General features: G+C 40.4%; 7 protein-coding genes across 15 annotated transcripts; 4 read left to right on the forward strand and 3 right to left on the reverse strand.

Moving 5' to 3' along the window:
- Positions 1-4,245: 4,245 nt before the first annotated feature.
- LOC124146341 lies at positions 4,246-10,384 on the reverse strand. The gene is made up of 5 exons (XM_046516585.2): positions 10,242-10,384; positions 8,411-8,521; positions 7,611-7,733; positions 6,316-6,435; positions 4,246-5,720 (listed from the first exon to the last, which is right to left on the reverse strand). Exons 2-5 carry the CDS (start codon positions 8,514-8,516, stop codon positions 5,545-5,547), a joined length of 525 nt encoding a protein of 174 aa, XP_046372541.1. The 5' UTR covers positions 8,517-8,521; positions 10,242-10,384; the 3' UTR covers positions 4,246-5,544.
- Positions 10,385-22,073: 11,689 nt separating this feature from the next.
- On the forward strand, positions 22,074-35,155 carry LOC124146324 (adhesive plaque matrix protein 2-like). Of its 4 annotated transcripts, none has more exons than XM_048392218.1 (15): positions 22,074-22,258; positions 26,093-26,108; positions 26,411-26,522; positions 27,017-27,153; positions 27,448-27,575; positions 28,311-28,967; positions 29,377-29,481; positions 29,921-30,370; positions 30,619-30,729; positions 31,434-31,550; positions 32,072-32,182; positions 32,288-32,398; positions 32,759-32,875; positions 34,679-34,786; positions 34,877-35,155. In XM_048392218.1, the coding sequence occupies exons 1-15, from the start codon at positions 22,237-22,239 to the stop codon at positions 35,059-35,061; spliced, it is 2,487 nt and encodes an 828-aa protein (XP_048248175.1). In that variant the 5' UTR covers positions 22,074-22,236; the 3' UTR covers positions 35,062-35,155. The 4 variants fall into 4 exon arrangements, with proteins under 4 accessions (XP_048248175.1, XP_048248176.1, XP_048248177.1 ...); XM_048392220.1 differs by lacking the exons at positions 22,074-22,258; positions 26,093-26,108 and adding exons at positions 22,672-22,989; positions 24,363-24,494; XM_048392219.1 differs by lacking the exon at positions 29,377-29,481.
- A 9,025-nt stretch (positions 35,156-44,180) lies between these two features.
- On the forward strand, positions 44,181-45,346 carry LOC124146339 (cadherin EGF LAG seven-pass G-type receptor 3-like). Its single transcript, XM_046516584.2, has 3 exons — positions 44,181-44,279; positions 44,787-45,014; positions 45,203-45,346. Exons 1-3 carry the CDS (start codon positions 44,232-44,234, stop codon positions 45,329-45,331), a joined length of 405 nt encoding a protein of 134 aa, XP_046372540.2. The 5' UTR covers positions 44,181-44,231; the 3' UTR covers positions 45,332-45,346.
- Positions 45,347-46,831: 1,485 nt separating this feature from the next.
- Positions 46,832-68,708, forward strand: LOC124146335 (cadherin-related family member 1-like). Of its 4 annotated transcripts, none has more exons than XM_048392214.1 (24): positions 46,832-46,985; positions 47,654-47,731; positions 48,532-48,600; positions 48,975-49,138; positions 51,086-51,136; positions 51,617-51,712; positions 51,992-52,078; positions 52,305-52,421; positions 53,486-53,605; positions 53,734-53,812; positions 53,908-54,029; positions 54,459-54,653; positions 55,074-55,229; positions 55,706-55,870; positions 56,276-56,340; positions 57,116-57,350; positions 58,780-59,007; positions 59,207-59,234; positions 59,429-59,545; positions 60,931-61,041; positions 61,616-61,726; positions 67,541-67,657; positions 68,238-68,348; positions 68,465-68,708. In XM_048392214.1, exons 2-24 carry the CDS (start codon positions 47,677-47,679, stop codon positions 68,557-68,559), a joined length of 2,694 nt encoding a protein of 897 aa, XP_048248171.1. In that variant the 5' UTR covers positions 46,832-46,985; positions 47,654-47,676; the 3' UTR covers positions 68,560-68,708. The 4 variants fall into 4 exon arrangements, with proteins under 4 accessions (XP_048248171.1, XP_048248172.1, XP_048248170.1 ...); XM_048392215.1 differs by having other exon boundaries at positions 68,483-68,708; XM_048392213.1 differs by lacking the exons at positions 67,541-67,657; positions 68,238-68,348; positions 68,465-68,708 and adding exons at positions 62,776-62,892; positions 63,453-63,563; positions 63,682-63,969.
- A 4,050-nt stretch (positions 68,709-72,758) lies between these two features.
- LOC124146311 lies at positions 72,759-80,447 on the reverse strand. 2 transcript variants are annotated; one of them, XM_046516555.2, is made up of 4 exons: positions 80,360-80,447; positions 75,861-75,902; positions 74,992-75,036; positions 72,759-74,300 (listed from the first exon to the last, which is right to left on the reverse strand). In XM_046516555.2, exons 1-4 carry the CDS (start codon positions 80,369-80,371, stop codon positions 74,016-74,018), a joined length of 384 nt encoding a protein of 127 aa, XP_046372511.1. In that variant the 5' UTR covers positions 80,372-80,447; the 3' UTR covers positions 72,759-74,015. The 2 variants fall into 2 exon arrangements, with proteins under 2 accessions (XP_046372511.1, XP_046372512.1); XM_046516556.2 differs by lacking the exon at positions 80,360-80,447 and adding an exon at positions 76,605-76,868.
- On the forward strand, positions 80,414-84,894 carry LOC124146310. Of its 2 annotated transcripts, XM_046516552.2 has the most exons (5): positions 80,420-80,624; positions 82,059-82,088; positions 82,911-82,940; positions 83,656-83,682; positions 84,391-84,893. In XM_046516552.2, exons 1-5 carry the CDS (start codon positions 80,616-80,618, stop codon positions 84,778-84,780), a joined length of 486 nt encoding a protein of 161 aa, XP_046372508.1. In that variant the 5' UTR covers positions 80,420-80,615; the 3' UTR covers positions 84,781-84,893. The 2 variants fall into 2 exon arrangements, with proteins under 2 accessions (XP_046372509.1, XP_046372508.1); XM_046516553.2 differs by lacking the exon at positions 83,656-83,682 and having other exon boundaries at positions 80,414-80,624; positions 84,391-84,894.
- Positions 84,895-93,878: 8,984 nt separating this feature from the next.
- LOC124146330 (high affinity choline transporter 1-like) lies at positions 93,879-120,571 on the reverse strand. The gene is made up of 8 exons (XM_046516575.2): positions 120,294-120,571; positions 106,711-106,818; positions 104,994-105,149; positions 104,410-104,558; positions 101,788-101,934; positions 100,284-100,413; positions 99,690-99,907; positions 93,879-95,283 (listed from the first exon to the last, which is right to left on the reverse strand). Exons 1-8 carry the CDS (start codon positions 120,457-120,459, stop codon positions 94,645-94,647), a joined length of 1,713 nt encoding a protein of 570 aa, XP_046372531.1. The 5' UTR covers positions 120,460-120,571; the 3' UTR covers positions 93,879-94,644.
- Between the last annotated feature and the right edge of the window lie 23,608 nt (positions 120,572-144,179).

Here is a 144,179-nt window from a genome sequence, read left to right on the forward strand (position 1 = left end):
AGGATCCGATACTGCAGAATCTGTCACGACATAGTCACGATTGTAATCCGCCAAGGCAAAATCGGCTGAGTGTCCCGAATGTTACGGGACGCACCATGCTGTCGGGAGTGCTTGGCCGACCTCTCTGGACCTTTCCCGATCCGCAGGACTCTGTTACGAACGTACACGACTGCGTTCAGACAATGATAGGACATTCCAGATCATTTAGGAAAGTAATCCGACTTTTTCACTTTTCTTGTCGTAGCTCTGTCTGATCTCAAACGGGAGCCGTAATCGGCACTGTGTGAACTTGGCCTTAAAACGAAGATAGCTACCATTTGCTACAAAGTGATTTACGTTTAAATCGTCAGTCTTCAGCTATTTAGATTTTACAATGCTCCTTAAGAAACAAGACTTGACAATGATTATAATTTAGTGATAATGATGATGATGCAAATTTGAAAGGTTGTTATGAGGAAATAGTCGATTCTCTACTTCGTTATTTAATCATTCCAAAGAAACGTTTTGCTAAACATCAGCTGATCATTTTTATAAGATACATAAGAATTGCTTTGAGACAGATCTATTGACTAATGCTTAAAATAATAACTGGCCTAAAAACGACGATAGCTTCCCTTTGCTATAAAGTGATTTACGTTAAATTGCCAGTCTTCATATATTTAGATTTTAAAATGATCTTATAAAAAGTCTGACAGTTATATTTTAGTGATGATGTAATCTTGAGGCGACGTTTCAGTGTAGATTTTAACACCTTTATGAAGCAATTGACCATTTTAACGATTACACATCGGATCCGAGCTGTCTAATTTATTAAGACCATGTGGAATTTGATATTTTGGACCCCTCCATTTTGAAAAAGATTGATCCGATCTTTTCCGTGAAGATCCCGGATAGAATAGGTCTTCAGCATCCCATGAGTGCTATGTTTGTAGGCGGCGACTAACGGGATGGGTGGTAAAGCTCGCTGACTTGGTTGATGCATGCATCAATTGCGTAGATAGATGTTGATGATGTTAATCACAGGACTGTCTGGTCGAGACTCGATTATCTACAGACCGCCGTCATAGAACTGAAATATTGCTGAGTGCGGCGGTAAACAGCAATCAAACAAACGAACAAACAAACAAAGCACGTTTAACCGCTACGTATGGTTTTAAGTCAAACACTGTCAGTGTAAGACGGAAACATCACACAAAATTCATTATTCGGATCCCTGAGTACTTTTGGACATTTAGCTCCGCAGATGAATCAGCGGTTATCCGTAAGCATTCGTTGCATTCCAACAGATTCCAGTGAGCTGTGTCAGAAAAGATGACGTGAACACAAACGTTCGCCCGTTTCGTCCAGACACTGACAGTTAAAGGGAGGTAATCGTCAATAGTGATTTTACTCTTTTCGTCCTCTGCAACTTGTCGGAATATTTAATGATTCAGTGAGCACGACCTACACTAGTACCATGACACACATCCTTGAGGACCCAAACCCCGACTTGAAACTATCCGGCATACCAGTTACTTTGTATTTAGAGAGGCACGGGTGGCCCAGCCGTCTAGGGTGCAGCGATTCGCTGTGCAGAGTTGCGTCCCTTGGGCACCCCAGAAACTTATGATTGTTGGTTCGAATCCCGGTTCGCCCCGATTATGTTTCTAGGTTTGTCAGCACCATACCCGTACTCGTGAGCTTCACCGAAGTGGTAAACGTCTGACACCTGCATCACTTCGGACTTTCCTCCCACATTAAGCTGACACGCCGTGATAAAACTGGAATAATGTTAAAAGTGGCGTTAAACCCAACTCACTCACTCACTCACTATACAGCTGGAAGTTTTCCTGGAAAATGTTCGAGTAAACAAATGGGGATTTGTTGGCTTCATTTCTCATGCTGTCAACCACTGGCTTGCCTGGTAAGGAGTACACACCAGTCGCCTTCCAGGTGTTAGATTAACGACTGCGTTGTATATCGATCTTTAACCATCCAAGCCAGGGATTGACTTAGCTTTGTACTCAAAGCGTTCGCCCGTCTAACCATAAACCAGGTTCGATTCCCAACATGGGTAAAACAATATAGAACAAACTATATGCGTTTTTGCGTCTTTCATGGAATATTTCTAGGAGAGACGTAAAACAAAACTTTTTAACTTCAATTTGACATGCAGAGTTGCGTCCCTTAGCTAAGCCATGAATGCGATAGTCATGGATTTGAATCCAAGATTCGCTTGGACCGTTGGTACCCGTCTGTCAGCACCATACCTGTGTGTGCACCTTGGTGTCCATAAAATAGAAAACATCTACGACCTGTCTCAATTGGCGTTTTCTTACACGTTGAGACATATTTGAAAGATGCATGTAGTTCAAGTCCGCGTAAAACCCATGCCTAGTTTGTCACAGTCCCTGAACCATAATATTTTCCCTTCCGCCCAGCCCTAACTGTAATGCAATAATCCCAAATAGAGTTTGTATTTGTTTGTTGTTTAACGCCGCACTCAGCAATATTCAAGCTATATGATGGCGGTCTGTAAATAATCGAGTTTGGGCCAGACAATCCAGTGATTGATATCATGAGCATCGATCCACGCAATTGGGATACGATGACATACATCAAACAAATCAGCGAGCCTGACCAACCGATCCCGTTAGTCGCCTCTTACGGCAAGCATGGGTTGCTGAAGACCTATTCTAACCAGGATCTTGACGGGTCCTTAGATAAAGCAAGTCTAGATTTCCCAAGGTTCTGAAACTCACTGGGTCATGGGGCTCCTTTTCAAATTAAATGTAGTTGTTTGTTTCTGTCAAAACTATGTTTTCAGAGACGTTGGGTTAGTCTTAGCCCACAACCCCTTTACTCCCGTTTCCCTATTGTAATGGCAGCGTGATATCATTCGTAAGGAATATCAGTCCCCAGATATTGAAACTTCCATGGGTAAATCTATATTTAAACTGTAGTGGGTTCTTTTATTATGTTGCCTTAATGGTTTCTCAGAGTCGTATAATTCTAGGGGCACAGGTGTACCAGTCGGCTGAGGCGCCGCAATTGGCTGTGCAGAGTTGCGTCCCTTGGTCACGCCAGAAACCGATGGTAGTGGGTTCGAATCCCGGTTCGCCCCTATTATGTTTCTAGCTTTGTCAGCTGTGGATTTCACCAAAGTGGTAAACGTCTGAGACCTGCATCACTTCGGGCTTTCCTCCCACATTAATATTACTATTTCCATTTGCGTATTTATACTTTGTTTACATCGGTTGTATGCCGCCACGTGCTGTTATCGAAGCCCCACAAATAGCTAGCGATACGGTCACTGACATTGATGCGAAAACATACACTGGCATACACTGTCGCCGTTGTAGTAACACTAGACTTCCAACATCATTGATTTCAGTTTGAGCGCCATTGTTTACAAAAGGACAAAAGTCCGGTCAAGTGATGTGTCGCTTGTGGCAGTTGTCAATCAGTGCTTCGTCATGACTGCGCCGATGTTTTGATTTTTGCGTTGATTTAATTGTCATTAAAAACTCTGAATTTATGTATAGTTTAGTTTAATTTTTCATTTAATATATAAATGGTAATATTAGGTGTTGCAGTATGAGGCAACGCACGTTGAATCCTCCAGACCCGAGACTAAGAGGCGACTAACGGGATCGATTGGTCAGATTGGAATTTGTTGATTAATGTCATCCTATCCAAATTCCCTAGTTCGATGCGCATGATGCCAATCACTGGATTATCTTGTCCAGACTCGATTATTTACAGTCCGCCATCAAGCAGCTGGAATATTGCTGCGAGCGGCGTTAAACGACAAACAAACAAAACACAAAGTCATGCTCCACGTGTTTTCGTCAATGCGCCATGACGACACGATCGACACGTGCACTGTCGCAGTCGGCTGCAAGCGAACGCTCAGCCCAGTGGCCCACGACAAACCGTGTGAGACTGTTGTTATCGAAAGCACGGTTTATATAAAATACCATGCAGATCTTCGGGTTTAATTGTCAGACCGTGATTTTTCGAAAAATGTATATGAAGCGTACATAAAATCTTTAAATGTCAGTTTCTTTGTGTTTCGCATCTTCTGTCACTAAAATATTTTCAAAATACATCCAGTACAATTACAGTGTGTTAAGGGCGAGTTCACTCCACTATCAGGTCCTGTCACTGAAATCATTACTTCATAATTCAGATAATTACAAGGGCGCGTCTATATCAGTAGGTTATGACATTCAAACCAGCGATTAGAAATAAATATACATCAACTATGACAGAATAATGTCATGTATTTGTTTCAGATTGACAGTCGGGGTAACATACAGACAAAAACAGGAAATTCGACAATCATCAGACAATTTTGGCATATTTTCCAAGCGGATTAACTTTAAACACCGGACTTGTTGGGTGGAGAAAAGAGTCGTGGCACTGTAAATTAATCTGGACATCGTTCCACTTGACGGCGTTCTTGCAGTCCCAACCGAGACGCCCAGTTAAAGTCATCTGCTCGCTTACCGGAAGTATTCCCCATTCAAAGTCATCACCGCATCTCCAGCTAGTTGGTGCTCACACGCGAATCCAACATCCAACCAACATCAATTGATGCATCGTCTTCATTTGTCAAGGTTTGGCTACAGGCATTTCCCGCAATATACCAACTCCCCCCTTACACTTCACTGCGTCCCTCATTACCGTTTCTCCTGATCAACAACCCTTACACTTGCCTCGATCTAACGATAGCTATCTATCCCATTTAATCCCCCATCTTTTGTTCCGTAAATGTGTTGACTCAGCCATCCAGTCTAACAAGTCATGAATTGTGGCTTTCTATTTCTGTGAATCGTCCCCACCCGGTCTTCTCCCATCTTCCTGATGCAATGGAGTAAACTAACTATAAAAGTCCAGTCTCAGCCCTGGCCGAGCTAGGCTGCAATTTCGTGGCTCGATTGTAGCGCCATCTCTTATTGACCAATCAATTCCACCTATCACATTACTTGCATTTGCTTCAAACAAAATGGCGGCGCCCAACCAAAACGATGTGATCGATAATAAAGATCTAGATTATAATAAAACGGGTCTTACCTCGCGAAGTTCATCAAATTATCTGAGAAACTTGATTAAAAACATGAAAAGATTTGGAAAATATATGACAACGCCGAGTTGACGTTACACATGCTTTGCAATTCCTGCAATCGACCTAAATCAGAACAGGAGTTTAAGAATCGGATGTTGACTTCGTTACGCGATTTTTGGATCGACATAGACTCGTTAGTCCAACTAAACTATACTCCGAAATTGCAGCCAAGTTCGGCAAGGGTCGAAACTGTACTTTTGTAGTCAGTTAATTCCCTTGCCTCGGGAAGATGGTCTCCTCCCATCCGGCCCTCAGACCCCCAACTGTCTGTCTCACTTTCTACATGCAACATAGAACAACATACCCACCCCCATTCTCAAACCTGTTGTAACCCCGTGGGGATTGGGTTTAGCTCTACTCCTTGACCCGCCTTCTGTGTAACCCTTACCCCTAAATACATACCTCTAGTCCCTCACCCCCCAAACGATACAGCCCTACTGCTGCCTGCCTCTTTGTCTGTCCCACCAGGCCTGGCTGCTTGGGTTGTTGCAGCTGTAGCTGATGACGGTGGGGGTGGTGGTGCAGGTGCAGCCTTGGTAGATGCGGCCGTTGACGTGGTAGGGGAAGCGCTCACCCGGGCGACGGCATTTACCACTGACATCGCGGCACCCTGGAGCAACAGCGGAGTAATGGTAAAAACAGCTGGCGGATAATGAACATAAACACACAGATCAGAGAAAAAACTGGCACTTAGGGAGCAAACGTTTGATTTACTCTGAAAAATTATTTTTTAAAATTAATGTATTTTACACATGGCTCGCATGGCAGAAAATACATAATATGCTCTTTTCTTGAAGACAAGTGTCCATAATTCGTAATGATAATTAATGAAAGCGAAATAAACTCCTCAACATTTAAAGAAAAGATGCTCACCCTAAACCAATCAAAGCCCCATCCCCCAAAATTTAGAAATTCTAGAGCTGACATGGTCAATTCATGTACACAGCTAAAATGAGTTAAAAGGCCCAGGTGCGAAAATAATCGGAAATATTTACAGGATAGCATGCTTTAAACATGATTTCAGTAACAGTTGATGTGGGAGGAAAGCCCGAAGTGATGCAGGTGTTTGGCGTTCACTGATTTGTTGAAACCCAGGAGCACGGACACGGTATTGACAAACCAAGAAACATAATCAGGGCGAATTTGTGATGCCGATAGCAAATATTTTGTTAATAGACTAAAACTACATATCTCCACCAACTCACCTGACCGCAGTCTCTTAATTTCGTACGAGTTGTGGGCTTGCTTCTGACAGGAGTAGGTGTGGCAGTCACTAGCGAACCAGGTGCTGCCGAGTGGGTGACAGGACCCGTCGTGGGGACAACCTGTAAAGATACAGTCGGTATATCCAGTGCTCAGAGTAACACAACCTTGATTAGCCAGGGTATTCGTCGGTTACGGTCCGGGCACCAATAACAGAATTCCTGGAGTTTTCTGTTTAGCGTTCCCGGGGCTATCTGCTTTTCAAATGTGGCGCTCCCGGGCCGTCAGCATTACTGCTGTAACATATTGCAGGCGTATGTTTTGTTTGTTTGTTGTTTAACGCCGCACTCAGCAATATTCCATATATATAACGGCGGTGTGTAACTTATCGAGTCTGGACCAGACAATCCAGTGATTGACATCATGAACATCGATCCACACAATTGGGATACGATGACATGCATCAACCAGGTCAGCGAGTCTGACCATCCGATCCCGTTAGTCGTCTTTTACGACAAGCATAGTCGCCTTTTACGGCAAGCATGGGTTGCTGAAGACCTATTCTACCCCGGATCTTCACGGGTGGCCAGGTGTATGAATTCATTGGTGATGGTGGAACCAAGTATCTACATCTACATACCCATGAAGGATTAACGTTGGTCGGAAACGTGACAAAATAAATATTGTTTTCTTAACCACGTGTATTTCATTTCGTGGCCTTCAGATTGGAGAAGACGGGCCATTTTAAATGGACAAACAGAAGACGCTAGTGACCAAGGGGAGGTGGGAAACGTATCCATCATTTGATGGACAGTGTTATTGATGCAATGAACCAATAAGGTAAACTTGGTATCACAACCCAATAAATATGCAAATGAGGTACCCCAAAGAACTACTTTTCATTAGCTCTTTTCTTCGTTGCAATTTCAACTTGCTCAATGGACAGTCACTGAACTTTCTAATAGGTATAGATAGATGCTTCTCAAAGCGTTCCTGTTTCTGTACACAAGTATGGCATCAAATAATTTGGTACTGAAGGATAAATAGGGCAGTTTACATAGTATTGTAATCACACGGGGTTTCTAATGATACGTAATTGTGTTTTAAACATCGATTATTTTAAGAATAATATTATAGGGTAGTGAAAAAATGACACGGAATCACTGCTAATCTCAAATTTCCTATGGTATATAATGAAGAAAGTATACATTCTGATCAGTGAGCAAATGTTACTGAAAAACATATTTAGATTAAAGTGCCAGTGTTGTTTTTGGAATTATTTTGAATAAACACTCACCTGTTTCAAATACTCTCGCTCTGCCAAACTCGCACCTGAACTTGAGACAGGGGGATCGGCGGGTGTTGAAGACTTCACCATGCCTGAAGACACCTTCACTGGTGTAGCAGTAGCCCCGCTGGTCTGGAGTGAGTGAGTGAGTGAGTGAGTGAGTATGGTTTTACGCCGCTTTCAGCAATAGTCCAGCAATATCACGGCGGGGGACACCAGAAATGGGCTTCACACATTGTACCCATGTGGGGATTCGAACCCGAGCCTTCGGCGTGATAAGCGAACGCTTTAACCATTAGGCTACCCGACCGCCCACGCTTGAGCTCCAACAACATGGTCATTTATAAACGATTCAAATTTTCGCATTTTCTTCCATAAATGAATGTGGTCAGTTTCCAACCTGTTGTTCAAACATGATCAATATAATTGTAAGGTTTTAAATAGTTGTAGCAAATAAAGTAAAACTTTAAATTAAGATAATTAAGCAATGTCGTTATCAGAAATATATGTTAAAATGTTACCTGTTTCTGGTTTGTGTACATGGGTGAGGATGGTATGACGCGACATGGATAGTATGGATAGTGGATAGTGGATAGTATGTGCATGAGTGAATGACCATTGTTTTACACGGCAGTCAGAACGATTCAAGCTTTTCACAATAAACAAGTATCGTTGCCCTTTACGGCAAGTCTGGGTTGCTGAAGACCTATTCTACCCCTGGTCTCGCCCCGACGTGAACATGATATTCTCGTGACTACCTTTTCCTACCAGGAATCACCACTGTGTGTTTATGTATGCGTCAAACTTACCTCCAGTCGCCCTGCTCATCCTACTCGCCCTCCGCTCACTGACAGGGGTGGCGAGTACGCCCGACAGACCAGCAATCAGCAGTACACACAAGAACCCTTCCATCATGGCTTCTGTAGACAGGGAAATAACTTCAAGTTAATATAATGAGTAGAACTTTCTCCTTCATTACAGGTGCCAACGAGACTTCAAGTGAGGCGAGGGGCGGTCGGGTAGCCTAGTGGTTAAAGCGTTCGCTCGTCATGCCGAAGACCCGGGTTCGATTCCCGACATGGGTACAATGTGTGAAGCCCATTTCTGGTGACCCCCGCCGTGATATTGCTGGAATACCGCTAAAAGCGGCGTAAAACCATACTCACTCACTCACTCAAGTGAGGCGACATGAGAGTCATTACGGATGAGTAGTCCTGAGTGAAAGATCAGCGTGATTAAACTTCAAGTCTTTGGTCTTCTTGACGAGGGTCCTGTAGTTCCAAGTTTTGAGCAGGTTATTCTATATATTACGTCATTTTAGTGAATGAGTGATTTGGTTTGAACGCCGCTTTTGACAGTATTCCAGTTATATCACGGCGTGTCAGCTTAATGGGGGAGGAAAGTCCGAAGTGGTTCAGGTCTTAGACGTTTAAGGTGAAACCCACAAGCACGTGTATGGTGCTGACAAACCTAGAAACATAATTGGGCCGAACTCGGGATTCGAACCCACAATCATAGGTTTCTGGCGAGCCCAAGGGACGCACAGCGAATTACGGCGCCTAAGACGACCGGGCCACCCATGACTCACATTTATAAGAGTTAAAAACTAAAACGCAGTCACATCCATTACAACAAAATAAGTGTCGCTATATGGCTGAAATAATGCCGATGCGACGCTAAATTTTAACTCACAACAAAATAAGTAAAAAACGCATAACCATTTAAACTGTGTTTAAAATAAGAAATTGGTCATTCATGATGACGCCATTGCAATGGGAGCGGTTTATGCGGTTTTAAATAACACTTCGGTGGCGTTTCCTCCAGAGGGGGGAGGTGTGGCAGATCGTTGACGTATACCACTTTGAGAATCAAACAACCCTGGATATGGTGTTGACACATCAGCTATCATTATCAGAGGGATTCTGTGACTCGAGACCGCCTCCGTGGTCTAGTGGTAGAGCGTCCGCCCGGAGAGCGGAAGGTCCGGGGTTCGATCCCCGGCCGCGTCATACCTAAAGACGTTAAAAGATGGTACTTGTTGTTAACCTGTCTGGCGCTCGGCATTGAGGGGCTAAAACAAGGACTGGTCGGCTCGGAGTCAGTATACTGCGTCTGAGTGGGATATTCATGTTAAACTGCGGCTCTCAGTGAGCTAGCACTATAAATCGGCATCAGTCCGGACTAGTACAAGCAGCCACACAAACACACACACGTGCATGCACGTCGCTATATAAGCGCAATAATCTTGGACGCGACGTTAAACCCAATTTCACCTCACCTCACTGTGATTCGAACCCCGTGAATTCGCTGCGAGTTCCGCCTTCTTTTCCGTTACGGAAAAGAAGAACTTAGCGGGATTGTTACAGAATTCAGTGGAATGGCCATCATTTGAGTATAAATGTAAGGTAATTTCAACAGCAATTCAAAATATTGCTAAGTACTTGACACATGCTTTTCCTAAGATACCCAATAAACACGTCTATTTCGCATGGACATTGTGCCATTACTGCAATTGAAGTTAATAAAATAAAGGTATTTACATGTCAAACTCCGTGACGTGTATTTGGATTCTGTCTATAAAATCGAAATTGAACTGAATAATTGTTAACAACGGCAAAATGTACGATCTGAGCTACGCACCTCAACGTCTGTATCCTGTCGATGACAACGTCGTTCTGATGCCGCTGATGCCCCAACATCCGAGTTTCAGCGGCAGAGTGATTCAACAACAAGCAATTAGCCTAGGATCAACCAGTTCAATCACAGTGCAGCTGGAAATAAACCTACTTAATTGTCGAAACATTACTCATCTTGCAACACAAGAACAGGCTGTCAGTAAAGAAGTTAATGTGACGAATTATGAGTACTTATGTACACTGGTAAAAAGGTATTTGACATAAGCCTTCATACCCACTGGTCCAAATGAACCAATGGACCTTTGACTTAGAAATGACAGTATGTATATGTGACCTTTCTTATACAATGTTTAAGTATGGAAATTGATACTTAATTAAAGCTGATTTTAATATAAGTGAATAATTGCGTTTGGAAATTTTGTAGGGGCAGATGTCTTAAATAATGCCTATTTTCCTTCCCAACCAATATTTACCTATTCAATAACTTATAATAAGCAGGAAAAAGGCCTAGAAAAAAACATTATTATTATATGAGTTCTAAGATTGATATGTTTGTAATATTTTGCGATCATATCTCTCTCTCTCTCTCTCTCTCTCTCTCTCTCTCTCTCTCTCTCTCTCTCTCTCTCTCTCTCTATATATATATATATATATATACATACATAAAATCATACATATATATATGCATACTGTTTGACCCCGATAATCGGGAAATCCACATTGCGGGAAATTTCTGTTTGTGATGTCTACACATATACACTGGACACTCCACATACCAATAATTCGTTTATTCTAAAAGGTGTTAATCCGGACGTTTTCCCGGCATTGATGCTGTCTGGATTAAAGGTTTGACTTTATATGTTTATCATCAGAAGGAATAAACAACATGTATGTATACTCTAATGAACTTTCAGCACGGTCCTCACTTGAAATAAGTGGCAGTTGCTTCTTGGCACGTGCCTGTACCAGTGTCCCTCATGTCTCCAACAGGACGTCCAGGGCACTTCGTGCAATAACACTTGATGTGTGACGTCGAAACACACTTCCTTTGATCTCGGCCGGCGGAAGGAGATTGGTGCAACAGATAACAGTATGACATCAACACACTTGCGGATGATGTTTCCCGAATAGAGGAATAATGCATGTCACTCTGTGTCGACAGGGCTTTATGACCTACGATTCATTTCTCTGAGTGACCCGTGAATACCCGGGTTAGAATAGGTCTTCGGCAACCCATGCTTGCCGTGAAAGGCGACTAACGGGATCGGTAGGTCAGGCTCGGTAACTTGGTTGATGCATGTCATCGTATTCAAATTGCGTGGATCGATGCTCATGATGTCAATCACTTGATTGTCTGGTTCAGTCTCGATTATTTACAGACGGCCGTCATACAGCTGGAATATTGCTGAGTGCGGCGTTAAACAACAAACAAAAATTTCTCTGAGTAGAAGAACGTAAGAATGGTTTGAACTCACAAAACTGGACATTAACATATGTTGTGTGTGTTAAACATGAGAACAATTAATATTTTTCAGCATTTGCCCCCTCAGAATATCAAACGGACATCCTCGCTCTGGCATGCTTAGTCCACACTTAGACCGCCTCTGTGGTCTAGTGGCAGAGCGTCCGCCCGGAGAGCGGAAGGGCCGCGGCCGCGTCACACCAAAAGACGCTAAAATATGGTGCTTTTTGTTACCCTGCCTAGCGCTCGGCATAAGGGGCTAAAACAAGGACTGTTCGGCTCGGGGTCAGTATACTGTGTCTGAGTGGGGTATTTATGTTAAACTGCGGCATGATATCTCAGTGGGCTTGCACTATCAAATCGGCATTAGTCCCGACCAGTACAAGTAGCCACATACACACGCACTCGTGTATGCACGTCGCTATATAAGTGCAATAACATTGAATGCTACGTTAAAGCCCGTTTCACCTCACTTAGTCCAGAACTTTATTTTAAGTTATGTGAACACTTATTTCTTTCTTATTGCATGGACGCAAGACGAGATTAGTCATACCGTATTTATACATATTTCAGTCTGTGAAGTATTCTACATACCGTATTTATAGCATATATCAGTCTCTGAAGGATTCTACATACCGTATTTATACATGTATCAGTCCCCGAAGGATTCTCCACATACTGTATTTATACATATACCTGTCCCTGAAGGATTCTCCACATACTGTATTTATACATGCACCTGTCCCTGAAGGATTCTCGACATACTGTATTTATACATGCACCTGTCCTTGAAGGATTCTCAACATACTGTATTTATACATGCACCTGTCCCTGAAGGATTCTCCACATACTGTATTTATACATGCACCTGTCCCTGAAGGATTCTCCACATACTGTATTTATACATGCACCTGTCCCTGAAGGATTCTCCACATATTGTATTTATACATGCACCTGTCCCTGAAGGATTCTCCACATACTGTATTTATACATGCACATGTCCCTGAAGGATTCTCAACATACTGTATTTAGACATGCACCTGTCCCTGAAGGATTGTCAACATACTGTATTTATACATGCACCTGTCCCTGAAGGATTCTCCACATACCGTATTTATACACGTATCAATCTCCGAAGGTTTTTAAAAAACCGAAATGACACATGTATCAGTCTTTGAAGGATTCCACATACCGTATTTAATATCGCATACCGTATTATTGTATATTAGTGCCTGAATGATTATGTAGCACATTTGATCACATGTTTCTGATTTCTGTTTAAAATAAAAATTTCTTGTCATAAACATGCTTAAGCGGTTCACAGACGAATGCAGCAATGATAACATACCATTTTGACATTAAAATTCCATGGACCCTACACTGCAATACTGAATAGCTTGGAACGAAGAAAATGTTGTAAGTGTAAATTTTAGACTGAGTTCTGTAATGTGTATTGCAAGACTTATATGGCTGTTCACGTTGAGGTTTCGCTCGTTCAGATTGTTAAAGATCATGAAAGTTTTACAAAATTCAAACAAAAAGTAATAGAATAGAGTTAAGAAAACTAAAGTAAGAAAGTAAGATTTTTGCCAGTGTTTTTTGCATTTATAACGGTAAGGGAAAACTCCAAAGTTTGTCCCTCGTTTAATATTTCAGTGTACGATTGTTTGACCACAGTTAAGCTTTCAGAGCATACTTCTGATATTTTATACAGAAGGAAGGAGATGCTCTGATCCATACACAATAGCTCTAACATATAATGCCAGAACCAGTTGCAGCTAGGTCAGCGTCGAAATCGAGTGGTTTTGGGTACAAAGTTTGAAGCTCATTTCTGGTGTCCCCCGCCGTGATGTTGCTGGAATGTTGCTTAAAGCGGCGTGAATCCATACTTACTGACCAAAGCCATAATATAAACTTCAAGAAAAGTCACAGATCCAATAGAGAGTGTAAGCATGTTTTCCAACCCTGCCTTGCGAAGCACGACTCGATTTGTAAAATTATTTTGCCTCTAAGCATATAAGTGACACATGAGTATTACCGACGACACGTGACACTGTATAATTGAGTGCAACAAGCGAACGTCATTTTCCAACAAGACAACGCCCGACCTCACACGGCAGGACTGACAACAGCCTTTTTCAGGAATCACAACATCTAGGTAGGTCCTGCCATGGCTCTCAAGGTCTCCAGATTAAAACCCAATCGAACATTTATGGGATGCACTGGATCAACGACTGCGAGCGCGTTAGCTTCAACCGCAGAAACTCCGACAGTTGACAGAAGCACTGCAGGAAGAGTGGGTGAACATTCCCCAGGTCACAATTCGGGACCGGATCAGATTGCTTCCATGAGACAATGATACCAGGCAGATCTGGCCTCTAATGGTGGCCATACAAGATACTGAGAACAAATGACCTTCACCTTAAAATCTACTGTTTCATGTATAACATATACAACCTGGGCCAGTGACAATGATGTGTGCAAATTTTGAACAATCGATTACCATAAGTTGAACATTTATATGAAATTTAAAATATACATCTCAAATGACTTTTGTGTTTCGTTGCGTTTTTTTAATTGCCACCAATTTCTGTACTTCTGTTTCATATCACCATGTCCGTGCTGGAGGTTTTCACTAACGCGGTAAACGCAAAAAAAGTTTTGGCGTTCATCTTTGACTCACTCCAACCAAACTAAATACCGTTGTAGAAGCTGCGTTAAACTCATTCACTCTCTCAATTATCCAGTGTCACGTGTCGTCGGCAATATAAGAAGAGGGTGTGGGATGTTGGTCTGGGAGTGATTGTAAAATAAAAAGCGACATGGCGTCATCCCGAGTCGTGGAACCGACACGCTGAGATAACAATGTAATTATATCATTACCACCGACTCATGAACACACAGGAAGCCATTCAGAGCATAAGCCATTAAGTGTGTACACTCCTAGATTCACTGCAAATTCTTTTATTTGAATATATAATAATTATTATAATTGCCACAGCAGTTCCACGCTGGTAGTTAAAGTGGTGTGTTTGTGATCCCAATTCAGATCACCGTAAGGGTCTCTCATTCCACTCTTGTGCCACTTATATGCTTAGAGGCAAAATAATGTTACAAATCGAGTCATGCTTCGTAAGACTGGGGTCGGGAAACATGCTTACACACTCTATTGGATCTGTGACTTTTCTTGAAGTTTGTATTATGGCTTTGGTCAGTGAGTATGGATTCACGCCGCTTCAAGCAACATTATCACGGCAGGGGACACCAGAAATGAGCTTCATACTTTGTACCCATGTGGGGAATCGAACCCAGGTCTTCGGCGTGACAAGTGAACGCTCAACCACTAGGCTATCCCACAAATTTAAACATAATCTAATACATGTAGTATACAAATAGTAAAGAAATCAGTGAAGTGAGTTGACACCAAGTATACATGTAGCAACGGGCGGTTGTATATCGTGGCGTTTGGGTCAGCGCTGGAAGGGGTCCGGAAGTGGTTGCCGGGTAGCCTCCCTTGGATGGTCGTATGGTATGGTGACTTGAAATCGGCGAACTTTTTGCGAACACATACAGTTATCGTACAACGTTCGTTTAAGGGGTGGGAACAGACGGTGTAGTAGTAGTCCATGCAGCCTACAACACAGAGAGATCAGAATGAACAACACATCACGAAAACATGCCGCAGAACCTGACTGACTACCGAATATTTTACCGTTAATAATTTCGACATGTCAAAACAAAATGTAAAACGTGTAGGAACGTAATTTCTCTCAAGCTATTAAATCATCTGGAATTAATTATAACGAAATACACCGAACAGGGGACTCCTCCAACTTATCTGGGGATCGAAAACGGTTTAGTCGATATAAAAGGGGAGATAATTTAAGTCGTTTTGTCGCAAAATTACGTCCCTCGATACACGTGTCAATCCTCTGGTTGCAAGACTCAATGCGACAGTAAGAGCGAGTGAGTGAGTTGGGGTTAACGCCGCTTTTAACACTATTCCAGTTATATAACGGCGTTTCGGCTTAATGTGGGAAGAAAGCCCGAAGTAATGCGGGTCTGAGACGTTTACCACTTCGGTGAAACCTACGAGCACGGCGACAGTAAGACATCACAAGATACATTTAGTAGCTTAGGCTTATTTATAGTCTCAGACGCTACACACAAAGAAAACTGCTGCTGCTATTGTGAATACACAAGGAATTAAACCCAGTATTACAAAATACATTCTTTCCCAGGCCGTTCTTTTTGTGAACTGGAAAACATCTACATGAAAACCACTACCTGAGAAGCATTACTGTTTTATTTCAAAATCTAAATAAATGAGACGTGCTATATAAGTTTCCATGTTATGCCGACTCGTTGCTCTATATACTGTCAAAGAGCACTTACAAAAGGACAATACATGTATTCTGTTTCTCACAAGAACAACCTGCGGTGTACTGATCTTATACGAGATCAAAGTATTAATACAGTCTCATTAAAATCAGATCTAAGTTCTCGCTGCCGCTATAAAAAGATCTGAGGACATCCCATTACGTGTCATTTTCGCGAACTTTGACCGACCACTGAAACGAATAACAAGAAGTCGATATCAGCCAATGAGAAAGCAGCTTTCTCGATCTTTACGGCACTCCTTTCAACTTCCATTTCAGACTACGCTTGAAAAATATCTTGACACAGTTCTCGGTCAAAATTTTGAAAACTGAACAAACGAACATTCCGGAATGTCTAATATATGGTTGCGATTGTATGGCAGAGCTTCCCACGTACTGTGCAACGTCTCCACCGTTCAAATCTTTATCCCACGGAAGCGCGAGACAGACAATAATTTTGACGGAATCAGTCGTACGGGCCGTAACTGTCGTTCGGAATACCCCGTGTTAACGTTTACGAGGTTGCATGATTAGAAAACACATTCCGACTCTCATTTTCATGATCTGGTAAGCGACGCGTTGATTGGTCGGATGAAAGGTCGTTCTGACGTGACCCTTAATGGGATGACCTCAGATATTTGTTTAGCGATCTGATTTTAATGAAATTGAGTAGCAATAGCGATTCATCCGTGATCTGTAAGAAAGCCGAGCATGAAAAGTGGGTCCTTGCCGGACGCATGCAATTGAATACATAATATAAGTATTGAGATCAATACCCCATGATTAACGAGCGACCTACCGTTCCCTTTGTAATGTCTAGGGTGCAATAAGTTTCAATTACCGCAATTACTGGTTCATATATCATCCCAGATTGATATAATTAACATCGTTAACATCACAGGAACATTTTGGCGCTTTCCGCTTCTCTTTAACAATGTTTAAGAACATAATGATTTAATTGCACACAGAGTATATAAAAACGTTGTATGAACGTGGACGTTTTCTTCTGACATTTATACACTGAAATCAAGTTTAATAAAAATGAGTGGATTAACTATGACCTTTCTGATGCGACAGCGGGCCATTACAGTTTATCAGACTTGTCTGCAGTTTGCTCCACTCCCTTGCTTACCTGTTTCGCGATCACATGGTCATAGTGTCATCACGGATTTTCAGAGATCATTCATATAATTTTCATAACTATTTTGCTTTTTACACCTAATGGAATCAGTTTCGGCAGAAAATCGAGACTGGCGATTCCCTGGCGTTGACGTGTTATGTTTACAAATACATAGGTGACAACAGGGTGTTTGCTGTGCGAGTACTGGCTGAGACAGGAGGCGACACCATGTAGTAGGAAACGTCGTGACCGAGGGGCATGGTGCATCTGTAGGTGTTGCCGTTGGTGCCAACACACGTCCTGCCCCCATCGTGACACCGCCCTTCAAATGGACAAGCTGGAGAAAACAAGGAACGACAAAATTAGTATAGACAGAAACAAGTAAACTTCCTTGTGATTACTTGTTCAATTGAATACCGCATTGCTGCGAAAGCCCTGAGAGAGGACAGGGGGCAAGGCATTTTGTTCAAGATGTATAATGAAGGAGTAAGTTGGATAATATGCCATTTTGAACAGTTTTCAGTTATATCACGGCGTGTCAGATTGATGAGAAAATTCTGAAATGATGCAGGTCTTAGGCGTTACCACGTTGGTGTAATTCACATGCAATTGCTATATATGGGTTTGAGAAAGCAAGAATGATAATCATGGCGTTCTGGGATTCGAACCCACAGTTACAGGGAATTGGAATCCTTAGATGACTGCCCAACACCCCCCTATCTCAAACATTTAAACAACGCCCCCACCAACCAATCCTCTAAGGGCAAACCAATCTGACACGCCGTAATGTAATTGAAACAAAGACCAGTGGGAAGGGGCAAAAACTAACGTTGTGCGCATGCATAACGGGGAATAAATTATTAGGTGTGTATTCATAGTCCTTTTGTCATTGGCTCTAACGATATTTTAAATGGCGAACCTCATTATTGCCTGGCTGCAGACCGGTCGCGTCATACCAAAAGACGCTAAAAGATGGTACTTGTCGTTACCCTGCCTGGCGCTCGGCTTTAAGGGACTAAAACAACGACTGGTCGGCTCGGAGTCACTGTACTGTGTCTTACTGGGGTATTCATGTTAAACTGCGGCATGGTATCTCAGTGTGCTAGCATTATAAAATCGGCATTAGTCCGGATAAGTACAAGCAGCTACACACACATACACACGTGCATGCACGTCGCTTTTTCAGTGCAATAATCTTGAGCGTGACGTTAAACCCAATTACACCCCTACTCACCTCATGTCTGCAGAACATTTAGCGTGAATACACGACTCGTTGACACATACCTCTACGTATCTTCTCTATAGATCCTGCGTTGAACCTGCAGCGTTCAAACTGCGATGATGACGGTGTGAAGATGTCTCCGTGAGGTACACACACCTATATAATCATCTACAGAATCCGAACTGAACTGTTGTAATTCTTTAGTCTACATGACACTACAGAAATGTGAGACATTAAAACTGCCCCCCCCCCCCCCCCCCACACACACACACACACACACACACACACTCAATCTCATTAAAATCAGATCTTAGATCTCGCTATCGCTAAACAAAGGTCTGAGGACATCACATTACGGGTCACGTCAGAACGACCTTTCATCCGACCAATCAATGCGTCGCTTACCAGTCGGAATGTGTTTTCTAATCATGCAACCTCGACAACGTTAAAACGGGGTATTCCGAACGACAGTGACGGCCCATGCGACTGATTCCGTCAAAATTATTGTCTGTCTCGCGCTTCCGTGGGATAAAGATTTGAACGGAGGAGGCGTTTCACAGCACGTGGGAAGCTCTGCCATACAATCGCAATCATATATTAGACATTCCGGAATGTTCGTTTGTTCATTTTTCAAATTTTTAATCGAGAACTGTGTCAACATATTTTTCAAGCGTAGTCTGAAATGGAAGTCGCCAGTTTGAAAGGAGTGCCGTAAAGCTCGAGAAAGCTGAATTCTCATTGGCTGATATCGACTTCTTGTTATTCGTTTCAGTGGTCGGTCAAAGTGACCCGTAATGGGATGACCTAAGATCTTTGTTTAGTGGCAGCGAGAACTTAGATCTGATTTTAATGAGATTGCCCCCACTGTGTTGCAAGACGGAAATATTTCTTAAACGTTTTTCTTTACTTATAAGCAGTAGAATATCTTAACTTGTGCGCGAATTAATTAGAGTTTCTATTAGTTTGAAAAATCAGTATATGCACTATCGTGACACTTGAATTCCAGTTTTCAGTTGGGTATACTTTATTATGATCTCGGATAATGTAATCCAACAACCGACCTTGGTCATGTAACTGTTATATGCATGTCTCAAATAGGACTATGATCAGAGATAACAGTCCTAATAATTAGATACTGTTGGATGTCATCATCTCTACAGTACGAAAGATAACACAAAATGTGTTCAACATTGATAGCATTACGGTTCAATGCATTGTTAGCTGATGCATACCAGATGGTTCATATGTGCTAATTATCCGTATTTAAAAATATACCTCTTTAGGGATTCCGGGTTAGAATTGGTCCCGAGCAATATAAATGGATGCCGGTCCTAAGAGGCGATTTAATGGATCAGACTCGGTGACTTGGTTGATTAAGTGTCATCAGTATCATACCTCGACATTGTAGGTGGCTGTTCTTAATATCAACCACTGGATTGTGTGGTTCACACTTGATTATTTACAGGCCGTCGTCACATATCATAGCTGGAATATTGCTGAGTCAGGCATTTTATATGGCAGTGTAATTTATTGTTTGTTGTAATTGTGTTTCATTGTTTCTGTTGAGATTCAATAAAAGTTCATAACATTGTATTTTAACAATAATTAGTTGTCAGGAATGTATCAGGAATGTATCTAATGTAAACATTAGTGCGGAAGTTACTACATTTTGATACGTTTGGAGTTAAGTGTAATCTGGCATTTTCTAGAATAGCTATAAACTAATCCAGCATGGCGTTGAACTTTCTAGAAGGTATTTAGACTATTAACTTGGCAAACGCATGCCTCATCTAGCAGTACATCAAGACCAGCGGTTTTGTGAAGATAATTATATTCACCCTGGATATCCAGCCCAGGCCGATTTTTTAAAGCTTGCCCGCCGTTGGTGCCATGCGAATATTATTATCACTGACTCTATTGCTATTACAAATGCTATTGAATTTTATACTGCCATTGTAACTGCCAGTGAATTTTGTACTGTCACTCATTTGTATTAATTTGTAGAACTAGTTAATTTTACTACACAATTGTTAATTGTATACCATTTCATTGTTATTTGATGGTTCCACACTGAATTCTTTTGCGAAGAGATTCCCGGGTTAATATGTTATTTCAATTTGGAAGTGGACACGTGACAGGTGTAAATAACAAACAAACAAACAAATCAAATAATGTAATCCGAATTCAAACGGTGTAATTTAGCATGCTGAATATATACATTTGTAGATTGTAGCGGATATACTATATTTAATGGATTAAGATTGAGGATAACTGTAATATATGTTTTATATATGTTATCATTATACCTTTCAATCCTGCTCCATCAGCGGCAGTGTGTGTGAGTGAGTGAGTTTGGTTTAACGCCGCTTTTAACAGTATTCCAGTTATATCACGGCGTGTCAGCTTAATGTGGGAGGAAAGCCCGAAGTGATGCAGGTCTCAGACGTTTACCACTTCGGTGAAACCCACAAGCACGCAACTCTGCACAGTGAATCGCGGCAGTGTGCCTGTACATCTACTGGGGTACCACAGGCTATCAGACACAGGATTCAACGGAATCGTTCTCATCCTTGTTACCCGATATTCACATATTTCAATCATTTGAAACGTTAATAAACAATTGACTCTCATCAAAATACCAACTTACCATGTTTAGCATAAAGTTCCATTTGCATTGATTTTGACGAGGGTTATGATTTTGATAGCGTAGAAATGTAACCTTTAATATAGGAATGTATAAGTGTTGATCTGGTGACATTACAAACAATGTCAAGATTGAGAGAGCTTCCCCGGCTTTCTGTACCATGTCCCCGTATTATAACATGTCGTGCTACAGAACCTGCTCACGGAAGAGCGACAAATATATGGGTACATTAGATGTTGGCGGGGTTTTCAAACCAAGTCACAAATCGTTTCCCACGCTACTGGTAAGTTGATCACTGCCGATTCACCAAATAATGGTACCTTCATAGCTCACAGGCGCTGAGTTTGGGGTTCAAGTAGGGGATGACAAATGGACTCCATCTGGTCCACTTCTTCTTGAAAGTTGAATTGACCGCTTCCTAATACCGATCGTTATTTGCACGGACTGTAATCTCATGTATGTTGTCCATGTCCAATATATGTTATCAGAACAATGACATGTATACGTAATATTATATGTAGTCTGGCATCATGGTCAATGTTATGAATCCCATTGGAATCGGTTGTGTATATGGTTCAGAAATCACAAGCACTCTGATACCTAGTTAATGTGACCCAGTAACGTTTGATATAATATCTTACAGTGTATTCACTCCTGTGATACTGATAGTGAACGATAACATCAGACATCAGTAGTTGACAGATAAAGAACTTCCCGCTGTGTCGGAGGATTGATATACCTGCATGTATCTGTAGTGTTAAGAGGAAAGAACAAGAAGGTCTACAGCTAGTCTTCATTTAGGCGGACAAACCTATAGTACATATCCGGACAACGGTCACATAGGAAAGAGACACAGTGTATACCTCTGCACATACGGTAAAGCACCATGTGGAACTGGAACTGCATGTTTATTGTTGTTTTGTCGTTTGTTTACTGGATTGAGGTAAGTAAATAGGTGGTGTTTTGACATTCAGGTTAATATCATGTTAAATGCTGCTCCTATTTTAATTTTTTATATATATTTGATTCGACTGTTGCTGTCTCATGTGCATCTCTCTCCCCGACAGCCCTGTACCAGCAGCGGCAATGTGTCTGTACATCTACTGGAGTACCACAGGTCATCAGACACAGGATGCAAGGGAGGCTTCTATTCATCTCATCCCTGTGATCTGATGTTCACCTTTTGTCTCAAGGGTTTGGCCAATAACGTGTAAGTCTTTTTATCTTATATCAAATGATGTCCAATGATGTGTAACTTCATGAAATACCAAACTTCAATCTGACAATAAACAACGTGACGTTAGGTTAACATTCTCTGTGTATTGGACCTATAGTTCTATATAAAACTAATACTGTATCATTGTACATGGGGTACATTAGTAATGTGACGTTCAATGTAATCTGGTGTTACAGTTTCAAAGCGCTGCTGACCAAGGTACATGTACTCATGTCAAAGTCAGATGAAGTCACATCTATCCTTGTGTCATTTCTGTTGAAACTACATATGGTCCTTGGATTTTATTCAATGCATAATACAAGAGTAGGAAGTGACGGTAATCAAATATTGCGTCACAGTGCTTACACAAAGTGAGTGAGTTAAAATTGAATGCCTCATAGGCATTATTTCAGCCATATACCGACGCCTACATAAAGACAACTTAAGGTCCCAGTACAAGTCGAATTTGGGACGAACGTATCTATTTCTCGTTTTGAGCCAACAATTACATGTATATATCTTATTGCTTCCTTCAATGTTATTTCCGATCACATTTTGTTCTTGTATGTATGAGGGTACATCGTTACTGTATCACAGTTCCTGCACAAAGATGAGTTACATGTACAAGGAAACAAGGGACGTCATATTTGGAACGAGCATTAATGGCGGGGTAGCCAATCCCGTTGTCAAGTCGTTCAAAACCTTACAGGTAATGACATTGTCGAGTTGCTGGACGCCAGTACTGAAAATATCATGACGTCTACATCTCCAGCAAGGACATTACCGTACTTTAGCACCGCTCAGCCACAATATTCAGCGTGTATGAACATAGTTTAACGTGTGAAGAATAAAACACGTCCAAGTTTTTTAATGACATTTAAAGCCCGCATGTGAAGGTTTTAAAACTCATATAAACACGAGGTAAAGTTTTCTTAAACTTCTAAAGCGACTTTTGCACTTTTAAATACTTTAAAATCATAAATATCTCTGTACACTTTACGTGAACGAAGAGGGTGGCCCGAATACAGTGCGAGATCTGCATGCAGTGGTCGATAGTTGAGTTTTTGTTCTCTGGACATGACTGGACTGTACCGGTGCTTTCTCGTGACAGCTACACGCGCTCAGCTTTTATGTAAGTCAGTGTGTATCTGTTTCAATCATGCAGAACCTATTGCACAATTTAATGTATTGTAGTTTGATATAATTTGGTAATATCGCAGACTGCCAAATATTATTTAAAACACTCCAAAGTATGTCCTTTCAGAAATTAAAGACCCCAGTTTTGAGCATCACCAGCGAATAAAATGTGTGTTTGTTGTTTAATGCCGCACTCAGCAATATCCCAGGTATAAGACAGCAGTTTGTAAATAATCGAGTCTGAACCAGACAATCCAGTGACTGACATCATGAGCATTGATACGATAGAATTCATCAAACAAGTCTGTGAGCCTGACTACCCGTTCCCGTTAGTTGCCTCTTACAACAAGCATAGTCGCCTTTTACAGCAAGCATGGGTAGATGAAGACCTATTCTAACGCGGATCTTCACGGGTAGAATTGAAATGTAATATAAGGGTTCGACAGAGAAAGATTTTAGAGAACAGACAATGACAGTATAACAACTTGTGATCAGTTATAAACTTGTCCGACATTCATAAAATCCCTTGGACTTTATGTGATAAACCGTCGGGATATTGTAAAAATCCCGCTTATGAAATGTAACCCGTTTGGAGAACAATGGTATTAATAAGCACATGAGTTTAATTAGCAGAAGGTAGAACGTAAGTAATGGGTAGAAGTATCACTGAAGAAATTTAGTAATCTTCCCAGGCTCCCGTGGAACTGGCGCTGGGGCAGAATCACGAATAAGGCTTGGTTTCGAATCTCTACATGGGAACAAGACGTGACGCCAATTCCTGGTGTAAATACCGTGAAATTGAAACGATTGTTTCTATATGAGTCGTAAAACACTATTGTCTCTCATTGAAACTTGCAACACGAGAAACACACTCAGGATAACTGAGTTGAAGCTTCATCTTATTTGAGCATCACTGAGCATCAAACATAATCCTTGTGTGTTCAGACAGGCGCTGTATTTGAGGCTAAAGTGGGTGATGAGTACTGGGGGTACACCACTTCCTCTAGATGAGATGACGACACCTCTACCGCCGTCTCACAATGGCACCAACATCACTCTCACTGACAAAGATGCAAGGTATGTCAATGCTTTGAATATTGTTGACAACGTGCGCGCTCTGTGTCATAATACAGGTCCCATCATACATCAGATTATACAATACTTCATTGTTGTCTTTAGTAATAGTAATATATACTGAACAACAAAAGTTCCTGTGACATTGAATAAGATTTGATGCAAAGTTATGTTTTTCACCCAAACTGAAACAATTTCGGTTTGCAAGAGATAAAAGACTCCTGTAAGTGTTCAAATGGTTTAATTTGCCATACTGACTTCAGAAAATGCGTGATTTCATAAAAAAAACATGAACATGCCAAAATGTCAATTTACAAATCAATATCGTGTGTGTCCACCTCTGGTTGCGATGCAAGCAACACATCTTCGTCTCATGGAATGGACCAGGCGTCGCACAAAGTCCTGTGGGATATCTATCCATATCTGCCGGAGCATGTTTCGAAGTTCCTGGAGTGTCTCTGGAACATGTGGTTGACGTCGAAGGCGCCGATCCATCTCATCCAACATGTGTTCGATTGGTGAGAGATCAGGGAGCGAGCCGGCCAGGGGATGACATTCACGTTGTTTTGTTGGAGAGATTCATGAACAAGTCGAGCAATATGAGGCCGGGCGTTGTCATGTTGAAAGGTAATGCCTGGGCCATGACGACGCAAAAACGGTAGAGCAACAGGGCTGATGATCTCGTCGCGGTAGCGCTGTCCATTGACATTTCCCTCTACCACTATCAAACCCTGTCTTGCTGTAATCCCACCCCATACCATAACGCTGCCGCCCCCGAACCGATCTTCTTCCATGACACAATGATTGACGTAACGTTCACCTCGACGTCGGTACACTCGAATCCGTCCATCGCTGTGGCTGAGGTGAAAACGAGACTCGTCAGTGAATAGAACTTGTCCCCACTGCATGTGCGTCCAGCGTAGACGCTGTCTGCACCACTGAAGACGTGCTTGACGGTGGTTTCCTGTCAAAATGGGACGTCTGGCGGGTCTTCTGGCGACAATCCCTGCACATCTGAGGCGGCGACGTACGGTTTGTGAAGATATTCGTCGAAGGCCAGGGCTTCTTGCAGACACTATTGTTCGAATCCAGTTGTCTTGTCGATTATGGGTTAGGCGTGGCCTGCCACTCCGAGGATGGTCTCTGACTGCATTCGTCTTTTGCCAACGTTGCCATAAACACCAAATGGTGTTTCTGTGGACGTTAAATTGTCTTGCAACATCACGTTGACTCGATCCTGTTTCAAGCATACCAATGGCTCGCAGACGCTCATTTTCGGACAGGTGTGGCTTTCGTAATGTTGAATAATTGCGAAATTTTGTTGTTTTTCTGAGTGGTTGTTGTCAGCACGATGCTTAACAATGCATATGGAATCCCGTTAACGCACATGCTTCGATACCCATTCTTGGGTAGTGAAATGCATGGGGCTTGCATAAAAGTCAACTTTTGCATGGAATGCATACTTTTCTGTAGCAGTTGCGTTTTTGTGTCTTGATTCCATACATTGACTACAATATTGAAAACCAAACTTTACTCGTTTGAACAGGAACTTTTGTTGTTGAGTACAAGCCTGACAATCTGACATTATAAATGTCTCAAGGGTTTCTCCAATAAAGTGTAGGTAGTTTTATGATTTTTGAAATTCAATCTGAAGATAAACTGCTGTGGAGCTCCATGTATCAATTGTCTATAATCAACGAAAGAAATTTAAACTTCCGGTTGATGCTTATTTACTATAGAAATTGACATTGTCGTACATGTATAATGATGTACTGTATTTGCAATTGAAATATAAGTCACATATAACCTTGTGTTTTATTTAACTGTTTAACAGTACATTACATCTTTCTTTTCATCACATGATGATGTTCCTGCATACTGTGAGAAGAGTATGATGGTGTCCCACTATGTTGTTATAGAAACTGCACAAAGATGAGCGACCAATACAAGGGCACACGGGACGTCAAATTTGGGTCTAGCATTAATGGCGGAATAGCCAATCCCATCGTCAAGCCGTTTACTTCGTTACAGGTACATTTAGCGATATTGTCGTCTGTTCACTTCCGTAGTTTAACAACAAAACTCATATATACTAATGTGTAATATACTATAAAGAAATATAGTATGTCTGAATCTGAGCACTAATGACAAGCAACAATATTCATCGTGTAGATCTACCTAACGTGTATCACGAATAAAGGTTTAATATAGTATTGAACGTTTCTTTTATATACACATGGTAGCACGAAATTATGTGAAGTTGTGTTGCACTGCCATGCTCGTATTACACCCGCGGTTGAATAGCCTAGTGGTTAAAGCTGCGGTTCGTCACTCGTAAGACAAGGTTCGATTCCCTGCGGTGTGATGCCATTTCCAGTGTCCCGCTGCCGTGATATGACAGGAATATAAGCGGACTAAAACACTACTATAAACCATGTATAAAGAAAAAGCATGACTGAGTTCAAACTACATCCTACGTGTGTATCAGTGAACCATGTAATCAAACATAATCCTTGTGTGTTCAGACAGGCGCTATGTTTGAGGCTAAAGTTGGTGATGATTACTGGCTGTCAAACACACCACTTCCTCTAGATGACATGACGACACCTCTACCGCCGTCTCACAATGGCGCCAACATCATTCTCACTGACAAAGATGCAAGGTGCGTCACTGCTTTGTTTATTGTTCATAGTTTGTATTTGCGTGACTCTATGTCCGACGCGATACCTACCTTACACGTACAGGTCCACCTAACACGGAAGTTAACAATAATGCTTTAGCCATTCATACAGTTGTCATCACTAATTTGCCCTTTACGTCCTTAGGAATCTGTTTCAGCAGATAATCGAGATTGAATATTGTCTGGCGTTGACGTTTTGAGTTATCGTGTATACTCGTGTGCTACTTCTACCATATACTTAAAATCGTATTAATACAGCGTGACCCCATATTGCAGATTAACTCTGACCATCACTGTGACCTGTGACCCCCACTACTATGGACCCAGGTGTTCTGTCCTGTGTGACCCAGGACCAGCAGATCACTACACGTGTGGCCCGGATGGGTCGAAAAGGTGCGTTAAAGGTAGTACATCATCAAAAAATTGGCGACAAATAAGGATTGCATTGCAGGCATATCTACCAAATACTAAGAAAACCCTCTCGACTACCATGTAATATGCCTCAGAGTTATTTCACTTTTGATCTATAACTACTGTGTCTATTTTACATTTATGTAATCAAGCTTCATGTATGTTTCCGGGGGGTGAGGTTAAATGGGGTTTAACGTCGCTTCCAAGATTATTACACTTATATAGCGACGTGCATGCACGTGTATGCGTGCGTGCGTGCGTGTGTGTGTGTGTGTGTGTGTGTGTGTGTGTGTTTGTACTTGTTCGGACTAATGCTGAATTTATAGTGCAAGGTCACCATGCCTCAGTTTAACATGAACACCCCACTCAGACAAAGTATACTGACTCCGAGCCGACCAGTCCTTGTTTTAGCCCTTTATGCCGAGCGCCAGACAGGGTAACAACAAGTACCATCGTTTAACGTCTTTTGGTATGACGCGGTCGGGGATTGAGCCCCCGACCTTCCGCTCTCCGGGCAGACGCTCTACCACTAGACCACGGAGGCGGTCGTATTTGTCTGGACTTGACAGGTATGTCTGTCAGAATATCAGGAATATGTCAGATGGAAGGAAGCTGTAAATGTCCACATGGTAATATGTGTGCAAACACTCCTTGTCATAACGCGACGTGCAACAACGGAGGAACGTGTGTAATTGCTGGGTACACCTTCAACTGTTCATGTCTCCCAGGGTACGGCGGTTTATATTGTGAGACAACACCATGCAGAGCCTCAACCTGTAAGAATAACGGAACGTGTCGCATTAACGGAACAGGACACCAATGTGAGTGTGCGCCTGGCTACAGCGGCATCTCGTGTGAGACCACCCCCTGCACCAGCAATCATTGTAAGAATCAAGGAACATGTCGTCCTACTGGGTCAACGTTCAACTGTTCCTGTCCATCTGGATTTAACGGCACACTTTGTCAGACCACCCCCTGTTCAAGCAATCCCTGTCAGAATCAAGGAACATGTCGTCCTACTGGGTCATCGTTCAGCTGTTCCTGTCCATCTGGATTTAACGGCACACTTTGTGAGACAACTCCCTGCGTCAGCAATCCTTGTCAGAATCAAGGAACATGTCGTCCTACTGGGTCAACATTCAACTGTTCCTGTCCATCTAGATTTAACGGCACACTTTGTCAGACCACCCCCTGTTCAAGCAATCCCTGTCAGAATCAAGGAACATGTCGTCCTACTGGGTCAACGTTCAACTGTTCCTGTCAATCTGGATTTAACGGCACACTTTGTCAGACCACCCCCTGCACAAGCAATCCCTGTCAGAATCAAGGAACCTGCCATGCCACCGGGTCAAATATCACATGTTCATGTCCTCCAGGATTTAGTGGTAAGTTCATATTGGAAACGTATAGCTTTGACTTTTCTTAAATTTCTCTTTCTGACCGCACATTCATAATATCTGTACATGCCAGAAATGGTGAAAAATTGTCAGCCAACATTTACACAAGTTAAGTCCCTATTGATGCCTAACCTTGAAACTAAATGTGTTGATGCATAAGCATACATGGATATCGCACACATTCTTGGACATACCCTGAGACAACATTCTGCTCTCTCCAACAAACATGATAAAATTGTTGATACAATCCCTTTAATTCCCTCCTATATATATCTGTGTCATGTTAAATAACCACCATGTATTTGTTTACTTATTGGGTAACGTACATGTTCATTCATTTGAACACCCTTGTCTACTTTCTGTTGGTTCCTGACAGTATCGATCATGTTCTATTCAGGGGTGCACTGTGATAGAAGGGTTGTCATGTCTACACTACAGATGATGTTTACAAAGCCTATACCTGATGTTAAAACTCAAAGTACAAGAACCTCTCCAACCACAGGTATACAAACCCTATTACTCATCTTCAAAGACACCTTATTGTCAGTGGATGCATGTACGTGTATGCGATATATATTACATTAGTTGGACCTAGCTAAAATATGATCCGGAAATGAGCAAGTGATAAAAACTCTGCAGTGAGTCATGAAAAAATCATAGTTATCTGGCACTTTTATTTTTCAATATGAATCTGAGAAACAAAATTATACCGATAAGCTCTGCAACCTTTCTATTAATAAGCCACTAAAACCCTCTCTATAATCATAAGACATGTGTACTAAAAGCAGAGTCCACTGTAAGATTCCGACGATATCACAAGCATGTGTTTGTGTATCACTATCAAATAGTGATGACACCAGGTGTTCGTTACTGCAGGAAGTACATGAAGGTTATCAGCGTGACAAAAATACAGGCCGTGTTTCCTCTTCTGGTGTCCCCAGGTTTTGAAAAGTGTCTTTGCAAGAATGGCGGCTCCTGTACAAAGGAAGAGAACGGCGTTGGCTGTGATTGTACCTCAGGGTTCACTGGGCGGTATTGTGAGACAGTGATAGGGCTTTGTTCAGATAGTCTTTGTAAGAATGGAGGCACGTGTGTTGAGAAGCGAGGAAACCGCACCTGCCTCTGTCCACGTGGTTTCACAGGTGACACGTGTGAACACGTCGACCATTGTATCGTCAATCGTTGTCATCAAGGAACATGCGTCAACAGCGGACACCATTTTGTGTGTCGATGTCACCCTGACTATTCTGGTCATCGATGTGAAATTCACAACCCCTGTCATCAAAACGGCCCTTGTTTGAATGGAGGGATATGTTTAGTGCAGGCACAGAAAGCCACGTGTCACTGCCGAATTGGATTTACTGGCTCTACATGCGAAACAACGGTCAAAGGTAGGCAGTGGATTATTTCCAGTGTATCCATGAAACATGTCAGTTGCATGTTTCATATCATTAATATTTTCTGTTCCAGAATATTTGATAAAACAAAATTGAAATATATGTACACAAAAAATCAAATATTTTACTTCTTTTACACGACTGTCAATAAAAATAAAGCCGTGTCGTGGTTTCTTGACAATCTTCATCAGACATCTATGTGGTTCTTATAATTTTGATAATTTGAATTACTACCTCATTAGGTTGTCCCGACAACATCAGTAACTGTGAGTTTGCGGAGTGTCCAGATCTTAACCCTGCTCGATGTGTGCGTTGTCGGGCTGGCTACACGCAGGTTGAGGGAAGATGCCAAAGTAAGTTGATTATCAGAAATACTTACTGATATTAGCAAAAAGACACATTTACGTGACACATATTAAAGGAGTAAAACCATATTTTAAGTCATATAGAAATATACTGAAAGATATTTACCATGTCGAATTTTCCTTGCAAAAAGAAACGGAACAATATTTCTTTCACTACAAAATGGAGTTTAATGGAGAAAACCATAATGCAGACGGACTAGCTTCCTTAATCTATATCTCTTACAACTATTACAGTGTATGAAAGGTGAACCTACTGTCATATCTCTTCCTGTACATTTCTCTCATTGTAATCAACATGTAATTGGATGCCTCTTATGATACGATGACTATGTACCCTCTGGAATGAATAAAAACAATATAAAAAAACAACAACTAATTATCAGAAATTTTTGTACAGTAGAAGGTGTCATCAGATGAATGTTCGGATCGTGCAGAAGTTGAAAAAGTGTGGCTCTGCGAAACCAGACAATCACTTTTGTCAGTATATGCTTGTCATTGGATAGAATCCAAGATTCATCTTGAAAATGATTCATGGTGTGTCAGCACCATACCTGTTCTCATGAAAGACAATCATCACTTTCGGCTTCCCCTCAAATTTACCTTGCACTCTTTTATCTAACTTGAGCCCATTGAACCTCAGCTCATTCATTGAATTGCACTTGTGATAATGTGTGTTGTATCTGCTATTTCAGCCTGTCCACCCCACACCCCCATCCTGCACTGCGAGGAAGAGGCATCAGTCGGGTGTCTCTTCTGGTGGTGCAACAGGTGCGAGCAGGGGTTTTACCGTGAAGCCACTGCGTGTGAAGGTAATGGTTCCTTATAGACCTCTTCAGTCAAGGTTTCACCATCAAAGGCATGGCTAAGTCATTCCAGATATTTTATAGTAGACAATCAGAGAATTGTACTCAACATGACACGTCACTTGTCAATACGATGCAGGCTGATATCCAATTTAAATTTAAATGACGTTTTCACACCTCCTTACTCCTTACTTAATTAAAACTGTGAGAGGAGGGTGCTGCAGGTAGAGCAGGATATGCTTACCTCTTTCGTGAACAACCGGTGTCAGCACTGATTTTTAGAGATCCATTCATATTATTTTCATCACTATATTGCCTTTCACGCCATATAAAATCTGTTTCGGCAGATATTCGAGACTGGCTATTCTGTCGATGACGTTTTGGATTTCCCTGTTAACCTTTTCTAAAACGTCACATAACGTCAATGATATATTTTCAAATAATTCATGCTTATTTTAGTTAAGAAAATCAATATCTAACAGTATTTTTTTACATCCATCTTATATCATTCTTTGCATCCAATACAGTCTGTCCCCGTCTCCACGCCGGATGTCGGGATCACGTCTGCTCCTCCACTGATGACGTCAGATGTGTCAGTTGTCATCCGGGCTTCTTCCTAGCTGGGAGCACGTGTAAGGGTAAGTAACTGACCTTTAAGGTTTTTTATTATGTTTACCATGTAATTTTACTCATTAAATATACGTTTCTTTAATACCTAATTGCTTTCTTACATGCTCCTCCAGAATGCCCTTCCCCAAACCCAACATGCGACGAAGTCATCTGTAGTGATGCCAATGACGTGACATGCACCAAGTGTAAAGATGGATACTTAGAAGTAGACGGCCAATGCATTCGTGAGTCATTACTTACGTTGAGAACACCTAGTGTCATCACTGATTTTCAGTGATTCATTCATATAATTTTCATCGCTATATTGCCTTTTACGCCCAATGCAATCTGTTTCGGCAGATAAATGGAGTTGATGTTTCGAACTGTAATGTGTTAGGTTTATGGGAAGTAAAGTTCGTATTGTTACCATCGTTAATATTTTTTTTACATGTAACAACTATATAAACATTTCATATAATAGTTGATAATACCGGCTTGCATAAGTTCCCATGGAGCTGATTTCCCATTCTGGACAGTATAATTCTCATCCAGTTCCCTTTTAACGTTTTTCGGATGCTTATCCCTGGCATTATGTCCCCTGTCAGCGTGTCCGTCCACGATCCTGATCCCTGACTGTGTGGACGTAGGCAGAGACGGCTGCTTCAAACACTGGTGTAGGAAGTGTGCTCCTGGCTTTTTCATCAGCGGAACAGCTTGTGATGGTAAATATTCTTATCGTTTTGAACCGTAATTGGTGTTGTATCACTGCTAAGAATACTGAATGTACAGTATTACGTATCTAGTGGTTATTATTGCGTAGATTGAAGTTATTTGACTTCTGCTCAACTACTGTAAACTACGTTTATAACGAACACGCTTATAACGAACTGGCCGATATAACGAACTTATATTTTAGTCTCTGCCATTTGTTGTAAATATGTTGTATATATGCTTATAACGAACTACGGATATTACGAACTAAAATTAGTGGTCCCTTTGAGTTCGTTATAACCGTAGTTTACTGTATAAGCATCATCTACGAAGAAAAAAACCCGAATGGGTTACTTCCAGTATTGTGCATGAAGCCTGGTGTTATCACTTATTTTCCGTGACCCATTCATAAGCTGTTCACAACTATTTCGCCTTTTACGCCAAATAGATACTCGAGACTAGTGTCGACGTTTTGTAAGTTTCACTTGGTTGTCCAGTTCTCGTTTACAGTCATGATTGTCTGCGAATCAGCATAATTTTTAGTTAAAAACTAATAACTGCCGTCATTATATCAAAACATGCATGATTTGTGAATGAAACATACATACAAAGCTAAATGTAAGCCACTAGTGTCCATTGATGTTGAGGGTATCAGGGCTAAGCATTTGCTTGTTTCATAATTTACTTACTACTAAAATCAGTGTCACACAGACTGCGACTTCCTATTTAATTCCAACTTGGAGTTTGTAATTGTGTCCACCCCATAGTTCAGTGCGTCCCCTCCCCTACGTGTGTTGACAAATGGCTGGGTGCAATTCCATCCTTTATTTCATTTTATCCCTTAACCAACGTTGGTTGTCAAATAGCTGAGTGCAATTCCATCCTTTATTTCATTTTATCCCTTAACCAACGTGGGTTGTCAAATAGCTGAGTGCAATTCCATCCTATATTTCAGTTTGTCCCTCAACCAACGTTGGTTGTCAAATAGCTGAGTGCAATTCCATCCTTTATTTCATTTTATCCCTTAACCAACGTGGGTTGTCAAATGGCTGAGTGCAATTCCATCCTTTATTTCAGTTTGTCCCTCAACCAACGTTGGTTGTCAAATAGCTGAGTGCAATTCATCCTTTATTTCATTTTATCCCTTAACCAACGTGGGTTGTCAAATGGCTGAGTGCAATTCCATCCTTTATTTCAGTTTGTCCCTCAACCAACGTTGGTTGTCAAATAGCTGAGTGCAATTCCATCCTATATTTTAGTTTGTCCCTTAACCAACGTGGGTTGTCAAATAGCTGAGTGCAATTCCATCCTTTATTTCATTTTATCCCTTAACCAACGCGGGTTGTCAAATAGCTGAGTGCAATTCCATCCTATATTTCAGTTTGCCCCTTAACCAACGTTGGTTGTCAAATAGCTGAGTGCAATTCCATCCTATATTTCAGTTTGCCCTTAACCAACGTCGGTTGTCAAATAGCTGAGTGCAATTCCATCCTTTATTTCACTTTGCCCCTTAATTAACCAACGTTGGTTGTCAAATGGCTGAGTGAAATTCCATCCTATATTTCAGTTTGTCCCTTAACCAACGCGGGTTGTCAAATAGCTGTGTGCAATTCCATCCTATATTTCAGTTTGCCCCTTAACCAACGTTGGTTGTCAAATAGCTGAGTGCAATTCCATCCTATATTTCAGTTTGCCCTTAACCAACGTCGGTTGTCAAATAGCTGAGTGAAATTCCATCCTTTATTTCACTTTGCCCCTTAATTAACCAACGTTGGTTGTCAAATGGCTGAGTGAAATTCCATCCTATATTTCAGTTTGCGCCTTAACCAACGCGGGTTGTCAAATGGCTGAGTGTAATTCCACCGAAGACTCGCGCTGTGTCCGATGTTTCCATGGTTACGAATTACAAGGTGGAACCTGCAGTAAGTAGATAGTTTTTCAATTTTTCATTTTTCTGTTTCGTGCGACTTTCAACAATAATTGTATTTAATTGATCCCACAATGCATTTCAGCACATTCCCATGACAACGGACCGAGTACTATTTCCAGCCAGTGTGTGGATCATCTAAACGCCGACTGTGCCTCCCTACAGTCATCTCTCAATGTCTGCTCAGAACCGAGTACGGCCTGTCGCTCCTGCCCTCGGTACTGCAACATGTGTCACACGTGCACCCAGGGAGTACCTATAATTGGATAATGAAGCAATGTTAACTGTGCGAAAAGAATCATTTAAGAGTGCTTATATAATATATTATATATGGTATACATAATAAAACCGTAAAAAACATCAACATCGTTGTAATTACATATGGTATAGACGTTTATATACTGGCAGAAAAAAATGATCCTGTGCACCATAGACTGCATTTAGGAATATAAAAAATAACAAACAGAGCGCTTCATGTTCATGAAATCATTACTGCGTGAAAGAAAAAGGTTTCACTTACTTCAGTGGAGGTAACATTTGCGTGAAACAACATGCTTTCATGAACATCATACGCGTCAGCATAACGTAATAAAAGAAAGAAAATAAAGAAATATCTGCTATATTTTGCGATTCCGAGCATGTGTTTATGAAACCCGATGAAATAGTGATGATACTAGGTGTTTGGGATAACACTCTTTGAGTTATAATAAAGAGTTTTCTGAAGTTGAGAAAAGTGATATTTTCATTGCAGTGAACATAACACTTGATATTTCACTGCAGTGAACATAACACTTTGACGGAACTGTTGTCATACAAGAGGTACCTACCCTTAAATTCTCTCCCTTTATCGTAAGTGACAAGCACATACACAAACTGTTGACGTTCTTTTCACGTTAGTTCCACATTGACAGGGCAAAATAATGACAGATGGTCATTAATGAGGTTAATATTACGTTTTGCCTTTTATTATTTTCTCGAAAATGTTTCGTTATAAACTGAAGATTTCTCATTTAACTCGTCAAGCGAGACTTCGTTTCGCAAAGCGCCATTTTTGTTACTTGACCAGCGTGTATTCTTTCGCTTCCAACAGCGGTCTCCTAGTTTTCAAGAATATTTTTTGTGATAGTCTGTTTTGTATAAAATCATATCGAAATTTGTGATATGGAATTTTCGTGACCCTAAATAATTTTTTATACTTTTGATTTTAAACATATTTTTAAAGATTTTGCAAACACGAAACAACTTTTTAAGTCGCAAATACAAGGGGTGGTGAACCGTCCCTGTGTGTTAAGTAGGGAGAATTTACGTTTCAAGGTTTTACATTTGTAATGAAATAATTAAAATTTCCGTTAGTAAACTACACAAAAAGTATATAATAAATAGGTTATTTCATGTGTCTCGTGAAATATCATGTTTCTCTCATCGAATGACGGTGTGTGTGTGTGTGTGTGTGTGTGTGTGTGTGTGTGTGTGTGTGTGTGTGAAATATCTCTTTTCCGCCCCTTCACGAGATGAGAGAAACATGATATTTCACGAGATCTCTATATCTTCATAGAAAAAGCATGGTCGATTGTACCTCAAATGTGAAAGTTAGACCCCAAAGGCTGGAGCTGAAAGTTGACGATTAGGAGTTACACCAGTTTTCCCCAGTTCGATACAGATACAATCTCTAAATTTAAATTTAGGCTGGTTTGCCGGGCCAATACACTTATGTACAGACATCAACATCATCTAAACTCAATGTCAATGTACACTAGCCATTTGGCTGTTTGGAAGATTACAGAGATGGACGTTGATGTTCAAAATGCCTGTTGCCACGACAGCAGGTAATTTTTCCCCCAGATAGACACCGCTTTAACCAGACACTAACCAAACAAGTCAAGTATTTGATATATTAGATAAGAACATATATTTGATCCAAGTATAAGGATGTTGTCTTTATCCTGTCCTTGTCCGTGTATTTCGGCACTCTGTACAAAGTAAGTTTTGTCTATCCAGACAGCCGGACAAGCAAAATTACAAAAGCTACCTGCCAAGTTGAAAAGTTGCCGGTCAAGATTTTGTAAATTGAACGACCAACTCTTTGCAAATGATATGGAATTGACGCAACAACTGTCAGTATGATCCCGACTTGAGTATGATGTGTACAACCCATTTCTGGTGTCCCCCGCCGTGATATTGCTGGAATATTGCTAAAAGCGGCGTAAAACCATACTCACTCACTCACTCATGCACATTTCTGAACGCTAACACTGGCTAAAGTAAGATTTTGTGCAGTCGCAAAGGGGTCGCTTAAATGTATTCGTAGATTATCGTTCGTCAGCTAATATGAGTTTCAAACAAATTTTTATTTATATATTTTACACATAGGGTTTGAAAAGCCAACACTCCCATCTGGCGTTCATTTTGAAAAAGTTAACTGCTCGAAACGAAAACACATCCTCTCTGTCGATCGGCAGGCAGGTATCTTCAACGCAGAGCCTATAATTTTATTTCTAGATAAAGGGCATTATTCAATGTTAACTGCACGATCGACTGGCAACATATCACGTGTTATTAATTATTTTAGCTGTTTGTTGACTTTCTTGTTTTTGTTGTTTAACGCCATACTCAACAATATTCTAGATATATGGCGGGGAGTCTGTGAAGAATTGAGTCTGGATCAGACAACTCAGTGATTGACAACATGAGCATCGATCTACGCAATTGGGATACGATGACATGCATCAGCGATCCTGACCACCCGATCCCGTTAGTCGCCTCTTACGACAAGCATAATCGCCTCTTACGGCCAGCACGGGTTGCTGAAGACCTATTCTAACACGGATCTTCACTGGTCATTTTCCCTATTCACAGGGCGTAATATGCCTTGTCAAACTTAACTGGATACCACTTATCAAAGTCAGCATGTAACTTAGATAACAACACTGATGGCGTTTCAGAGTCAAGTGGATATTGCCTCAGCATAACGATATGATAGCAGTGACGAGAGATTCCGGTATTGATAGTCGTGCAACAAATATCATTGAAACATGCATCTGATAAGATTTCAAATAAATTAGAACCAGTATTAAACATTAGCACCGTGTCTGACTTGTATAAAGGAAAGGCATGTTTGGGATAACCGGTAACGTGATAAAGACCAGAGAGAGAGTGGGTGAGTTGGGTTTAGCGCCGCGTTGATCATTATTCCAGTTATATCACGGCGTGTCAGCTTAATGTGGGAGGAAATCCCGAAGTGATGCAGGTCTTAGACGTTTACCACTTTGATGAAACCCACGAGCACGGTATGGTGTTGACAAACCTAGAAACAAATCAGGGCGAACCGGATTACGAACCGTGAATATTCCTTATCAATTCCAATGAATTGAAGTCTGATTAAAAAAACATACGTTTCCGTGTCCCTCAAAAGCAAACTGTGATAACACATTGAATTGGCAATATAACACCAGTGGTGGGATGGATGTGGAATGATATGTGGGTAATCATTTCATTTGATTCGCTGCTATAGCGATAGATACAATATTGGTGTTTGAGGCCATCTGGAGATATGAAGGCTGGATCTTTTTCATCGACACACACAGCTTTTCCCATGTCGATTCGTTACCTGATCTCCAAACGGACTCCTAAACGCGCAGTTTGAAGGTGGAGTTTGCGATCTGGCCCAAGATGATTTTGGACTCTTGCAACTATCAACCGTATTCACTTAGTCACTGGCCCTAATTTATTGTCGTTGTGATGTCATTTAACTCTGGCTTGCTCTCGTTAGCAGTCACAACAGTATTTTTGCAATATGTCTGTTGGTTGTTGGAACACTTCAGTGTGGGGCAGGGTACAATTACAGACAGGGTACTAGGGGCGGAGTTTGTCCATGACCCAGAAATACATTTCCATTCATTTTTGTGTGGTAGTTTCTGTTATCTTCAATTGTTCAAAATAAAAGACCTCACCTCTGGAAAAAGCCTTGACTAAAACACACAGTGAGAGTACCATAAAAGTCCCCCACATCTATCCACAGCCAACAATCTACAACAGGTGCAGATCACGCACCACCTGAATAAGAAGCCTTCGTCAGTGTTTCTCTGAATTGTTCAAAGGTAATTATGTCTCATTTAGACAAGTTACCAAAGGATGTGCGTTGGTACTTGGGGCGAAACCGCATTATCGTGAGCAAACTCCGCTTGCCTATCGAAAAATCGAGGTGGACCCACTTTCGAAACTGAACGCACTTGTACGACATAAATAAACATGTATTACGAACTACGATATTTTGTCTATTTAAAATACGCGACTTTCAATTTGGTTAGAAAATACAAATGCGTAGAAACTACAGCAGAACTCACTTCTACGAACACTCAAAACTAGATCCTGGGGTCATTAATATTCATGAGTTATTCCTTTTTTATGGACCAAGTTCCCGGAAAAGTTTGAGGTCATCGGCTTGTATCATGTCCGAGTTCGATTCACGTGCAGACATAACTTACAGATTGTTATCGCCACCGATTTAATTAATGGTTAGATTGTTGTATTACATTGGTAACGGGAAATACAATGGGTATAAAATATCCCTTAGCCGAATGTATCTGTGTTATGGTACACAACAATCTGAAGGGGAAAGGGTAATCGAAACACAGCTACAATAGCCGTCACGATAACGTGGTGGTAGGTTACTGTTATTCAAATTTAGATCCAAACAGGCGGTTTCATGAAGTTTTAACATGTAACTCTCAGTTAAACATGATTTCATTAAAAGTGACCGAGACTAATGATGTACATGTTCCACTTATATCTACTAACGATGTACCTTCATGTATGCAGGATTGGAGCTCCCTCAAATCTCTTTATCTCGAGTGCGTTTCAATGACTTTTGAAATTTTTAGAATTTTCCTCTTAATAATATGTGATCGAGAAATGTTCATGAAAACACCTCTGCTGATGGAGGATGTGCTTTCATATTTACAGGTCGGCAGCTCGCTGAGTCTGGCCTCTACAGCAACTGCTCCATCGCATAGGGGAGGTAGGCTTCACAACAATCAGTTTCTAACCTTTTGCAAAGGAAGGCGTGTTTGCATGGAGACCTCTTGCCAATAATACATTCATCTTTTAATAATATGCTTTGGCAGCAAAAGAGCATAATATATAAAGCCGAAAGGCGCTCTAACAAGCCAGTTATTTTTAATAAATAGTAGCATTTATGTAATATGCTCAGAAATATTTCGGCCGAGAAATTAAACACGCCCCTATACCCGACGGTTTTGCAAAAAGAACATATTTCTTAAGTGTTTCCCTTTCCTTGTTAGAAGCAGCAGATTCTAAGCACTTGTACGCAGCTGACGAAATTCAAAATTAAGATAGCGATTTCGTTAAGAAATCAGTAAGTGTTAATGTGTCTCTGGATTGTCTGGTCACTATCAATGGTTCAAGTACTCTTGATCAGAAAACGCGATAGTAGTGATAAATGGTAACCCAAATGCACAAAGGTATCGAGACGAGGTTCTTCAAACGGTGGTATCACCATTCTAACGTGGACAGCCACAGGGAACAAGCTCTTTTGGAGAAATGGCGCAGAATCCCCCATGACGTCATCAGGAGAATGACGACATCAGTATGACGACGTGTATTAGCCTGCATAAACGCACAAGACGGACATAGAATATTAGGCACTAGAAAATCAGAAAAAGAACAACACGTGGACTTGAAATTGTCTGTCCGGTAAATTATGTATATCTATTAAAATACTGCGCTTCCATGTAATGCCATTTGGTTTTTAAAAAATTGAAAATACACTGCTTGGTGCTTGTTTAATATGGCATTCAACAACTGCGGAACCTCTGAAGTTGGCACAAGCACTGTAGGCAGAGTGAGTGAACACTCCTCAGACCACAATTCGGGATCTGATTGCTTCCATTGGACGACGATGACAGTTGGCTTTGGACTCTAGTGGTCGCCATACACTATATTGCGAACAGATGACATTCACATGTGCCGAATTGGTCCTGGGTCCTGACAATGATGTGTTGAACAATCGATTACCATCTGCTGATTATTTATATGATATGTAAATTAAACATCTCAAATCACATGCATGTAAGCCTTTTTAGCTGTAAATGTTCAGGTGTCGGCCACCAAAACGTCCACGCCAGAGAGAAACAGTGCATCAACTACCATTCAGCTCAATGTAAAAAATCAGACTGACAACAGTCCCTACTTTATCAAGTCAGAATACGTCGCCACAGTGCAGGAGAATACCAGAGTTTCCACATCTGTCATCACTGTCACGTATCTATAACAATCATTTGATAGTATTTGTTATATATATCAGTGTGTGAGTTGATGTTGATCAGCCCGATTGTTTTGACCCCTGTGTCCCATTCGTTGGCGCAGGTAGCCAACAGTGTCTCTTTGTTGTGACCAAAATCGGATGGTCAAACTTTGTGACTTGGTTTACAGCGTGACTCCGTACCCCGACGGTTTGGGACGTTGTGTCATGGTAGCAAACGCTGTTTTTTTCTGGCCTATCGACCGTTAGTTAAGTACCTCTGTCATACAGTTGGAATATTGCTGAGCATTATGCTAAATAACAAACACAAGGACAAAAACGTACCACCACGACCACGGTACGTTGCTGACAGACCAACATTCATAATGGGCGTTTCAATATAGGAGTCGAGCCCATGATCAGATGGGAAAACAACTGCAGAGTGAGACCACTGTGCAACATGGGTCCCGTAGTTTCATATAGACTTCCACTTCAAATGAATAAATATAACAATGATAGACAGGTACATGTGTGTTTTCTTAGAATCTTACTGCTTGTCAGGCTGTAGACGACGATCAGCCAAACTTAAGAAATTTCACATATACACTAAAAGGTGCCTACGGAATGTAAGCACTCCCATTGTGTTTTCTTTAACATCAATTTCGGAATAGTGAAATAACAATCTATTATCATTAAGAAACAGCCCATCCATGCACAAACTAACTGATAATCCCAGTTTAATGCAGTCTTGTTAGGTTGTGTCTACATATGCGGCTTACCTGACAATCGGCGCAGCACTTTTCCACCTTTGTGGTTGAGTAGACAAAGCTGTGCAGTGAAATGTGTAGGTTTTTAAATATAAGCAATAAGACCATATCCATAATTATAAGAAATATATATTATAGAGAGATGTTTTTGAATCACTATGAAACAGTTACGATGTCAGATGTTCGCACAAACGCGAGCCTTACTGAGGTCTTCAATGATGTAACCCTGATAAAACAACTCTTGAGTAAGGGTCGTATCGATATCATTTGAATATCCATATGAAGGATAACTAAGAAGTTCTGAGCCTCACAAAATAGTGAACACTACATGATGTCATAGAGTTATATCGACAAAAACCTAAATCAAATTGTTTCACTGTTATCAAGTCAGCAAAATAGGCATTGGTTTGTGACCATTGGAAAATGGAAGAACTTGAGGAACGGTCAAAGTCAAGTGCTTGCAGAAAATGAGCTTAACAGCAAAAGCCATCCACGAAGATAAGAGTACAACACGAGGGGAGGATGCCCCTTCCTATGCCACCCTAAATAGGTGGTCAGCAGAGCTTGAAGACACCACCAGTCATGGAATGACTGTGACGTAAGTAAGACCAGATATGATCTCAGAGAAACCATGATAGGGTTATGACTGGTGATGGGAGAGTACATTCCATCAGGATCACAGAAACTTTGGCAACGAAGAAAGTATCAGCTCGTAGGGTTCCAAAGCTTCCGACATCTGATAAACAAGAAAACAGCGTCATCACTATCCCCCGCCAAGAGGCACATTATAATTAGAGCTTTAGTTGAATATAAACTATAAAAAAGTTCTATAAAGACGTAAAAAGAGACTTTTATTTCATCAGAAAAATTGATTAAATGTGAAATTAATACACACAAAAGGCCCCTTCTCTGGAAAAAATAACCCAGTCTTGAGAGGAATCTCTTAGATAAGCTAACTTCAGTAGTTTCTGAGAAGACTTGTTTCCATTGCACACGTTATGAACCAAGTTAAATAACATGGATAAAGGGCTATGAATCTGAAAACAAATAATTGACGGGACAGTTTTTGACAAGCATCTCAAACTTTCATTTATGTAACTTCAGTTGGTTCTGCGAAAACGTGTCCCCATTTAAGGCAGTATGCACTAAGTTGAAAAAACATGGAACAAGGGCCATAAAAACGCACCAGGCAAACATGTATCGTGATAATCTAGCCGTTTGAAGCTGATCCAGAAAGGCTCTTGCAACGATGTGTGACTATGGATGAAGCCTGAGTTCAAACAATAATCAAAACAGGAGAAGCATCACCACCAACAAAGAAGGCAAAGACTCTACTATCAACTAGAAACGTTCTGGCCTCCATGTTCTGGGAAACTGAAGGTGGCACAATGGTGGACAGTCTTCTAAAAGGCTAGACAATAGTACCAAATGGAACATATGATGCTGCACATTTGAGGCTATTGCGGGATGAAATTGAGACTACGAGACGTGGGAAGCTCAGAAAGCTCTTACATCAGGACAATACGCCATTACACAAATCAGCCATTGCCATGGCTACAATCAACGAGTGTGGACTCTGCACCCGACTCATTCTCCTGATCTGGTTCTGTCAGACTTCCATCTTTTCCAAAACATGAAGATTGCTCTCATCAGAAGCCATTTCGACTCGAACGATGACGTCAAAGCAGCTGTGGGAACCTTTTTGGACAGCCAAGAGAGGGCCTTACACGAAACTGGGATAAAATCCCTCCATCGTCGTTGGCAAAAGAGTATCAATATGGAAGGTGATTTGTTGAAAGATGAAATCATTTTAATGTCTCCAGGTCAAGTCGCTCTGTGTTTAGCTAAAATATCAACCTTTGTGGAAAGACCACGCTCGATTGTCCTTTAACTGTTGTGACATGTAGATCCAAATGCTGGTGCTGCTGTCATATGTAGTCATCACAATGGTCACACATGGTTGTGAATATTTTTTATCACTCTATATCTTTACTTCACTCTGAAATATGAAACATGTGAGGCAATTTGGTCTCTTTCAATTTTAGTCGAGGTGGTTAAATTGGTTTAAGAGAACTGACTCTGTGGCTATTATTATATCCTATCAGATCATCAGTCAACCTGAATCTACAGATGAACTTCTTGACCAAATTCCCATGTTTTGATTTAACAAATCCGGGCAGAAATTCTCATATGTGTAAAGAAACAGATCAGCAAGGAGGGCAGCACAATTGATCTGAGTATACATATCTGTTCCTCTGGTGTGGTGACTGTGGCCTCTGACCGGCTAGACAGGGAAATTATGACTCAGTACTATCTCACCGTGGAGGCCACAGATCCTGGTGGGAGGAAGTGCACTGCTAATATCACTGTCAACATCACGGCTGCCAACGACAGGCCACCGGTATTCATAGATTATGATGTGTTTGAAATACAACAAAAGCAGCTTTAGAAGACCCATTTCTGTGAGTGTGAGTTAACCAAATACAGGCTATTGTTACTTGTTCTTTTGTAGTTTGGATCAAACTAGGTTTTTCTCTAGATACATCCAGCGAAAACAAATTGTTCATGTAACATTGCTGATGCTTCACCTAACAAAGTTACCACTTTTGCCAACGTGCTCACAAACTTAAAATCCATTATTTTGCAATCAGACGGCAACAAAACAACGCATTCGTTTACAATATTTAGTGATTTTACTGACTTACCTACCTTTTGTGAAAGAAGCTTCCCTGAAACCACGTTAACAAGAGACTATGAATACAAGTATGATTTGATAATATAACTGTTTTCCTGAGTGTTGAGGAATTATTATTGATTGTTTCTCACTGACAAATAGAACAAATTAAAACAATATCAATTTTAAAATCATGTTTAGTATATATTAAATCTGATGTCTTCTGCAGGTGACATGATAAGGAAATTTATGCGTCATAACACCATTATAGATATGTTAACCTTATTCGCCACAGGCCACAGACGCTGATGTAGGGGTCAATGGTCTAGTGAGGTACAGCATCAGCCGGACCTACCCTCGTGGTCTGGACTCCCACTTCGCTGTGGACGGCGTCACCGGTGTTCTCTCTGTAGTCGCTCCTCTGGTAAACAGTAGCAGTAGCCAGGTTGCTGTATCGGTGCGGGCCACGGACTCTGGCACACGGCCACTCTACTCAGATGTTAATGTTACAATTAGTCTGCTGGTAATTATCATTTGACACTGATACTGTCAACTAAATACTGCACCTTATATTGTTTACAATTATTAGTCTTTCAAATTATGTTGTCATATCTGGATCAATACATTATGTTTGAAGTATTTAGACTTGTTTTTAACCTATCGCACACGTTCATGTTGGAGGTATTTATAATATATGCCTTCATTTTTCAGACACCAGGGAGCACGTGCACATGTGAAGAAACAGGTAAATGGCCCGACAAAGCTGGTAAATCTCGTGGACTTGGTACATGGCATGTCATACTTGTTATGTTTTTCAATAGTGTCTGCAATGGAAGCTAGAAACGTTGACTTCTCTATACACGTTGTTAACATGTTTTGACGAAGTAATAATACAGTTGGGGTCACCGTTTCAAATATCTATTACTGGAAAATGAAACGTTTGGCATTGTTTGGCAGCTTCATGTAGGTAGCACAGGGAGAAGACGAAGTGTACTTAACGTTAATGTTTTGACGAAGTAATAATACAGTTGGAGTCACATTAACACATTACCTGTTCTAATATTAAATACAATAATGAGTAAATGATTCGGAAATTCCAATCAAATGACACATTATTGTTTGATGCTTATAAAGTAGCGCCTGTGATAGTGCTGATTATGCATTTTGAACAGCATACTAGTCTTCTACTTTCCTATTTATATATTTCGGATACTTATCACTGGCCTTTTGTGAACAGTGGAACAGCTTGTGATGGCAAACTATTTTCTTTCTCCATTCTTGTAGGATCAACATTAATCTCGGTGTTCACATTATTACAGTGTGAAAATGCCGATAATATTAATAAGCATCATATAGTTTTCCTGTATGTTGCTCCAGAGTAAGTGACAAAAATTGGACGCATTTTCATACAGTCAAGAGTGAGTGAGTGAGTGAATTGGGTTTAACGCCGCTTTTAACAGTATTCCAGTTATATCACGGCTTAATGTAGGAGGAAAGCCCGAAGTGATGCAGGTCTGAGACGTTTACCACTTCGGTGAAACCCACGAGCACGGGTATGGTCCTGACAAACCTAGAAACATAATTGGGGCGAACCGGGATTCGAACCCACAATCATAGGTTTCTGGCGTGCTCAAGGGACGCAACTCTGCACAGCGAATCGCGGCGCCTTAGACGACTGGGCCACCCGTACCCCCCCCCCCCCCCCCCCCCCCCAACAGTCAAGAGCATGGAATGAATCCTACATAGAGAATCTCTTTAAAACTTTAAAAAAAATATGATTTCATAAGGAAGAAACACGGCAGCTCACCAGAAATATTATGAAATAATAGTCTGTTCCCTCCCTGATGTGGCTGTCAGGAGCACTCCTCCTAAGATTCACATATATTACGCTGTTTTCATGGATACCAACTACACCCGACGCAAGGGAGTTAACTGACTATTAAAGTCTAGTTTCCCATTATTTCTGTGAATCTTATTGATTCAGCTTATCATACATACTCGAAGTTTGGTAATTGTTTGATCTCGTACAAGACTCGGGTGACATAAACTATTGGTGAATATCCTGAGATATTCCGCAGATATAATAAATAAATTAACGTCGCACTGACAGTTTTCTGGTGAAAAATTTCGACAAACACCTATGCTGTCTGGAAAAATGCTATGTGAGGCAACCATTGCAACGAATGACACTTTAGATAATTTCAAAGACTACGTGCCTATCAGAACGTATAGTGCTCTTAAAGCGTGATTAGGTAATAAAATATGACTGTGCTTGTACATGTCAGCCAGATAGTATAAGTTCAAGTAGTGATATGGTCATGTCTCATCAGAGAGTCGAGATAACCACCCCTTATTACGTCACGATTCTCGGTCGGATGCAACATCCTGGTCCGTGCACCCCAGTGGGCATGTGATCAAGAATCCGGTTCGTATACTCCAGATACTCCAGAAACTCCTACAGTGGGATTCATCACAGGGACAGGAATTAGCCTAGGTAGGTATCTTTCATATTTCTGCAACTGTTTTGATCGACCAAATCCGTTTTCATGATATTTATTTCGGTTAATTAATTGCTAAAGCATTTACTATTCATATTGTTCGAATAAAAGCGGCGATAATACTTCAAACGAAGCATACATGTGCGTTTACAAATTATGTTAAGTATTGTTGACGTAATGCATTCATCATTGTTGACGTACTGCATAAATCATCGTTGGTGCATTGTAAACATCATTATTGACATATTGTAGACACCATTGTTAACGTATTGTAGACATCATTGTTGACGTATGGACGAAACCATTGTTAACGTATTGCATAGATCATTGTAGACCTATTGTAGACATCATTGTTACCATATTGTAGACACCATTGTTAACGTATTGCATAGATCATTGTTAACGTATTGCATAGAGCATTGTTAACGTATTGCATAGATAATTATTGCCTTATGGTAGACACCATTGTTAACGTATTTTTAGACATCGTTGTTGGCGTATTGCATAGATCATTGTATGTCAGGTTAGGACGCATCTACAGAGGCAATGCCTCAGTTTTGTACAAGGCACCAGCTACAACGTCTTCACCTGGACTAAAAATGAGAACAAAATCGTGGAGCAAACATGTAGACCCGTTTTAGATACCTCTTTCTTTTGATTCGAGCTGTTCTACACGGCTGTGCGGAGATGACGGGTCCCAAATGGACACCTGCAGTTGTCCTGCTTATTTCTCTCTGGAAGGGTGAGTCACGTGGTGTAACATTTATTATTGAAATTTATGACGTATGACGGCCATGCATACTTGTACATGTGTGGAAAAAGCAAGCATGATCATTGTATCAATGTGTCATTTAGTCTATGGCTGAATTATTTCACTTTGGTTTCATGTAACAAAATGGATAATAGTAATAATGTTATTTGAATAAACTAGATCTTTAGTTTTCATTGTCTTGTAAAATCCCTTTCAAGTCAACAGACTGGGTTGTAAAAAAAGAGATTATAATGGATGTCAATGTTTCATCAATCGATCGATATTGCGATATTAATGTGACAAAGCTACACGAATAGTAACGGTATAAGCGTTATCATTCTAAGATCGAAGATACTGGTTACAATATGTTTCATACGTTAACTAACTTGTCATTGGCCTTCCCTTGGTCATGTACTTAAGGCAGTAAAAGGTGGGTACTCTGTCAGCAGTTTGAGTGTTGGTGCATTGAAAATGGACATGAACACATAAATGAGTGATGATGAATTCGTCACGGTAGTTTGTGTATATCCTTTACTCTTTGCTAGTGACACATGTCCGTGTAGCTGATATCATCATCACAGGACACATGAACAGAAACCATACTTTGGATAGTTTGAATATTCATTTGAATAATAGAATATTTCAAAGACAGGTTAATCCTATCATGTATCATGTCATTCCTAAATAATTTTATATACTGAGCAAGTATTATGTAAGCCGTTAATGTTCTTCAAACTACACCTGCACAGCGTATCGATGATACACTTCTTCTTCTTCTGTTTTTTTTACAGTTGTGGTTTGTTTGCCGCCTACATTTGATCCGATAAATACAATACAAATACCTGAGGACACAGCAGCAGGTAAGTTCTCACATAGACGTGGCCATATTGACGGAGATGTTGTCCCATGTTGGCTATGGGTTGTAGTCATAAGTGTAATAGAACAACGCCACAGCTCGAATCGGGACACACATTGCAGGCACCATCACGTGTGTCGCTTTTAATAATGAAGAATCTGTGTGGTAACTCAAAAGCATACGACCTGTATGACAACTTATGTTCAACTGATCTGCATAAACGCTTCGTAGGTTCAGCACCTGTTCATCATAAGTATGATTTCAGAAACGACAACAAATTGTTCTGAAGTGCATTGTTAAAGTTAATGTACTACTGAACTTCAGGAACAGCATCACCGAACATAAATTCACCAACACTAATCTACAAATCTGTTCTAGGTTCTGCTATCGGAGTTCTGACTGTGAGAGATACAACCCCTTCCCACATCACGTTGACACTGTCACCGACAACACAACAAAACGTGTATCTAAACCAGCATATTAGCATCAATGGCTTTTACAACGCCAGTATAGTTCTACAGAGAAAGCTGGACTATGAAACAGTAAGTCTTTCCTGTATATCTTCCACAGAGTATGTTGAATTATCAGAATTCGAGAGAGTTAGACAAAGAGAGAGCGAGAGAGACAAAGAGAATGTGTATGAGAGAGAGTGAGTGAGTGAGAGAGAGTGAGAGAGTGAGTGAGTGAGAGTGAGTGAGAGAGAGAGAGAGGCAGAGAGACAGAGAGAGAGCAGCCTCTCAGATGTACATTAAACATATAATATGACAAGTTTACAAACATAAAAATGTATTAATATGTTTTCTGCATGCTTCCTGTTACTACTTTTGTGTGCATTGATACAGCTTGTAGCTTTATAATGGACCGACTTATTAGGATTTCTTGATCACTTTGTCATTACTTTCTCATTGCTTTGTTATTGTTTAGATTGATCTATCTATCAGAAGTAAATACTCCAGACAGTAATGCACTTTGAGAAATACAGACTGGATATAAGCGTTATAATAATATATATTTGTATTTGATCTATACAATTGAGTCTGTTAATAATTCCTCTGGTAATAAGATGACTAATCTCGAGCGAATGAAGGAATTTGGTAGCTGATAATATTCACTCACTCATTATGAGCCGATAATGGGCCGGTAAATGGTGATTAGTGGATGAGTATATTATAACCCCGATTTGAGCAATATTCCATAATCTATCACAGCTTGGTAAACGGAATACAACCTGTAAAATGGTGACGTGTTTGCCAGACTTATCTGTTAAATGCTTACAGTCTTCTATCACTCACTACAATGTCCTATCTCGTGGGGAAACGAGAAAATATAACAAATGTAAAATAGTTATAATGAAATGGAGCAAGCGTACTGTTTAAATAAATATTTTAGATGTAAAATTGTTTACATGCCGCCGTCGCGTGGCAGGAACACCAATGTGTAGCGTTAGGTAAGGAACAAACATTTACATTTTTCTGCACATTGTTTGGGTAGTGGGTGCTACCTATACAGCAGGACATGGAGCAGGAGTAGGAAACGTCAGCACTGGGATAACTGACGGCTAATGTCAATTTTTCATACGAATCGAGTTTCACTCTCGACTTCCATGTCCTAAAGAAACCGAGTTTGGAAACGTCCCCATGAGCGTTTCATGGACGTTGATGTCGTATCGCATGATCGTTTTGGGATTGAGTCCATAGTTGTAAGGGTTATATCACAATGACTGATCGAACTGCGCTCCATATTGTACATGGCAGAGTCACAAGTCAATGCCACTGGGACCACATCATTGCAACACTCGTAGTGCCATTTACACAACGTGTTGGGCAACATTTCATCTTTCAAAATGATAATGCACGTGCTCATTCGTCCAACAGTATCACGTCCATGTCATGCCATGACCAGCACTTAGTCCCTACCTTTCCCTCATGGAACTCGTCTGGGACGTCATTTGTAGACGCGTCAAGATGCACCAACCACTATCATTTTCCAAATCTTTTTGGCATCGTCTAGTCGATGTCTCTCAAAAGGTTAAAATGTGTTAACTGACATAACCTGACGCTGAGTGCGTTTGAATCACATGTACAACTTTGGAAATTTACTCTAAATAACAGGTGATAGACAAATTGCAGATTGCAAATTTCGAATTTGACCCCTGACCTCTTTAACGACCTAGTGCGCCACCATCTCAGCACAAGACCTTTTTGACCCCCATAGATTTGATCGCCTACTCCTCAGCAGATATGATCATATCATTAACATTTTCATTTGCCAATACCATATTGTCCAGCTGCTTCTCAATATCCCCTACTTTTTTGGCATTGTATAGTCAATATCTCTCAAAACGTCAATATGTATTAACTGACGTAACTGATGCTGAGTGCGTTGTACAGCTTTAGAAACTTACTCTAAATAACAGGTGATAGACAAATGTTCCTCATGTTCAGCTTATGAAAAATATCTCTGCTGATGATATGCACTCATACATTCAGGACGGCAGCTCCCTGAGACTGGTCTTTACGGCAACTAATCCATCAACTCCGGTAGGTAAATTCATCAGCTTCATAATTACATGTTTCTCACCCCTAATCCATCAACTCAGATAGGTTCATTGCAATTTGTTTCCATTAACTAATACATCAACTCTGGTAGGTAGACTTGTCGGGTTCATGGCAACTTGTTTCCATTAAATATAATCCATCAACTCTGGTAAGTACACTGGCCACCTTCACAACTTGTTTCCATCCACTAATCTATCAACTCAGATAGGTTCATGGCAACTTGTTACCACTCAATAATCCATCAACTCTGGTAGGTAAATTTGTCAGCTTCATGACAACCTGTTTCCATTAACTAATCCATCAGCTCCGGTAGGTAGACTTTATGATTTATATACCGGTGATTATAGCGCCGTAATTTCACAATGATGTTGAGTTATATTCAGTAGAACATTAAGATCTCTATTGACGAGCGTTTTAAACATGTGTTACAATATTAACACATGTATGTTTAATGATGTGTAGGACGGAGTCCGTCAAGATGTGACTGTCATCATCACTGACGTCAATGATAATCCACCACAGTTCCTGGGGCTGCCCTACTCTGTCTCCGTCCCAGAGGTTGTAAAGCTTTCATTGTGCATTCGTCTTTTTTAAAACTCGGCACAGATAGCAATTAAGCAATTAAACATTATGCACTCTTTTTCCACAATCTACACAGAACGGCATTTAACAAACCTCCATGGTTTACTTTGATGCCCAGAAATACTGATTAATGAGAGAAATACATTCATGAAGAAGTATGTGAGCTCAGGGTTGGCATTTCAAAGTAACTCAGTTCAAGTCATCCTATTAACGACATCTATAGTTGTAAATAGTACATTTGGATCCTTAATTCAGAATCACATCGTCAACACTGTCATCTTAACCGCCAATAGCACAGACCCTGATACAGGGATAGGGGGCTTAGTCAACTACACCATGAAGGTACATGCTTCTAAAGTCTTTCATGTAATGTTTAAACACTGTTAATTCAGAAATTAATGCCAGGATAAAATAAGTCAGATCAGTGGTTAACCGTTTCTGACATCAACATGAAGTACATACTTTGTCATGTAATAGCCGTGTCAATTCAGAAAATAATATCATCAGATATTAGTGTGTGGTATTGTTAGTGTGTGTATGTGAATCCACTGATTTTGTACATGTTCAGACATCAAGTGCGGATGTCAGAAGCAAGTTCCAGGTGACCAGGACTGGTAACGTGACACTGATTGGAGCCCTGGACTATGAGACCATCAGTTTCTATCAGTTCACAATTGTTGCTACAGTAAGTATTTGATGGTACTTGGATGTTCATTCTTTCCATGCTTTTCCATACTTATTGCTGTTCTTGTATAAAACAAACAATACAATGATACATCTAAACATGTAGCCGTGTGAGTGAGTGAGTGTATGAGTTGGGTTTAACGCCGCTTTTAACAGTATTACAGTTATATTGCGGCGTGTCAGCTTAATGTGGGAGGAAAACCCAAAGTGATGCAGGTCTCAGACGTTTACCACTTCGGTGAAGCCCACGAGCATGGGCATGGTGCTGACAAATCTAGAAACATAATCGGGGCGAATCGGGATTCGAACCCACAATCATAGGTTTCTGGCGTGTCCAAGGGACGCAACTCTGCACAGCGAATCGCGGCGCCTTAGACGCCTGGGCCTCCCCCGTAGCCTTGTGAGTTAAAATGTATTTCTTACACTTCTTGAGAGAAAACTATCGTTTTCCTAACCAAGACGGTCGTAGTATTGTTTCTAGGTGAACCTGACCATTATAGTGGAGCAGAAGGGCCACCTACTGAGGAGGTACCCAAACCAGCATATTATTCACAGTGAATGATAACAGCAGTGCGGAACATGCTCACCTATTTCGCGAACACCTGGTGGCATTAATTCTTGACATCAAACTCAGCAATATTCCAACTATATGACTGCGCCCTCTCTTCACCAGACATCCGAGTGGTTGATATGAACAACGTGCAACCCACGCGTGCAACCCACGCAATCAACCAAGATCTACTCAGTCGCCTCTTAGTACCAGAACATGTATAGTAAACTAACTTTACAAGGTTCGCGTGTATAGGTCATTGTTTATATATTGTGTGATAGCGCGGGCTACCATTTTGATTAGGCGTGTTTTTGTAATGATGACAGAGTCACCTTTTTGTCTATAACTCGTAAAATCTTGTCGGACTACCTGTCACTTGTTCTTTTTGTCTCAGGAGTATGACACAGAAGCCATATATAAATGTTTAACAGTATAATGTCACGGTCATTGTAAATGTCTATGAACATGTACCAAAGTTAACGTACCGTACTCACACATGTATATCCTCCTACCAGGACGGAGGAGGTCTGACCAGCGAGGCCCAGCTGTTTGTGACTGTAACAGATGTCCAGGACACACCACCATACTTTACTGGAAGGCCTTACCTACCTGATATCTGGGAGGACCATGCTGTGGTAAGGATAGTTCTATTTGACATCAGTGACTGTTTTGTCAATTAAACAACTTGTCATAGATAGACGAGTACATTATTACAAAGTATCACAGAACATTATTGTGAATTATCAACAAATGCCGATTTCAGAACAGCAACGTCGTGACGATCTCGGCTCAGGATGGAGACAGAGGCAACCCCAACAACATCACCTACAGGATCACAGGCGGTATTTATATTTCATTTTTGAGAACTATAGAAATGCTTGATGAGTGGATATTAGCATAGTGTACTTATTATGATGTATCCCTTGATATATTTTAGGCACATGTCCAGGATATTTCAACATCGACCCAACAAAAGGAACAATTGACCTAATCCATGATGCTGAGAGAGACATCGGGACAGTCCTCCAGAACAATGGGATATGTGTTATCGATGTCCAGGTGAAATTTAAAATCCTAAATAATTGTATCCTATTTGGTGATCACGAGGCCTGCATTTCACAGACGTACCTTCTTACTGACTACTTGATGCCCACCTTTAAGGGCACAACGAACCCATGTCCTCTTTGCCTGTGATGCATCTACAAGAAGCCCATGCATGTTGGCTTGGTGCAACTAACACGTGCAATGAAGGCATTCGAAATAAGGCCACTCAGATATATTTATGATATTGTCTCACACAGTCTTGGGGGAGATAGGTAGCCATGATGTTGGGCACTATTTTGTTACACGGAAGACTAGATTTTGATTCTATGTGTGAGTATCATGCAGAAAGACAGTTCTTGGTGTCCTTGAGGTGTGGGGTTGGAATAACACAACATGGGGTGTAAAACCCTTCTCATTCACTGTCCTCTGTTTTTCTGTGTTCAGGCTGTAGAGGTGACGTCTCCGAGCACATCCGGTGCTACCGCCAGCGACACGGTGACCGTGACCATAAAGGACAAGAACGATAACTCTCCCAGGTTCAGCTGCTCCTACTACGAGGCTACCATCCAGGAAAACATGCCGACGGGGATACCCATCACCTTCACGACTCAAACAATACATGTAGAGGACAAGGACCAGGTCTGAGGACACTATGATTCACAATGCCTCTGCATGTTATGTATGGCGAAATATTTGAGGCAAGAAAACATTTCCGTTAAAATCCTGACAAACGTGACAGTCAGAGATTCAAGATGTACTTCTTGGTGCATAAAAGAATTTGTTTTGAACCACTGCACATTATTTTTCTGAAAAGCCAGTGTATCACAATTTAACGTATTTTTATTGTTACAACTGAGGACAAGTTATTTTTTTCAAACATTTTCGTTGAAGGGACAAGACGTTGCCCTGAAATTGTCGTTATAAACAATAAAGAAGTTGTTAACGCAATGGTATTATGTTTTCTATTGTGTCTGAGCAGAATTGACTACTTGTTTTTCAGGATGAAGTGAAATAGCTTCCTACATTTGAATTTTTTCAAGCATATTAAATATTTTATAGGGGGACAACGCCAAACTATCACTGACATTGGATTATTATTCAACGAGGTATTTTGAGATTGTCCCGTCCACTGTCCAAGGATCAGCAAATCTACAGATCAGAGTGAAGGATAACACCATCCTCGATTATGAACAGAGGCAAAGTATTTCACTGACGGTAACACAACGCATGCAATTGCATCAGATGTGCCTCGCACCTTCGTTTTTTTATTTGTGAAAAACGTTTTCAAAATTAAACATTGACATTAATACATATATTGAAGACATACTAAAATATTGTTTGGTTTACCTATGCAATAAAATGTTTTTTTCTTTCTTTCTTTATTTTGAAATATATATCTGCTCAGTGTTGACGGAGGCATCACTGCTCATTGAAACATCTATAATGTGTTGTGTCTAGTCAGTAAACAATCAGATATCAATATAAATAAATATTTGCACGCATCTCATTATAAAAAAATACTAGTCCCTGTCTAACGAATAAAACCCTTTAGGCAGATGTAATTATCTTTATTAATGAAATCCTAAATCTACTTTCATCCATTGTGCGGTAACGTTCCAATACAATCCTAATTACACTGTTTCACGTAATTATTCTGCACCCAAGCACATGCACTTTCTGTGAATGTCCAGGCTTGGGCCAACGAAACGTCCACACCAGAGAGAAATACTGCATCTACCACCATTCGACTTTATATAACAAATCAGAACGACAACAGTCCCAACTTTACCAAGTCTGATTACATCGCCTCTGCCCAGGAGGGTAGTGGGGTCTCCACATCTGTCATCACCGTCACGGTATGTGTAACAATGTAACATGTAACTTCATCAACACTCTCTACATTTGTCAAGACAGTTCAATTAGGACATTCCTCACAGCAGTCACTGCTCTTTCTTGTCAATACTGGATATTTGGGTGGAACAGCTTTGAGTGTTGTGTTAAACAACAATGAACGATATAAAACGATCTTTATGAAACCGATGACCACTGTTTGATGTGGACCAACAATCATAATGGAATTGAAAATAGGAAAACAATATCGAAAAGAAATAGCGGATCCTTGAACGTTAAAGGAACATAACAACACAGTGAGAACACTGTGCCACGCGTGTCCCGTAGCAAATATAGACTTCTACTTGAAACGATGAAGTATAACAATGATAGACACATACCTGTTTTCTGTGAGTGTACTTATTTTTCAGGCTGAAGACCACGATCTGCCCCCCTTCAGAAATGTCACTTATGCACTTCGAGATGCCGACGGAATGTAAGCATGGTGGCCTTTATAACATCCGTTTATTGTATAACTGCATAACTAAACATATAGTTTTCGGAAACATGAACAATTAACCTGTTATCAGTGAGTTACAACCCACATTCATTGTTCGTCGCTTGTGTCCATCCCTCTTGTGCTCTCTTGTATCTCCTATGATGTAAGTACATTGTTGTTGTTGATGATGGGAGACCGGTGCATCAATAGACTTGTCTACATATCTATGTATAACAGAATGTATAACTGCATACATGTATATCGTTTCACAGCTACGTTGTTCTGTCGCCCCCCCCCCCCCCCCCCCTCTCCCTATCTTCTGCAGCTGCTGCACATATTTCTGAAAAAAGGCAGACAGTTCATCATTATGTATTTAGAGAACCCAACATTTGCGAGGTAGAATTTGATCTTTTGCGTGTTGAACAATTTAAACATCTTAACAAAGCTTATTGGATCCATGTTTACTCCAGTTTTATTGAAGTTTTTACACTTTCAGTTGTGTTCTTATGAATTCTGATGCATAATGCTTGCCGTATTGGCGACTATGCTTGTCGTAAGAGGCAACTATGCTTGTCGTAAGAGGCGACTATGCTTGTCGTAAGAGGCAACTAACGGTAGTCAGACTCGCTTACATGGTTGCTGCCTGTCATCGATCCCAATTGCGTAGACCGATGCTCATGATGTCAATCACTGCCTTGTCTGGTCCAGACTCAATTGTTTACAGACCGCCGTCATAATCTCCTTTATATTATCTGTTTATTCTCTGTTCAAGGTTCTCCATCAATTCCTCTGGTGTGGTGACTGTGGCCTCTGATCAGTTGGACAGAGAGACCAAGTCTGTGTATTATATCTTCGTGGAGGCCACAGACCCTGGTGGGTGGAAGGACACCGCTCTGCTCACTGTCAACATCACAGACGCCAACGACAATCCACCGGTATTCAGAAGAGATTATGACGGATACTTGAAAGAAAACGAACACAGCTTTAGTAGGCCCATATCTGTGTCGGTGAGTTAACCAAATGCAGGTTAATGTGTTTTAGCTCACGTTACTAGTTCTTTAACAGTCTGAAACAGATAAGACTTTGTACACCTCGATACAAGCAATAACAGATTGTTGCAGTAACGTTGATATAGTGTTTCACCCTGACAACATTCTCACATTTGCCAACTGATTTCTATACCAAATACGTCAGGAATTTGTTTACATGGTTGCAAAAAGAGGTTTCCTCAATACAATCATGTCATATGTCTTCAGTACCTTAATTTTGAGGACATTCTTTTTCAATGCTTTGACTTAACAATGCACAATGATAGAATTCCTAAGAAAGCCTGTGATATGTTTATGTTCTATGATAACTGTGGAAACCAAACCTATACAGCTACCGTACGCACTGATTGATTTGGATTTGTATAGATTGCTCAGTGTGTTGGATATAAATTTGCTTTCTTAGACTTTTTAAAATGGTTGCAATGGATATATATCATCAAACACGGAACAGTATCATAGAAAACAGCTCAAAACATACATGTATATAATAATATATAAGCTTAATCGAACCTGAGAAGTACCTCACCCTTTTAATAGATAGAAAGATTCCCGACATAGGTACATTGTGTGAAGCCCATTTCTGGTGTCCCCCTCCGTGATATTGCTGAAATATTGCTATAAGCGGCGTAAAACCATACTCACTCACTCACTAATAGATAGAAAGCAAGGTAATATGTTGATAAGACTGAGAACGGGGTTGAAAGTTAACGGAGGGTGGTTGGGGATTGATTTAAATTGACGCAAATGTCCTCTTTGTAATCTTTGGATAGAAGGACATTTAAGATAATTTTACCTTAATGTTATTCCTATAAGAACACCTCTATCTCCCTAAAATGTATTTCCATAATCCAAGTATGATTAATAAATATATTAAATATGAATAATATTAGATGGCTTCAGTATTCGAACGATATATTGTTACTAAGAAACTTATGTGAACATCTATGTCAAAGTTATAAAATGAGACAAAGTTTTGCAAATTCTTGAATACTGTGATGTAAGTTATGTATGGATTCATGTACCATTGTTGTATGTATATATGCACTGTCTCTGTAAATTGGCCAGTTGCCTTCAGACGAATAATTATAATAGGCTTGACAAACTGATATCCGTAATCAACGTTTTCACAACAACTATAATCGTCTTCCGAGATTTGACCTTGGCGTTCTTTTCAACTAGGCTACAACAAAGTGCTAACTTCTTTAGAACAGATTTCCGAATCGAGGAATTACCGGTATTGGTTTTTCACTGGCAAATACAGCAAATTGAAAAATATCTTTTTCGAGATCAAATTAAGCATCTGATATAATGTATACTACAGGTGACATGATAATGAAATTTATGCGTCATGACACCATTATAGATATGTTAACCTTGTCCGCCACAGGCCACAGACGCTGATGTAGGGGTCAATGGTCTAGTGAGGTACAGCATCAGCCGGACCTTCCCTCGTGGTCTGGACTCCCACTTTGCTGTGGACGGCGTCATCGGTGTTCTCTCTGTAGTCACTCCTATAGTAAACAGTAGCAGTACCCACGTTGCTGTATCGGTGAGGGCCTCGGACTCTGGCACACCGCCACTCTACTCAGATGTTAATGTTACAATTAGTCTCCTGGTAATTATCATTTGACACTGATACTGTCAACTGTAAATACGTGCATCTCGTGTTGTTTAAGATCATTCAGGTAATCTGTCTTTTTAATAAAATATGTTCTCGTTTCTGGATAATTCAAAGTTATTAATGTTGCGTTAAACCTAACACACACGTTCATTAATTTTACAGATTAAATATATATGTGGCAAACATTTTTCAGACACCAGGAAACACATGCAGAGAAACAGGTAAATTGCCCCTAGTGACTGTCGCTTTATTAATCTGTATACGGTAATCATACGTTTTGCGGAAGTAATAACACAGTTGCCTTCATCGTTTCATCTGTCTGTCTGTCTGTCTGTCTATCTATCTATTGTTTAAATTCAATTAATTTTATTGTGATAAAACCAAACGTGTGCCTGAAACTGCTTATATGTTTCAGCCTATCCATCCCGAACCCCCATCCTCCACTGTGAGGAAGAGGCCTCATCCGGGAGTTTGTTCAGGTGGTGCAGCAGGTGCGAGCAGGGATTCTACAGGAAAGATGCTGCTTGTGAGGGTAAGTTCAGAATGGACATTGACTTACAATGAAGAGATACTGGTTACACAAGAAACAGAGATGCAGGGCTTCAATTTAGCCACAAATAGGCATCACTATAATTGTTAGTATGATTCCGAGTATTTCATAAGTACCTGTACATGTGTTTATGAATCCCAATCAAATAATTATACCAGGTGTTCAAAAAGGTGATCATATCCTGCCCCAGCGGTGACACCTGTCACGAAAACTTCCAAAGGCAAGTCACTTGTTAACCCGAAAAAACCCACAGCATGTGAGAAAAGTCAAATTAGGGAATGCATAGTACATCGTGTTTGTCACAAATGCGTCAAATTTGGAAATGTCCTCCACATGTCCACCATAAAGCATTTAAAAATCTTTACTAAGGCCATGAATGTTGAAACCCTGTGATCAAACAACTTTTGATCAAGAACTAACCCAAAATAACGCAAAATCTCAAAATTTTAAGTATTTTAAACAGTTCCTATGCAAAGTTTCACAATAATTATGAACTGCGTATACGTTAAGCTAGGGATATGAATTGCACTCAAGTTTGAATAAATGTCCCAATGTTACATTGGAAACGCAGACAATAAACACAGTTTTATGATAAGTATTACACAGCGTATTAGATATTCCCCGGAAATGAATACAACCTCCTTTCCTCATGAGTCTGACTTGCTGCTTTGTAACGCAAAAAATACAAAAAAAAGAATAGCAAAAGAGACTTTCAACAATTTACTGGTAAATATGCAATGTTTCACTCTAAACCCTGGAAACGATCCTTTCCCTTTTAAACAACATACATCATGTCTTTGAAAGGCATTTAAAAGTGATACACAAGAGGAAGAGAATTTATTGATGTCAACTTCTTTATTATGAGGAACACAACGTTTCGGAGTATATACTCACTCCATCAGGTGAATGAATGCTATGAAACAGAGAGCACATACATGTATATGTACATTTAAGAACAACAAAAGTAATACCATAACAAATGTGGAAACTTAAACAATGGAAGCCAACAGATAAAAGGCGCTGATAGGTGACTAGCAATGAACAAATGCAAGCCATCACCTCGTTTCGGTGAGGTAGTGCCGTAGCCTCGAAATCGAGCGAACGCTTTAACCACTAGGCTACCCCAACGCCTCTTGTATACAAGTAGCTGTGTCACTATTAATTGATTGTATAGAGCAAATCTTCCAGCCTGGTTGTCATCGATTGCACAGATACTAGTATTGGTGTGGTGGATGTTACCACAGAATTCACACGTCACTTTTTATTGATGTACTGGTACGAAGCTTTCAGGTACTTTTTTTAATTCGGCTACGAATACTTCTCTCATGCTAACTATTTATGACTAACATGGAGATCCTCTCAAACAGTATGCCCTCGACCCCATGCTGGATGCCGGGATGTGCTCTGCTCCTCCCCCAACAACGTCCGCTGTACCAGCTGTCATCCGGGCTTCTACCTCACAGGGAGCACCTGTTTAGGTGAGACATCAAGTGTCAGTGACAGTCACACACACCATACATAAAACACACAGACACGGTTTAGTAAATTATAAAAAAAATATTCTGATGGAATTAAATAATCAAGATGTAGACAATCTCACCCGAGTGTCTTTTGATATCAAATATATCAACACGAGTTGATAAAAGTGGGATGACTCCGAGGCTTGCCGATTTTTTCCACTTTTATCAACGAGTGTTGATATATTTGATATCAAAAGACACAAGGGTGAGATTTTATTTATCATCCAACATCATTCTGCAAACCTTTTCAGTTTGTAGACAGTAATAAGCAGTGTCTTCAGTGTAAAAAGTACTGCTAACAGCTTCAGTAGAAGAGCCATTAGTGATGTCATTTGATTGTGACGTCATGGTAGCCAATGACGTCACAATGGTCTGCAAAGCATTGTGATGCAATTTCATTGCAGCGATATCTACAGTGTAGATATCGATTGATCTCACCCAAGCGATACCTCCTGTTGGAGCCAGTTTTGGATGATAGATAAAATCGATACATGTTTATTACATATTTCCATATTTTCCGTCCATCTTTCAGAGTGCCCTCAATCAGGACCTGATTGCCAACAATTCGAATGTACAGATCCTCATCAGGTGACCTGCACCAAATGTAATGAAGGGTTCTTCTTCTTTAAAAACCAGTGTACAGGTAGGTTATGTTTTCTTTATGTATACTTGCATGTATTCCATATATGTGTAGGTCTGTTTCCACTGATTTGATTTATTAAGCCAAAAAATAATTCTTAACTCACCACCCTATAGATTGATTGAGTGGCTTTCTGCAAATTAAGCAGTCTCCCATACACACTGTGAATACTTCTCTTGGCATCAGTACTTGGTAGGTTTCACCAGATACTTATGTTATATTGTCAGTGTGGTTTTACAGTTATAGTGTAATTTTGGTGTTATAGAGAGGAGATTAACATCCGCAATAAAAGAACAAAGCGTTTGGCTTCTTGTGGTATGTGTACTGGGAGTGATAGAAGTTCTGAATTTTAATGTTGATGATTTCAACAGAAAATGGACTTCAAGCATTGTAGCAAATACTCTTTGCCACTGCCAGAAGACTCGAACTATTTTCAACCATCCATTGATCTAAGTGCCAGTTTATGCTACTACATATTTCCGTGCAATCATCCTGCTTTATTGTACTCAAACGGTGCTTACCCACATTAAGTAGTGATTACCTTAGCTTGATTATGAAAAAGAATAAATTTGCATTAGTTTTTGAAAGAAGTGTGAAAATTTTCTCATGTTGAAAAAGATCGTTAGTAAAATTATCTTTGGCAACTGATCCAGAAGGAGTGGATAGGTACTGTACCTAAAGAACACGTGTTTATATCGACTACAAATGTCGACTTATTCCATGTCCAAAAAAGTAGGAAATGAAGTAAGGTTTGGATTTTTGTTTTTGTTCTAACTTTGTGACGGAAACAGGTCCTTTTATAACAACTTCTACCAGGTATAAGTCGATAATGTCTTTTGAAAATATTAAGGAATATATTTTCTGCAATAAATATCATGTGATATGAATTGTGAAACGTGCCCACGTTCGCAAACAGCGTGATGATTATGATGTTGGAACTTTTACGAGCGCTTCCGGTGGTGCCCATTTCCCTTTCTGAACAGCATACCAGTCATCCACTTCCCTATTGATATTTTGCGGATGCTTATCCCTAGCATTATTTCCTCTGTCAGCGTGTCCGTCCACGATCCTGATCCCTGACTGTGTGGACGTCGTCAGAGACGGCTGCTTCAAACACTGGTGCAGGAAGTGTGCTCCTGGCTTCTTCATCAGCGGAACAGCCTGTGATGGTAAAATATTTTCTTTCTCCATTCTTGTAAGATTAAAGTAAATCTTGAGATGGGGTCCAGATAAGTGTGTAAAGTCCCAAAATCTTTAAGGTGTATATAGGTTTCCTGTACGTTGCTAAAGGGCAAGTGACACGGCGAGAACTGGAAGCCATGTCCAATCATGTATATTAGAGTGAGTTGTAGAGTGATTAAGTGAGGGAGTTGGGTTTAATAGAATTTCAGTTATATTACGGCGCGTTAGCTTAATGTGGGAAGAAAGTCCGAAGTGATACAGGTCTTAGACGTTTACCACTTTGGTAAAACTCACGAGCACGGATATTAAGGAATCGAACCCTGAATCATAAGTTTCTGGCGTGCCTAAGGGACACAACTTTGCACTCTGCCTTTTACGACTCGTCCACCCGTGCTCCCTGTTCCACAAAGAGCATAAATGAGAAATCTCTGGATCGTTGTGAATTTAATTCAGCGTTTCTGTTAACTTGACTAAAAAATAGATATTTCAAAAGTGAAGAAACAAACCAGCAGCTCGTCAGAAATACCAGAATCTCCTTCTTTGACAGTCTGTCCTGTCCCTGATGTGGGCTGTCAGGTAGCAGAGTGTAACTCCTCGTCCTCAGATTCACATTGTGTCAGATGTTTCCATGGTTACCAACTGCAAGGAGGATCATGCCGTATGTATAGCTTCTGCCATTTTTCTATTTTTTCCGTCTGTTGTGTTATCATCAACATATATAAAAATAAAAATAAAAACAATATTCTAATATCACTTTTTTTTGCTCTTTGTGACAGATCATGTCTCTGGAGTAGGATCAACCCCTACCAGTCAGTGTGTGGATCGTCTTCCTAAAGCCGACTGTGCCTCGCTACAGTCATCGCTCAACGTCTGCTCAGAACCGACTACGGCCTGTAACTACTGCCCTCAGTATTGCAAAATGTGTGACACGTGCCCCCACAGCATGCCTGTCGTTGGATAATGATATCTCAAACAAGATATAACGTTTTGGTTTAATATTGCAACGAATACGTGTGACATGAAGTAGTAAAGACAAAGTAAATAAACATGTTTTCTTCCTTTAATTATCGTTTCATATCATATTATCAGTCATAAGTATCCCTCGGGATGTGTGTGTGTGTGTGTGTGTGTGTGTGTGTGTGTGTGTGTGTGTGTGTGGTGCATGCATAAAGTTGGATTGTCCGTTGGGTTAATAGCTTCAAGACCTATCTGGGAAATGGTCACTTATACACAGATCATCATTGACTGACCATTCAAATAAATTCATTAAGTTTGAATCTCTAAAAGACAGAACTAATGCAGAATGCGTACCACTGTCAGCGTGTAAATACTTTTCTGACCCTCATTTGAAAATACACAAATTCTTATCACCTAAAAAATCTTCAAGGACTTTAATAATTGTACTTCCTATATATCATCAATCACGGAACAGTATCATAGAAAACAGCTCAAAACATAAATGTATATAAGAATATATAAACTTAATCGAACCTGAGAAGTACCTCACCCTTTTAATAGATAGAAAGATTCCCGACATACATGTAGGTACATTGGGTGAAGCCCATTTCTGGTGTCCCCCGCCGTGATATTGATGGAATATTGCTAAAAGCGGCGTAAAACCATACTCACTCACTCACTAATAGATAGAAAGCAAGGTAATATGTTATAAAACTGAGAACGGGGTTGAAAGTTAAAATGAGGGTGGTAGGGGATTGATTTAAATTGACGCAAATGTCCTCTTTGTAATCTTTGGATAGAAGGACATTTAAGATCATTTTACCTTAATGTTATTCCTATAAGAACACCTCTATCTCCCTAAAATGTATTTCCATAATCCAAATATGATTAATAAATATGAATAAAATTAGATGGCTTCAGTATTCGAACGATGAATTGTTACTAAGAAACTTATGTGAACATCTATGTCAAAGTTATAAAATGCGACAAAGTTTTGCAAATTCTGGAATACTGTGATGTAAGTTATGTATGGATTCATGTACCATTGTTGTATGTATATATGCACTGTCTCTGTATATTGGCCAGTGGCCTTCAGACGAATATTAGGCTTGACAAACTGATATCCGTAATCAATGTTTTCACAACAGCTATAATCGTCTTCCGAGATTTGACCTTGGCGTTCTTTTCAACTAGGCTACAACAAAGTGCTAACTTCTTTAGAACAGATTTCCGAATCGAGGAATTACCGGTATTGGTTTTTCACTGGCAAATACAGCAAATTGAAAAATATCTTTTTCGAGATCAAATTAAGCATCTAATATAATGTATACTACAGGTGACATGAAATTTATGCGTCATAACACCATTATACATATGTTAACCTTGTCCGCCACAGGCCACAGACGCTGATGTAGGGGTCAATGCCCAAGTGAGGTACAGCATCAGCGGGACCTACCCTCGTGGTCTGGACTCCCACTTTGCTGTGGACGGCGTCACCGGTGTTCTCTCTGTAGTCGCTCCTCTAGTAAACAGTAGCAGTAGCCAGGTTGCTGTATCGGTGCGGGCCACGGACTCTGGCACACGGCCACTCTACTCAGATGTTAATGTTACAATTAGTCTCCTGGTAATTATCATTTGACACTGATACTGTCAACTGTAAATACGTGCATCTCGTGTTGTTTAAGATCATTAATATTCAGTTAATCTGTCTTTTTAATAAAATATGTTCTCGTCTCTGGATAATTGAAAGTTTTTAATGTTGCGTTAAACCTAACACACACGTTCATTAATTTTACAGATTAAATATATATGTGGCAAACACTTTTTCAGACACCAGGAAACACATGCAGAGAAACAGGTAAATTGCCCCTAAAATGCAATTTCTCATGGATTGGGTTCAAGCGTCACTCATTTCATATAATCGTTGAGAAGCAGATGACTGGATGTGATATTGATCGATGAAGGCTAGAATGGTAACTGAAAACGTTCGTAGTGACTGTCGCTTTATTAATCTGTACACGGTAATCACACGTTTTGCGGAAATAATAAGACAGTTGCTTTCATCGTTTCAAATATCTAGAAATGAGAATAATGCATCTGACACTGTAGTAACATGTGCATGTAACCCAAAATAACGCAAAATCTCAAAATTTTAAATATTTTAAATAGCCAGATGCAGCAGGTCAACACTTGTTTGGATCTTATGCAAAGTTTCACATTAATTATGAACTGCGAATACGTTAAGCTACGGATATGAATTGCACTCAAGGTTGAACAAATGTCCCACATGTTACCTTGGAAACGCAGACAATAAACTCAGCTTTATAATAAGTATTACACAGCGTATTAGATATTCCGACATTCTGTTGGAATTAGATAATCAAGATACATTGGTTTGCGCAATTAATACTGCCTTATATAACACATGCCTATACCAGAACTCGCAATGTCATACTACCTTCACAGATACATTGATAATTTCTTTGGCATCTTTTCCGTCCATCTTTCAGAGTGCCCTCAATCAGGACCTGGTTGCCAACAATTCGAATGTACAGATCCTCATCAGGTGACCTGCACCAAATGTAATGACGGGTTCTTCTTCTTTAACAACCTGTGTACAGGTAGGTTATGTTTCCTTTATGTATACGTGCATGTATTCCATATATGTGTAGGTCTATTTCTACTGATTTGATTTATTTAGCAAAATAATAATTCTTAACTCACCACCCTGCAGATTGAGTGAGTAGGTTTCTGCAATGTTAGGAGTCTCCCAAACACACTGTGAATACTTCTCTTGGCATTAGTACTTGGTAGGTTTCACCAGATACTTATGTTATATTGTCAGTGTGGTTTTACAGTTATAGATGTAATGTTTGTGTTAGAGATTAACATTGAGGATGAAGTTACATCCGCAATAAAAGAACAAACTATTTTACGTCTTGTGGCATGTGTGCTGGAAGTGATAGAAGTTCTGAAGTTTAATGTTGATAATTTCAAAAAAAAAACGGACTTCAGGCATTGTAGCAGTGTGGTGTGTCAGAAGATGGAACTATTTTCAACCATCCATTGATCTAAGTGCCAGTTTATGCTACTACATATTTCTTTGCAAAGCCGTGCAGTCATCCTGCTTATTGTACTCGAGCGGTGCTTACCCACATTAATTAATGATTACTTTAGCTTGATTATGAATAACAATACATTTGCATTAGTTTTTTTTAAAGAAGTTTGAATTTTTTCTCATGTTGTAAAAGATCGTTAGTAAATTTGTCTTTGTCAACTGATCCAGAAGGAGTGGATAATAACTGTGCCTAAGGAATACGTGTATATATCGACTACAAATGTCGATTTATTCCTTGTCCCAAAAAGTAGGAAATGAAGTAAGGTTTGGATTTTTTTGGTTTTTGTTCTAGCTTTGTGCCGAAAACCCGTCCTTTTATAACAAAGTCTAGCAGGTATTAGTGGATAATGTCTTTCGAAAATATTAAGGAATATATTTTCTGCAATAAATATCATGCGATATGTATTGTGAAACGTGCCCACGTTCGCAAACAGCGTGATGATTATGATGTTGGAACTTTTACGAGCGCTTCCGGTGGTGCCGATTTCCCCTTCTGAACAGCATGGCTTCGCTATTTGTATTTTTCCGATGCTTATCCCTAGCATTATTTCCTCCGTCAGCGTGTCCGTCCACGATCCTGATCCCTGACTGTGAAGACGTAGGCAGAGACGGCTGCTTCAAACACTGGTGTAGGAAGTGTGCTCCTGGCTTCTTCATCAGCGGAACAGCCTGTGATGGTAAAATATTTTCTTTCTCCATTCTTGTAAGATTAACGTAAATCTTGAGAAGGGATCCAGATAAGTGTGTTAAGTCCCAAAATCTTTAAGGTGTCTATAGGCTTCCTGTACGGTGCTCAAGGGCAAGTGACACGGCGAGAACTGGAAGCCATGTCCAATCATGTATTAAAGTAATTTATAGAGTGATTAAGTGGGGGAGTTGGGTTTGACGCCGCTTTGAACAGAATTTCAGTTATATTACGGCGCGTTAGCTTAATGTGGGAAGAAGGTCCGAAGTGATATAGGTCTTAGACGTTTACCACTTTGGTAAGACTCACGAGCACGGATATGGTGGTTTCGAACCCTAAATCATAAGTTTCTGGCGTGCCTAAGGGACACAACTCTGCACAGTAAATTGCGGCGCCTTTGACCACTCGTCCACCCGTGCTCCCTGTTCCACAAAGAGCATAAATAAGAAATCTCTGGATCGTTGTGAATTTAGTTCAGTGTTTCTGTTAACATGACTAAAAAATAGATATTTCAAAAGTGAAGAAACAAACCAGCAGCTCGTCAGAAATACCATAATCTCCTTCTTTGACAGTCTGTCCTGTCCCTGATGTGGGCTGTCAGGTAGCAGAGTGTAACTCCTCCTCCTCAGATTCACATTGTGTAAGATGTTTCCATGGTTACCAACTGCAAGGAGGATCATGCCGTATGTATAGCTTCTGCCATTTTTCTATTTTTGCCGGCTATTGTGTTATCAAAATATATATAAAAATAAAATTAAAAACAATAATCTAATATCACTCTGTTTGTTCTTTGTGACAGATCATGTCTCTGGGTTAGGATCAACCCCTAGCAGTCGACTGTGCCTCGCTGCAGTCATCGCTCAACATCTGCTCAGAACTGACTACGGCCTGTAACTACTGCCCTCAGTACTGCAAAATGTGTGACACGTGCACCCACAGCATGCCTGTCATTGGATAATGATGTCTCAAACAAGAGATAACGTTTTTTATTGAATATTGCAACGAATACTTGTGACAGAAAGTAGTAAAGACAAAGTCCAAAACCTTGTTATCTTCATTTAATTATCGTTTAATATTATCCTTCGGGATATAGGGGTGTGTGTGTGAACATGTATGTATGTGCGTGCGTGCGTGCGTGCGTGCGTGCGTGCATGGGTGCATAAAGTTGGATTGTCCGTTGGGTTAATAGCTTCAAGAACTGTCGGGGAAATGGTCACTTATACATAGATCATCATTAACTGACCATTAAAATTAATTTATTAAGTTTGAATCTCTAAAACACAGAACTAATGCAGAATGTGTATTTGAAAATACCAAAATTGTTATCACCCAAAAAATCTTCAAGGACTACCCATTGTTATGCCCTTTTAAATCGCTCAGGACGATGCAAGGCCATAAATGACACTGTGTCTTACCAAGATCGATGATTCCCAGCAATTTGATCACATGGGGGAGAAACTGATTGCTGTGAACTTAATTGACGCAAATCGAGTTTATGAGTTTGTTTGAGATATGTTCCTTGTAGACATGATGCTAACTCATTAGACTTGGTCCTGACACCTCTGCAATTTCAATGAAAAAATTGTGATTCATGCTATTGGAGGTGGGATGCCAGGATCCACTCTTCTTCTACTGTGGCGGGACGGTCGGGTAGACTAGTGGTTAAAGCCGTCGCTCGTCATGCCGAAGACCCGGGTTCGATTCGGGACAAGGGTACAAAGTGTGAAGCCCATTTCTGGTGTCCCCCGCCGGGATATTACTGGAATATTGCTAGAAGCGGCGTGAATCCTTACTCACTCACCCTACAGTGGCGACTTACGAGTACTTCTGTGGCGTCCATGTGGATAATGACGTATTTCCATGTCCTCCAGCAACTGATATATTTGATAACTCTTGTCTGACTTAGGGGACTTATTTCTGTGGCGTCAACGGGGATGATGGGGCATCTTTACCTTACATAATGCACACACACACACACACACACACACACACACACACACACACACACACACACACACACACACACACACACGAATATCAAAGCGTAAATAGTATAATATTTGTTTTACTTAATCTTTATGAAGTTTTTTAATTACCGAAATGACAAAATGGACGGCTTGTCTCAGCTTTCGCTGCCCTACTGGCTGAACGTGATAGTAACGAGTGAGCATATGTTCTGTTTCTCGTATGGATCCTCCACATCAACCGATCACGGGGTGTCCATAAAACCAGGCTGTGAACATGTGAAAGAGACGCGCGTATTGTACTTGTGGATAATTATGATTATCCAGTGAAACTAAGTACCATTGATACTTTACTCCTGCTAAAACATATTGCTTAAAAACTGCTGTGGTTAAATTATTGCTGTTAAATATCTATACAGCAAACTTGCCTTACTACAACTTCAAGGCGTTTGTTAACAAAAACAGCCCAGTCTGGGTCTTGATGAGTGCTGTCCCTTTACCCCGTTCCCGTGTAAGCATCGTACACCACCAGCTTCCAGCATCGTGAATCTTACTGTACGTTATCCATGTATTAATTGTTGTCTTCTTCGTCGCGATTTTGGAAAACGAAAATAACTTTTTTTTTAAAGTGTTGTAATTGGGACAGCGCGCCACCGAACACTGAACCGTGTTCAAAACAGCGGTCTGCGCATCTGAGACGCTAGAATCACACACCTGTACTTACACCACGTGAAACGGGTCCAATAGAGTCTAATGACGTCATTCGTTTATTAACTGGCACCAATGACGCCATATTGCAAGGGACATCAGCCATGGTGTGCTTATTATGCAAATTAAACTCTCAGCGGTGAATATGAAAAATATGAATCGAATTTATGCAAAAAATACATTAGTGACTTGTGATATCTGTATTGTTTTGGCTAGGAAACTACATAGCTTGTAAATACTAGGTACATTTAGTAAATAAGTACAAAAAAATGTTCGTGTGAAATTGCCCTTATTCCAAGATTGTACATGAAAAAGCTCAAGATATTTTGGATCCAAAGACTGAATACAAATATCACGGGCTGTTTGGGGAAATATCTGTATTTCAAACACAGGAGTCCATCTGTTGGTCTACAACACTGGGTCTCAATATATAAATACATAGTAGTATCGCAATAGCTTCTTGGAGGCGATCGTGAGCCATACTGCGGTTCCGAGGGACAAGTCCCGATTAACAGAAAGCATACTGTATTTAACCCTAAGGCGAATCACTGTCAAACTGCCTGGTATGATGTTACCTCCCATGTATGGTCAGCCTGCAGGATCCAGCACTTCATCACGATGTTAAATTTCAGTTGGCAACCGGCATTCTCTATACCGTTAATGACCAGCAGCTGACCTGCACATTACTCTGCGTTGCTGGCCATGATAATAATAACCCAGCTGTTATTTTATTTGAATTGACGACACTGTGAATATTCAGATAAATAGATTTAACTTACTTTAAAACATATGTAAACTCCCTGTTAAAACCCGTATGCCGCCAAAGTGCCTACGATACAAAGAGTAATCCAACGGCCCATTCCAAGACACCCACAAACCTTCACAATTTAATGCTTGGAGTGAAAGGAATTGGCGGAACACGTTTGTGGACGGACCAGAGACCTACTTTCTGTCCGTTTCTATGCATGCTCCAGACGAGACGAGACAGCTACATGGCCGACCTTGCAACGACCAGTGTCAAGTGACTGGGGCCGATACAGTGACAGCAATTGCAGGTCTTCCCTTCCAATATGAGAGCCTCTTTTGGGTTTGGCGTGTCTTGAACAGAGAGGAAAAGATCAGTTACCACAATCATGTTATCATGTAAAATATATCTTCTCACTCAGCTGCAGCTTAAACTTAACAGTTTAGTATATGTTTCACCTTACCTTTTTAGGTTCTAATCATGTTGTATCTATGCATGTTGCAGAATATGCTTAAGAGTTTAGTATATGTTTCACCTTACCTTTTTAGGTTCTAAGCATGTTGTATCTATGCATGTTGTGAATGGTTAAACATGCTATAACTCTGTGCTGCTCACATGTTTTATAATTGATCGCTACCAGCTACGGGTTAACTAGGAACCTGTCAAAATTGACAATACTTGGAAAACAAGCCTGTCATGATGAAATTTCCTGTACTATTACCCTGCTCTATATTGCAATAGGTTCCATATAACAAGTCAACTCATTTAAATTTCATCTGCCCTTGATCATATCCACAGGTACATTTAATAATTTGGCTTGACATACATTCACTGCCAATGTAGTACGGGAGAGTACGGAAACAGTATTTCACGACAAAAGCCCCTATACATGAAAAAGGATGGCTAGTCTTTTCTGTTCTTGAATTATTATATCTTGCTTTGTAGACTCGGTCTCCAGTGACCTATGCATGTATTACGAGTGATTCATGTCAGGCACGGTGACTTGGCTAATTGCGTGTGAATAAGCCCCGACGGATTAGGACGTTGATCGTGATATCAACCACTAGCCCAAACTCGATTATTTAAAAGCGTGTGCAGCATTAACTTACACACAAACACACGAAAATTCTTAAATGTATGTTTTAGTGATATTAACATAGTTATTTGAAGTATTACTGCAATGTTTTGCACCGAATTGTGCATTCCTTTGTTGTATAAATATCTCTGGTTTGTATAGCTATTATTTTACAAATATTCTCTCACACTAGCAATGCTTCCTTTTCTTCACTAGCATGCCTACTGTTTGTTTAACAAGCCAAGCCACAGGAGAAAGCAATAAGTAAATAAAATATTTTATGGCACTTCAAACGCCAACGTGTAAAACTAAGTTGTGTCCCTTAGATGGTACATCGCCAACACCATTCGTCACCACTCGCCTTTTACCGTAACAATAACACGAGTTGGTCATCCGTTCTGCTAGGCCGAAAAATGAAAAATCCCAACATTTTTAAAAATTTAGTGTGTGTGTGTGTGGGGGGGGGGGGGGGGGGGGGGGGGGGGGGGGGGATTCTTGTTGGGGCAAAAATGAAAAAAGAGTTTCTCCCTCATAACTTTTTTTTTTCAGTGAAACAAACTCTTCCCTACCTCCTCCTTTTTGAGAAGTACTCCGTGTTTAGAATTAAAAGTGTAAATAATAGAGTTAAGCAGATTTAGTGGCTGAGAATAGAGCTGTCATTACTGGGTTTTGATGTCATGTAACCAATGGATACTATGGATTAAAATATCACCTGAGCCATTTCACCTGTGGAAGCCAGTTTTCGAGAATATTATACTCAACAAAAAAGAACCATGGGAAGTCGACCGTAATTTATTGCATTAGAAACTTCAATGTAAAGAATATACAGCAATTGTAGAAGCACCACGTTGCAATAAAATGGCAAGTGTTCATGGTCAGTTCATCTGTGACACTCACAGTCCAAACGACGTGCCTTCAAACACATGCACCCTCGGAAGACAAGGTTACATATGAGCGAGAGGGTTGGGTTAACGCCGCTTTTAACAGTATGGTATTCCAGTAATATCACGGCGGGTCGGATAAATGTAGGATGAAAGCCCGAAGTGGTACATGTCTCAGACCTTTACCACTTTTGTAAAACTCACGAGCACGTGAATGATGCTGACAAACCTAGATTCGGGATTCGAACTTACAACCATTCGTTTCTGGCGTGCCCAAGGGACGCAGCTCTGCACATCCTATGGCAGAGCCTTAGACGACTGGGCCACCCGTGTTCCCAAATCACAAGTTACAAATAGTGTCATTCTGAACCTAATCAGTATTGATCCTCCTCTGACGTCTATTCACGCTTGACAACACAGACGATTTCTTATGGTCGGGTCAGAGACATTCATCCTCCTTACCAATATTGCGGAACTCTGCACAGCAGTTGTAACCCTTGGTCCGTCCGTCCGAGGGTGGCCATTGGTTGTTCTAGTGTTCTTAAGGCGGTTAAGAAGGCGGAGAATGGTTGCCCTGGTAACAATGAAACGATGTGCATCTGCACTGACAGAGGCGCCTGCTTCATCCATACCAACAACCGTTAACGTTGCTTATGTAATATTCGTGGCATCTTCTTTTCTGAGTGTCAGATTCCATTCCTTGTGATTTTTATTATTGTTAATACACGTTATCAATTGATCAATCCGAAAGTGTTCATGCGTCATGCGTTTAATGTTTGGCACATTTTTCAGTGCCTTCACATTGTATTCCCCTCAGGACCATAGATGCATGCGTCACGCATGATTTACATGTGCATTGTGCATTGTTGTGATTTTTCATCATTTGAAACACCAGGCGAAATACAGCAATGAAAAAACCAAATTTGAAACTTGCATACTTTCTTATTTTGTTGAGTATATATTTTTTCATTTCAAAATCAGTTGAAATCCACAAATTTAATTCTATCTTTTCCATCCAAGCGAACCATGAATTGCATCCTTCCACAGCCAGACTGTATAACAAACACTTTCCCATCCCTGCAGATGAACGAAACACGTGCATCTTTCCAAGTTTCGGGTGAGTAGTTAGGAACTTTGGATATGCAGGTTTGTATTTGTCGCCTTAAAACTTCTTCAGCTTTGTTGTTTTCTTGCCCTTCATGCCCAACTGTCGCTATCACAAGCTTGCCAAGGGTTCTTTTGTTGATTTCCTTAACTTTTACCTGAGGATTTGGGTGAAAAAGAAAACTGATGTTAAAAGACCATGGCATACGTGCGTGTGCGTTTTTGTGTGCGTGTGTGCCCCTTGTGTGCGTGTTGGCAGTTGGGTGTTTGGGCGTATCAACCCATCATCATTGGAACAATTGAACATTTGACTGATTGGAACAATCCCCGTTTTAACGTTAATTACTAGGGGGCGCCCGTGAACATCTGGGTTAGAACAGGTCTTCAGCAACCATCTTTCGAAATCTCCCCCGTCACGTTAATCGTGTCGGCATTTTGACTTCTTGTACTTGATGTAAATGTATTGAAAAGCGCTGTCGTTGTGACCGACTTACTGAGTTCAACAGGCCTTTCTCATCTGATGGTGATATTGTTTGAACACATGTGTTGTTTTAGATGTTTCTGAAGAGCAATTTGTGCAAACATACGTTCATGTCACCTGTCTGGATAAGGAACTATTTTATTCCGCGATACAGCTGGTTGTTGTATGTCTGTCAGTGTAAACATGAAGTCACACGTGCAATATAAAATAATGTATAGATCTGGGCCTCCGACGTTCATACAGCTGGGCCCTCACTCTATGAAGGTTTATACTTCAATGAACTCACACAACGTGAAAGTCAATTCTTAAATGAAGGATGGTGAAGGTGAGATACAGTTTGTGTCAAGAAATACAAGTTCTTTACTTACAAACAAGTCCACAGAACTTTCGTCAAATTCAGGCACGACGCGTCTCTGAAGAACAGAATGGTTCATGAGTTATTATTTGAGTTTAGTGTTAATGCTTTGTTCCAGTACATGACCACCGTAATATGTAATATGTTACAGTATTATGTGAGTTTACACTTGTCACTTGTCATGTCACAAATGAGTTTACGGCGGTCATGACACTAACATTAAGCTCACCTGACTTATTAATCTTACACCACATCTTCGCAGATTATTTGCATCCATCCAGCAGTTGGCTGACACATGATAAACAAAACCACCCTTTTTTTAACAAAATTGTAGCCTGTCAACAGTGTCACGTATGGCCTGCTGGTTTTGAACACTATTTTCTGTTCTTTTTAACGGCCCCGTGATAAACATATCTTATCCTTAAAATCTTAGGACGTACTTCAATTAGGACATGTCCTCATCAACAAATCAGTTAAGATAAAAATGGATTTATGTTTCATGGTCCGACTGCAGCGTGACATTGATCGTCTGCCACGACGGTTGCTCCATGTAGGGCAGGACAAGGGTATCCGGTACACCTACATGCAAACCGTGCCATCAGTGTAACTTTTCAGTAATTTGCAGGGAAGATTAATTAATTAATTTGGACCCAAGGGGGTTTTCGGTTAGAATTGCTACCCGACGGGGTTGATCGTTGCTCAGAATATCAATCAGTGGATTGTCTGCCCCAGACTCTATTTTCAAACCCGCCGACGTCACAGAGCTGGAATATTGTCGAGTACGACGTTTAACAAACTAGCCAAACAAGCTCAACATGCAAATGCGCCACAGACATGTATATGGGTGTGTTTCATTTGTTGAACAAAGAATCGGTAACTTACAGTGAAAAAGTAGCCATACATTCGTTCCCATCCGCGTATGATCTGGAAAAAGAAAACACATTACAAACCACTCTGTTTGTCCCCAAAAAGAAACTGTTATGTGCATAATGTGTAAAAACCCAATATTGTGTTCATATTTGATCGATTCTCCTCATTCCTAATCCATATTTTCTTTTGGGGTATTATGCAAATGTATATGCTTAACATTGTAGTTTACCTACGCAAACGGGCCATGTGAGCGTTTGGCGAAAGAGGTTACCCTTCATAAATATTTCCTATATTCACCAAGGATTATACCAAGGAGGTTTGACCGAGTGAGTGAGTGAGTGTATGGTTTTACGCCGCTTTTAGCAATATTCCAGCAATATCACGGCGGGGGGCACCAGAAATCGGCTTCACAAATTGCACCCATATCGGAAGTCGAACTCGGGTCTTCGGCGTGACGAGCAAACGCTTTAACCACTAGGCTACCCGACCGCCCCGGTTTGATCGAGTACATTGTGGAAAAAGGTGAATGATAGTGTACATTTGTTAATAGAAACTAAGAAGAGTTACAACAAACAATACATAAAATACATAACAATTTATGTTTTATACGTCCGTCACCATTTTACCAGATTGTTTTGAAATGTCAGAGGCCAGTTAGTCTCATACTCATAGAAGCGACGACACTTCGATAAAGATACTCAACTAATTATTATCCAGTAATATAACTGCTGTCATAATATAGGCAATGATACAAACCTGGTCCCACATTTCAACATGTATACGGGCAGATACTTCCCTTTTGTAGAGGCCACTTCACTCGAAGTTGAATGCCTTCTAACACCGCAGTACAATACGACCATCCAGGTTCAATTCACTACGCTACCAAGGCGGGTATACACGATATGTCACTGTCGATTACACCGCCTACGCAAGAGTAACGCCACACCCACAGAAGAGATGACTCGTAATTCACTTTCCTACCCAGAATTCCATGCGGCCGGAAGCCAACCAGCACAGTACCTCTGCCACAGGCCAGCGTCATGTGATGATTCGTCACATCTTACACAGTCCATTCAAGATATTGAATATGCTTTAATTTTCATCCGTTTCATGTTTGACAAATCTACACATTTTCATAAACAAATGGGGGACACGGGTGGCCCGGTCGTCTAAGGCGCCGCGTTTCGCTGTGCAGAGTTGCGTCCCTTGGGCACGCCAGAAACCTATGATTGTGAGTTCGAATCCCGGTTCGCCCCGATTATGTTTGTAGGTTTGTCAGCACCATACCCGTGCTCGTGGGTTTCACCGAAGTGGTAAACGTCAGAGATCTGCATCACTTCGGGCTTTCCTCCCACATTAAGCAGACACGCCGTGATGTAACTGGAATACTGTTAAAAGCGGCGTTAAACCCAACTCACTCACTCATAAACAAATGTCAAAGAATGGTTACGGTTCATTATGAAAGTATGCTAATACGTATGGAATACGTGAAAATCTACTTGTTTTTGCGTAGTTATCCTTTGTTTACATTGGTTGCACGGCTCCACGTGCTGTCATCAAAGCCCAACGGAGAGCTAGCGATACGGTCACTATGATGCATAATCATATATTGTCATGCAACTCACTGTCGCAATTGTAGTAGAATATCTATAAAATTATGCAAAACAATATGTAAAGCGCCCCCAAATACTTGCATTAGTCCGTTCTATACTGATTTCTGAAAAAGCGCGTTTGTTTACAATCAAGAGATAGGTCCGGTCACGTGATATGCAAATTAGCCTGTGGCAGTGGTGTTATGCTGAGTCACCACTGCGCCGGAGTGTGCTTGCAAAAAAGCGGGATTGAATACACACACGTTACAGACGGATTACATTAAGTTGCATTGACCAAGATAAACCAACTGAAGCTTAAGGATTTATTATTAAAAGTAAGCAATTTAAACTGAGCTAAAGTATTAATGCTTTAAGAAGACACTTAAAGGTTGGACATAGCGTGAGAACGCCAAACAGGCGAATATACACAAGCTAGCAGCACTGATAGTACCTAGTTTGATCTAATGCACAGCTGACCAGATCCCGACTACACAGAGGATAATACAAATCTGGACAGGTATAGGTTGCTACGATGCCAGTCTAAATAGTGAGTGAGTGAGTTTGGTTTTACGCCGAATTAAGCACTATTCCAGCAATATCACGGCTGAGGACGCCAGAAATGGGCTTCACAAATTGTATCCATGTCGGGATTCGAACCCGGGTCTTCGACGTGACGAGCGAACGCTTTAACCACTAGGCTAACCGACCGCCCCAGTCTAAATAGAGGATCAAACTACCTGCTAAGTAGCCAGCTTCTGCATGCTCAGCTTGACAGCGACTCTGGTCTTTAGACTTCAAACCAACGCTGCTGTACGAACTCATATTCGCTGAGTAGATTTATCAATAAGAAAATAAACGAGACGGGCGACAAAGCGCGGACGTCGTTCACATCACGCCAGTCAAGGCTATTAAGTGTGTTTTTCTGCCAAACTATATTCCGATACTACTGATTAGCATTTAAACTAAGGTACGTGATAGGACCATCATGTTAAGGTGTATTAAATGCAATAAAGGTCCAAGTGGTTATAACTAAAACCCACAGGGAATTCAACGTTTAATATACATAAGCAATAACAATACAAGGATGTGGTCCCTCAACTGGGAACCTTGTCACAGGGTGTCACATCACCTTGCACCAAACGTACCAGCGTTGACGTCAACGGGCACAAATAACTGTCATTACTGTCACATATTTCCAATCTGGATGAGGCGGTGTATGAGCCTGGTCGTGAAAGCTTTCGTTCATGGCGAGTTTGATTTCCCATATGGTGAAAGACCAATTTGGGTGTCTCCCACCTAGATATTGCTGGAATATTGCTGAAGGCGACGCAAAACTATGCTCCCCCACGCATATTGATGGCAATTGCGTGTGATGTTTCCATTTAACATTACAAGAGACAATACAAGTGCAATACAGCATGACAGCAGCCTCCAGAAGCAAGGCTACCTGTAACTCTTTGGAAATACCCAATAGCGAATTCAAAGCATACGACCTCGAAAGCACATGCACCGAACGACATTGATATGGTGTCAAAGGAAGACATTGAAAGCGTCAAAGCGTGTCTGTCTGACAAAATACACTTGAACCAGAGTTAAAATGATCTTATATTCAGGTCGTGAGAAACCTGTTTTGGCTTCCCCTGGTTGTATGTACTTAGTAAGGATTTCGAAGTGGAATGAGTTGCCCCTTTGGTGTTTCTTTAATGTAACAAAATAGAGTAAAGGATCTACAGTGATTAAATCAGATCCAAATGTTTCAGCTTCTATTTGGAAATCTTCTATTTCATTACACACGGACACCGCCCACGTAATGTAATACTACCGGGGAAACCCCAAATCACATTCATCCAATCAGTATACAGCTAGGCACAAACAACCGGTTAACCTACATGTTGACGTTCGACTGGTGCAACGTTGACATTGGCAGTTATTGTTGGTGTCCTGTAAGGACTAAATACAGAAAATAACGAATATCTAATACATAATCCCTCTGGTACAACGTAAAATGGTTCTTGTAATAACTTTGGTAGAAGGACAGACCCGTGAAGAAGCGGGGTAGAATAGGTCTTCAGCAACCCATGCTTGCCGTAAAAGGCGACTATGCTTGTCGTAAGAGGCGACTAACGGGATCGGGTGATCCGGCTCGCTGCCTTGGTTGATGCATCGTATCCCAATTGCGTGGATCGATGCTTATGATATCAATCAGTGGATTGTCTGGTCCAGACTCGATTATTTACAGACCGACGTCATATAGCTGGAATATTGCTGAGTGCGGCGTTAAACAACAAACAAAGTTAACAAACAAACAAATAAACAAAATTAAACGGTAGAATAGATGAACTGATGAATAGTATCGCTCGTGTTCGTGATTTCGCGCAATATAGTAATGGTCGCCACTGGGCTATGTCATAATGGATTAATGCAGCTGATCATATTTGAATCTGTGTAAATATCTGAAACTATGCCTTACTTATCAGACTGCAATTACCAAAATCAGTCTTAATCCGTAGTATCTACACTGACGGGCAAAATAAAGTGTACACTTGAAAACTGGATGTGACAATAATATTATCAACGTTATCAAAACGTTACTTGGCTGAAAACAATCGTCGAAACTGCAAATTTAAGGTCCAAAATACATCACCATAGCATACCATTTCCTGTTTCTTTCATTTCAGCCACAATCAAATATGGTTGTAAACTTTTTTGGCCTGGCAGTATATTAACAAACAAGGTTATTTTCTCACTATACATAAAGTCATTATATATGTCATTATATATGTCATGTAAATAATAAGTAAGGACTAAATCTATTGCGCAATCCAAGTAGTTTTCTTCGCAAGCATATGCCGGTCTAACACACAACAGGTTTACAAACAGTTTCAAGGAGTAATCAAATGGGAATGAAATGATACAAACCCGGTCGCACATTCCAACTTTTAGGTATTGAGCGTGACTTTTGTAGAGGCGGCTTTGGTACAAGCGGAACGCTTGCCACGTTGCAGTACAATAAATCATCTATTAAATAACCTTCACCGAGATTCGCGATCACGTGCTACACATTTCATTCAACTGTGTTCCTGTAAGGTACGGTTCCTACATTGAAGGCATTAACGTTTGGCCTTTGCACCTATTGGAATGACGTTTGCAGACACAGTGTTGGAAGTTTTCTGTCATGGGAGTGGTAAGTTTTAGTTACTTATCATTTGATGACATACCCGCCTTAACACAGCCATTTCGTGACACAACTAATCATTGAATTTATTGCTAGGGAACGTAAGCTTACAACTCGAAACCAACAACTACTGATGTCATGTAACGATTTTCCTCATTTCTGTTAAGTAGATTTTCTCGATTAGGTATTGTGCATCATTTGAAAGGGACTTACACACTGACAGAGAAAACAGTTACTCATTTTCATGTACCTATATTCTTTGGCCTTCGCAATGTAAGTACTGTATCTCACTGAAAAATATACGTTTGACAAAACTCATTATCAAAACATATTATCAATGTGTACACTTGATTTACGAAAACTTATTTTTTCAATCATAAAAATCATAGAATTTATTGTATGGGAAGATGTACATTTTTGGAAAACCATGTACCACAATTGTATTGACATGACATGTATATATAAATGCTGTACCTGCTGAGATGAATAAAGAGGGGGAATTTAAAAAAAATAAATTCAGTCATGACTAATATTGTTACTACTGAAACCATGTGGTCATGTCATTTAGAACACGTGATATGTTTATGTATGAACGTACGAAAGTTACGAACGTATTATTTGTACCAGTTGCAGAAGCTTTTGAACCTTTGCATAATTGGTAAATAATTTATTATGATACTCTCTGAAACGTAGCAAAGAACCTTTGGCCCATCTGCAATTGTTTTCTAGGTTAACAAGTGTCTTTGCATGTGCTTGTGAAGCAGGGATACACTCATTTCTTTCTCGAACACCTGGTTCCATCACAATTTGATAGTGATTCATAAACTCATGCTCATGATATAGTCGAAATCGTACAGTGGACTTGGGTTTTTGTAGAGATTTATTGTGATTATGAGAAGCTTTTGTCGCTTTATAGTTAGAATAGTATGATATTTATCGTCTATATCTCCAGTTGTCAAATAGGGATGATACCAGGTGTTCGTGAAAAGGAGTGCGTATCCTGCTCATTGGTGGCACCCATCACAAACACATGCAAAGGCAACTCAGTTGTTCATCTGAGAAGGCATGCGAACAGATTGTACATGTTAAAATAGAAAATAGAGAATTGCATTTGACATCACTTTTGTGGAGTTGAATGACTATTTGACTATAAATGAACGATATCAGATACCCATACACCTGAAGCTTCAGTAAAACATCTTTGGCCAAATGTCCTTGTTTTGGTTTCGTCAATCCGAGCAGAAATCATACCGAAAGATATCAGATGAGTTAATGAGGTCAGATTATAACCCCGGGTGACAAGTACAGTATGAATTTCCAAATATATCTCATGCTTGAATGAACTTGATGACCATTCCTTTAACAAAATATTTCTGTCAATACAAATGTACGCTGCTGGTTTTTGTTCGTGTTCTCACATACTCTTGTTCTTGTTTGTTTTAGGCCAACAGTTCGAATTCTTCTAATGTACAGGTAAGATTTGTAAGGTATTATTTTGTGTCTGACATACAACCCCATACATATTTCGTTCTTACCCTTTGTTTTACTCAGTGATATACCCCGAGGAGACTCCGGGTTAGAATTGGGCCCCAGCAACCTGTGCTTGTCGTAAGCGGAGACCTAACTGATCGGGTGGTCAGACTCGTTGACTTCGTTGACATTATGTCAGCATGCCCCTATGACGTGGACCATTGCTCATAATATCAGTCACTGGTTTTCTGAATGCAAACTGTCATCGAATCTCAGTTGCATGGATCGATTCTCATGATATCAATCACTGGATTGTCTGGTCCAGAGTCGATTATGTAAAAACCGCCGTCACATAGCTGTAATATTGCTGAGTGTGACGTAATACAATAAACACACACACACACACACACTTCTACATAAAAGCCCTCTTCGTTCTATTATAACGAGTAATTGTGGCAAAACATGCTATGAAGACTGTGTGTAAACATCACAAAGTAAACACCAATAAAGTATTATCTTTATCTTCATTAAAATAACAAATTGGATTACTCTCTACCAAGTAAACGCACCCCTGTACAAACAAATATATACATTAAATTCCTTAACAAATAAATTGACCCATGAAGATCCGGGTTTGAATAGGTCTTCAGCATTGAGCGGCCTTAAACAACAAACACATTCGGTAAATTATTTTTTATTGTTGTGAGATGAGATGTTATCAGCATTCATGTGAAGGGGTGTAAACCACCTTTGAATGTTTGTTTTTCAAAATTACAATAACAATCCTGTTTGTTCCTGGTCAACTTTTGTTAATTTTTGTTTCAGGACAACAGTTCCAAACCTTCTGCAGGCCAGGTAAGATTTGTCTAGGTTCAGCGGGGCGGTCGGGTAGCCTAATGGTTAAAGCGTTCGCTCGTCACGCCGAAGACCCGGGTTCGATTCCTGACATGGGTACAATGTGTGAAGCCCATTTCTCGTGTCCTCTGCCGTGATATTGCTGGAATATTGCTAACAGCGGCGTAAAACCATACTCACTCACTCTAGGTTCAGCAGTTCCGTCTGGATCAGAAGTGTTTTTCGTTTCCTAATCAGCGGCAAAATGTATGTTATTCTTTATGTTTAAGACAGGTTTAGGTGAGTTGTTTGATTATCAGTGGGCTTCACACAGGGTTACTGTCTTAGTCCACTACCCTTTCTAGACCAGTAAATTACAAACTATTAATGACATACATGTATCATTACTTAGAATGCTATTGAACCATATTCTGAAATCTAAGTTCTATTATTCTTATAGCTGGAATACTGCTGATTGCGGCGTCAAAAATAAATAAATTAATACTTAATGCAATGTTTATTTATATTATCACATACAAGATGCTAACGGATAAGGTAATTCTCCTAATACCCAATGGTCTATCTATACATTCTTATGCTTAATAACAGTTTATACACTGCAAATACCGCACCCAGGTCTACCGCATACTCACACACAAGTATGTTAAAACAAGTTTACTGTGCTCGTGACTGTTCCTGACTGTTAATACGTTCTGATCCATGATGTTTCTTTCAGACCACCGAACCGCCTTTTAACGGAAAGGTAAATATAAAACGTCGACGCCAGAGAAAAACCAGTCTCGAATACTAGTATCTGCCGAGACAGATTCAATTGGCAAAATAGAAGGGAAACTTTTATGAATGGATCACTGTAAATTAGTGATGAAAATTTACGATGACACCTGCGGAATATCTAATGTATGAATATAATATTTATATATATAAAATGTAACGGTCAGGTGTGGCACAGCTATTTCAGAGAAACGTGCCGGGAACTGAGTAGGATTAGATAAACAAATATTTTGTCAACATGACACGTAACGGTACGATGCCCCAAATTCAGCTCAGAGCTGACAATGCCCATTGTGAACAGCTGATGGCTTTTTATTAGGGAATGAAAGTCTATGTAACTAAAGTGATGAAACTTTAATGACAATGTGTTTACTTTGCTTGGTGTTACTTTTAAACATTCATCTGTTAAATCTGTGCAGAGTTGCTCCCCATGGACACGGCAGAAACCCATGATCGTGGGTTCGAATCCCTGTTCGCCCCGAATATGTTTCTGGGTTTGTTAGCACCATACCCGTGCTGTGGGTTTCACCAAAGTGGTACACTTCTGAGACCTGCATCGCTTTGAGTTTTCCTCCCACATTGAGCCGACACAATACTGTTCAAATCGGCGTTAAACTCAACTCACTCACTCAGTCTTGGTTTCGTTCTGTTGCAAATATTGTGCTTTTGATATTTCTAGGTAATCAAGTGCGGAATCATTGTTCGACACAGCGACGTGAGCAAATTCATATCTGAAAACGATGAGTCTTTGTCAGATGAAGACAGGCGAGTGTTACAAGGATGCTTCGACCTCTTTGAATCAAAGCCAGAATTTGTATGGCGGCATTGCGCAATCGAAGTGATGTGTCCATCCCTAAATGTCAAGTTTATGGCTGGGAATGAGACTAACAGATACATTGTACGCATCAAGAACGGAGAGGTGGTGACCCCCAATATGAGTAAAAGCCATCGTGCCCGAGCCCATGACGGTTTTCTGTGGATCTGGACCCATGCAAGGGATTCCTTCTCACGTGTCCGTAATCTGGCCATTGAATATGTGTCCAAGAATACAAATGAAGAGGAAACTTGATATCATAATGACTTTTTAACATTGGTATTCGTTTCAGTACCAAAACTACGCAATTTCGTGCTCACACAACTCTACTGTGGATAACTTGTAACGTGTATTCTTTGTTTTGTATGAAGACGATTAAGAGAAAATATATGAAACTATATTTTATTTAAGAATGTTGTGTTTGCAATGTTTAGTAATAAATAATTGAAGCTATGCATTCAATTCACGTTTACGTCTGGTTTGTCTCCATTCTTTTCTTTTTCACAACACTTTTGTCATGATAAGGCGGGGGTAGTCTGAACGTTTAAACCGTTTGTTCGTCACGCCGGATTGGTACAGTGTATGAAGCCTATTTCCGGTGTCCCTCCGCCGTAATATTGCTGAAATAAAGCTAAAAGTGCCGTTGTTATATCCCCGGCAGATACACATGTGCGTCTTAGACGGAAAGTAACAAGGTCTTGTTTGTAACTCCCATACAGTCGTGACTCCCATACTTTAACATAGGCTTTCGATAGTCATAGAATTAAGATAGATTTGTGGATAGGGGCCCTGGAAACTAAGCAGCCAAATTACCCGAGTATTCATTGTATTGCCGGACTTTGTCGATGTGACAAATTCAAAACGTCAAAGAAAGAGAATAATACCTGCCGAAACAGATTTCTATAGGACTTCAAACAAATTACGATTTGGAATATGTGTTTGAGTTGTGAATATAGAATTCAGTGACCAATATAAATAGGCTTTGACACTATTCAACATGAATTTATGCAGGATGTCGGTCGTTGTCAGTGCGAATGCGTGAATCGTCAAAGAAAGATTTATGTTGCACAAAGGTACTATACTGCGTTGGACATTTTCGTTGAAGCCGAAATGTTAGCCAAGTGACAAAATATATACGCATATTTTAGAGACCCGTGACCGATCGGCAAGGGAGCAATCTTTTGTACAGGTAAAATGTATGTGTTGCAATACACGCTATGTTTGATGTTGGGCGTTTTCTTTTCTGCGAATATAGGTTTTGTGTTAGCTATCTTAATGTAACTCACAGATGGTATGTCTTATTCGACAGATTGTTTGAATTGGTTGGCACTTAAAGCGACAAATACTCTCTGGTTATCTATCTATCTATCTGAAGATATTATTGACTGTATTCCAAACACTGGCTTTCAAAACGAACCACCTTTTAAAGACACAAAGGGAAAACCAAAATGTGTATTGAATGAAATTTTGCAAAGGGAGGGATCCAAAATATCAAAATCCTCTCGTAGTGGATGCGCCTATGTAGTTAACACTGTGTTTGTGTGTTGTGTAACGCGGCACTCAGTAATATTACGCCTATGTGACGGAGATCTGTAAATAATCTAGTCTAGACCAGACAATGACGTGCTTGATATCATGAGCATTGATCCACGTAATTGAGATACGATGACATACAATGAACCAAGTCTCCAAGCCCGAACACCCCATGCATTTACTCGCCTCTTACAACAGCAGAGATTGCCGGGGGCCTGTTCCTCCCCGGAATCCCCCCTGGTGTGACCAATAATTCTTCCCTCAATGTTGGGGAACACCTTTATTTGCATAACGGATTTGACCGACCGGAACAAATCCACAAATAATAGATAAGATGAATTGTTTAAATTAATATATTTGTTCGACCGCTCTTTCTTCGATGGCGTTTCAAGAAAAAAAGGTGCTATAAAACACAATTAAAATTATTTTATTTACTTTTGTATACCGACATGATTAATGAAATGCATTTTTAGGTATTTTTTCTCAGTATTTACTTACAGACGTAGATATACTTCTTGCTCGAAAAGTATTAGTCATCCTGCACTTTTATCCGAATATAAGATTTATTCTTATTGTACTGATCGACCAAGAACATGTATTTTTTCATTTCGACCTGACCAACGTAATTGTTAGTTAGGGGTGGTGGGATAGCCCAGTGATTAAATAGTTCACATATCAGGCCGAATTCCCCACATGAAACCCTATTTCTTGTGTCCCCCGCCGTGTTGTTGCTGGAATATTGCGAAAGGCGGCGTTAAGCCATGCTCACTCACTATTAATTAGCTGGAACATGAACCATAAAATCATACGTGCGTGGCCTCATTACCTGTCTTGGATACCGGGAAGGGGCTTATGCAGGATCAGTGCGTGCAGACCTCTTGTGCCAACAAGAAAGTCGTAATACAACTGACATTGACAGATAATGGTCAAAGAATGTTCAGTGTTCAGTGTTCGTATACATATCCCTTTATGAGAAAGTAGTCCACAACCGAAGTTTGAGTTTGCATATGAAAGAAGTTTGCCGAGGGCCGCGGAGCGGTCCGACATTCAAGATATGGTCTTCCATCACAGCCGATGACAACACCTTCATAAATCCTGTGCAGATTGTTGTGACGATTACCCCTCGTATGTTCATGAGATTTTGAAACTGTGCTTGCAGTGGGTTTGTGACCTTAAAGTTTATATAGGTACACTCTATAGTAATTTTCCTATCGATACACGTACCTGTCATACTTTTATTACAATAACAGAAGGACAAAACAGCTCGGGGAACCGCTCACTTAATGTTTTAACGCTAGCGGACTCGACATGGGCTTATATGCGTTGGATTTCTATAATTCGTTTAAAATTAATAATGACAGGTGCGTGTATCGATAGGAAATGTATGAGGGGGGGGGGGGATAATTTTCTAGGATAAAATATGACCAACACAATTTGAAGCAGCAATAACAATTGTATTGTAGAAATTCATCATTCAGAACAGTAAAATGCGAATTTACTAATTCAACAACAAAGTCCTTGACCTCCAACAGGGACATTTCTTGACAAGGGGTCATTCGTCCAGTATTCGATCAACAACATTGGTTACAAGTTTAAGGTGACGACGGCCCAGACCGTTTAATACGGGTAATGACCTCCATGAGCGGCAATGCATCTTCGAATGCGGCGTCGAACTGAGTAGACAAGCGTCCTCACATCGACTGCAGGTATCCGAATCCATTTCTCACGGAGGGCAACGATCAACGCTTGTCTCGTGAAGGGAGGATGTTGACGTTTCCGAAGACGACGCCCCAGCTGGCCCCAGAGATGTTCTATGGGTGACAGATCTGGTGATCGAGTTGGCCACGGTAGGACAGTCACGTTGTTGGCGTTGAGGAAGATTCTAGTAATACGGGCTGTATGGGGTGTGGCGTTATATTGTTGGAACACCGTCAGTTGTTGACGCTGGATGAAAGGAAGAACCACTGGCCGTAAGATATTGTCAATGTAGCGTTGTGCTGTCAGATTGCCTTCGATGATGACAAGTTCCGTCTTCTCGTCCCCGCAAATGCCGCCCCAGACCATCACACTTCCGCCCCCGTAAGGTTCCACCTCCTGGACACAACAAGGAGCCGTACGTTCACCACGTCGTCGATAAACTCGCGTCCGCCCATCAGGTTTGAAGAGTTGGAACCTTCTCTCGTCACTAAACAGCACTCGCCGCCATTCCCTTTGTTGCCATCGCTGAGTTTGCCTGCGCCACGTCAATCTGGCACGTCGATGTTGACGGGTCAAGGTCATTCCCTTGATAGGGCGATAAGCCCGAAGACCATAATGTCGTAGTCGTCTGGTCACTGTTTGTCTGCTGACCGAATGACCTTAGCTGTTGGCAGCTGATGACGTCACAGTAAGACATCTGTTCCTCAGATGAAGTACCCATAAAAAGGTCATCCTGCGGGGTCGTGACCTTTGGTCTGCCACTCCGTGGTCTGTCTGCGGTTCTGCCAGTCTGTCGGAGACGTGCGACCAGTCTGGTAATGGTCATCTTGGAGCAGTTCATGTTAATGGCAACCGCTCTCTGTGTCTCTCCCATCTGCAGCATACCTATGGCTCTCTCCCTCTGGACAGCGGTCAGTCGTTGCATGTTCGTTGGTGTTTATCATCGCAACCAATGATAGGGAACAGATCCGTGCGTAATTTATACCCGGAAATTGCACGATAATTTGGGAAAGAATGTTTTAAAAAATTGCTGAAAAACACCAATATCTCCCAAAATCCGCAAAGCAGGTGCAAAGAACGACAGAGAACATGAAGGCTGTATTCGTGAGATGTGTTCATTACTGTTTTTGAACAGGTTGGCATCTTTGTTTGGCCCTGAGCATATTATAACAACGTCGCCATTGAAGCAAATAGGGGGTGTTCGCCGTCGGGGCATCCAGTATGTTTTGTGTAAGGAATGCTATATGTAGCCCAATGCATTTGTGTCCCATTAGGCATTATTTCAATACACTTCATGACATATTTAGTCTTTGGAACATCCATATCTATGGAAAGGTGAACAGGTATGAAAGGTAGACTATAAAAATAGAACATGTGCTGTTTACAGCCAAAGGTTATGCAACGAAAGAGACGACACAACCTTTGCCAATGTCCGTCATTACAAACAGGGTACAGTGGAAAAGTAATTAACTGAGATAGAGTAAACATTCACGCTCATAGTTTCACGTGTACTTAATCAGAGCGAGAAATAATAATTATAATAATAATAAGAATAAGAATAATATCAGACAATAGATCCCACCACCTTCGCTCTTCCTTCAATCGCTTATATTAACCAATCATAATGGGAGGGCGTGGTTTAATTAACGTGGAGGCCTTTTATTTGCATTGTGTACTTATGCACATATTTATTTGTCTGATGATCCTCTTGTGAAGCATGTCAAGACTAATGGAGAAAACAAGGCATTCCACAGTTTCTTAAACGAACCAAGTATGTGGGACATAATCTCAATGTTAGTGTTGATTTTGTGGATGGTTCTGTACTGCTGGACGGTGTCAACCAAGTGAAGTGCCATATCAAATCGGCGCAGTCTCAGCTTTTCAAGGAGAGGCTATCTGAACGACCACTGTATCGAGTTTTTGTGCAATGTGTTGTGAGGATCAGCAAGCCTGCATAGTTCTTCGCTTGGATGAAATCGGCTGGCCTGAATGTGAAACTGAAGGCTTTCTGTTTGCTGCTCAGGACCAGTCACTCCCCACTCGAAACCGTCAATGTGTGATTTTGCATCAAAATGTAAATATGAAATGTCCAGCACATTGTCAGTGGATGCCCAACTTTGGCACCGTATCTTGAGCGACATGATGGAGTAGCTCTATCATTTTATTACCGTCTGTGGTTTTGACACGGAGGTCCATCTATTACGACCCAGAATATGTAGAGGGCGTGATGGAAAATCATAAACGCTAAATTCTTTGGAACAGGCCCATATACAGCCTCAGACCTATCCAGGCCAACAAACCTGATCTTGTCCTTTTTGATAAATCAAATGAAATCATTTATATTATTAAAATTTTCTGTCCCTTTTTTGATTGACAAGATTCGGGAAAAAACATGGCAATTGTGCGAACCTCGCTTTCGAAATTTCACGCTTGCATCCGCTTGCTTGTAAGTTGTCTGACTCCCCATTGTTCTCGGTGCACTCACTTTGACACTGTTGACTGACATTGGGAGAGTAAACGGGTTTGCTACCAGGAATACAGCCCTTCTGACAACCTGGGTAAAGCAGCCGGCTGCAGGTTTGGGGAGTCTTCACATTCTCCGAAAAGTTCTTTGTGGGATTGACTAGGCAGCGCTTCAGGGAGAAGTCCCATTCGCTGTCTGGGCTGCGTGTAGAGGGGGCAAGGGCCCTGAGCTGATGATGAGCCTATGACTGTGCCAGGATCACCCAAACCCTCTTTCCTGCATTTTATATTTTGATCTGTAAATAATGATAATAAGAACAACAACAACAACAACAATAATAATAATAATAAAAAAATCATAATAATGATGTGTATTTTAACATACATATAACTATTATAAACTAGTAATAACAACGACAATAATTATGTATATATATTGATACTAACAATTATGGAATACTTTTTGCACTCATACTAATGCATTATACACTCTTCAAAAAAAGAAACGCATAGGTATTTTGAGAATTCCCCAGTAATCGTCATAAGGACAATTCTTATATTTGATTCCCGTTAATCATGTCATGTTTGTTGTGCATTGCGCGCAGACACATCTCAAAATGTTGTTTGTAAAGTTTTAACGTTTATCAGCAAAAATGGAAAGCATGCAGGGAAATTGCTTTCAGAAAAAGTTTTCAGCACAATGCACGTGCAAAGTGTTGGAAACAAGAGTAGAGACACTGACTATAAAAGACCGTACAAAATTCATCAGTTCAATACGAATTTTCTGACGTGAACGGAGATCGAAAAATGCCAAGAATAACTGCAGCTGACCGAAATATCGCCATTGGACGTTTGGAAGCAGGGGAGGCCAAGTCCACCGTTGCAAGACACTTCAACGTTCACCAAAGCACCATATCTCGACTATGGGATCGATATACCCGCACTAATTCGACTCAAGATCATCCCAGAAGTGGAAGACCAAGAGTGACCACCCCTGCTCGGGATCGGTACATCCGGTTGCATCACCTTCGGAATCGATTTGCTACAGCAACGGACACTGCAGGACAAGTGCCTGGTATGCGAAGAATTTCCGACCAAACCATCAAAAATCGTCTGAGGGAAGTGGGAATTTGAGCGAGACGACCAAAAGTTGGACCAGTTTTGCGACGTCTACACCGTCAACGACGTGTCCGGTGGTGCAACAGAGTACAGGCACGGGATCTCAGGAATTGGCGACGTGCTTGGTTCAGTGATGAGTCACGTTTTCTTCTTCAACGACGGGATGGAAGACAACGTGTATACCGACGTCGACATGAACGTTTTGCGCCGAACTGCGTTCGACAGGTGGACCGATTTGGTGGAGGGAGTGTCGTGGTGTGGGGAGCCATATCCTACAAGGGTAGATCACAGTTAGTGGTTGTCCAGGGCAATCTTACACAAACCGATACATAAACCCGAATTCTGCGACCTCACCTCCTCCCAACTTTGGACCGCCAGAGGGAGCTGTTCCAACATGACAACGCTCGGCCCCTGACAACACGTGCAACAGTTAATTTCCTTGTTAATGAGAACATCAATGTCCTTCCAAGGCCGTCCAAATTGCCTGATCTCAACCCGATTGAACATTATCGAACTTTATCGACGCGTCCGTCAACGTCACCAGCGTCCCCACACACTGGCTCAACTCGCCAACGCCTTGCAGGAGGAATGGCGAAGAATTCCCCACGAAAAAAAACGGACGACTTGTGCAATCTGAGCCAAGGAGGTGTCGAGCACTGACGGCTGCAAGAGGTGGTGTGACCAGGTACTGACCATGGCGCCCCCTTGTGGCTACACATGTGCAATGACTGAACTGAATTAATGCTGACAATGACGACAATGCTTTTGTCGATCACTGTGTCTAATTTCATTTGATTGTGTTCACGCATATTCTGTGTAGATACTTTTACATCCGCTTAATAAATATCCTTATTTTTTAACTATGCGTTTCTTCTTTTGAAGAGTGTATTATTAATTTTAGTTTTGATACCATAGCCATGTCATAAATAAAAAAATAAAATAATTGCTATGTAGAGCGTTGATTGCTCTATCAGGCATGAACATTCGTCATACCCCAGATTCAGCCCTGATCCCTCTGTCATACCCCACAGTCAGCCCTGATCCCTCTGTCATACCCCACAGTCAGCCCTGATCCCTCTGTCATACCCCACAGTCAGCCCTGATCCCTCTGTCATACCCCACAGTCAGCCCTGATCCCTCCATCATACCCCACAGTCAGCCCTGATCCCTCCATCATACCCCACAGTCAGCCCTGATCCCTCTGCCATACCCCACAGTCAGCCCTGATCCCTCCATCATACCCCACAGTCAGCCCTGATCCCTCCATCATACCCCACAGTCAGCCCTGATCCCTCTGCCATACCCCACAGTCAGCCCTGATCCCTCTATCATACCCCACAGTCAGCCCTGATCCCTCCATCATACCCCACAGTCAGCCCTGATCCCTCTGCCATACCCCACAGTCAGCCCTGATCCCTCTATCATACCCCACAGTCAGCCCTGATCCCTCTGTCATACCCCACAGTCAGCCCTGATCCCTCTGTCATACCCCACAGTCAGCCCTGATCCCTCCATCATACCCCACAGTCAGCCCTGATCCCTCTGCCATACCCCACAGTCAGCCCTGATCCCTCCATCATACCCCACAGTCAGCCCTGATCCCTCCATCATACCCCACAGTCAGCCCTGATCCCTCTGTCATACCCCACAGTCAGCCCTGATCCCTCCATCATACCCCACAGTCAGCCAACTGTCACTGGCACACAAAAGCATTTCTACTAAATGATAACCCGTATCAAAAGAATCATAATGAGAAATTCGGAATGTATTTGTATAAAAGCGACAATCGTATTATCATTTTAATAAGAAATGGATTGTCTAAGTAAATAAAGCGACAAAACCCTTTCCGTATCTAAACGAAATCTCTGTATAAAGCAGTCGATTGTACAATTCCGACTATATCATGAACATGTGTTTATGAATCACTATCAAATAGTGATGATGCCAGGTGTTCGCGAAAAGGTGAGCGTATCCTGCCCCGCCGGTGGCATCCGACACAAACACATGTAAAGGCAAGTCAACTATTCACCTGAAAAATCACTGGAACATATATACAAGTCAAAATAGGGTATTGCATCAGACATAATTTTTTTATCACACATGCGTAAAATTTTGAAAAGTTCTCCACATGTCTACCATGAAACGTTTTTTTAAACTTTGCCTTGGATGTTGTAACCTTATACAAAACACTTCTGGGCAGGAGACCGCTCTTTGAAATCTTGATAGAAAGAGCATGCTCGAATGTACCACAAAAGTTGAGAAATGTCATCATCAAAGGCTGGAACTGCAGGAATATTGCTCGACATAATAAAGGGAAGACAGCCAAAGTTTAATTGGCACAACATGTTTTTTGCATGTTTTAGGGAGTACGAGTGGCCCAGTCGTCTAAGGCGCCACGATTCGCTGTGCAGAGTTGCGTCCCTTGGGCACGCCAGAAACCTATGATTGTTGGTTCGAATCCCGGTTCGCCCTGATTATGTTTCTCGGTTTGTCAGCACCACACCCGTGCTCGTTGGTTTCACCGAAGTGTTAAACGTCTGAGACCTGCATCACTTCGGGCTTTCCTCCCACATTAAGCTGACGTGCCGCGATATAACTGGAATACTGTTAAAAGCGGCGTTAAACCCAACTCAGTCACTCACTTACTCGCATGTTCTCATCTTTATATGATGGATCTGTTTTGAACGCAGCAATACTAACTCCCATCTCCAAGTGTTCCTTAACTTTGTTCCAAACATTATATAAGTATACTTCCCGATTATTATCGTTCTAACACCGTTATGATCAATGCCTCAAGATGTCCTAAAAAAATAAACACAAATACTGCTGATTTAAAGTTTATATCTATTAATGCAACACTTACATGTATTTCAATTCTGATAATTTTGCGAGAGAGAGAATTAGTAAGTAAGTGACTTTGGTTTAACTCCGCTTTCAACAGTATTTCAGTTGTATCACGCCGCGTTCGCTTGATGTGGGAGGAAACCCCAAAGTGATGCATCTTGACGCAGAGAGAGATGTACACATTTACTTCACTTGCTCATGCAGTAAAAGAAAGAAAAGATGAGTTCTAAACTGCCTAGGTTACCAAGCTTATCTCATTGACAAACATGGCGGCTTACATGCAGTTTCAAAAAGGAATCTTCGGTTCAAATACAGGCAATCCTGACTTTCAAAGTACTTTATCGAAACTTGAGACACTGTACAAACAAATCATTATCGATTTGATGTTGAAAAACGTTATATTTAGAGCTTTAACGGTCTTTTATGTGATAATAATGACCAAATAACACGTTTAGTGATTATCTACAATCTTGTGCTGTAAGTAATTAAATTCTGTGCCTTCCGTTGTTTTACCTCGTTGTCGCTCAGATCAAGTTTCTTAACCTCGTTGTAGCCCAACTCCCGTTTCTTTGCCTCGTTTTCGTTCATCTCTTTTGCGTGCACCTCTCGGTTATTCAACTCCCCAGCAGTGGACGCGCCCAGTGCAACAGTATCCACGATATTCTCGTTGTCATGAAAATTCTTGAGAAAATCATACTTCATGGGTATAATATTTCTGGTGAAGATAGTCTTGGCAAGAAACGACACAGTGACAATTGTAAAGAACGTAAGGAGCATGATCAATGTCCTGAACGGGAAGAGTTGTCCGTCCTTGTCAGTGTAGAATGGATAGTTGATCAGCGCAGGCAGGCCAATGAGAGGTTCACCACTGATCATACGCAGAAGAATGGACAGGAAAAAGCCAGAGAGACAACCGTAGGCGTTGGAAACGTTTACAAAGAGGACGCAAGTGAGTTGGGGAAAGAGGATGACGTACATGAGGTCCCCAGACATGACGTAGAGGCCGTAGACGGTGGTGGAGGTGATGGCGATTACGGTTCCAGCAGCCCCAACTACCAACACACTGATCCGTACCACCCAGATCAGCTCGCGGTCAGACACCTACAGCAAGTACGCAAAGGCTGATAGAATGTAACAATATATGTTAATGATTATTTTATTTAACATAGTTCAGTGTAAACTTGCTATAAACAGAAAAAGGAGATTGACATTTCAGAAAGAATCTACTGCTACCCCAGAATAAAACATACCGTATTCGACGTAATAAGCGCCAAGGGCGCTCTCAAAATTAGAAATAGGGGGCTCTTATGAGAATATTATTTTGGTGAAAAAAACAGAGTTAAAGGATAAATTTCGTGGTTTATGCTGACAGCCTGAAATGTTTATATACGACAGATATATTTTTCCAGAATTTAATTGCCCATAATTAAGGGTACATATAACACACGAGTGCGTATTATACGCCAATAAATATGTTTTGTGTACATTGAATAATCGGAAGGGGTGCTAATTGGGATTGTTTACTAGCCAATATGTTAGCAAATATCGCCGTGGGCGCTTATTAGAGCGGGGCGCTTGGGTATTAATACGGTATTCGTTATACAAATAGTATTGACATGCAGTAGGGGTCGTAGGTTACGGTTAATTCAGATTTACTATAACACAATGTAGGTAGAATACTGATAAGAAAGATGCGCTACAAGCAAAAATACGTTGCTACAACAGAGTAGGACAGAATCCCCATACAGCAAGCATAAGGTTTTGGGGCAGTAGAACAGATTCACCATACAACAAGCATTACGTATTACGGTAGGGTAGAATTGGGCAGATTCACCGTTTAATAAGTACTGTATCTAGCTTTATTATGCCTCAAAATGAGAGAGACCAATCAGAGAGCAGAACTACTGACCCCATATGATGAGCCCGTATACCGTCAGTAAAAATCCAAGATGGTTGTTACTGACCTAACATGAGACCGTATACCGTCAGTAACAGCCATCTTGGATTTTCAAACACCCACTTCACATATTTAACATGAACATTCTGGTACAAACATTCGTTATTCGACACTGTTTTGTGTTTTAATATCATTAATTGTGATTTTCGAGGTTGGCATCTGGGGTTTGAAGAGTATTCTCCCTTTGACCCTAACCGTCAGCGTACTAAAGTTAGAAGAATAGAACGACATGGATACGACAAAGTGTAAACTTGTCGGCATTATTAATTCGTTATGGTGTCTTTAGATGACGTAAACGGTGTCAAATTAGGTTAGCAGAAAAATATTGGCCGCTCAACTATAGACACCATGCCTAATAATGGTGCGCGGTAGTGTGCACAGAATCACTATACAGCAAGCATCTAGTGCGCGATAGGGTGCACAGAATCACTATACAGCAAGCATCTAGTGTGAGGTAGGTGCACAGAATCACTATACAGCAAGCATCTAGTGTGAAGTAGTGTGCACAGAATCACTATACAGCAAGCATCTAGTGCGCGGTAGGGTGCACAGAATCACTATACAGCAAACATCTAGTGCGCGGTAGGGTGCACAGAATCACTATACAGTAAGCATCTAGTGTGCGGTAGGGTGCACAGAATCACTATACAGCAAGCATCTAGTGCGCGGTAGGGTGCACAGAATCACTATACAGCAAGCATCTAGTGCGCGGTAGGGTGCACAGAATCACTATACAGTAAGCATCTAGTGTGCTGTAGGGTGCACAGAATCACTATACAGCAAGCATCTAGTGTGCGGTAGGGTGCACAGAATCACTATGCAGCAAACATCTCGTGCGCGGTAGGGTGCACAGAATCACTATACAGCAAGCATCTAGTGCGCGGTAGGGTGCACAGAATCACTATACAGCAAGCATCTAGTGTGCTGTAGGGTGCACAGAATCACTATACAGTAAGCATCTAGTGTGCTGTAGGGCGCACAGAATCACTATGCAGCAAACATCTAGTGTGCTGTAGGGTGCACAGAATCACTATACAGCAAGCATCTAGTGTGCTGTAGGGTGCACAGAATCACTATACAGCAAGCATCTAGTGTGCTGTAGGGTGCACAGAATCACTATACAGCAAACATCTAGTGTGCTGTAGGGCGCACAGAATCACTATACAGCAAACATCTAGTGTGCTGTAGGGTGCACAGAATCACTATGCAGCAAACATCTAGTGTGCTGTAGGGTGCACAGAATCACTATGCAGCAAGCATCTAGTGTGCTGTAGGGTGCACAGAATCACTATACAGTAAGCATCTAGTGTGCTGTAGGGTGCACAGAATCACTATACAGCAAGCATCTAGTGTGCTGTAAGGTGCACAGAATCACTATACAGCAAGCATCTAGTGCGCGGTAGGGTGCACAGAATCACTATACAGCAAGCATCTAGTGTGCTGTAGGGTTACACAGAATCACTATACAGAAAGCATCTAGTGTGCTGTAGGGTGCACAGAATCACTATGCAGCAAGCATCTAGTGTGCTGTAGGGTGCACAGAATCACTATACAGTAAGCATCTAGTGCGCGGTAGGGTGCACAGAATCACTATACAGCAAACATCTAGTGTGCTGTAGGGTTACACAGAATCACTATACAGCAAACATCTAGTGTGCTGTAGGGCGCACAGAATCACTATACAGCAAACATCTAGTGTGCTGTAGGGTGCACAGAATCACTATGCGGCAAACATCTAGTGTGCTGTAGGGTGCACAGAATCACTATGCAGCAAGCATCTAGTGTGCTGTAGGGTGTACAGAATCACTATACAGTAAGCATCTAGTGTGCTGTAGGGCGCACAGAATCACTATACAGCAAGCATCTAGTGTGCTGTAAGGTGCACAGAATCACTATACAGCAAGCATCTAGTGCGCGGTAGGGTGCACAGAATCACTATACAGCAAGCATCTAGTGTGCTGTAGGGTTACACAGAATCACTATACAGCAAGCATCTAGTGTGCTGTAGGGTGCACAGAATCACTATGCAGCAAGCATCTAGTGTGCTGTAGGGTGCACAGAATCACTATACAGTAAGCATCTAGTGCGCGGTAGGGTGCACAGAATCACTATGCAGCAAACATCTAGTGTGCTGTAGGGTGCACAGAATCACTATGCAGCAAACATCTAGTGTGCTGTAGGGTGCACAGAATCACTATGCAGCAAGCATCTAGTGTGCGGTAGGGTTACACAGAATCACTATACAGTAAGCATCTAGTGCGCGGTAGGGTGCACAGAATCACTATGCAGCAAACATCTAGTGTGCTGTAGGGTGTACAGAATCACTATACAGCAAGCATCTAGTGTGCTGTAAGGTGCACAGAATCACTATACAGCAAGCATCTAGTGCGCGGTAGGGTGCACAGAATCACTATGCAGCAAACATCTAGTGTGCTGTAGGGTGCACAGAATCACTATGCAGCAAACATCTAGTGTGCGGTAGGGTTACACAGAATCACTATACAGCAAGCATCTAGTGTTCGGTAGGGTGCACAGAATCACTATGCAGCAAACATCTCGTGTGCTGTAGGGTGCACAGAATCACTATACAGCAAGCATCTAGTGTGCTGTAGGGTGCACAGAATCATTATACAGCAAGCATCTAGTGCGCGGTAGGGTGCACAGAATTACTATACAGCAAGCATCTAGTGTGCTGTAGGGTTACACAGAATCACTATACAGCAAGCATCTAGTGTGCTGTAGGGTGCACAGAATCACTATGCAGCAAACATCTAGTGTGCTGTAGGGTGCACAGAATCACTATACAGTAAGCATCTAGTGTGCTGTAGGGTGCACAGAATCACTATGCAGCAAGCATCTAGTGTGCGGTAGGGTGCACAGAATCACTATACAGCAAGCATCTAGTGTGCTGTAGGGTGCACAGAATCACTATGCAGCAAACATCTAGTGTGCTGTAGGGTGCACAGAATCACTATGCAGCAAACATCTAGTGTGCTGTAGGGTTACACAGAATCACTATACAGCAAGCATCTAGTGCTCGGTAGGGTGCACAGAATCACTATGCAGCAAACATCTAGTGTGCTGTAGGGTGCACAGAATCACTATCCAGCAAGCATCTAGTGTGCTGTAGGGTGCACAGAATCATTATACAGCAAGCATCTAGTGCGCGGTAGGGTGCACAGAATCACTATACAGCAAGCATCTAGTGTGCTGTAGGGTTACACAGAATCACTATACAGCAAGCATCTAGTGTGCTGTAGGGTGCACAGAATCACTATGCAGCAAACATCTAGTGTGCTGTAGGGTGCACAGAATCACTATACAGTAAGCATCTAGTGTGCTGTAGGGTGCACAGAATCACTATACAGCAAGCATCTAGTGTGCGGTAGGGTGCACAGAATCACTATACAGCAAGCATCTAGTGTGCTGTAGGGTTACACAGAATCACTATACAGTAGGTAACCAGTAGCGGTAGAGCGACACAGAGTCACGATACTACACTGTGCAACTGGTTGGCTTCACAATTCAACTTTATTCACTCGAGATTTACCTTGGTCCTGAAAACACCTCGGTACCAGTTGTTGGCGAAAATGGAAGCAGTGGAGAGAGTGGTGGAGTCAGCAGATGACATGGCAGCAGCAGAGATGGCAGCGAGACCGATGACTGAGACGGGGAGTGGACACATGTACTGGAGGACCAGGGGTAGAATAAATGGCAGCTGATCAGAGGCCAGAGGAACCTCATTCGGGTACGAGGTTTGATTCCAATCTGCAAATGATACAATAATAATGTACCGATTTATTCAATTATGCCTTGTAACCAGTTTTAAGCTATTGATATTTTGTTAACTTTTAAGGGGAACGGATCGATCAGTCGCCTCAATGCGCTGTGCAGAGTTGCGTCTCTCATTGTTCGCCTTATTGTGGTGTTTGGTTTCGTTGATTTGATCAAAGTGGAAAATTTCTACGACTTGCATCCAACTTTAAACCCAATTCAAGTCACTCTCTTTTCGGGTTGGATTTTATATCACGTGCTCTGATTGAATAGATATTGGGCATATACGCGACTGTGGAATATTTTCGAGTTAAAACTAAGTCGTATGAAAAACCTTTGACCTGACAAATTCCATTACTTTCAATATTACCTGCAGATGCGCCAATTACTCCCATGACGGCTGGTGGTACGGCAAACAACAGACAGAGTACAGAAGCCAGCATTAGAGATATACGGGCGCTTCTCGGAGTCTTGCATGCGAGCACACGTTGATAGAATGGCTGCAGAAAAAAAGATAACTATATACAAGCAATGCTTCCTACTTGTACACACAGGTGTTGATTCAGATACACATGAGATATGTAGAGATTGTCCAGTCCTAATGATAACCGTTTGTACAGCGGACATTTTCTGATATACTTTATCTGCATCGCACTCTTTCCAATTTGACACTATTTGTTATTTTTAAGGATCGTTTCGTCTCTTTCGTGAATTGGAATCGTTGCTTTGAGCTACTCTGAAATCAACCGTACACTATAGCAGCGGTCTTCTGTGTTTCCACTACTATAGGTACGGAATTTTTATGGAGACTGGATATTTCCTCAGCTAAAGCTGCAAAACTAGTTTTTGAAAAGTTAACGAGCTTGAAAAAATGTTTCAAAGCATCTTCACATCTATTTTATTGAGGCATACATTTTTGTAACACAGTATGAAGTGTTATATGGCAGTGTATTTTATTGTTTAACAATGATTGTAACTGTTGGCCTTGAGATTCGGTAGACAATGTGTTTGGACGTCAGGAGTGTGGTACTAATTCATGTAAGCAGACGCCAGGATGTAACTATATTTAGACTCTAGTGTGGTGTGTAAACTTCCTGCCCGGTATACCGCGAATGGTGATATATAGTCTGTTATAGAAACACGTGGATTATTCTTTGTTGTGAGGGCACTGTGTAGACAGTTCCAGCAGCTATGTAGGTAGGTTGTATATAAGGAGACAAGAGCGCGTTTACGCATCTCTCACCCATTTCATCACACCGGAATCAGGTATCATGTGAGGTACACTCATCATCCCTGATTTCCCCAATGTTGACCACTGTTGCCGCTGGGTGAATATATATTATTATCACTGACTGTTGCGGTCACCACTGTATTTCTGTATCTGATACTGACCACTGTCATCATACTATATAGTGCCACTGAACATTGTCTCCCACTCTATTGTGTACAGCCATTGTAATTGCTGTGCAGTAATTTGTATTGAGTTGCAAACTTTGTTAATTTTGAAGTACATTTGTTGATTGTATTCCACTTGTTGGTTGTTTGTTGGTTTCACACTAAGTTCTTTAACGCACTGATTTCCGGGTTAACATACTGCTTGAGTTTAGGAATCAACGCGTAACAGAAGTATAATATTGATTTGTTCAAGCAATAAGAAGAAAATGATCTTTTTTAGGATAAAATCCTAGCCTCCCCCCCCCCCCCCCCCCCCCCCTCTAAAACACATAGGTAAAATGTCGTAAAGGCAGGCGAGATTATGTTCATGAAGGTATCTATTTAGGGATCGACCATTTGATATTAGTACAAATCAATGTGCTTAACGTGTAAGTAAACACCCTCTCTCTACACCGGTCTCTGTGTCCTGGTTAGTTTACCTGCCAAGGTATCCCTCCAAAAATAAGTAGACCGTAGATGTCTATGAATGTCCCGATCTCGTTTGTCGGTAGAGTGCCGGGCCACAGTGTTTTCATCTTCTCCTTGTCCACTGACGGGTGGTGGAGAGCGAACGGGAAGGACACAACCTAAAATTGATAGTATGACATCTTTTAGGGACATTGTGAAGTGTAGCTCATTAGTCTCATGGCGAAAGAAGGCGCCTATATGAATCAACACTCGCTCGCGTGGTCCATACCAATGACGTCCAGTTCACTCTTCCTTCAGTAATGAAGCCTAGAATGTCAGGCTGACCTCAATGGCAGAGAAATGTGGTGAAACAATGAAAGCTGTCTTGTAAGTTAGTTATCTCAAAAGATACAGACCCTTGTTATATCTAAGCATACAGGTTCTAGGTATCTCTCAAGATACATATCCTAGTGATCTCTGATGATACAGATCCTAGCTATCTCTGTACGATGCAGGCCACTGTTATCTCTAAAGACACAGATCCTATTTACCTCTGAAGATGCATTCTCTTGCTATCTCTCAAGATACAGATCCTATTGATCTCTGATGATACAGATCCTAGCTATCTCTGTACGATGCAGGCCACTGTTATCTCTAAAGGCACAGATCCTATTTACTTCTGAAGGTGCATACTCTTGGTATCTCTAAAGATACAGATCCTAGTTATCTCTAAACATGCAGGTTCTAGTTATCTCTCAAGATACATATAAACTCAACAACAAAAGTTCCTGTGACACCAATATTTTAGTGAAGTAAAGTTTGGTTTTCAATATTGTAGTACATGTATGGAATCAAGTCACAAAAACGCAACTGCTACAGAAGAGCATGCATTCCATGCAAAAGTTGACTTTTATGCAAGCCCCGTGCATTTCACTACCAAAAAATGGGTATAAAAAAATGTGCGTTAACGGACTTCATATGCATTGTTTAGCATCGTACTGACAACAACCACTCAGAAAAATAACAAAATTACGCAATTATTCAACATTACGAAATGCCACGCCTGTCCGAAAATGAGCGTTTGCGAGCCATTGGTATGCTTGAGCAGGATCGAGTCAACGTGATGTTGCAAGTCAATTTAACGTCCACAGAAACACCATTTGGTATTTATGGCAACGTTGGCAACAGACAAATACAGTCAGAGACCATCCTCGGAGTGGCAGGCCACGCGTAACCAATAATCGACAAGACAACTGGATTCGAACAACACACCTACGAAATCGATTCCAGCCAGCAACAGTGACTGCAAGAAGCATCCCTGGCCTTCGACGAATATCTTCACAAACCGTACGTCGCCGCCTCAGATGTGCAGGGATTGTCGCCAGAAGACCCGCCATACGTCCCATTTTGACAGGAAACCACCATCAAGCACGTCTACAGTGGAGCAGACAGCGTCTACCGGCGGCAGCGTTATGGTATTGGGTGGGATAACAGCAAGACAGAGGACCCGCTTGATAGTGGTAGAGGGAAATCTCAATGGACAGCGCTACCGCGACGAGATCGTCGGCCCTTTTGTTCTACCGTTTTTGCATCGTCATGGTCCTTTCCATGAGACGAAGATGTGTTGCTTGCATCGCAACCAGAGGTGGACACACACGCTATTAATTTGTAAATTGACATTTTGGCATGTTCATGTTTTTTTTTATGAAATCACGCATTTTCTGAAGTCAGTATGACAAATCAAACCATTTGAACACTTACATGAGTCTTTTATCTGTTGCAAACCGAAATTGTTTCAGATTTGGTAAAAAACATAACTTTGCATTATATCTTATTCAATGTCACAGGAACTTTTGTTGTTCAGTATACTAGTGATCTCTAAAGATACAGATCCTAGCTATCTCTGTACGATGCAGGCCACTGTTATCTCTAAAGATACAGATCCTATTTACCTCTGAAGATGCATACCCTTGGTATCCCTAAAGATACATACAAACTAGTTATCTCTAAAGATACATACAAACAAGTTATCTCTAAACATGCAGGTCCTAGTTATCTCTGAAGACGCATACCCTTGTTATCTCTAATGATACATATCCTAGTTATCTTTAAACATGCAGGTTCTTGTTATCTCTCAAGATACATATACTAGTGATCTCTAAAGATACATGCACAGATCCTATTTACCTCTGAAGATGCATACCCTTGGTATCTCTAAAGACACATACAAACTAGTTATCTCTTAACATGCAGGTCCTAGTTATCTCTAAAAACACATACAAACTAGTTATCTCTAAAGATAAACACAAACTAGTTATCTCTAAACATGCAGGTCCTAGTTATCTCTGAAGATGCATACCCTTGTTATGTCTCATGATACGTATCCTAGTTATCTCTGAACATGCAGTGCCGAGTTATATCTTAAGGTGCAGGTCAAAGTTATATTTACAGATGCATATCTCTGAAGATGCAGGTTCAAGTTATATCTAAAAAGATGTAGTTCCTGGTTATATCTAAAGATGCAGGTCCTAGTTGTATCTAAAGATGCAGGTCCTAGGGGTTTACCGCCTTTGCCAATCACACGAGCACTGACATACCACTGACAAACCAAGGGTCATTTATGGTAGAATATTGGATGTCTATGTCATACTTACCAGCCCTACAGCAATAAAGAATAGTTGCACGAGATCTGTGTAGGCCACAGACCAAAGGCCACCAAGCAAAGTATAGCACACAGCAATGGCGGCCGATACGATAATGGATGTAGTTTTGTCGACGTCGAGGATGATGGCGACGGTTGATCCTTTAAAATGGCAACCATGTATGTGAAACATGTCAACTCTCCGTAACACTGAATCCTCTAGTCAAAATAAACAGTTTTGTATAAAACGACTACCAAAATTGCAAATCGTTTACTTTGTATTCATTTGGCTTTGTATGTTAAATTGTGATCACCAAACGCAACACTTCATTTCGAAAAAGCAGTACTGTGCTTTGTTTGGTCGTTGGTTGTTTAACGACGCAAATATTGAAGACACCTTGGTGCCTGTAACTACTAGAGTCTGGACTAGACAAACCAGTGATTGATAGTATGACCAACATCCCACGTCGTATGGGCACGGATAGGATACCGAGTCTCACAAATGTACATATTAATCGCCTCTTACGACCAGCGTATGTTTCTTGGGTGCTGTTCTAACCCTACTGCAGTGCAATAATGAGGAAACAGTTGTTCTACCGAGTGCTGACAAGATGGCGGCTGTCCAGAAGAGGTCTCCTACAAACTCTGGCAAGCACATCAGCGCCCCCACCCTCGCACCGTACTTCTTCTGAAACGGGTCGTACATTGTCACGTAGTTGGCCCGACGCATCTTTGGACCGTAGAACCAGCCGCCTGGATATATAAAAACGCTTAACTCAAACAGTTGGTTATTGGACGCATTAAGCCACCAATGTTTTTTTGTTTGTTGTTTAACGCCGCATTCAGCACTATTCCAGCTATATGACGGCGGTTTGTATACAATCGAATTTGGACCAGACAATCCAGTGATTGTCATCATAGGCATCGCAACTGAGATACGATGACAAACTTCAACCAAGTCAGCTACTCTGACCACCCAATCCCGTTAGAAGCCTCTTACGACAAGCATGCGTTGTTGAAGACAATTCTAACCCGGAGCCGATGTATTATTTCGCCATCCAAGTCAATACCCTAGAACCATTCCCATTGCTCCGTTCAAGTGCGATTCGAACGCTAAATATAACCGTCCAATAAAATAAAACGACATTGGAGAGACATTTGGTGTGGTGTTTCTGACAGGAGAGATGGATATATCAGGTGACTTCCAAAAGGCTTTGGAACAGAATGGATGAAGGGTATTTACTGAAGTAGAATGGACATATTTATGACAAACTGGATAACTGATGAGGATCAATGTTTACATGAAGCCTCATGGTTCGATTTACTCTTGTGATAATGGGTGAAGAAGTGAATATCAAGCAACGCCTCAGTCGCCAATATTTAATCTAAACCCTTTCTGTGTGTAAATTATCAGACAGATTTTCAGGTTTGTGCCAGACAAATCTGTTGTTGATAGTATGGGGAGAGACCAAATGTTGTCGGGGACGATGACTTGCAACCAACAAAGTCACCGAACCTCATCACCCGAGCCAGGTGATCGCCTCTCACAACAAGCAGTAGAGTGTTGGCCATGGGGACTTATTCCTACCCGGCAAGGTCCTGAGGTGACGCTTCAGTAAGAGAGCGTAACTCTTGCTGTAAGAAGTGCGTAACATTTACCATAAGGATGTTGTATTCTTGCCATAAGGGACTCTGTGGTCTAGGGGATAAAGCGCCAGCCATGAGGACGGAAGGTCGGTTGTTCGATCCCCAGGCATGACACGACAAAAGACGTTAAAATGTGGTATTTGTTGTTTCCCTGCCTGGCGCTCTGCATAAAGGGTATGAAACAAGTACTGGTCGGCTTGGAGTCAGTGTGTGTCTGAGTTGAGAGTATCTATGTTAAATTGCTGCACGAAATGTCAGTGAACCAGCATCAAGAACCGGCATTAGTCCGGACTAGTACAATCAGCCACACACATACAAGTGCATACACGTCGGAATATGATGCAATAATCTTGAACGCGACGTCATCTTGAAGAAGTGGGTATTCTTTGCCATTATGAGTGCGTAACTATTGCCATAAGGAATGCGTAACTATTGCCATAAGAAATGCGTACCTTCATATACGCAGATGTTGATACATGTAAATACAAAAAACGAACACATAATCTGTTCTGTTCAATATTGTTGTCAGGGTGCGACTTTAAACGAAATACGCTTCTTGAACTACTACCATATATTGGGCGTTATAAGGCATCAGCTCTGTGAATGTCTTGGTTAATACATGGCATGATTAAGAAATTTCTTAATAACGTAAGTGCAAATAACTTACCTATGAAGAGTCCAATACAATAGCCTATTGGAGCCTGTGTCCAGAGAAGACCTCTTGATGCGATTATTTCTGCCGTGCCGTTAACATATGCTCCGCCAACATTCGTTGCTAGGTGTGAAGAATAGACATAGCTTGACATTATTTCTTAATGCAAGAAATATGTAAAAGATATATATATAATGATAACATAATTATAAGTACTGTTGTTTATTCCAACCATTTGCTTACTTGTTTGTTGTTTAACGCCACATTTATACCTGGAATTTTACCAGGAAAAAACAAATTGAATCAATCGTCTATAAACCTTTCACGTCACACGCGGCTTCGAGATGGGTTATGCTGAACGCACAGGCAGTGATGAACTTAAATAACTACTGGTTTTTATTTCTTTTTTGGGTATTTATCATTTTCTTTTTCATTTACTTTAGAAGAAAAACATTATCTTATTACAAGTAAAGTTTATACTGAATTTGTTTTACGATTGCTTTTAAAAACATTTAATTTGATTTAATTAACATTCCCAGACAAGGATAGGTTTCCCAAAATGTCCCACAATATTTCAAATTTCAGGAACCCCAAAAAATTTCCTTTTCCCTTTCGAACACACTTTCATCCAGGTTGTCCAATTATAGGAACGTGTTGCAGAGCTCATGATGTTAATTCCTCTACTAGTGGGTGTCAAGGATCATCATACTGCTGTCAACCTGCAGGTCATATAATCACAGGTGACTTCCCTATTGTTGACAATAACAATCTTCGTCAGTTATTCAAATATTGACCAAAATACCGCCAGCAACATCCTACCAATTGGGATCACAGCTCATTATGGATGCTCATTATGGATGCTGTCGAAGACTTATCCAAAACAATGCCTGATGTTGTCATTCGTAGAATGCTAAAACTTAAAAAGAGGACACGGAATTGGAATTAACCCATTCTGTCCCAGCTAGCTGATTTCTTCCTCAGTTAACATACTGGCCTTATATGTAGCATTATTTGATATATCATTTATACATTTATGGTAGACATTTTGGGGACATTTCCAAATTTGGCGCATCAGTGACAAAAATGATGTTTGATGCAATTCCCTATTTTGACTTGAACCATTTGTTCCCATGTTTTTTAAGGTGAACAATTGACTTGCCTTTGCATGTGTTGGTGACGTGTGTCACCGGTTGGGCAGGATACGCTCACCTTTTCGCGAACACCTGGTATCATTACTATTTGATAGCGATTCATAAACACATGCTCATTACATAGTCGGAATTGTACAATCGACTCTGTTTTAAACAGAGATTTCGCTTGGATACGGAAAGGGTTTTGTCGCTTTATTTACTTATTTTGTAACTGTGATATGATTGTCATAATTCTACCGATGCTGATGATCGATGTGAGCTGGACACTACTTCAATAAAGGGTGAGTTATACGTTAACACGATCATTTATTGTAGGTCTCGCACAGATAAATCACAATTAACTGTTATTAAAACAATGGACAACGTTATTCTATTGTTTAAGTGATCCAAAATCTGTCCCGAATCGACAGTTGGTTGTTAGTTATTTATGCCAAAATTAGGTTGAACCCAAATTTCTATTAATGTACAGTTTGTACTGTCAATGTTTTAAGACAATACATATGATCCAACTGCCTCACGACCACACAACACTCCACACAGTAGTGAACTAATTTATTCGACAATACGGACTACAGGACTACATAGCCTTACTTAATACGGACAACATTCAATACCGATGCTTTTTCCCATACACCACTTTGAGGGTATACATATACCAAACCCCATTGTCAATTTATAACACTTGGAATTATCTTTGCACGTCCATGAAAGTGTTTAACTGTCATACAAGAAGATAAAACAATGTCAATGGAAAGGAGAATCGGACATCCCGACGTCATAACCTGAATGAATTATGTGACATATATATAAATCACAGAATTGAAAAACAAACAGAAGGCATTCCCATGGACGCCAATTGTGCTCTTAACATGTTTCTATCTGCTTCTATACAGAAATATCGGAATTTATGCTCGGATTGGTCGATATCCGCCAACAGTGGTCCAGTGGCCAATTCCCTTTGACTGATTACACCCTTGAATTTGATATAAAGCAAAGCTACGCGATAAATCGCAAAGAACAATGAAAAACGAAGCGTCTATTTCACGATAAAACATTGTTCTATCATGACGTCATTTCTGGAGATTAGAACATGCGCTCGCAACTTGGTGACGTCGTATTGGACGACGTTATTTTTGAAAGGGTACTGCTGATACGTTATTCCCCATAGATCTTAGAAAATCGTTTAATGGGCATTGGAATAAAACCTGTTTTTCGACCTTAAAAATTAATATATCTGCCTGTTTCGATTCTTAAATATAATGCCACGTCTACATTTTGCAGAACGGTAACTCCGAGGTCTATAGCTGACACAGTCTATAGCGAAATATTTCAATATCGCTATAAAATCGTCGAGTTAAGTTAAAATGTGTTAGATTTTGTGTCATGATACTTGAAAGATATACATATATGTATTAAAATGTGTTAAATTTTGTGTCAAGATATACATATATGTATTTGCGAAACAAAAACATGAGTTTTGAGTAAAGGAAAGTAAAGGCCATAGTGTAAATATTGAGTTTTTGAACAATCTTTTTTTCATTTGTTCTTCCTTGGTATGTTCCCATGAAAACAGCATGTTTAATTTTGTAAATACCTTTGACCGAGACTGGGCAAAGACCGTAGAGTTTCTGGGTTTCCAGAATTAAAATGGGACGTGTTATACCGTTTAGTGGTTTAGTGGTTTAGTGGTTTCAATGTCAAATATTACGTCATATTCTACCTCCAAATTCGCTACTTTATCAAACGGGATACGTGGACAGTGACCTATGCAGCTATCGCTCAGATAATAAAAAACGATTTTAAACCTATTTTGGGAATGTCAAAAGGTACACTCGGGAAAACCTTACAAGACAATAATCACTGAAATACTCATATTTCAACACAAAATCAATAATACTTACAAACATAATATTTTGCAAATGTAAATAATGATATGGGATATTTCAACCGGCACAGATCAGGCTGTCGTTTACTCGTATCTTAAAGCACAATAACTTTTTGTGTAATATGCGTAACTGAAAAATGAAACTGCAATATCAATAAGAAAAATGAAAAAGTCATTATGTAGATATATAGAGATATGTTTTGTCTTGTCGACTGAATATGAACGCTTCACGTGTTTAAAAAAGCCACTGGCTGATGATGACAGATGGCTATTTATCGCCTCACTCGGGATTTATCCAGCTGTATGACACGAAGATGTTTTTTTCTCATATAGCGACAGCAGGTTTTGGCAGTGAAAAATACCTAATGTTTAAAAACACACACACAGTTTCTCATTGTTTGACAGGTTTCAAAAGTTTGAAATTTCAACCGTTGTACTCGCACACATTCACCCACCCACCCACCGACTATTTCATTCTCTAGTGATGATCTAATGACACTCTCATATCCTGTGACTAGGTGTACGTTATCTCTTATATGTTCGCTACCTTATTCTTGTATTGAAAATGTTTTTGTAATTATAATTTGCAAACATGAGGGGATATTTCTCATGTGTTTGTGATCATTTTAGCTTCATCAATAATTGTGCATGGCTGGTTGTAAATCTTTGATCCCGTTGGATAGCTTATGTTCAGCGCTTATTTTGATACATACATCTTCAGTATAGATATAGTACTTAGTTTGCTATTAGTGTTTTCCACGTGTGTAGAAACACACGTTGGTTAGACGTCCCAGTCAGTTGTATTCCCAAGCGGTCCAAGAGAGATTGTCTTCTCCGCTGTTCCGCTCGCTTTATATTTCAAATCTGTCTAAATTTTGTTTCTTGACCCTCCAGGTTCCGTTAACACGTTCACGATTGTCTCACTACTGGAGTGGTCAGGTTCCTTCAGGAAGTGGTTTTCAGGACATGGTTCGATCTAGATTCTGGTGAAATCCGTGGATAACCAACCTACCCGTGATTGTCTAGGCACTTAGTGACTAGTATTTGCAATACTCTGTATTTCTAGTAATCCGTGGATAACCAACCCTCCCGTGATAGTCTAGGCACTTAGTGACTAGTATTTGCAATACTCTGTATTTCTAGTAATCCGTGGATAACCAACCTACCCGTGATTGTCTAGGCACTTAGTGACTAGTATTTGCAATACTCTGTATTTCTAGTAATCCGTGGATAACCAACCCTCCCGTGATGGTCTAGGCACTTAGTGACTAGTATTTGCAATACTCTGTATTTCTAGTAATCCGTGGATAACCAACCCTCCCGTGATAGTCTAGGCACTTAGTGACTAGTATTTGCAATACTCTGTATTTCTAGTAATCCGTGGATAACCAACCTACCCGTGATTGTCTAGGCACTTAGTGACTAGTATTTGCAATACTCTGTATTTCTAGTAATCCGTGGATAACCAACCCTCCCGTGATAGTCTAGGCACTTAGTGACTAGTATTTGCAATACTCTGTATTTCTAGTAATCCGTGGATAACCAACCTACCCGTGATTGTCTAGGCACTTAGTGACTAGTATTTGCAATACTCTGTATTTCTAGTAATCCGTGGATAACCAACCTACCCGTGATTGTCTAGGCACTTAGTGACTAGTATTTGCAATACTCTGTATTTCTAGTAATCCGTGGATAACCAACCTACCCGTGATTGTCTAGGCACTTAGTGACTAGTATTTGCAATACTCTGTATTTCTAGTAATCCGTGGATAACCAACCTACCCGTGATTGTCTAGGCACTTAGTGACTAGTATTTGCAATACTCTGTATTTCTAGTAATCCGTGGATAACCAACCTACCCGTGATTGTCTAGGCACTTAGTGACTAGTATTTGCAATACTCTGTATTTCTAGTAATCCGTGGATAACCAACCCTCCCGTGATGGTCTAGGCACTTAGTGACTACTATTTGCAATACTCTGTATTTCTAGTAATCCGTGGATAACCAACCTACCCGTGATTGTCTAGCATTGTGGAAATTTTAGTATTTGTTTGTGCAGTCAAAGTGACTGAAACTTGGGTCGATTAAGACTAGTTGATATTCAGACGTAATCATCTATTTTGTAGTCTAAGTGACTTATTGTAGGGATAGGTCCTCTGTGTTTATTTCCCGTTATTTTAACCCAGCCGAGGTTATTCATGCCTAAGAGTGTTGAGTTAATTGACCCAGGTGTTTATCGGTCGCAGCCCGCTTAACTGTCTGTCAACTCATCTGGTGGGTATCTGAGTATGTGTGAGTAGGGTACATACATCTATTTGAATTTTAGAATCGATGAGATTTCGGTCTAGTGGTAGAGCGTCCGCCCGGAGGGGAAGGTCAAGGGTTCGATCCCCGGTCGCTTCATACCAATGACGTTAAAAGCTGGTATTTGTTGTTACCCTGCCTACCACTAGACAACGGAGGCGGTCTGACACAAACTTATAAATGTTTGGACTTCATGAAGAATTTTTATTTGAGAGACTTGTGTTAACTTAGAACGACGCACGTCTCACTTCACTATTTTGATTCTGGATACCATATATCATAACCCTCGACTTGCCAAACTCGAACGATTGCATTCCTCATCACGTGACCTGTGTGACGCAACCACTGGCTACTGTGACATAACACACTTATGTCCGAACTGAACCATCGAAAGTAGGAGAGATCACCGAATTTCAAATAAATTATTGTAAGAGCTTTTTAAAGATTCGTTGTAATTATGTCAAATACCGTGATACTGGAGTCGACTTTAATCCTGATGCGTTTTAACATGTGTGTTTAGGCATATTAACTGGCAAAGACGTGTACGTCACGCACATGTGGGACTGAGAATGGCAACTATTATGACACAAAAATGTGCTCCAATAACCCCTGAATAGTTCGAGCGAGTATCAGATTATGTGTGCATTGCTATATTTACCGTACAGTCGTACCTACAGTTCATAACGAGACCGACTCCGCTTCAGTTCATGACGGTCCAAAGTTTGCACTGCTTGTGTATAAAAACACCATTGATTACATTAATGATTCTTATTATTCAGTTATTCAAATTTGAAGTCAAAAGTTGAAGATGTCGAGATGTTTTATATAGTACAACTAGTATTGCACGAAAATACAATAACACGTCCCATTTTAATTCTGGAAACCCAAAAGTCCAGAAACTTTACGCTCTTTGACCAGTCTCGGTTAAAGGTATTTACAAAATTAAACATGCCGTTTTCATGGGAACATACCAAGGAAGAAAAAATGAAAAAAAAATTGTTTAAAAACTCAATATTTAGACTATGTCGCCCATGGGCAGGCCCATGGGCGAAGTCTGGCCCATGGGTAGGCCCATGGGCAGGCCCATGGGCGAGAATATGTTCCTTTACTTAAAACTCATGTTTTTGTTTCGCAAATACATTTAATGTATTCATTCAAGTATCATGACACAAAATTTAACTCATTTTAACTTAATTCAACGATTTTATAGCGATATTTAAATATTTCGCCCATGGGCGAGAAAAAGGTTTGGCCCATAGGCGAGAATATGTTCCTTTACTTAAAACTCATGATTTTGTTTCGCAAATACATTAAATGTATTCATTGAAGTATCATGACACAAAATTTAATGAAAAAATGAAAAAAAAATGTTCAAAAACTCAATATTTAGACTATGTCGCCCATGGGCCTGCCCATGGGCGAGAATATGTTCCTTTACTCAAAACTCATGTTTTTGTTTCGCAAATACATTAAATGTATTTATTTAAGTATCATGACACCAAATTTAACTCATTTTAACTTAATTCAACGATTTTATAGCGATATTGAAATATTTCGCTCACGGGCGAGAAAAGGGTTTGGCCCATGGGCGAGAATATTTGCCTTTACTTAAAACTTATGTTTTTGTTTCGCAAATACATGCAGGTGTTCTTACTATTTTCATGGCACATAATGTAACTCAATTTTACTCAATTCAGCTATTTTACAGATTTATTGAAATATTTCGCCCATGGGCGAGAAAAGGTTTTGCCTTCGAAATCCTTGATTATTATATCATGCCAGAGTTCTGAAATTCAGTGACAATGTTGCTGAACAGTAGAATCTGATGGACGTATTGTGCAGAACCTGTTTGACACTATGGGTTCCAGGACCACTAACACTCTGAGCTGAAAAAGTTTGGTCCTAACCGCACCCAACATCTACAAGTTTGTAAGCTTGTAGACATCATTAAGAAGTAATTAACAGTCCCATGCTGAGACCTTTCTCAAAATTCAGACCGGTGGCAGGCTGCCAACAAAGAGAAGAAAATATCGCAACCCCGACACGAGTGTGCTCAGTCAAACAATGAACTTACGACCGGCAGAAAACAACTCCAGTTGAGTATGCCGATGCTGTATCTCAGCCGTGTTGGCCTGAAAATTTAAACATGCTAATTAAATCCAAAATCGTATAATTATTTTTAATAGAAACCGTATCTTAATTTGTTCTTGCACTGCATCATATCGTGTATTTCATCTGTATATGTGTAATGTGTATATGTATCAATGACTACACTTATACCGCATATTCTGCAACAGACTATAATTACTCACCTCATTATTGTCTCTCCATTTACCATGGCTGACTGCACTAATACCCTTTTAACAGTGGACACCGATATCAGTATACATGTAGGCTTTTTGTTCAAAAAGGAATATGCAGGAAATTATATGAAACAATTAACTGTGTACTAATTACATGTTTGAATGTTATCAGTTTTACGTTCTGAGATACAGTGATGTAAGCATCTTCTAAAATCTTCTAAAAATATAATAAAATACAAAACTCTCTGCCGTAATTTTTTGTGGAAATCATTCGATCAAGTAAAAATGACTGCGTGACAAGACGAATCAACTATTTATACCCGATAAAAGAAACTGCCGTATTTTAGGAACAGTGCTATAACAAGACATTTGAAATTTCTAACAAGCAGATACATTAGAGACAGTGACTAGAATACAGGTACGTAATCCGTATCAATCAAAGGTGTAAAAAAACTGAAAATCATATCTGTCGGAGACCTACCAAATTACCAAGTTTTATCATTACTATATTTATTACAATGCAAATACTTTAGTGATACATTTTTTAGAGGAGAGGGCATCCTCACAAGTATATTGCTTCCGTGTGTGAATGCAGGTTGTACTTGGTATCTCAGTTCTCAGTTTCATACCGGTTGTATAACTGAATTTGTATATGGAACCATGCGTACAGCATGACAATTACTTGCTATTCGTCAGTTTACAACACACATAACACGGTCAAACAATTTTAGGCACCGCTTTTGCGAGTTATTTAGTACAATAATGTTTTATTAAAATCTATTTCAATTTGTTTTCACCATATTCCCTATTGACAGTCGTTGTTACGTGCGTCACTAGGTAATTAGTACGGATTGACCTTGTTTATTGTTTCTATACTTTGAGGATTTCTGTGGCAAGTGGCGGACGTAATTCAAACTCCTTCCGCACTGACACCGCATCAAATATATTTGTGTACCGATTACATAACTCTAATGGACAGGGTGCGGTGGTAGTTCACCGGACGACACTGTGTATATTGAGCGGCTCCTTTGATATCTCCTCCAAACATACGTTTATTGAATGACCCCATTAAACGATGATACACATCTCGATGAATATATCAAGGCACTAATTCATCTTTCATAAACATTTTTTTGTCTTTGTGCTTAATATATCCACATAACAACGAACATTTGTAAAACATGTATCCTTAAAAAAATAAACATTTTCAGGCTAGGTATTTGCCCACAGCAACACCTGCATAACTGTTTATTCACGCGTGGTGTGGTAGATCGTAATTGACCGAGAGCAGGTATTGTAGAATCACCTGTAAATAAGGCCGACACTGTAATTAGATACAACGTACTAATGAGAATTATCATAAGAAGGCTGTTGTTTTTTCTGAACTGTTACCATTTTCATACCAAAAGTGACAATGCAGTTAAAAGTTGCTTTAGTGTCACAATATTCACTCACGTTTTCCTCAATCGCATTGAAACATAATTCCCAATGGTCAGTTCGAAACCGCATGTAATTAAATAATTATTTCGAGATTTCGTTAGAATTTAAGATATTCAGCCAAACGTTATGCAATAAAAGACGAATAGTTTTTTTCATTAAAATACGCGCACGCGTACCTGTATATTGCATACCTAGTGTCACGTAATTGCCCAGTGTGATGTATCAACGGGACATAAAATGGGAAATGAAATAGAAACTAACTAAAATTTAATGTTGTGGAAAATAACTCCAATGAATTGGAGTACACGCACATGAATTCGTATGATAAACTGTCAAAACGTTACGAGAGGTAAGGCCGGGTTCATTAAAGATCGCTACAATATGTAAAACAGGTGAAATTTGTAGAACTAAAGGAAACATCCAACCAAATGCCCTTTTTAAATAGTAATGTAATGATATAATATAAAGTATATTTCACATGATACAATATACTTTGCAAACAGTTAGTTGATGCTTGAAAGGGACTGACGAAAACATGGGCGAAATATTTTAATAACGCCGTAAAATAGTTGAATTAAGTAAAAATTAGTTAAATTTTGTGTCATAACACTTGAATAAATACATTCAATGCATTTGCGAAACAAAAACATGAGTTTTGAGTAAAGGAACATGTTCTCGCCCATGGGCCAAACCTGTTTCTCGCCCATGGGCGAAATATTTCAATATCGCTATAAAATCGTTGAATTAAGTTAAAATGAGTTTAATTTTGTGTCATGATACTTCAATGAGTACATTTAATGTATTTGCGAAACAAAATCATGAGTTTTAAGTAAAGGAACATATACTCGCCCATGGGCCAAACCTGTTTCTCGCCCATGGGCGAAATATTTAAATATCGCTATAAAATCGTTGAATTAAGTTAAAATGAGTTAAATTTTGTGTCATGGTACTTGTGTCATGGTAATGAATACATTAAATGTATTTGCGAAACAAAATCATGAGTTTTAAGTAAAGGAACATATTCTCGCCCATGGGCCTACTCATGGGCCTACCCATGGGCCAAACCTTTTTCTCGCCCATGGGCGAAATATTTCAATATCGCTATAAAATAGTTGAATTAAGTTAAAATGAGTTAAATTTTGTGTCATGATACTTCAATAAATACATTTAATGCATTTGCGAAACAAAATCATGAGTTTTAAGTAAAGGAACATATTCTCGCCCATGGGCCAAACCTTTTCTCGCCCATGGGCGAAATATTTAAATATCGCTATAAAATCGTTGAATTAAGTTAAAATGAGTTAAATTTTGTGTCATGATACTTCAATAAATACATTTAATGCATTTGCGAAACAAAATCATGAGTTTTAAGTAAAGGAACATATTCTCGCCTATGGGCCAAACCTTTTCTCGCCCATGGGCGAAATATTTAAATATCGCTATAAAATCGTTGAATTAAGCTAAAATGAGTTAAATTTTGTGTCATGATACTTGAATGAATACATTAAATGTATTTGCGAAACAAAAACATGAGTTTTAAGTAAAGGAACATATTCTCGCCCATGGGCCTGCCCATGGGCCTACCCATGGGCCAGACTTCGCCCATGGGCAGGCCCATGGGCGACATAGTCTAAATATTGAGTTTTTAAACAATTTTTTTTTCATTTTTTCTTCCTTGGTATGTTCCCATGAAAACGGCATGTTTAATTTTGTAAATACCTTTAACCGAGACTGGGCAAAGAGCGTAGAGTTTCTGGACTTTTGGGTTTCCAGAATTAAAATGGGACGTGTTGACAATTATTTTCAAAAGGTCGATGAGAGCAATGTGTAAATGAACACAACTATTGCCTGATAGGAGGCATATTGACGTGGATACGACATGAGAAGCCAATGTGAATACGAAGTGACACATATTTATGTGGCAAAACGTTTACATTCCTTCTCCAATATTTAGCAGTAACGTGATGACAGCTACGCATGCAGTGTCCCACACGAAAACGACATGATGTTAATTAATATAATTGTCCAGTTCCCAGAGTGGAGTGAATGACATGTGTTTGTGTGTTTCTCGCAATAAATCAAGAACATATGTTCTGTGCCCGCCCCATGATCATCTGGTTCCTTTGTTGTTTCCCCGATGTCCATTTGTGAACAGATTCAGAAAGATAAACGACTTTTCACAAGACTGTACGACAAGAGGGATTACTTCAACCTTCCAAAAGTCACTTTCCCTTTATGTCGAGCAATGTCCATCAGCCCAAGCCTTAGGTGCCTATATTTCACGACATTTCATGTAAAATTGTGCGTGCTCTTTCTACGAAGATGTTAATGAGCGTCCCACGAGTCGTGCTGAAGTTGTTTGTACATTCAAGCCCTCAGGAAAGCTTCAAAACGTATTATGGTAGCCACTTTTCCACATTTGACGCATCTGTAACCAATGTGATGGCCGATGCAATTCCCTACTTTGATTCGTCCCATGTGTTCCGTGTTCATTCAGGGAAATAACTTGCTTGCCTTTGCATGTGTTTGTGATTAGTGTTAACAGTGGTGCAGGATACGCTCACCATTTCGCGAACACCTGTTTGATTGTGATTCATAAACACATGCTTATGATATACAATGTAGTCGGAATCATTGATAATTGATTATGATTATTGTTACGATACTTATGGTTATGGGACGGGTTTGTTTCACTGTTATTTTCAGATGTCGCAGCAGCTTACATGGCAAATCTACTTCATCATAGGCAAGCGTCATAGGCTTCTATAAAAGCCAAAGGTGGTGTGTGTGTGTGTGTGTGTGTGTGTGTGTGTGTGTGTGTGTGTGTGCGCGTGTGCGTGCGTGCGTGTGTCTATAGCTGTCAATACAGATGCCACATCTTGTCACTCAAGGGCCTACTACAAGGGCGCGACTGTGTGTCATACATTTTATCATGGAGGCTTTAACTGCCTGCGTATCGGATGCCTACTGTAGCGTGACACAATACCTTATGTATCCACCATTCTAGAAAAAGGAAGAACACGATAAATTGATGGTAGGCAGGAGGTACATGTATATGTAATAGCCTGATCACGGTTGATGGCTGGCGTCCTATCAATGGCCCCAGAACTCAACTGGACCGCCTCAACTCCCCAAACCCACGTATGCAGTTCACTAGTATTCCAACGTCTACATGTCTCAGGAGGGGGCCTGGACCTGGTAAATAGCAACCCTTTGTTCGTGACCTACATTAGTTGTTATAGATAACCTCAGCTGATTCAGGTACGCTCCAGATATAGTATTCATCAATCCATCTACAAGTGTATCTGCCAATACGAAGGGTTTGGTGTGAGGTAACCTCATTTTAATGAACAGTTACACTTTTTTCTTCTTCATAACACTCGTCAAATACATTCACCTGCCTTAGTGTTAAGTGAGGTCCATGAGAGGGCTAGATCTAGTAAAACTAGCAATCCTAGAAAATTTTGATCTGAGGTATATAAACCCTTTTTGTTAGTCACCCTGACCTTGTGACCCTAACCTCAGTTTACCCCAATGTCATCCTCGACCACTTGCTCTCTGTAACCGGGTCGTTAAACCACCTACCAGTCTATAGCATTCCCTTAGTTGACCTGGAGAGGCTTCTCTCTCTGGGGTTCGCGTGTCTCGTATAATTTTTTTGACGTAGTCATGTATCTTCACCCCCAGGTATCGCTAGACCGTTTACGGGTCGTCTTGCTTCTGGTTTGGTCAGGTCGAAACTCAGGTTTCGTTAGTAAGTAATTTGCAGTTTTAATTTTGTTCTGACGTACTCTGGTGGCATTGAACTAAAACATATCAGCTAGGCTTTTATTTTTATACCCCGTTTTGCTGGTAATCCCTGGCTAACCAACTTTCCGTGATATAGAGAATCTCACCCGAGTGTCTTTTGATATCAAATATATCAACACGAGTTGATAAAAGTGGAACAATTCCGAGGCTTGCCGAGGGTTTTTGCCACTTTTATCAACGAGTGTTGATATATATGATATCAAAAGACACGAGGGTGAGATTTTATTTATCATCCAACATGATTCTTCCAACATTTTCAATTTGTAGACAGTAGTTAGCAGTGTCTTCAGTGTCTTAAGTAGCAGAGCCATTAGTGATGTCATTTGATTGTGACGTCATGGTAACCAATGACGTCACAATGGTTTGCAAAGCATTGTGATGTAATTTCATTGCAGCGATATCCACAGTGTATATATCGCTTGATCTCATTTTGGACTGCAAAATGACCCGAGTCTAAACTGCTGGGCAAAAGAAAATATACACTTTGAAATTGTATTTGACCAAAGCATTACAAACGTTATCAAAACGTTACTAGGTTGAAAGCAGTCAACAAATCACTGTAAACTTAAGGTCTCAAACACAACTATGATAAATATCAAATGCATCACCATCAAATAACTATTGTTGTTTGCTTGATTTTTTGCCACCAAACATGAGTCTCCATCTTATTTTGCCCGGCACTTCAGTATCATTTAGAACACTTACCTGTTAGTGAGAACAACGAAACAAGAAATCCCATCTGTCTGTTTGCTACAAACATTTCATTTGCTGTTTTTGTCTTTGTCTTTTTCCGCCCAGCAATGATCCCCACGCCGAGGATGATGATGTAGAAAATAACGACTACGACAACGCCAGCAATATTAATCGCCATCGCTTTGAATAAATGTTGGAATAAAACAGTTGTTCCACTTGTGTCCGCTATGCTACACACATATGATGTGCGAAGCTAGGAATACGAGAGTAATCTCATATGCGGTTGGATATTCATGGGCTGTACGGTTGGATAAACATGTGCTGAATTACACTCAGTCACTATGTACTGGGTCCGATGAATAGATCTTTTGTAAGGGTGTTCATGTATGTGTGTCAGGTGAGGCCAGTAGCCCATATATACTCAACAACAAAAGTTCCTGTGACACCAATATTTTAGTGTTTTTTTCAAACAAGTAAAGTTTGGTTTTCAATATTGTAGTACATGTATGGAATCAAGTCACAAAAACGCAACTGCTACAGAAAAGCATGCATTCCATGCAAAAGTTGACTTTTATGCAAGACCCATGCATTTCGCTCAGTGTAGATATCGCTTGATCCCATCCAAGCAATATCTCCTGTGGGAGCCAGTTTGGGGTGATAAATGCTAGTTAAGGCCAAGTACCTATTTTCGGTTGGGAGTCAAGTTACTCTTTTGGTCAAGTACCTTTCTAAATGATTGTCTAAATATTCCGTAGGTCAAGTACCTTGTATTTTGGGGAAGCCTAGTATTTCCTTGGACAGCCAAAATGACGGAGACTTTAGTCTATACAACTGGTTTGCTATTCGGGCATTTTTCGTATATCTTATTGTCCAAGAGACATGCATTAGGGTTAAGCCCGCAGTGTTTATTTCTCCCTGTCTAAGCCCGTTGGGTGTTCAGTGAATTAACTCACAGTTTGTTAATAGGTAGCAGTCAATATATCAGTCCACATATGTCTGCTTGTCAAAACTCTTTTATATTTATATATTTGGGCACACGGGATCTATCGCTATTCAACACGTAGTCATAGGCGACGCACAACAGCAGTATTTGTGTCGTCATAATGCCTATGCCGTAACAGTTAGTGGCAATAAAGGGAGACGTGAAACGTAGTCATGGGCGACGCACAACAGCAGTATTTGTGTCGTCATAATGCCTATGCCGTAACAGTTAGTGGCAATAAAGGGAGACGTGAAACGTAGTCATGGGCGACGCACAACAGCAGTAGTTGTGTCGTCATAATGCCTATGCCGTAACAGTTAGTGGCAATAAAGGGAGACGTGAAACGTAGTCACAGTCATTTATATTACATAGGTAACGAACCTATTTGTCTAAAGACTTATCTAAAAGTAGATAAGACTTGATATATGTCAAACATTACACAGCAAACATTTGCCTTGTTACAAACAATGTGTGCCAGGACTAAACTAATAAAATACATGTACATGTAGATCGACCAAATATCAAAACTGCCAAAAGGTATCATTGTTCCGCGTGTTTGAAACTCGAAGTGAGTACGTTAATAAATGACCTGTGACATTTTATGTGATAGAGTGTTATATAGTACACAAAAGGTATCTGTCAATTATGTGTATAAAACGGACATTATTCTCCAGGGTCACGTGGCCGTTTCCTGTGGCCGTTTTGACTTTAAATCAAGCACATGCGAACAACTGAGACATTGTCTCTGTGTCGTTAGTGTTAATTTGATATACGACATAATCTTTGAGTAAGAAGACAACCAACGTTTGTTTGGAATGTATTGAATCTAATTTGCTAGGACTGCAAAATTACTCGAGTCTGGCAAAAGAAAAGATACACTTGGGAATTGTATTTGACAAAAACATAACAAACGTTATCAAAATTATTCTTGGTTGAAAACACTGTAAACTTAAGGTCCAAAACACAACTATGATAAATACCAAATGCTTCACAGTCGAATAACCATATCGTGTTTGTTTCATTTTTTGCGACCATCAAACATGATTGTACATTTTCTTTTGCCCGGCACATTAACGTACACATAACGACTACGACAACGCCAGCAATATTAATCGCCATGGCTTTAAATAAATGTTGGAAGATAACAGTTGTTCCATTTGTGTCCGATGTGCTACACACATATAATAGGCGAAGCTAGGAATACGAGAGTAATATCATATGCGATTGGATGAACATGGCCCATACGGTTGGATAAACGTGCTTATCGACACTCAGTCATGTACTGGATCCGATGAATTCATCTTTTGTTAGGTAAACATGTATGTGTGTCAGTTTGTTTTTTAAAGCAGTTTTCGGGTTATTCAATTTAATTCTTTATTTCTGTACTGAGTCCAGTAGCCCATATACAAGAATAATATAATATAATATAATATAATATAATATAATATAATATAATATAATATAATATAATATAATATAATATAATATAAGAGCAAAAACATAACTTAAATGCCGAGTATAAATCATACCTACTATTAGATTGTTGACCACTTAACCATTTTTGAGTTAACAAATCTCTAACTCTTTTTTTAAAATCCATCAGAATTATTTGGACATTGTCCTCTTCCTAAAAGATCCAAGCAAACCGAAACTAAACAACACACTCTTGACAGAAGTTGGTTTGGTTTGGTTTGTTTGTTGTTTAACGCCGCACACAGCAATATTCCAGCTATATGACGGCGGTCTGTAAATAATCGAGTCTGGACCAGACAATCCAGTGATTGACATCACGAGCATCAATCCACGCAATTGGGATGGATGACATGCATCAACCAAGTCAGCGAGACTGACCACCCGATCCCGTTAGTCGCCTTTTACGACAAGCATAGTCGCATTTTACGGCAAGCATGGGTTGCTGAAGACCTATTCTACCCCGGAATCTTCACGGGTCCTTGACAGAAGTAGTCAACGTATGACGATTAGCACAATCAAGGACATAAAGCATTTCATCAGCCTTCCGAGTATATCTCCTGCTTGACATATGTAGAGTCCTTATCCAAAACACCTCAATACAGAATTATAACATGTAGGGTATCTTCCACTTTCTTCCCAAACCATAGCATTTGGAGTAGTCTTACTTATAGTAAGAAATAGTTTACAAGCAGCATAGTGTGTTCGGGTTATACAAGGATCATATTCTCATAACTAATATGAATTGTACACACATGACTGGAATTGTATATTTTTGGATCGGCTGTCTTTCAGCGACAAAAACACTATGCATCTCAGTCGGGTGTCTCAGTCTGTTTAACAAATCCCCAACTCCATGTGAGATAATGTATGAAGATATTGATTTGAGTTTAATATGAATGTTACTTATGTCAGGGAGCGGTATTTACATAAGACAGCTAGGCCTGGTTACTAATCCCTTTCAAGTTAAGTTGAATAAAATATGATGAAACTATTTGAGTTTAATAAGGTGCAGCACAAAGTGCGAGGCAAGTCGGCAATGTTGGGACTATTAATATTACCGGCACCCCGCGATGAATCCGATGAATTCATCTTTTGTTAGGTATACATGTATGTGTCAAGTTTGTTTTTTTAAAGCAGTGTTCGGGTTATTCAATTCAATTCTTTATTTCTGTACATGAGGCCAGTAGCCCATATACAAGAATAATAAGTGATGCTTGCTTAATAACGGTGTTAGAACCTACACCGAAACGTCGCTCTAAATTGTAATAAAGAAGTTTTTCATCCATAAATTCTTATCCTTACTCAGTTAGGCCTGGTTACCAATCCCTTTCAAGTTAAGTTGAATACAACATGTTTAAACTATTTGAGTTTAATAAGGTGCAGCACAAAGTGCGAGGCAAGTCGGCAATGTCGGGACGATTGATATTCCCGGCACACACTTTAATATGGGTTAAATTCTTTGAGAGGCATTTAGAAGTTGGAGTACTAAGTGAGGATGAACATACGATTGAGATGATACCTATCGTATTTTGAGGTGGATGGTTGGAGGCGTGGTGAAGGTACTACTCTGTGTGGTTTGATTTGCAGTTGGTCTAGAGCTTGTTATTTTCTTTCTGTACCAGTACATCCACGATATTACACACCTCCTGCTTACCTCTAACTCATCTAAGATTTCAATCAGTCGTAATCCTCTTGTTTATACTCCTGGCTTCAACTTGAAGGATCTGTTACCTTATATCACTCGCATTGTGTACATAACAGCCTCCTCCCGTCCATTGTAACCATACCCTGTATAAACCCCACTGTATAAACGCTACCTCATACTTGTATGTATACTACTCCCCTAACATTCCCCTAACAACGCGCATGTGACACGGTTGCTCAACGGGTTGCACACGGGTTGAACGCCGTTGGTGTGGGTCACTCGTTGCACACGCGTGTGCCATGCGTGTAACACAGGACCGGGTTTCAGTTGAATTTGACAAATATAATGAATAGTGAGATAAAACAAAACAGTGGGGCGTGAATCTTGAGTTAATGAGCGGCCATTGACCTGTGTTCACCAGACCATAAACACAAGGTCGGCCCGTCTAAATTAGTGTTCGGTTGCTGGACTATTATGGCATGAACCAGTCTAGCCATTGTGGCTAGCCGACAGTAGAACTGTTGTGAATTTAGAAGCGAGTTTATTGCTAGGGGAACCCTCGAGTTGACACGACTGTCGCGGGTTGGTAAATGTTCGCCAATGATGAAGTAATTGTTTGTGGATTGCGGACATATTCGTTGACTTTTGCCCATATGAGCCTTTCCTATGGAATACTGTAAGGGACATTCTCGCGATCTCGACCTTTGGAAACGAGGTAAATATGCCCAAAACACGAGAATGCGAGATCGCGAGAACGCAAGATTTGGCCAAAATCTCGCGTTCTCGCGATCTCGCATTCTCGTGTTTTTGGTACATCGCACTTTTTGTCAAAAGTCGACAACGCTAGAATGCGACATTTGGACATGGTGCAAAATCTCGCAATCTCGCAATCTCGACTTGTCAAATTAGGCCACAAAAACACGAAATCGCGAGAACGCGAGAATGCGACATTTCATATTCTCGCGATCTCGCGTTCTCGTGTTCTCGCGTTTTAGACGCTGTCCGTGCGCATGCGTCATGCATCATGTGTGTTCAGTAGGGCTACGTGTATGGGGGATTTTATCAGGTAAAGAAAGTTTGAACAGTCATTAACAATACTTCTATTTCTAGGAATTTGAGGGCATTAGAAGAATGTAAGGCAAGATGTTTTGTTGTCAGGCGGGAGCGGATGAAAATCAATTAATTAAAGTAGCGAATATGGTATCGTATAAAAAAACAACAACAAAAAACATCGGACAGTATCATTTTATCCGAATGCTACAAATTGGTCTGTGAGAATTTTATTTTAATGAATATTCTAGCCGTGTATAAAATTGCCTCATGGAGAAACTTAATGGATTGTGATTAATTCTGTAACTGACAGTGTAGCCGCGAATAGCTGCAATACTGCTGATGCGGCTTTAAGCAATATTACTCACTCACTCACTGACGGTGATAGTTTTGTTTCCAGCTTTCGGACACATTAATGTTTTCACTATCATTGGACATTCATGCACACAATTTCTTTTGGGAAATTATATTGAGCATGTTGAGGATTTTATTATAAAGTACATAGGAAACTGTAACAACGGGAGATGACTTTGTGTATGTAAATCACATAGCATTTCCAAGCTCAAGTCATAAGTTTGCTAAATGCTACTTGGAGAATGAAGAGCATGAAAGAAGCATGACCAAAAGACTACTAACGTGCGCATGCGCTTGACCTTATGATATTACGCATGCGCACGGACAGCGTCTAAAACGCGAGAACACGAGAACGCGAGATCGCGAGAAATGAAATGTCGCATTCTCGCGTTCTCGCGATTTCGTGTTTTCGTGTTTTTGTGGCCTAATTTGACAAGTCGAGATTGCGAGATTTTGCACCATGTCCAAAAACACGAAAATGCGAGATCGCAAGAACGCGAGATTTTGGCCAAATCTCGCGTTCTCGCGATCTCGCATTCTCGTGTTTTGGGCATATTTACCTCGTTTCCAAAGGTCGAGATCGCGAGAATGCGAGATCGCGAGAATGTCCCTTACAGTATTCCATACTTTCCAGGTGATTGCAAACATAACGTTTTTCGTTAGTGAAATTTATAGCAGCTTTAGATAAAACAATTATGATAGACCTGTCACCACTACTAATTTATTTTTATTTCACGTAGGAATATGTTCCATTTCCCCACACCCCACTTTCTGTTTTGTATTTTGTGAGAATTAATTAGATATAGTTTTGTGTGGGACTCTAACATTCATCACTAATTCTAAGTGAATATTGGTAATGAGTAGCCATGAGGAAATTGGGTGCGAGTACTAATGTCATGTAGATAGGATGTCTTTATGATTTTAATCCTTTCTTTCTCTGTGGGTAATCCTTTCACGTTGATGGAAGGAAGTCACTCATCCAGGTCATGACAACTTATGCGCAAGGCTAGGGATCGCGAAAAGATCACTAGAGGTGTGGATGGTGGGTGGACATGCAGCATAAAGCATTTCCAGTGTATGCCAGCACCTCGTCTTTGTATCACTCGGTTTTTAAAACCTTGATATACAAGGTTACGTCCACCACGCCATTCACAGTTGCATGTGTCTATTTACAATGAAGATGCTTGGCTTTCCCAGTACTAAAATACTATCTCACTAATTACTAATTAACTGGTCACTGCAAGTGCCTTAATTATTTAAATTTCAGTGAACTGAATTTATTCAGAAACTGCTAAAATCGGCGTGAAACCATGCTCACTCACAGTTATTGAGCTGGACGTGGTAGCTAGGGTTTGCAATACTCAGTTTTTCTAGAAATCCGTGGATAACCAACCTTCCCGTGATTGTCTAGTTTCTTTGGGGAATTTAAAGTATTTGCTTTCTCAGTCAAAGTGACAGAATCTGTAGTCTATTAGATCAGTTTCATTTTCAGACGTTCTCGTCTATTTTGTTGTCCAAGTGACTTACACTGCAAACACGAAAACGTCTTTTTTTCCGTATATGGTAATTGGAAGGAAAAACGACTAAAAAATCATTAAAATTGATTAATTGGTCAGCGTCTAGAAAGTGTCCAGAAAAGGGTCGAGTTTTTCAAGCGTAAAATGGACGGAAAAACGATGCTTTTTGCTCCGCCTTGTACAACTGTTAACGGCCAATCAGATGGCGCTGGTCCCCCGACGCACGTGATGTCCAAGGCTTCCTTTCGGAAGCTTTAGGTTTCGTATTTCTGGCATGCCTTGCTCTAGTATCTGTCGCGCGCAGTGCAGCGAGATTTGCTGATAAGCTAGTTTTAGGATATGTTACATGTTAATGGAATTCAGACACGCGCCAAGAAGTCAAACCAAACAATGTTACTAAGTTTATTGTGGTAACGGCTATGTACAGTTACCCCATCGGATAATGGGTTGTGTTTCATTTGGTTATAACAATAACTAATTTTTTAATGTGAAGTTTGCAAGATATACGACTTGGACGCGAGGTCGGTCACATGACGTTCTTCACGTGACTGTATTCTTAAAAAGGCCTAAACACTGACTACTTCCACATTCCTGGGGAAAACCCTTGGAATTCATACAGAAGCGTGGTTGCAAGCCCATTTAAGGATACCCTCGCTACAACCCATCCCAGAGAGAAAAAACACGAAAAAAAATCCAAACTGTCGCAGTGACAATTTACAGAAATCTATGAATTTACCTTAGTATCTATTTGACACATCTTCACAATCACCTTTCAATGATCGGCCAATTGATCAGTGATGCCAAAGGCTTGAAATAGCCACAGGTTAATTAACAACTTCGAAAATATCTCCCGTCACGTTTATCGTGTCGGCCATTTTGACGTATTGTACTTGATGTAAATGTATTACGACGCTCTGTCATTGTAATTGACTTACTGAGGTAATTCTGTAAAAGATCTTCTCATCTAATGAGGATATTGTTTGGAATATATTTCTTGTAAACATACTAAAACATATGTTCCTCGCTTTGGAGGGAACTATTTTATTCCGGGGTGGCCCATTTAATCTAGTAGTAAGTCAAGGCACCATGCGTGATCTGTTATTTCATGTGTTTAAATTACGATTTGGGGCGTTAATAAAATACACTGACGCAAGTATATTCTATTCAAATCAATTGTATAATTGAATATGCTTTCTTTTACATATTACATAACATCACTGCACAAAATATGAACAGTTGCAGTAACACACTACGGTAATCGCATTAAACATCATTTTCAACTGTACAGTATTTCAGTATTTCAGTTATATCATGGTGTATCAGACTGATGTGGGATAAAAATCCGAAGTGGTTCAGGTCATCCAATGGGTGTTCGGGAAAAGGTGAGCGTATCCTGCCACACAAGTGGCACCCGTCACAAACACATGTAAGGACAAGTCAATTGTTCACCTGAACAAAGCACGGAAACACACAATGATGCCCGTCCTCAGTTTTACCGAGCATGTAAATTATTTTGTCCGTCAAAAACATGGACGAGTATAAACAATATGTTCATTCACGTAATACATGTCATACATTTGACAAAATGTATTGACTCGGAGCATTATTGTTAATCACAGCGTATGCAGTTTAACTCATCACCCATCCCATTATTGATAACCCTTCTTGAAGATCTATGAAATCAGAAGCTGCAACACTCTATCTTTTAACTGGCATGTCAGACTTCTATTTCATTACTCAGTTTTATTTGCACGGATTACTATGGAAGGGACATTGTCTCGTTGTCGCATTGTCGCATTGACGCCTTTACAAAAACAAGCAAAACGTGTCAAAATTAACAAAAGCGCGACAATTGGCGCAATATTTGTCGCATTGTCGCGTGTTCGCATTGTCCCTCTTTGATAATCCTTTTCTTTATTTTACAAAAGGGCGACGATGCCGTAACGCGACATTTTCAAGGTCAAAATATGTCTCATTGTCGCCCCATCACAAATGTGCATAAAAGGCGTAAAGTTCAGTTATTGTTACAGTTAGGAAGTTCAACCTGATAAATGTACGTCTTGAAATGAAAACACAAGTCCGTCCGCGAGTCCATAACGTTTTATTGTGAGCTCTTCTCTAAAAGTGCTTGGTGTTCAACGCCCAGTTCCAAACACGTAGTACCTCCTCAATAGTCCACATACCTCCAGTGCAGTGGTCTTCCGGAAGATCTTACTCTTGACCGCATTAGACAACTGACGAGTACATGCCTGACCTGTGACCTCGTTGCAACCCTCGTGATGTGTTTGCCGAAGGGAGAGGTGTAGGAAATGTGTGCTCCAGCCCAGCGCAGAGCTCGCGACACACTGTATACTGATGTATACAGTATATTGCAGTTGATATACTGTATACTGCATGTGATACTTATTTGCGGAAATGTTACAACTTTCAAGATTCAAGATTCAATTTGCATATATTTCATATACAACAGACCGCCGTCATATATCACTGGAATACTGCTGAGAGCGGCGTTAAAACAAATTGTTTTCATAATGGAGCGCTGCAGTCATTTAAAATAGAACCGTTTACATATGTACATGTAGTACCAACTCACTCTATTTGTTTCGAATATTCAGCAGAAAATATATTATTAACCAGGTCTTTGGGAAAAGATATCAGATTTTTATGAGCAGCCACATAGGGATGATAAAGGACCCCTCGCTGATTAGGTTCTTGTTTACTTAAGAGCAGAGTTGGCCATGTTGGCTCCGGCGGGGGGCAAGCTGGTCTTGTTAGTGTATGGTATGAGCTGTGACGTTGACCCAAGAGAATAATGTAAAACATGAGACCAACTCAAGTCTATAATGATTGGATAAGTCTAGATTTCCACAGCTCTAGCCTGAAATTAAGAATTGTTCTATGCTCCATTTTAATTGTATTATTTTCATTTTGTAGACATGGATGGACCAACCAGGAATGAAATTGATGGAATATTAATATCACATGTTACCACTGATCCAGTTAAATTCATCACACAATAATAAATTAGTATTTGACATTACGGCATTTGATAATTAGGGCATGATCATGTACATGTTCACTGTAGTAATGTACACACCAGTCAACTTGATTATAATTTTTATCAAAGTGTAGCGCGGCATCAACGATTACTTTATGATATCCTCACTTGTCATCGATGTATTGACATCGAACAATGGACGGCAATTCGAAATTCTTATGGATAGCTTCAATAGGGACAGCGCCGGTGTCAGTACAATTTTCCTAGTTAAAATAAGTATCTACAAAATATAATCTGAAGCAGACAAGAACAATATTTTTTTATTAATGCTTACTTTCATGGATAGAATTAAGGCAATCTAGGCTTGCCCAATCGTTCTAGACTTGAGCTGGATTCCTTTTAATTTTTTTCTGTAAGGTCTGGGAGACGAACGGGCGTCAGTATCGCATGGAGAACTGGGACAGCCTTAATCAGTGTAGTCGGAGTGGAGTTTCGGTTTTAGGCTGTTTGCTGAATATATAGAATTGCGAGTTATGTATACTCTGTATTCTTTCGTCATGGTAGCATATATATTTTCTTTGTTGCTTTTTGAATTATCCACAAATAATGAGAACTACAATGTAAACCTCTCTCTGGAGATATGCAATAATACTACTGAAGGGCATATATGAAAAACGGGACCTCTCGACAAATATTTCTTTCTTAAATACTACCCGTTACAAGCATTCTGATCATTATATCATACTTTGTACAGTTTAAAAGTCAAATAATGTATGCAAATTGTGTATCTTTCTACATTTTGAATTAATTATATTTTCTGAAATAAAACCTTAGCATCAGATAGTGATATACACGAATATGATCTATACTATTATAAATGAATTATCAATTTCGTATTATGAATTAGATAAACAGAAATATGATAGTAAAACAAATTATTTTAATCTATTCTTGTGAGTAGGTAACGAGAGATCTAGGCAACGCACTAACGTAGCCATTTATGAAAAATGAAATATTAAAAGTTTAGGGGTTTGAACATGCACATTGAATGACAGGGAAGAAAGAAATGCAATAATTAAATTATGAATCAAATTATGTTATAAATATAACAGAATATTTAGAAAATATAAGTTTAATTTCTCATTGTTGGAAGGTGTTTAATAATTATATAGATTTTGTTTGATTGTTTGTTGTTTAACGCCGCACTCAGCAATATACCAGCTATATGACGGTGGTTCGTAAATAATCCAGTCTGGACCAAACAATTTAGTCATTATCATCAAGAGCACCGATCTACGCATTTGGGATACGATGACATGCATCAACCAAGTCAGCGAGCCAAGTCGCCTTCGTACAAGCATGGGTTGTTGAATGCCTATTCTAACCCGGATCTTCGGGGGTATTTTTTTAAATAATAAGGTACAATGAAATTCTGTATATGTCCCAAATAAGTGTGTATAAGTAGATGGATAATATGCATGAAAAGGACTTGTAAGTCTCGCGACAGTCACACACAACCCTGGTTTGATAGCGTGTGTCGGTACTACAGGTGGGAGAGAGAGAGGTGTCTCAGAATATATAGACATCTTAAAAGTGATAGCACCTTAGTTAGTTATTTAAAATCAAGAAATACTTATACAAGTTTATTACGTGATAAAAATAAAAGTTATAATGAATATATGCGTAATAAGGTTTTATCTAGTCTTCCAAATAGTAAATGTTTCTGGTCTACCATAAGAGGATTATCTCAGAGTACGGCAACTCGTGTACCTAACATATCACTAGAACAATGGGTCGATCATTTTAAAGATGTGTTTGACAATCCGAGAGCTGAAGATATGGTTAACACCGACACGACTATTAATGATAGTCATGATGATATGAGTTGCTATATTCTGGACTCCCCCATTTCACAAGAGGAGGTGCTTTGTGCTATCAACTCTTTGAAAATTGATAAATCCGGAGGAAATGACCACCTCATTTCAGAATTTTTTAAATATGCGAATGATATTTTTGTCCCTTATCTTACAGTGTTGTTTAATAATTTGTTTGATAATGCATACTTTCCTGAATCTTGGTCTTTGGGAATTATTGTTCCGATACATAAGCGAGGAGACATCCATTCCCCATCCAACTATAGGGGTATATCAGTCCTTAGTGCACTGAGTAAGTTGTATGTTTCTATTTTGAACAGAAGGGTCACGTCTTGGTGTGAGGTCTATGGTAAAATTGCAGAGTCTCAAGCTGGTTTTCGTCATGATTACTCCACCATAGATAATATCTTTATACTACAGTGTATTATCCAGAGATATATTAGTAAGCGTAAGGGTAGGGTATATGGTTTGTTTGTCGATTTTGCAAACGCCTTCGACAGTGTAAACCGGATGAAATTATGGTCAGTACTAGCTAATAAAGGTGTCGCTGGCAAAATGATAAAAGCTATACGGTCTATTTATACAGCTGTTAAGGCCAGTGTTAAATTTAAACATACATTTTCTGAAATGTTTCAGTGTCCAAGAGGAGTACGTCAGGGTTGTGTGTTAAGCCCCCTTTTATTCTCGATGTTTATTAACGAACTAGCTGCTGAAGTTGAACAGAATTCTGGACCAGGAATACAACTTCATCCTGATATTACAGAGATATTCCTGTTATTATTTGCAGACGATATTATTTTAATCGCAGATACTATAGGTGGACTTCAGAAGCGTATTGATGTTCTAGAAAAATATTGTAATGATTATGATCTAGATGTTAATTTGGATAAAACCAAGGTGAATGTTTTTAAGAAAGGCGGAGTGTTGTCAAGAAAAGAGATTTGGTACTATAAAGGTCTAAAGTTGGAGTGTGTGTCCTCCTATAAATATTTGGGCGTTACTTTTACGAGAAGCCTGTCCTGGTCAAGTCATTTTTCTAATGCTGGTCTACAGGGGAAAAAAGCAATGTTTGGAATTTTAAAGTCATTGATAAAAATACATCCTCTTCGATATGACTTATATTTTAAAATATTTGATATGAAAATAGTCCCAATTTTGCTCTATGGTTCCGAAGTCTGGGGTCTACACCAGAATGATGAAATGGAAACTATACATACATTGGCATGCAAGCGCTTTCTAGGTGTCAAATCGTCAACACCCAACAACATGGCTCGAGGTGAATGTGGGCGGTATCCATTATATATTTATGCATACAAAAGAGTTATTGGTTATTGGATAAGGTTATTGAGTATGTCCGATTGTCGCTTTCCAAAGAAATGTTATTATATGATGCTTCAGGCAGAAAGTAATGGTAAAATTAATTGGGTATCAAAATGTAAATCTTTATTGTTCCGTTTGGGTTTTGGCTCTGTATGGGAAAACCAGTGTATAAGTCATCCTCATTCGTTTTTGACAGAATTTATGTCGCGTCTGAAATGTAGTTATGAACAGGATTGGCATAGTCTTCTGGTAAAGGGTAGTAAATCTTTCTCGTATTCTCTATTCAAGGTATCGTTTGGTACAGAGTTGTATCTTAGCTGTATGACCGTCAGTAAATTGAGAGTGGCGCTAGCTCGGTTTAGATGTTTTTCGCATCAGCTGTGTGTTGAAACTGGGAGATATGCTGATATCCCACGTAACAGAAGACTATGTTGTGTTTGTAATGCTGGGTATGTGGAGGACGAGTTTCATTTTTTGTTAGTTTGCTCCGGTTATAACAAGATACGCATGGATCACTTACCACAGACATTTTATGAATATCCGACCATACAAAAATTTAATATCATTATGTCTACAACTGATTGTAAATTAATTGAACGTCTAGCTATCTATATCTATCAAGCGATGTCACTTCGTAGTACATTATTGTCACAACAATAACAGCTGTGTACATCACGTTCATTGTAATACAAATGTAACTATGGGCCGATGGCCTACACTTACGAAATAAACCGAATTGAATTGAATTGATAATATGTCCATACACGCCAAGTAAATGGTATATGCATTAATTTAAATGCAAATGATTCAATGATGAGTTCTTTCACAAGTCCATATTTCAAGGCATGTATTTGATATTCATAATAACTCCACAAAAGCTACACAATGGCAACAAAACGGTACCAGCATCACAGATACCAATAATACACGAGATACATATAATTACTTTAAAGTTAAAACATGTATCTAAATTGAAAATTAGAAGGATACACTTCCGACATTTTTCGTATTTTGTTTTCGTTTGGAGAGAGAAGTTGTGATTGGTATCTGATGGGTGCAAACAGGTGTTCCCTTCCGCCCAGGCCTTGCGGCAATGCTATAGCCCAAAATGAAACAAGCCTTGTTCAACAGGTTCAGACTCAAATTTCTATCCCACCTGGGCTCCTTTTAAATTTAAATATAATTTCTCGTGTCGATATGTGTCAGAATGAAATATTACAGCACTGGTGAATAGGTTATATGCGCATGTCAGCGTCGATCCTATAATATCCTTTTATGCAAAATACATATATACTGATGAATTAAGGTAGTAATACTACGCAAATATATGTCCAGATGCATACATCAGTATCATCTCGTGATCTTAATTCGTGCTTTGAGCCCTTTTTCTACCGGAGATTTTGGGATGTTACATCACACCAGAAAGCCAGGTCCAAATTCAAGTCATAATTTCATGGTCCGTCTTGTATGTTGAAAACCAATATCGCAATATGGCTAAATATTGCTGAACGTGGTATTAACCCGATTACTCACATAATTATTCCATTTTCTACAGTCATCTACGAACACTATCTTTAAGGAGGTATATCTGTATCATCCAAATGTCCATACATATATGTCGTCCTGCACTCTTCCTTAAAAGATAAATGTTAAGCATTTCCTCTGTATGGATTTATATAATGTAATATCGTTTTAATGTAATGTTGATGCAGTAAACGTACCACAGACCTAATGCTAGAATAACATCTAATTTCTGAAATGAACATATTTTACAGAAAAAACAGTTGTTTAAACAATACTTATAAAATATAAGAACAAGGAGCCAAGAGCCAAATATTGGGTTGTGTTGGACATATTTGTTTCGGCTTCTTATGACAGACAAACCTGATGCCTTTAAGTATAAAGATAAGTAAGTATAGATGTTGTACATATTCAAATATGTTCGTGATTAACCAAACCTTGAAAAATATTGAAAGATGAGTGGTAACTATTTATGCCATTATTTCAAATTAGAATGAGAGCACATCAGGAAAGCATGGTACTTTAATATACGTATCTTGTTAACCCAATATTCTTTTTTAAGTAAGAGCAGCATGTATGTCGAGAGTATAGGTTTGGTGCGTGACTTATCACACAGTACTTTCAGAAAGTGTGCATATTCTGTTTATCGGCAATAAATAACATAAGACGATTCATACGGGTAAATACGATTTACTTCAGAACTAGTATAGATTATTTAAGGTTAGGGGGAAATGTATGAAATTAACAGAACTTTGGCCGGGTTTGAAGGATTTGGGTCCTGGCTTGGGCTTTGTGTTGGACGTGTAAACGGCATTTCCAGGTTTGACGTATCAATGACAAAAATGATGTCAGATGCAATTCTCTGCCTTTTCGGGTGAACAATTGGCTTGCCTTTGGATGTGTTTGTGGCGGGTGCCGCTAGTGGATCGGAATGAGCTCGCGTTTTTGCGAGCATCCAATGTCATCATTTATTATGATGAATCATGAAACATGCTCCTGATGTTGTCGCAATGGTGCAGTTGGCGCTACTTTTGGCAAGGGTTTCTCATGATAATGGAAATGCTTATGTCGCTTTTGTTGACCGATAAACATGAAAAGATATAATGTTAGTGGATATGGTCATGTAATTAAGAAACAAACGACGAGTGGGAGTTGTTTATTGTACGATAAACAACGACCGAGACTCGTCTATTTCTATATGAGATATCAACATTACGTACAGCAGTAGTATATAGTGAGGGCGCAGGAACCCCTTTTGGTTGATCCGGTTGATCCAGGCGGATGCGAAGGTAATTGGCTGTTCCAAGTCACGTGATCGGATAGGATGACTCATGCATCAACAGCGCGTCACAGGTGAGGGGGAATGAAAGGTGTGTGTGTATAAGACAGAAAAGAATTCGTAAGTAAACAAAAGTAAAGGGTATTCGATAGAGCTATGCGTATGGCGTGCTGCCCTGAATAGACAAGCAGCCCAGTTTGAATCGAGCGCGCTGGACAACTCACGTGACCACGTCGTTTCAAATTGTTTAATGGTTTCGTTTATTTCAAGCGTTAGTAGAAATTACAATTAGCGTACAACTCACATAGTCGTTTCAAATTGACCGCGCTCGCGAGAGCGTGCGGCCTGGTTTGATGAATGCAGGGTGTGTGTTGAACATGATATACGCCGGGTAATGTAGGTAGGGAAAAAAAAAAAATGTACGTCTAGCTGGATCAAATCCATCTTATACGGTCTACACGTTGTACACCATGAACGTTCGACAACCTGTATGGAAAAAAAAAAAATATAGACAAAATAGATAAGACTACGCAATCAGCAAGCTAGCAGTTTACGTTTAGCGCGCAAGAACGAGCTAATGTATAGCAGAGAGACTAAGCGACCGGCCGCCCATAACAATGTCAACATACACTACCCCGGCCTTACAATTAATGTTAATATAACAGCCTCGCCTGAAGCTTCCCATTCATAAATTGTGTGACCAGTGTCCCGTATTTATGATATGTTAGGGAAGATGTGTTGTACATTTGTTATTGTAAAAGGGAGTTATTTCAGAGAGGATATATATATGGGTATTCCCCTCATTAAACCTTTCTTTCGATGGTGTCTATTAAACGTATCCGGTATTTAATACATTTGAATGATGTAGGAAAGTATGTGCGTGTAGATGTTGTACCTATATCCGAACACGAATGTATGACACTTTTCAATAGATCAATTACGGTTATAACCACGACACGCAACATGACTATGAGCGTGGTTAGCAGTTCATATTTTTTAAACACATCGTAAATGACAGATTTCTGATGAATGAACTCGCCCGCACACATGTCTATAGGGTTATGTTCGCCCGAACTGTAAACAGTGACACATTGATAACAGGAAGGGTGTGTGGAATGCACTCGTCCTTGTAAGGGTAAAATACGCGTTTAAACGCACCATTTAAATGATGACGACATTACTTTTTAGATGTATTGGTATCAGTGAGTGAGTGAATTTAGTTTTACGCCACACTCGGCATTATTCAAGCTCTAGGACGGTGGTCTGTCAATAAACGAGCTTGGACCAGACAATCCAGTGATCAACAGCATGAGCAGCGATCTGTGCAACTAGGAACCGATGGCACGTGTCATCCGAGTCGGCGAGACTGACCAACCGATCCCCGTCAGTCGCCGATAAGCATGGGTTACTGAAGGTCCATTCTATAACCCGGGACCTTCACGGGTGTAGTATGACGAAGACTATATACTAATATGCCAAAAAAATGAGAAAAAAACAAACAAACAATTCATTCGTATCATTTATTGATTCGAGCCAATCGGTTCCATACAAAGCCGTGATATACGAATGGACAATAGTATTCACTCTGGAACATTATTTAGTCACTCATATACACATGCTGCTGCTGCTCGAAGGCCCTATTGTTTAAATAGCGAGTCCATGTTTTGAAACACATTTCGCACTGTTGAATGTTTCCTTTTCTACGCTGTTTTAAGGTTGAATGGTTGTCTATAGTCTATGCTTTATCCATTGCTTGTAACGATTTCCGTCCAGGAGGTCCCAGTTTCACCATTCCTCTCACGTAGAGGGAAATTCGGCGTTTCTTATCGTTCAAACGCCTCAGTTTACGAGGTGTTTTCAAAATATGAATCAAACTAGACGCGTGGCGTTGACTCGGCATTCTCTTCTGACTGTTAGACTGATATAGTAGTGATGGGTATTTATGCCTAATCGTTCTGCTCACGATCATCATCCTCCTCCTCGTCATCACCGTCGTTATCCTCTGCAACGCTATCAGATTCAGTCTCACTTTCTATTTCCGGCATATCCATCAAAGGCAGGATCTCTTTCATCTTGGGTTTTAGGAGGAGTTTGATTTTATTTTTGAGAACGGATTGTTCCGTGGAAGGATTCATGTCTCCCAGGTTGTATAGCATGTTTTGAAACAGAGGTGCCTCTTTAAAGTACGTGGTATATTCCATCGCATAGTTGAGAGTACTACGCACTAGATCCTCCCACCTCAGTTTCAATCTTCTCTCAATCCATTCTTGCGTTCGTCCCTGTCGCTCGTACTGTTTTTTCTGCAGTTTCATCTTGTCATGAAACGTATCGTACACCTGTTTCCAGATGCGTTGTAAGCCTACATTTTGCCACTCCTCGGCTTCCATATTAGTGAATGTTGACTTCCCACGTGGAGGTTTGACGGCAAGACCACTGCCTTTCTGGGAAGAGGCTAGGTCGTCAAAGTCACTGTCATCGTCATCACTCTCGAGTCTGGCACGCTTTCTCTTAGGTTGAAGGCTATTGGCCGGACACCAGTGTTTGATATGTCGCTGTAGATCGTGCATGTTATCTATCAGCACCCCGCAATCTGCGCAAGCCGTGGCCATAGTCAATGATGTCTCACTACTCGTGTCTGAATCGGTTTCAATTGGAGTGAGCTGATGTTGGGGCAATCTCTCTTCTTGTGTCAGAGGACTATCCAGAGATTCTGTCGTAGTCAACTTCTCCCTACGCAGATCAGGTTCAGACTGTGCTGTTGTTCTCCTGTTTTCCTCATTTATGAGGTTAACATGCAGTCGATCCTTATCTTTGGTGGTAGGTTTTAGATCGATGGTGAGTTGCCCATAGGGAGTTTCAGCAACCTTTTCATACATAGCCATAAAGTGATCCATATGTTCGGGGAAAATTCTACGAGCGAAGAGTTTGATTTGCTGTTTATCTATGAGGGAATGAAACAGGGTGACATAATGCGCGTTCAAAGCAATGTCTCTCGATTCCTTACCTCTCGGAAACAGATTTTGTATCAAGAGAAAGATCAATACATTCTTGTGATGTGAGGTTTGAGTAAACAGCCGCGAAATACGCTTGTCGTGCTTTGCTTCGGCCAGGAAATCATCCAGGACCAACACGTTCTGTTGACGAGCATCAAAGTAATCCTCGTCCAAGATATCGTAGGGAATTCCTTTGACAAAGGTCAGCTGAGGCAGCTGCTCACCGAGGTCCTGATATAATGGCTGCCATTGAGTATAACACCAAACGATGCGGGTAGGTTGGGGTTGAATCAGGCCATGCCGGAGTACATGAGAGGTAAACACAGACTTTCCACAACCACTGGGTCCCACAACGATAGCATTTGAGGGAATCAGGAACTTGAATTGTTCTCGAAGATCAGATATACATGGTAAATGAGGCAGCCACGAGTGGACTTGCGATGGCGGCGGCGGCGGCGGCGGCGGATGTGCTTGTAACGGCGGGTTGGCTTGACGCAGCGGCGGCGGTGGGTGGACTTGCGGCGGCGGCGGCGGCGTTAGCGGGTGGGCTTGTAATGGCGAATGGACTTGCGGCGGCGGGTGGGCTTGTAACAGCGGCGGTATGCTATGTTTATTTCTCCTGTGTCGTAACATGACATCTCTCCTTGAAAACATTTTTTCACAGTCCGGACAGGTGGCAACCCCCATGGTGATCCAATACGGTGTGCGTTTAGAGGGTATGAAGCTTTCTTTTATACCCTTGACTCTGTTGACGCTTCAAGGCAGCAAGTGCCCGTTCCACCACAGCCTTCACCTCCGACACATGTTGTATTTTCACGGGTTGGGGTGTTGTCTTCGATCCCTGTTTGGTTGTCATCGTTTTCATTTTAGGTGTTACCTGTCTCTTCTTTGTCTTCAGCGTCGACTTCTTGGCTGCTTGTGGTTTCTTTCTCTGTTGTGATTTTCTCAACGTAGTCTTCCTAAATATATCTCTAGGGTCAAGTCTAATCTCTGATGCTTTCTTCATGTTGTTCACGTCCAATCCGTTTGCTGGCGAGAGTAAAACTGTTTGTCGGGCTATACTACTGTAGAGTTTATACTGTCTTACACGTGCAGGGAATCTTGGAAGACACTCTTTTCTTCACAGCACACTTGTGAGTATGTTAAAAAAAGCGATCATATTAGTATATAGTCTTCGTCATACTACACCCGTGAAGGTCCCGGGTTATAGAATGGACCTTCAGTAACCCATGCTTATCGGCGACTGACGGGGATCGGTTGGTCAGTCTCGCCGACTCGGATGACACGTGCCATCGGTTCCTAGTTGCACAGATCGCTGCTCATGCTGTTGATCACTGGATTGTCTGGTCCAAGCTCGTTTATTGACAGACCACCGTCCTAGAGCTTGAATAATGCCGAGTGTGGCGTAAAACTAAATTCACTCACTCACTGATACCAATACATCTAAAAAGTAATGTCGTCATCATTTAAATGGTGCGTTTAAACGCGTATTTTACCCTTACAAGGACGAGTGCATTCCACACACCCTTCCTGTTATCAGTGTGTCACTGTTTACAGTTCGGGCGAACATAACCCTATAGACATGTGTGCGGGCGAGTTCATTCATCAGAAATCTGTCATTTACGATGTGTTTAAAAAATATGAACTGCTAACCACGCTCATAGTCATGTTGCGTGTCGTGGTTATAACCGTAATTGATCTATTGAAAGGTGTCATACATTCGTGTTCGGATATAGGTACAACATCTACACGCACATACTTTCCTACATCATTCAAATGTATTAAATACCGGATACGTTTAATAGACACCATCGAAAGAAAGGTTTAATGAGGGGAATACCCATATATATATCCTCTCTGAAATAACTCCCTTTTACAATAACAAATGTACAACACATCTTCCCTAACATATCATAAATACGGGACACTGGTCACACAATTTATGAATGGGAAGCTTCAGGCGAGGCTGTTATATTAACATTAATTGTAAGGCCGGGGTAGTGTATGTTGACATTGTTATGGGCGGCCGGTCGCTTAGTCTCTCTGCTATACATTAGCTCGTTCTTGCGCGCTAAACGTAAACTGCTAGCTTGCTGATTGCGTAGTCTTATCTATTTTGTCTATATTTTTTTTTCCATACAGGTTGTCCAACGTTCATGGTGTACAACGTGTAGACCGTATAAGATGGATCTGTTCCAGCTAGACGTACAGTTTTTTTTTCCTACATTACCCGACGTATATCGTGTCGACTTAACCCGTCTCCATTGTGGTACTTGTACTTTCAACACACACCCTGCATTCATCAAAACCAGGTCGCACGCTCTAGCGAGCGCGGGTTAAACGACGAGGCCACGTCAGTTGTTAAGCGCGCTTAATTCAAACTGGGCTGACGGGTACGGTGTGTCTATTCAAGGCAGCACGCTATACACATAGCTCTATTCATAACCTTTTACTTTTGTTTTCTTATGAATTCTTTTCTGTCTTATACACACACACCTTTCATTCCCCCTCACCTGTGACGCGCTGTTGATGCATGAGTCATCCTATCCGATCACGTGACTTGGAACAGCCAATTACCTTCGCATCCGCCTGGATCAACCGGATCAACCAAAAGGGGTTCCTGCGCCCTCACTATATACTACTTACAGCCTCTTTTAGGGTGTTAAATTAGGAAAAAATACACGCTTTACAATATTTACCCGTACTTAAATAATGATGATTCCTTGAATAGAATCCGACAGCGGCCATGCTAGATAAATCCATTTTAGGATTTGAGTTTGGTCCCGCATATTCTCACAATTTTCTCGTCAATCATCTGTACCTTTTCTCCCAATACCGATTGTCATATCACTCTCACTTTCGGATTCTCCAGCAACATTTATTGGGAACAACTCACTAGACACATACCTCTCAAAAATAAGGTCAAATTTACAAATTTTACTTTTCAAGTTGCGAGTGCATGTTCGAATCTCAATAAATGACGTCATGATAGAAGAATGTTTTATCGTGAAATAAATATCGCTTCCTTCTTTGTTCTTTGTGATTTATCGCGTAGCTATCTAATATCATCAAATGCCAATTTCTAATTGCTTTATCATGACGTATCCGTGTCATGTAGCAATAACATACACAAATATCGTTGACTTCGACGTTGAATAGTGTCAAGAAATATGATTATCCTCTTGTGTGCAATATTTCTGGTTGATAAATCTAACATATTCTTACTTTAAGAATAGCGACTATACATTAGTATATATCCCTTATCAGGTCTCTGTAACATTTGCAAAATGATACAAATATAAAAATACAACTGAACCTAAATGTAATGTTTTAATATCCTTACGTTGCTGAGTGCAGCATTTAACAACAAACAAACAAAACATAATATCTTTAAGAATTATGTTAACAATTCCGATGCTAAAAATAATCTCACAATCTCCATACCTCTTTCTGTCTATGAAAACATAATATTAACTTCTTTTTTTAATAATCTGAAGGAATAATAATGGCAATACTATCATAATTATCATCATTATTTATGTTACTTATCCTCAAGTGAAGTAGTCCTCCACACTATACATTCAGTGAAGAAGCCCATGAACATATGAACTGTGTAACATACATTCATGGAAATTAGATGAACAGTTGAAGTTAGCATATGATATTATTCGGTCGAACGTCCACAGCCATCTATTCTATTCATGAAGAACATATCACGTGGGACCAACAGAGGGACTTATGACTATCGACTTGCTAATTATTTTTTATATTCATGCCAGCTCAAACGATCTATTGGTTTGATTTATTGTTATGGTATCCACACAAAGTAGGATCCGATTTTTTCCGTTTTTGTTGAAATAAAACTGAATAATATTTGCTGTTTACATATCAAAGTTTGCCAAATTGTTACAAAATGTTTGCCCACAGCAAGGCTACGTATCCCCAACATATTGTGCTAGGCACAGTATCACTGGACTGAGGGAGGGCGGTATTCCTCCTTGTGGGTCACCTGCTTGGCAATATGGGACGGGAAAACTGCAGGGGGTGAGGGCAGTTAAGTTGATGGTACAGACAGATAAGAGAGATCATTTTACAAATGTGAAACCTCAGTCCACAAAGGAAGAGGCGAAAGCTGAAACTTGGTGAGGTTTACAGAACAAAAGCAGTTATTTCTAGTTTCTTACTGACTCTCGAAGATACATTTGATAAAACAATTAATGCGTGTGTGTGTGTGTGTGTGTGTGTGTGTGTGTGTGTGTGTGTGTGTGTGTGTGTGTGTGTGTGTGTGTGTGTGTGTGGAAGAAGAATTGTACACCATAAAAATGGCTACGTATGTAGTTGGGGTAGATATGTTGAATGCCCGGCCAGTATGACCTTTGAGTCACTACAGTTTCAGTCATTAAAATGCGTAAAACAGTATTTGAGTGAAAGAAAACACTATAAGTGAGTGAAACAAAAGACCTCAGTACAGGCACACCCAGTCCCCCAACAAAAGTCTGCATGTATCAATACTCATACCTGCCACATCCTCAACCACTTAACTTACTCACACAATCATCTGACAACATGTTCGCCAACCCTCGTATCACAACGCACGCACGCACGCACGCACGCACGCACGCACGCACGCACGCACGCACGCACGCACACACACACACACACACACACACACACACATTCTTCTTTCCCCACCATTATGTCTATGTCAGCCATCATGGATCCATGCGCATGCTTTCATACATAATCCATCCTCCCACCATTCCCCAACATCCATCGAACTATAACTATATCCGCCCTCATGTATCGGTATTCGTGCTTTCATACATACATACACCCCCCTACCATTCCCCTACACCCATCGCAGTATAACTATGACTATAACCGCCTTCGTG

The sequence above is a fragment of the Haliotis rufescens genome, unplaced genomic scaffold, assembly GCF_023055435.1.
Source record: "Haliotis rufescens isolate VD_foot unplaced genomic scaffold, xgHalRufe1.0.p SCAF_11, whole genome shotgun sequence".
Classification (NCBI taxonomy): Eukaryota; Metazoa; Mollusca; class Gastropoda; order Lepetellida; family Haliotidae; genus Haliotis; species Haliotis rufescens.

What these genes read in the sequence shown, in the direction of transcription:
- LOC124146341 (XM_046516585.2), bottom strand. Translation starts at nt 8,516, where the DNA reads ATGATGGAAGGGTTCTTGTGTGTACTGCTGATTGCTGGTCTGTCGGGC. An exon ending in GATGAGCAGGGCGACTGGAG is followed by an intron (nt 7,734 to 8,410) that starts GTAAGTTTGACG and finishes CACTCACTCCAG; the next exon opens with ACCAGCGGGGCTACTGCTAC. An exon ending in AGCGAGAGTATTTGAAACAG is followed by an intron (nt 6,436 to 7,610) that starts GTGAGTGTTTAT and finishes GTATCTTTACAG; the next exon opens with GTTGTCCCCACGACGGGTCC.
- LOC124146324 (XM_048392220.1), top strand. Translation starts at nt 24,394, where the DNA reads ATGAGTACTGGGGGTACACCACTTCCTCTAGATGAGATGACGACACCT. An exon ending in AGCCGTTTACTTCGTTACAG is followed by an intron (nt 26,523 to 27,016) that starts GTACATTTAGCG and finishes TTGTGTGTTCAG; the next exon opens with ACAGGCGCTATGTTTGAGGC. An exon ending in ATGTCCTCCAGGATTTAGTG is followed by an intron (nt 28,968 to 29,376) that starts GTAAGTTCATAT and finishes TGTTCTATTCAG; the next exon opens with GGGTGCACTGTGATAGAAGG.
- LOC124146339 (XM_046516584.2), top strand. Translation starts at nt 44,232, where the DNA reads ATGATGTGTTTGAAATACAACAAAAGCAGCTTTAGAAGACCCATTTCT. An exon ending in GCTTTAGAAGACCCATTTCT is followed by an intron (nt 44,280 to 44,786) that starts GTGAGTGTGAGT and finishes TATTCGCCACAG; the next exon opens with GCCACAGACGCTGATGTAGG. An exon ending in ATGTTACAATTAGTCTGCTG is followed by an intron (nt 45,015 to 45,202) that starts GTAATTATCATT and finishes TTCATTTTTCAG; the next exon opens with ACACCAGGGAGCACGTGCAC.
- LOC124146335 (XM_048392213.1), top strand. Translation starts at nt 47,677, where the DNA reads ATGACGGGTCCCAAATGGACACCTGCAGTTGTCCTGCTTATTTCTCTC. An exon ending in ATGTAGAGGACAAGGACCAG is followed by an intron (nt 54,654 to 55,073) that starts GTCTGAGGACAC and finishes AATATTTTATAG; the next exon opens with GGGGACAACGCCAAACTATC. An exon ending in CTTCGAGATGCCGACGGAAT is followed by an intron (nt 56,341 to 57,115) that starts GTAAGCATGGTG and finishes TCTCTGTTCAAG; the next exon opens with GTTCTCCATCAATTCCTCTG.
- LOC124146311 (XM_046516555.2), bottom strand. An exon ending in TGTATGGCTACTTTTTCACT is followed by an intron (nt 75,037 to 75,860) that starts GTAAGTTACCGA and finishes TCTGTTCTTCAG; the next exon opens with AGACGCGTCGTGCCTGAATT. An exon ending in AAAGTTCTGTGGACTTGTTT is followed by an intron (nt 74,301 to 74,991) that starts GTAAGTAAAGAA and finishes CCAAATCCTCAG; the next exon opens with GTAAAAGTTAAGGAAATCAA.
- LOC124146310 (XM_046516552.2), top strand. An exon ending in CGAATTCTTCTAATGTACAG is followed by an intron (nt 82,089 to 82,910) that starts GTAAGATTTGTA and finishes TTTTTGTTTCAG; the next exon opens with GACAACAGTTCCAAACCTTC. An exon ending in CCAAACCTTCTGCAGGCCAG is followed by an intron (nt 82,941 to 83,655) that starts GTAAGATTTGTC and finishes TGTTTCTTTCAG; the next exon opens with ACCACCGAACCGCCTTTTAA.
- LOC124146330 (XM_046516575.2), bottom strand. Translation starts at nt 120,459, where the DNA reads ATGGCGATTAATATTGCTGGCGTTGTCGTAGTCGTTATTTTCTACATC. An exon ending in AGTAATTGGCGCATCTGCAG is followed by an intron (nt 99,908 to 100,283) that starts GTAATATTGAAA and finishes TATCATTTGCAG; the next exon opens with ATTGGAATCAAACCTCGTAC. An exon ending in GAGGTGTTTTCAGGACCAAG is followed by an intron (nt 95,284 to 99,689) that starts GTAAATCTCGAG and finishes TACTTGCTGTAG; the next exon opens with GTGTCTGACCGCGAGCTGAT.